Source organism: Phyllostomus hastatus, unplaced genomic scaffold, assembly GCF_019186645.2.
Source record: "Phyllostomus hastatus isolate PE091 unplaced genomic scaffold, TTU_PhHast_1.1 phas_contig_1162, whole genome shotgun sequence".
Classification (NCBI taxonomy): Eukaryota; Metazoa; Chordata; class Mammalia; order Chiroptera; family Phyllostomidae; genus Phyllostomus; species Phyllostomus hastatus.
Window position 1 is genome coordinate 2,028,322 of NW_025333537.1, and position 121,896 is coordinate 2,150,217.

Here is a 121,896-nt window from a genome sequence, read left to right on the forward strand (position 1 = left end):
GGGGCGGAGGCTGCTCACCGTCTCACGGCCTGGAGAGTGGGATTCAGACTCTGGGATTCGAACACCAGTCTTTCGGGTCGCAGACACCTTACGGCCTTTCCTCCACTGTGCCTGGAGGACTTTCCTGCCCACATCGGTGCCGATAGGAGTCTGGTCTGTTCTCTGGGCGGGAACACGGCAGAGAAAGGGAGGGCTGCACTAGGCTACGGCCACTCATCTCACCGGATCCCGCTCACCTCTCCCGCCCCTCAGAAACAGTCCTGGCGCCTGCCCCCTGGAACCCAAGTCCCTGGGCCCCCCAGCCCTGGTTGCCAGCCACGTGTCCAGCCAGGCTAGCCCAGACAACGTCTAAGCCCTGACTGGGGTCACCACGCCCCAGAGGGAGACAGGGGACAGCTGCGTCGTGACCCCTGGCCTCCTCTTGGCGCCAAACCGCTGCAGAGGGGCACCAGGGATGGGGGTCTTCACATCACCGGAAGGGCAGCGGGAGCCTGTCTCTCTTCTCTGGCCATGCCCTTCACCCCTCCCTGAAGGTCACAGGACTTCCCTGGCTGCCGGCGCTGCTCTGGTTTCACTTCTGGGACCATCTGCCTTAACCCCCAAGAACAGATGTTAAGGCTCTAAAATGTTAAGCATTTAAGAATCACTGATCTCATGATTCCAAAACTTCTAAACCTAGACCTAGAAAAAAAGAGGCAACTCACAGAACAGCCAGACATTTAGAGACAGAAGTTCCCTCCCTTTCTCTTCTTTGGGCACCGCGCTTCACGGTTGACAGCCGACAGAAGCTCACATTCACTGAACACCTATGGGGGAGGGGGTGTCCTGAGCGCTCCAAGTGCACAAACTCTGCTTCCACCAACCCTCCAAAGTAGGTACCACTGTTATTCCCATTTCGCAGATGAGAAAACTGAGGCCCAGAGAGAGTGAGTGACTCGCCCAAGATCACACAGCTGAGAAAATTCCAACCCAGGTCCTATAAAACCTGCACCCTTAACCACCATGCTACACTGCCCTGCATGCTGTAAAATACATTTGCATCTATTAACCTCTCAGCAGTCTGGGGGAAGGGGGGGTGGGGTACAAGGCAAGGACTGTGGTCCTGGCTTTACAAGGGAGGGGACCCATAGCTCAGAGAGGTCAGCTGACTTGCTCGAAGACATACAGCTTAGAAGGGCCTAGTTGGGTCTCCTGGTTCCTTACGTCCATGTCCCACTACCTCCTCCTCCCTTTGCTGTCCCCAGCCGTCGACCCCTTGGCAATCCCAGCCTCTCCGTTCCCCCCTCTAGACCTGCCAGCCGAGTCTGGCTCCCCAAACCCTAAGGGAGAGGTCCCAGATGGCCACCCTAAGACCTGGACCCTCCAGCCTCCCAGGGCACCCCCGGGAGTCCCTGCGGGGCCCCGGTGGGGGGCGGGATGCCTGTGCTGGGCACCGCAGGGGCCTCTGGCATCAGGGCCGCTGGCAAGCGCAGATTTATGAGCAGGGCTATTTTATACTTTGCAGCTGCTGCCACAAACCCTGGACTGGCCTGGGAGGGGGAGCAGCTGCAGGGGAAGCTCCTGGGCCCCGGAGCCAGGGCCAGATCCTTCCTGCTATTTCTGAGCAGCCGGAGGAGCCCTGGAGTGAAAATCTCCGGAAAAAAGGACAACCCCCTGCCCCACTCCAGGCAGGCTGGTCCTTCCCCCACGCCAGACGAAGGGCCAGGATGGAGCAGCCCAGAGCTGGACACAGCGCCAGGCTGCCCACCGGAGAGCCCGATTCGCACCAGCTCTGGACACGTCCCAGCTCCTGTCTGGTCCTCAGACGCCCTCTTACATATCGAGGGGCTGAGCTCAATTGGGGGTTCTGACCTGTAGAGGTTCCCTAAGGTCACTTAGCTCAAGCATTCCCACTATTTAAGGTTCTCTGTTCCAACTACTGGCTGTGTGACTTTGGACAAGTTACTTGACCTCTCTGGTTCTCTGTTTTTCTCACCCGTAAAATGGGGCGAAATAATGACCGTCTCATCAACAAGGGCGTGAGGAAGAAATGACATGACATCAGTAGCTCGCAGCAGGTTTATTTGTAACAGCCCACAACTGGAAGCCACCCAAATGGCCATCAGGAGGTGAACCCATTAACAATTGTAGTGCAGCCGCCATACAAGGGAATACTACCCAGCAAGGACAAGGGGTGAAATACTGATACAAACAACAGCATAAGTAAATCTCGAAATATGAATGCCAAGTGCAAGAAGCCAGACCTAACGAATACACACTGCACGGTACCATTTATGTAAAATTCCAGAAACTAAAAACGAATCGCAGTGACAGAAAGCAGGCAGCCAGTTGCTTGGGGGCGGAGGGATCTGGGGATGGAGGGCGCAGTAAGGAGGCCTTGCCAGGGGCACCGAGAACCTTCATGGAGATGGGTATATGGGTGGGTGTACGCGTGTGTCAGTCCTCACGGTGTGCACTCAAGTGTGCGCAGCGAGCGTGCGTCCATTACGCCTCAGCAAACCTACAGACGCTAACGCCCCAGACATGCGTGATGGCCCGTTTGCAAATGGCGGCTCTTCCCGGTGTGAATCATGTGGTTGCCCCTGGACGATTCTTTGTGGAATTCATCTTCTCTGCGCGCATACCACCTCAGCTCTGTTTTGCTAATGGCTGGCGCCTGTACCTGCGCGCGTGCGCGGAGCACCTGCTGTGTGTCGGGCGCTGTGCCGAGTGTTGGGGAGATGGCGGAGCACGTCGCCCCAGGCCGCTTTCCTCATGGGCTTTGCATCCTGGTGGTGACAGTTGTCCGGTGGTAACAGGGTGATAGTTGCCCAGCCCAGCCCTCAGACACTCTGATTTAACTGGTCTGGGTGGGGGCTGGGAGTCAGGATTTTTCTTTTAGAGAGAGAGGGGAAGGGAGGGGAGAAAAGAGGATGAGAAACACTGATGTGCAAAAGAAGCGTGGCTGCCTTCCCGACCTGCAACCCAATCGTGTGCCCTGAGTGGGAATCGAACCGGCGACCTTTCTGTGTGTGGGACGATGCCCCACCAACCCAGCCATGCCCGCCTGGCCAGGAGTCAGGACCTTTTTTAAAGCTCCCAAGTCATCCCATTGTGCAGGCGGAGACCCCTCCGGGGTGGAATAGGACCATCTCTGTATACACATGGACACAGCGGCCCAGGGAGGTGAGGTGCACTGGCCAAGGCCACACAGCCAGGAAAGGGTGGAGTCGGCATGGACCCAGGCGTCTCACTGTGCAGCCCATCCACCTTAACCACCCCAGAGGGCGAAAGGTGAGGTGCCCAGGGCAGAGCGGCCAAGACAGGTGAGCTCCACCCCTCCTGCTCTTGCCCTGGCCAGGTCCCCCAGCAGGCGAATGCCCAGCCCCTAAGGCTGATCAGACCGGGGCAGGGCACGGGGAAGGGGGTCTCTTCAGCACCCAACCCTGCCACACACCCCCAGAAGCCCCCATGCCCACACTGAGCTGGGGGCCCTGCCTGGGGGTGGTTTTGCTCACTCTCTCTCTCTCTCCCCCTTTATGGCGACAGCCGGCCTGGCCCTGGGACAGGCTCCCAAGCCGGGGGCAGCTGTGCAGTTTTACAAGCCCTGGGACAGTGGGGGCCTGTTCCCAGGCCTCTGGATCCCTGGGAACAGGGAACCCCTCACTCCCACCCTCAAGCCCCCCTGTCCCCCCGGCCCAGCCACAGCCACAGCTACACACACCCCCCAACCACTGTCCCCCTCCGTGGCTCCCTCTGCTCCGGTGCCCAGACCGACGAGTGCCCGTCAAAGGCTCTTCCTGGGTAGTTCTACTGCAGCTTGCAGGGCCCTACGCAGGAGTGGAACCCTGCTGTCCCCTCTCCCAAGGCTTTATTCCTTCATTCACTCATGCATTTGGAAGAAAGCAGTAGAGCCCAGTACGGGACTGAGACTTGGGAGTCAGACGCAGGGCTGGAGTCCTGGCTGTGTGACGGGGCAACTGACTTCACCTCTCTGGGCCTCAGTTTTTCCATCCGTGACACTGGGAGTAATAATAGTGCCCGCCTCGTGGGGGCGCAAGTCTCAAAGTGTTAATGATGTCCAGTGCTTAGAGCAGTGCTTGGCACATGACAGGTGCTCATTGATGGTGGGCAGTCATTATTATCACTGGAGGAGGGCTATCAGGGAGGACTCCCTGGAGGAGGGACATCTAGGCCAGAAGCTAAAGAGTGAGAGGGAGTTAGCGAGGAAGGGGTGGAACAGTGTTATAGGCAGAAGGAATAGTAGCTGTAAAAGCTCAGAGGTGAGGGAGAAGGGAACTCTTGCACTGGAGCTCAGACCACAGTTCCAAGGGACACCGGCTGTGGCGAGGGCCCACACTCTGTGTCCTCTGGAGGTCTCAGGGGAGCCACTGACCAGGGAGCAGCTGCTGGGGAAATGCACCCCTGCCAACCCCAGAACCTCCAATGCCTGCTCCTGTCTTCCTTGGGTTTCCCAGTCCTGGGGAAGCATAATGTCCTTCCCAGCCACAGTCCCGCCGGAGCTCAGGAGCCAGCGGAGCGCTTGTCACACCCAGAGAGGTTGAGTGGCGCGGTCAGAGCCACACAGCGTCCGGGTGTTCGGTGCGGGTATCGGATGCTCTCTGTGTTCTTGGGCGGGAGCTGGTCTGGGCTTGGAGGGGGCAGGCCCTTCCCCACTGAGCGAGACAGAGGCCGTTGTGTGCTGTGAAACCCAAATCCCGGCCCCCTCCGGATGGCCGCGGGGTCGAAGGAGGAGAGGAGTGGCAGGGGGGCAGCCTCCCTGCCCCCATCACCTCGGGGATCCAGCACGCGCGCTGGGCCCAGCCACATCTGGATTCCAGCTGGCAGCTCTGGGGCAGCAGGGGGGCAGTGGCCGCAGAAACTTGCCATCAAAGGCGAGGAGGAGCCTGCTGCTGAGGAGACAAAGGCCAGGGCTGCCTCCAGCCCCGGGTGTCTGCGAGGGGGTGGGTGCAGAGACCCACCCCATCCTCAGCCACCCTACAGGGGCACCGGAGGGAAGCCTCAGCTGGGGGCCCCTCCACTGCCCTGGCTCCTCGGAGACACAGGGAGTGGGTGGCTCCCCTGTGGCCACAGTGAGTAGCAGAGCCACCATGGACCCTGGCGGGGCTGCCACAACTCAGGGCTGAGGCCCAGTCTTAGGGACACGGGTTACCACTCCCACTCCCCTGAGACACCATCTTTTCTCTCGATTCAGCCCCTAGGGCTTGGATGATGTGTCTCCCCCAGAAAGTTGCCCCATCCCCACGGAACACCCCAGGAAAAATGCCCTCATCTTCCTGGGGGGGTCACTCCCCCTTCAGAAAGCCAGTGAGACTCAGGACAGGATAAAGGTTTATTGTGCTGGTTCCTTACAGCTCAGCACCCGGGGAGCTGCGCAGAGGCAGCGCAGCCCCCGATGGAGGGATGGGGAAGAGGACCCCCCCAGAGCCTCCCCAGGTCAGGACGGAGCTCAGGCTCCCTGGTCGAGGACTAAAGAGCGCTGTGGACACAGGCTGCCGGACAATGGTGTGCGAGCAGGTGGTGGGGGGCCAGCACCCCGCTGCTCCAGGCCGGGCGTCAGAAACCCTGCCCCCCCTCAGGCTCCCCAAGAGTACGCTGTCCCCGTGCTCGCCCCGGGGCTCCCAGGCTGCTTGGGGAGTCCGATCAAAAGGTGCGATTCATTCGCCCTGTCCCCTGGCCGTGGCAGGATGAGAGGCCGCACTTGAGCGGCCCAGGCCCTGGCAGCCCGCCCCCCAGACCCAGCAGACCCTGGGGGCACCTTTGGGAGAGCAATAATTTCCAAAGTGTGCTCTGCAGCGTTTTACACTGTAGCTGCTAAAAAGTACCGCACGGTCAAAAGCAGTTTGGGAAAGGCTAAGTGAAACCAGATTCCACGGCCCTTGGCTGCAGGACTTGCGAGAGCCCCGGGCGCTCAGGGGCGGGGGCGGGGCGTCCAGGCGCAGTGTTTCTGTCCTCTCGCTGGGCTCCAGAATCTTTTTTTCCACAGGGTACCCCAGGGGCCCCAGTTTGGGAAATGCTCATGGAAGACCCTGCCGTGAGGGGTGCAGGGGCCACTTGAAGAAGGTTCCCGATGAATCAGGCGGGCTTCTGCGTCCCCTCGGATGGCACCAGCCCCGGGCGCTTCTGTGTTTCCCACAGACAGTCTTCCAAAGCTGCTCCTTCATCTGCTTTCCTGCGCTACCTCGGCGAGAAGCGCTGCTGTCGGCGCTGCCACGAGGGACCCTCAGAGCTTGTTTCCTCGTGGACGGGGCTGTAATGGGGACGTCCCTCCCCACCCCCACCCGCCTCCCCACCCCCGCCCGGCCTCCCCAGAGCAGCTGTGCTTGGGGACGGAGCCCTTTGGGGCCGCAGGGGCAAGCGTTCTGGAACTTGGTGAGACCCCAGGAGTGGACTGGAGACCAGCGTCTCTGCCCACTGCAGGGTCGGACGGGACACGTTGGGATTTGCAGCTGGGGGTGGGCAGGGAGGGGGCTTCAGGGAGCGCTAAGGGCCTTTCTGTGCCCAAGGAGGGGACCCCTAGGGGTCCGACAGTCAGGGCCACAGCTCTGGGGGGCCTGTTAGACGCTAGGGGTGGCACTGCCACAAGCGCAGGGGCTTTCTGGGGGGCCAGCTGGGTCCCCAGCTTCCTGGGCTAATGAGGGAGCCGCTTCTGGCTCCCCGGGGCCCTCGCTGGCCCCAGCAGCCCCCTCTGCTGGCACTGAGCACAGAGCCTCTTCCGGCGCCTGTGGGGTGATCTCCGCTGGGGCCCCACAGCCCTGGGCCTCAGGGTGCCCCTCCTGGCCGCCCGCCTCCTCTTCCTCTGACTTGGCCTCTGTCATCCTGGCTCCGTCGCCGCTGCCTGGGGTCGCCCTGGTGGGAGACTTGAGGTTCTGGGTGGCGGCGAGGATGTCCGCCTGGAGCTGCTGGGAGGAATCCAGGGCCTCCTCGGGCCGGCCGTCGGGAGCCCTGTCAGGGACTTCGCTGAAGGCCTGGGGGCCCCCGGCCCGGTCCCGCTGGTCCACGTACTTCTTCTTGGGGAAGGACGACGGGTAGTAGGCCGAGGCCTTGTGCTTCTGGCGGGTGATGAGGGCGGCGCAGACGATGAACATGACCAGGAACACCAGGGAGCCCACCACGGCGATGAGCATCACATACTGGCGGAAGAAGTCCACGATGCCGTCCAGGAAGTTGGTGGGCGGCTTGGGGCCCGCCGGGGGCGTGGGCTGGGGCCCCACTGCCGTGGGGCTGAGGGCTGGGGTCTGGGGCAGCGGGAGGCTCGGCGAGGAGGCCGAAGAGCCATCAGCCTCCCCGCTGCCCCCCAGGTCCTCCGAGAAGGTGTCCTGCAGGGGCACAGAGTGGACCACCGCGGGCAGGACCCTCGGGAGCAGCAGCAGAGACACGAGGAGGCCGGAGGCCGCGGCAGAAAGCATGTTGCCCGGGACCTATGGGGAAGGAAGGCAGGAGAGAGGTCAGGGAGGGACTCCAGGGTCTCGGGGGACCCCGAGGAGGTGCAGGAAACACGCAACGTATTCTAGCAAGTCGCCCCCCTTCCTCCTCCGGGCCTGAGCCTCCCCACTGTACAATGGACCCCCGTGCCTTCATGGGTGGGGTTCACACCTCCCCTCTCGCTCCACTCTGAGACCCTGGAGAGGAGGGGCTGGATCTTATTTATTTATCTTGGCATCCTCAGGTATACAGTAAGCGCTCCATGCATGTATCTTGACTGACTTGACTGAACAAATAATAATCATTTACCTTTTCCCTGCTTGCAATATGCCAGGTACTATTTTAAGTTTTTTACATGGAATGTCTCACTGAATCTTAAGAGCCACCCAGTGGGGAAAGTCCTATTATTGTCCCCATTTTCCAGGTGTGGAAACTGAGGCTCAGAGGGGTCCAGTGACCTGCAGAGAAAGAGCAGGCTTTGAAGATGGTGGGGCTGAGTAAGAAACCGAGTCACTGTCAGCTGAACCCCTTCCTGTGGGGAGCCTCCCCAGCTGCCCCCAGCCTCTCTGTGGTCCCCTTCCTTGCTCCAGAACATTCCGAGGTCTCGGAGCCTGCCCACTTGCCGAGCTCCACAGAGGCCTGCCTGCGAGAGGCATGATGGAGGCATCTGCCCCATGGCTGACCTCACCTCAAGGCCCAAAGCAGGACCTGGAGGCCGCAGGGGGACCCGCCCCCCAGGCCTGAGACAAAGCTGGAGCCCGCTGGAGCCCGAGTCCCACCACCACATGAGAACTAGCTGCACCCTGCCCTGCTCTGTTGGAAAGCTTCTCCCAACGTGAACCCCCAGACCCCATCTGGCCCAGACAGCCGGCTGACTGATAAATTCCTCACGGCCAGGGTTTGCGGAGGAGCCTGGCTTCTAAAACAGGAACCCTCCCAGCCAGTCTGAGTGGGCCTAGGCGCTCTGATGAACCTGGGGACCACTTCCTGTGCCCCGCCAAGGCACCCCCTGAGAACCCCATCCTGACCCAGGGGCGGGCCCAGGACCCTGACAACTAGGTGAGGCCAGGGGCTCCGAGACGGAAAGGCCTTGGGGTCCCCTGCCAGAGACCCTCTCTCAAGGGACTGAGATGGGGAGACCGGGGCCCAGAGAGGGCAAGGGGCAGACCTAGCGCCACACAGCAGGTTCTGGGCTGGAGAAGGAGGCCGGGCGTCCAGCTCCTCCACTGCAGTCGCCCTGAGTGCCTCGGCCGGGAGCCCTGCTGCGTGCAACGGGCAGCCCTGGGGACTGGGGGGCTGAGGCAGGAGGGGCACTAGGCCATGGAGTGACTTTTTCCAAGGGCCCCAGGGCCACCCAACCAAAGTGCCGTGGTGAATGGTACCGAAGTGAATTCGGACAAACAGGCTCAGATGGCAAGAACAAAAGATAATTCAGGAAATAAAAAGAGGCAACGCTACTCAGGGGTTCTTTTTTTTTTTTAAATCTTCACCCGAGGATATATTTTTATTGATTTAGAGAGAGAGGAAGGGACAGAGAGGCAGAGAGAGGGGGAGAGAGCGAGAGAAATATTGATCAGTTGCCCCCTGTACACGCCCTGACTGGGGATCGGACCCACAACCTAGGTACCTGCCCCGACCGGGAATCGAACCCACAGCCTTCTGGAGCATGGGATGACGTTCCAACCTACTGAGCCGCCTGGCCAGGGCCCAGGGGCTTGTTTTTAGTGAGCTGGCCACTGTCCTGTCATCTCAGGCCACTCATCTGAGCCCCCTGCCGAGGGTGCCACCCTGCAGAAGCCCCAGCTCTGGCACTGTCATCGTCTCCGATTTTCAGACGGGGAGCCGAGGTTCGTTCAGAGACAGGCAGTGACTTGCCCAAGGACACACAGGCAGTCAGTGTCAGAGCTGGGATTCGAACCTTCTGTCTGACACCAACAGTTTCTCCCTCTCTCTCTCTCTCTCTCTCTCTCTCCCCCCCCCCACCCCTCACCTTCTCTCCCCTTCCTTCCTTCCCTCCCACCCTCCCTCTCCCTCTTGCCCAGGGCTGGCCTCACATCCCCTGGCTGATGTCACTTGTCAGCTGGGAAAAAGATTCAAGGTGCTGCGGGAGCTGCGGGAGCCTTCCCGGCCCTCCTCTCTCTGGCCCTTGTTGGCGAGGGTTCCACAGACAGCTTTGGCCTGGGGGTCTCTGTCCCACCGGTCCCACCCCGCCTTCTGCCTCCAGTCCAGCCTCAGGAGAGACCTCTCCCGGTGGCGGCTGAAGCTTCTCCCCGCAGACAGTGACCAGTGGTGGCCGAAGACCAGGGGGCTTTCCCAAGGGGTGGACTGGGAAGTCCCTGTGGGTGGCAGAGTGGGGAGGCCGGGGAGGCGAGGATTCGAGTCCTGGCTCCATCTCGGCCCAGCTCTTTCGTTAGGCCGCCTCAGTCTCCCCGTCCGTAAATTGGGGACATGCTGGGGAGGGGACCCCGGGCCCCGCCTGGCACAGAGGAGCTGCGCACGGGGGAAGCGTCTTCCCGCCGAAGCCCGCAGGCAAGCCCCCCGCGGGATGTGTGCGTCTGGCCAGCACCCCCCCCACCCGCCTCCAGCCTTCTCGCCTCATGGGGTGGCGTCTCCTCAACCCTGACCGCCGAGGACCCCAGGACCACACTTGCACACACGCAGGCGCAGCAGAGAGCTGGACGGAGAAAAGGGCCCCTGGCCCCTGAAGCTTTGGGCTGGGGGCACAGAGGATAGAGAAAGACGCCCCACAAACAATCTCCGGCTCCTGAAGACGAAGACCCCGATTCTCAGAGTCCCCCACACCCCACACCCCTCCCTCAGCCCCCCAGAAAATGTGCAGGCACAGTGAGTGAGCTGGCCAGGCCCCGAGGGAGATGGCTGTGTGACCCTGCATGGTGGTGAGCTCCCTGCCTTCCCTGGGCCTCAGTTTCCCCAGCTGTAGGATGGGCGCGCCAGCTCTGCCCCACCTCCTTTCCGGGCCTAACTCTTCCAGGACTCGGGAGCTCACAGAGCACTGCGAGCTGGCGGCAGGCCTGCCCTCTCCTCCCTCCCAGAGGCAGCCGGGCTGAGTCGGGTCGGCCTGCCCGGGGTCGCACAGCCTGTCGGCGTGGGGTCCCGAACGGGGCCCTGAACAGAGAGGCCACGCAGAACGCCCCGCACAGGAGGTCCCGTGCGTCTTCTCTGGGCCTCGGTTTCCACGTCTGTTCAGTGGGGATGGGGGCCGCCCCCTGGGCTGGTGTCAGGACGAGAAGCAGCAGGGCCTGGAGCAACAGCGGGGACTGGTGGGCGCCAGGTGACCGGCCAGGACCCCCAGCCTGGGGCAGGGCCTCTCCTTAGGGCCCGTCTTACTCGGGGGCGTCGTTGTAAAACATAGAGGCCCCTGGTGAGGTCAGGAATATGCAGCTGATACAACATCCACCCCTAAGACCTGGGTACCCCAAGTCCCGAGGCAGAGGGGCCGCAGCAGCGGCTCCGCCCCCACGCAGAGACTGGTAGCCGAGGGGGAAGGGCGGCCCACAGAAACCTGGCTTCAATTAGTGGCCTTGGGGGGAGGGGGCCTGGCTGAAGCCCTGCACCCCCTGCTCGGGGCAGCCGAGGACAGTGACCTGGGTCCCTTGGAGGGCAGGCCTGGGGAGGGATGGGCGTCCCGAGGGCTCAGACAACACACACACACATACACACACACACAAAGAGCAGCCACAGTGTAGACACACAACACAAATACACGCACACACAGCACGCAGACACAACATCCAGACACCCCAGAGGGTGCACGCAGCCCACAGCACTGACCCCCGGACCACGGACACGGACACACAGCGGCCAGCTCCCCAGCCACACGTGCACACAGGCAGCCCCAGTCACATCAAGGACCCCCCCCCACACACACAGGACAGGACAGTCCCGGCCACACCGTCCTCCCGCTGGAAGCGACCACCCCAGCGTCCACTTCCAAGGACGGCACGTCCCCCTAGAGGGAGGCCACCGCGGCGCGCGGACAACACTCAGGCGCGCAGGGCCATCGACGGCGCTGACGGCGCCCGCACAGTCCTCCCCTCACCCCGGCACACATCACACGTACACAGCACCCGGCGCACCCTCAGAACTCACACACACTTCGAGACGCTCCCCCAGAGCCCTCCCGCTGGCCCGGGCCCTAAACTGCAAGGCACCCCCAGGCTCCCGGACAGAGGAGGGACCCCAGGACTCACCAGTCCCTGCGCACACAGGCCTGGTGCTCCCGCCAGGTGGAGCGAGAGAGAGTCGGTGCCCGTGCCCGGCGCTGCTCTGGGCTGGCCGCCCCGCCCTCCTCCCGCCCCCCTCCCTCCCTCCCTCTCTCCCTCCCTCCCCGGCTGCGGGGCCAGCTTGATTTCATTAAGGGGTTTGGGGTGGGGACAGGGGGAGGGGTGGGGCCTCGCTGGGCCACACACATCCCGCCTCGGCTCCCACCCCGGCAGGCGGGCGCCCCCTCGACGTTCCGGGGAAGCCCAGATGGGGCACTTCCTCCCTGACCACGGGTCCCCAGGGTAGGCCGCGGCACACAGACAGACAGACGGGGCTGTCCCACAGTGCCCCCAAAACAGCAAGCTGGGGTCCCACCCTCTTTCCAAACAGGAAAGGACAGGGAAGCTCGGGGTGCCCTAGAAGTGAGGAGGGAAGTTCCCGGTCCTCGGTCCCCACTGGGGTCCGAGAGTGGAAGCCGGGGCGCGTGTGAGGCCCAGCATCCATGGTGACCTGACGCAGGGTCCAGGGCTGAGGTAGAGAGCCAGTTCCGGCACCCACGGCACGGCCCTGGTCCGGCCCTTGCCTCCTCCAAGCCTCAGCCTCCCCAGCAGCAGGGGTGGGCAGGAAGCTTTCTGGGCCCTCTCCGGCTCTGACGGGGCATTCTGGATCAGTGGCCTCACTCTACCCCAGGGGGTGCGGCCAGCGCGGGGGCTGTGGCCCCAGGGCACAGACGGGGCAGTGAGGCAGGGTGAGCTCCAGGGGCTCAACCAGGGGACAGAGGCAGGTCGGTGGTGGCACTGGAACCGGGACCTCTGGCTGGCCCGAGGGGTCCAGTGGGTCTGTGGGCCCTGCATCCGTTCTTTCACACCCTCGTTCATTCATTCAGCAGAGGAATGTTCTAGGTGTGCTTCGTGAACTGCTACAGCGCACCAGGCGCCGTGCCTGGCAGGCCTCGGGGGCGAACCAGACTCAGCCCAGCGCCCGGGGAGCACGAAGATTTCCGGGGAGAAGGACACGTGCAAACGTTACTCTTTCGCAAAACAAAAATGGGCTCGTGGCTGGAGAGAGGCCAGGTCAAGGGCTCAGGGACCCAGAGCAGAGAGAGGCCCACAGAGAGAGAGAGGGAGAGGCAGCGACGCGGTCCCAGAGGACCTGGCTGTGAACGAGCAGATTCTGGCCGCGAGGAGGCGCTGCAGGTGGAAGCTCCCCCGTGTGCGGGGGCGGAGCGGCTGCAGGGTAACGGGGGCTGGGCGAGTCCGCAGGAGGCCGGCGAAGGTCTCAGAACGTCATTCATCCAGCCTAAGAGCCCACTCTGTGCTCCTCCTTTGGGAGCAGAGCAGCTCCCGCAAGGAGTACGGGGCCCAGAGGCAGGTAGACCCAAGTTCAAATCCTGCCCCACACGGAGGCTCTGAGGAGGGAGACGGAGGGCGTGAGCGCGCTGGGCAGCGTCCACCAGAGGCCCGGTGCCTGGGTTTATCGTCGCTGCCGCAACCAGTCAGTCACCACGCACGTATCGGCTTCAAACAGCACACATTTATTCTCTCACGGTTCTTTTTTTTTAAGTATATTTTATTGTTATTCCATTACAGTTGTCCCCATTTTTGCCCCTTTGCTCTCCCCGACCCTGCCCACCCCCACCCCCACCCCCCAGTCAGTCCCCGCCCTCTTGCCCGTGTCCGTGAGTCATTCACGCGTGTTCTTTAGTCCGTCCACTCCCCTTCTCTCCGCCCCCATCCCGTCAGTACACTCCAGGGCCCCAGGCTTGTGCTTCTCCTTTCCCCGTTAGTTTATTTTTGTTCATTAGGTTCCTCTTTATAGGCGCGATCATAGGGTGTTTGTCTCTGACCGGCTCATTTCACTCAGCACAATATTCTCCAGGTCCACCCATGCTGTCACGAAGGGCAGGGGCTCCTTCTTCCTTTCTGCTGCGTAGTGTTCCACTGTGTAGGTGCGCCCCAGTTTTTCGGTCCACTCACTTACCCACGGGCACTTGCGCTGTTTCCAGCACTTGGCTATTGGACACAATGCTGCTATGAACACTGGGGTGCACAGGTCCTTTTGCACTGGTGTTTTGGGATTCTTTGAGTATAATCCCAGCAGTGGCCTCTCTGGGTCAAAAGGCAGATCCAGTTTAAGCAGTCTGAGGACCCTCCACACTGTTTTCCACAGCAGCCGCGCCAGTCTGCACTCCCACCAGCAGCGCGCCAGGGTCACCGTTCCTCCTCAGCCTCGCCAGGACTTGTGGTTTGTTGATTGACTGATTGACTGATTGATTTTTCGTGGTCGTTCAGTTACAGTTGTCCCCGCTTCCCTCTCTGCCCTCGTTGCTCTCTCTCCTACATGCGGCAGCCAGAAGTCGACAGTGGCTACAGCAAGGTGTCGGCCTCGCTGCATTCGTCCTGGCATCCCCGTGGGGGTAGGGGGTAGGGAGGGAGAGGGGAGAATCTGCCTCTTTGCCTTTTTTCTTTTAAATCCCCACCTGAGGACATATTTTTCATTGCTTTTATTTTTAGTTTTTAAAGATTGTGTTTATTTGTTTTTAGAGAGAGGGGAAGGAAGGGAGAGAGGGAGAGAAACATCAGTGTGTGGTTGCCTCTCATGCGCCTCCTACTGGGGACCCAGCCCATGACCCAGGCATGTGCCCTGACTGGGAATCCAACTGGAGACCCTTTGGTTCACAGGCCGGCGCTCGATGCACTGAGCCACACCGGCCAGGGTCTATTTTTCACTGCTTTTAGAGAGAGAAGACGGGAGAGAGAGAGAAACATTGGTGTGCGACAGAAACATCGACTGGTGGCCTCCTGCACGTGCCGGGACCAGGGATCGCCTACGCCTGGACCGGGAATCATAGCCACGACCCCTAAGTTATGGGATGACGCTCTTGCCAACTGAGCCACTCTGGCCAGTGCTGTGTCTCTGTCTTTTTTTTTTTTAAGATTTTATTTATTTACTTTTAGAGAGGGAAGGGAGAGAGAGAGAGAGAGAAACATCAATGTGCGGTTGCTGGGGGACGTGGCCTGCAACCCAGGCATGTGCCCTGACTGGGAATCGAACCTGCGACACTTTGGTTCGCAGCCCATGCTCAGTCCACTGAGCTACGCCAGCCCAGCACTGCCGGCACGCAGGGCTTCTTTGTCTTCTTAAGCCTCCAGAAACCACCCACATTCCTCGGCTCACAGGCCCCTTCCTCTGTGTCACAGCTGGCTGCTGTGGCCTGCGCTCTTGTCACTCTGCCACCTCTGGTCCTCTCCTCCAATCCCTCTTCCACTTTTAAGGGCCCTGGGGATGACACTGGGCCCGCCCCGATCATCCAGGACAATCACCCCGTCTAAGGACCTCAACGTAATCCCACCTGCAAACAAACCCTTTTCACCATGGAAGGTGACGCGTTCACGTTCGCAGGTTCCAGGGGCTGGGACGCGGACCTCCCTGGGGGGGGGGGGCGGCACTCCGTCCCCCACACTGTGGTTGCATACTGGTACCTGTTCCCTGGGGAGCCAGAATCATCCACCCTCCAAACACTGGGGCGGCTCCTCCTCCCATCGAGCCCACCTCTGCGCAGGCTCCGTGAGTGCTGCGGGGCAGGCGAAAGATGAAAGGAAGCCCACCTGACAGGTGCAGAAACTGAGGCTGACGGCAGGCTGACCTCCTGAGTTCTGGCAGCGTGGCGAGGATCACAGCCCTTTCTTCCTCCACCAGCCCCTGAGTCTTCCCTGGAAGTGACACGGCCAGGCCAGTGACCCCTGCCGCCAGGGGCTCTGCCCCGCTCGAGGGCTGTCTGCCCGTGTCAACACGCACACCCTCCTTCAGCCGACCCACAGTCCCAACCCGCCACCTGGGGCCGGAACAGCACGCACGTGGGTCCCCGATGGAAGCAGGAAGGACCGACCTGGGAGCACCAGCCCCAGCTCCCTCATCCCTGGGGGGTTGGGTGGGGGCGGGACTCATCGCTGCGCCTCTCTGGGTTGCTGCCAAACGCAGGGTTGTCTGCCCCGGGCCTGCCGGCACGAAGCTTGCAACACGCTGACACTCTACGTTTTCTTCATTCTGTGATCATTTCTTCCAGCGTTTACTGCGCAGTCAGCCCAGAATCAGGCCCTGGGGGGCAGTGACGAGCAAACAGAGGCACGGAGTTGACAGAGCAGAGGGGAGACCTGCCGTGAGTAAGAAAACAAACGAGTGAATGTCTAACTGCAAACCGGGCTAAGAGTTGGGATGAGATGCCTGAGGGGCCGAGGGAGGCTAGTCTTCGGGGGAGGGAGCTGGTTTGGTCCCGAAGGTCACGGAGGCCTCCATGAGGAAGTGATTGCAGAGCTGAAGAGGAGGAGGAGGTATTTAGGAAGGCAGCGATGCCAGAGAACCGCCCCGTGGTGAGAACAGCACGTGCAAAGGCCCTGAGGTGGATGGGAACCCAGCAGCTCCACGGCAGCTCCTAAAGACTGTTGTTGAGTAAGAGATGAGTCAGATCTGCGGGGACCTCAGACTTTGCCCGTTTTGTGCACTGCCTTACCTCCAGCATCTAAGACAGTGCCTGGAATACAGCAGGTGCTCAATGAATGCTTGTCGCTGCGTCAATGGCCACTCTCACCTCCACCCTTGCATTCCCACATTTTGACAACCTAACGCCCTGAGATTTTGTTCCAGCCACTCCTGTCCTCTCTGAGGGTCTCACCACCCCCATTCTCTGGTCCCAGGACCTGCTCCGGGGCCTGGCTGGATGATCCCCGAGGCCTGAACTGCCACGGCTCCAACAGGGCACAGGCAGGCCTGTGGCGGGCAGCGAGCCGGGCCACCCATTTGCAGCCTGTAATTTCGGAGGCACAGAGCAACGGGCCCTCTGCCCAGCCTTCAGGCCTCACCCTGTGCCTAACATGCAATTAGCAGTGGTGCCCCCCGCCCTGCTGAGCAGCCGCAGCCGAGGAGACAGGGCGGGCGAGGGCCAAACCCACCCGCCTAAAGCCTCGGCCAGGGTCCTCCCTGTTGAGCCTGGGGGGGCGGGGGGTGCCTAGTCCACCACAACCCCCAGCTCCAGCCTCTCGTGTGCTCAGAGCCCCCTCTAATTACATAGCTCCCGGGGCCACCAGGGCCCGTGCTCTGGGAGAAAAATAGCCCAAGCTTTTCATGTGGCCCGAGAGGCCGGGGCTGCGGCCCCATAGGCCTGGCCTCCAGAGGGACACCCGTGCAGCAGCCTCCCACTGGGTGCTGTAGGGAGGCAGGGTGGGCTTCATCCAGGCAGGACAGAGCTCCAGGTGTGCTGTGAAACCTCCCTGGGCCTCAGTTTCCCCATCTGTACATGCGGGATGCTTGCTTATTTCTCAGCTCTTCCCACCTGCCAGGCGCAGGGAGAGCTGTGGACGAGACAGGCCACACCTTTGCGCAGGCTGTTCCCTCTGCCCGCAGCACCACCCTCCGCATTCCCCACGCCTAGCCTGACCACCTCCCTGCACATCTTGTGGCTCAGTCATCGCCACCTCCAGGAAGCCCTCCCTGAACCCCAGCCTCTGCGAAGAGAGATCAGTGGCCTCCTCTAAGTTCCTGCACCCCAGACTCCGTCCGCACTCAGAGCAGATGGGGCTGTAACGGCCTGTGTGCACGTGTCTCCCCACACTGTTCACTTCTCGGGCCCAACATTGGGGACTTTTCTGTCCGTGCATCCCTAGCACCAGTGCCTGGAAAATAGCAGATGCTCCGTAAATTTCCTCCACTGGCTGAAGGACCCTAGTCCAAGCCGCCCGTGTTACAGCTGGGAAACAGAGCCCCAGGGAGGGGATGCACCGACCTTCGTTTGCTCCAGCTCCTGCCTCAGGGACCTCCTTGCAGGGGAGACAGAGGAGAACTAGTCAACTGGCAAATTGGGAAGATAATCCGATGCTGCACAATGTTGTCGAGGAGGTGAAAGGGATTGGGGGAGGGGAGTAGCTTTAGAGGGGCACTTGGAGAGGCGTCTGGACGAACACCTGCAGAAGGAGGGGAATCCCACAAGGAGCAGGAGGAACCGCGTCCTGGGCCAAGGACTCAGCGTGTGCAAAGGCCCTGAGGTGGGGGAGGGCTCGGTGCAGGCCCCCTCCCAGGAAACGAGGCTGGGTGCTGATGCGTTCTCAGGAGGGAGCAGGCAGAGCCTGGAAATGCGGAGCATTAGCCCCTGGTTCTGCCCCTCAGGCACCGTGGGCCCAGAGCCTCAGTTTCCCTTCCCGGTAGCAGCGGCTCCTCCTCCAAGCTCGGTCATCCTGGGATTCCAAGTGAATGTTCCACCCGTTTGCCCCCCCTCCACCCACCGCAAACTACGGGGTGCTCGCCCGCTACTGATGGCAGCGAAAACACCCAGCCGCTCTGGAGCCGGGAGGGCCGTCGTCGGGCAGGTTGTGTGGCGTTACCCAGCCGTTTCCCGGACGACCCAGCAACGTGACCCCTAGGTCTGCTCACCCAAGAGAAACAACACACAGCTACCCAAAAGCGAAGATGTGCGTGGTTGCTTCATCCACCACGGGAGGAAAAACCCCCAAAACTGGCAACAACTCAGACACCTACTACAGAAAGCCGGACGGGCAGACCGTGGCGCGCCCACCTGGGGGGACACTCACTTCTCAGCAGCGAGAGGAAGGGGCACAGCAGCGGGGGCGACTCCCGCAGGCTCGCGAGCGGAAGAACCAGGCCCAAAGGGACACTCTCACCGGGAGATTTCAGCTACATGGTTCTACGACAAAGGCGCCACTACGCTCTGGGGACGGAAGTCCAAAAAGCAGTCACCCGTGCTGGGTACTGGCCAGAAGGGGGCGCCAGGGGACCTCTGGGGCTGGAAGTGAGGGACACCCTCGCCGGGTGGTGGTGACATGGGCGCGTGGAAACACCAGGGTGCGTTCTTCAGACGTGTGCACTTCCACAGGCTGGGGCCCCACTAACAGTTCTCTTAGGAAAAATAAAGAAGCCCGCAGCCCTCTCTTTTGGGGGCGTCGTGGGGGGACCAGAGCTGACAGGACCTCCGGCCTGCTGTGTTGGTGTTGGTGGCGGTGGCCGGTCCAGCTGCGCGCAGCCTGGTAAACATTTACATTCCCCGGGCCTGTGCCGGGAGCAGCGGCTGCAGCAGCCCCAAGTGGGAGGGGAGCCGCAGGGGGGGGGGGGCGGGAATGTAAGTAAACATGAGCTGCCCCCTGCAGACTGGGCCTCCTCTCCTGCCCTGCCAGTGCCCCCTGCCCCCGGGGTCCCCGGGAGCCCACACTGCCCAGCTCTCCCACTCCACCCCCAACCCGTCATGGGAGGGAATTGGGGTGATGCTCCTGAACTCCCTTTGCAGATCTGTTGGCAAAGCGGGGGTCTCCCCCATCTCTGAGGAGCGGGGCTGGCCAGGAGTGAGAAGTGGGGAGGGCCTGGAGCTGGGCTTCGGGGTCCTAAGTCCCCTGAACACTCAGGATGCCCCTCCCATCTCCCCTGCTCTCCCCCCTCACTCTGCACAGAGACCTCCTGTCCCATCTTTTCCCCTCTGCTGCCCCCTCCCGCATTCCTTTCTCCTCCCCTCCCCCCACCCCCACGAGGAAGACGATGACAAGGATAACTTGGCAACGTGTGTGTGACACGGCAGATGGCGGCAGGGCGGGGAGGGAAGCCGGGCAGGGAAGGACGGCAGTGGAGCAAGGGGCGGACGGACCTGAGACAGGGGTCAGGGAGGTGGTGGGAGGAAGAGCCCTGCAGGCACCGCGAGGGCCTGGGGGGGGGGCACGGCGGGGGGAGGGGGAGCGCGTGGGGGGAGAGTTGCCCCCCCCAGGCCTGATCGCACAAGGCCTCTGCGGGCACCTGCGGGGGCTGGCTTTGCCCAGGAGTGGAGAAGCCGGGCCCGGTCCCGCAGCTGCGACACCCTGAACCTCGCTCCCTCTCCTGGCATCAGGCCCCTGTCCCCTGTGCCCATCCCCCCTTTCTCTCCCGGGCCCTGCCCAAGAGGCGGCTCTGGGTCTCCTCGTCCCTGGAGAGAGGCAGGGGCTCCTCCACGTGAACCTCCCTCGAGAAGGCCACACAGGTCCCCAGCCCAGACCGCCAGCTGCGGACGCAGCAGGGACCAGGAGCTGGGCTCCCGGGCGCTCCAGTGAACCACCTCCACTACCTCCTCTGGGCCGGAGTCGGCCTTTTGCACCTGGGCAGGGCTGCCTCCCAGCCACGGAAGGTCTTCCGACACCCAGATTCGCCCGCCTCGGGGAAAGGGCCACGTGGGGGTGACAGCAAGGAGGTTTGGCCCACCCAGGAGGAGCCAAGCTCACCTGCCTGCAGGGAGCGCTGGGTCCTGTGGCTGTGGAGCCGCGGGACCTTGGGCTAAGTTCCTCGGCCTCTCTGGGCCTCAGTTTTCTCATCTGTAAAATGGAGGTAATAATTACACCCACATCCCTGGATTACTGTGAGGAGACAATGAGCCTTGGCACCCAGCATTAAATCATTAAATAATAATAATAATAAAAATAAAAACAGCAACACAAGTGACATCTGGGACTGAAGCTCTGTCACACCATCTGGAAGGAGCATGCGCAAACCCCTGGCACAGAGCAGGCGCGCCCCAAGGGTGCTGCATGCAGAGGGGGGGATCAATTAGCAACCCCAGCCCCAGCCACCAACAGGTCGGTCCTCGGTCAGGAAGGGGCGCCCCATCCCAGGAGGAGTGTGCAGGCCCGGGGGCTTGCCCCCACCACCCTTGCCTCCACCCCCGGGCACCCCTGCCACCCCCGTCACCCCCCCCAGCACCCGCCACGCAGCCGTCGGGACTCCTGCATGCGCACAGTGGCTGAGTCCCGCCTCCCTGAGCCAGGACTCACGTGGGTGCTGGCTGGGGGGGATGGGCCCCAGCAGCTGGAAACATCTGGTTTGAATTGTCGGTTGGAAGCACCATCCAGGCAGCCAAGGAATTTGTGAGCTAATTTTAGGCTAAAAGACAGAGAGCTCGGCAGCCCGGCTGGCTCCCCAAACCTCAGGGGCGGGGCTTGGAGGCTGGGGGCGGGGCTTGGAGCCTCGGCGGCCCCTCAGCGGGTCCACGCCTGCCCCACGTGGCCAAGGCCTGTCCCCCCCAGGATGGGCACCCGCTGGGCAGTTGCAGCGTGCCGGCCACTGGAAGGGGGGTGCTCGCTCCACCCTCCCACAGCCCCAGGAGGAGCGAGGACGCTGCCCCCCCTTTCACAGGTGTGGGAGCTGGCAGGCGGGGGTGGGGGGGGGGTCGAACCAGGCCTGCCCCCCTCCAAGCCTTGGCCGCAAGGTCCCCTGGAGCTCCGAGCCCCGCACGTAGATTTTGTCGGTCCCCTGCCCTTGCCAAGCCTCCCCAGCACGTGTCCATCCAGTCAGGGTTTCCTGAGCCCGGCGGTGCGCCAGGCCGCGTGCGGGGACAACAGAAGAGCGAACACGGGGACAGACAGAGGCCCATCGCCTGCGTAGCAAGACTCAGGGCGTCCACGGCGTCACCACTGACCGTCACCAGGGCAGAGCTGTGAAGGGTGCCGGGGGCCGGGCTGCAGAGGGGGCCTCTCCGAGGGGGTGACATTCAAGGGGAGACCGCAGGGGTGAGAAGGTGCCGGCCATGCGGACGTCTGGGAAGAGAGGACCAGGCAGCAGGGACAGCGAGTGCCAAGGTCCTGGGGCAGGAGCCCGTGGAGAAGATGAGCCAGACGGTCACGGGGCCAGAGCGGAGGGAAAGTGAGAGGTGGCGGAGCTGCCCTTCCCTCACCCAACCATCACGTTTGCCCACAGGAGACGTGGGGGTCTGAGCGGGGCAGGAGTTGGGGCCAGGAGCTCTGGCTGGCGGGATGAGGGGACCCCCGTCCTATTGCACCGGCTCGTTGGCCAAGGCGCTGCTGAAACTCTGGGGGAAATCGCCTGAAGCCTGTCCCTCTTGGGGGCCCGAAGGCTGGACTCGAGTCAGGACAACAGCGTCTCCTGAAAGAACTCCTCCTAGAGAGCAGGGCGCAGCCCGCAGGGCTGAGGCTGGGGTGGCACGTGGCTCACTTGCACATGACCCCCTGGCCCCGCACCGACAGGGTCCACGAGCCCGGGACAGAGGACTGTGTCGGTGCCACCTCGGTGCCCTGGTCTCCTGCCACAGGGTCCTCCTCTCCTTTCATGGCCAAAGCAGCACCACGTCAGTCCCGCTACAGGGCTCAGTGGCAGCAGCCTGGTCCGGCCAACCGTGGTCACAAGGGTGCCGGCTCCGCGGGGCTCTGGGTGGCAAGAGCTGGGGCGGCTACGGGTACAGCCTCCCACCCACCAAGAGGACAGACACTCCACAACCAAGCCCATGGCCACACAGAAGCCGCTCTGGGTTCCCAGAAAGCTTCGAGGAGGGGAGCTCTGCGGGGCTCTCGGTGCTGAGCGGCAGGAGCAGCACCGCTGACTGTGGGACCAGGCGCCCCTGTGATGTGGGGGGCTGTCCGGTGCCCTATGGGGGGTCTGGCAGCATCCGCAGCTGCCTACTAGAAGCCCAAGCCCTTCCCACGGCAGAAACAACCCGAAGGATCTCTGCACACTGCCGAACGTCCCCTGGGGGCCCAACCCCCGCCCTCTGGGTGAGGACCGCCGGCTCAGAGCCCCGTGTGGACATTAGTGGCCATAGCAAGGTGGCTCTACTCAGCCGCCGGGGAGGCCGGGACCCCCAGACTTCCTAACACGTATGGTTTCGTTCCGTCCTCGGGGGAGGGGGGCACCAGGAGAAGACAGGCACGTTGAAAGGAGCAACCCTGCACGCCGTGGCTGGCCTCTCAACAGCTCCGCGCACTTCCTTCCCGTCTTTTCTCGGCATCTGGTGGTCCTCGCGCCACCGTAGCTCCGGCCGGCTGAGCACTCAGCCCTGGGCCCAGAGTTTCCTGGGCCCTGTCTCGTTGACCCTGCCAACGCCCCTACGAAGTGACGCCCCTATGACCCCATGTCACAGAGGAGGACACGGAGGCCCAGTTCAGTTAGCATCACACGGTGGCGTTCCTCCACGTTCTCCTGGAAACACACCGTTTTCAGCTGCTGAACAACCGTCTGTGAGAGGCTGGGTGGGCCGTGCCCCCCAGAGCCCCAGAGATCAGCGCCCCGCCCACCCGTGCCCGCCAAGGTGGGGGGCGGAGCGGCATGTCGTACGCATGTCCTCAAGGTCAGCCCTGTTTGGACCCCGAGTTCACTCGAGGTGCCTCACACACAGAGGTTCTGGCCCTTCCCAATTCTCTCTCGATTCTGCGCATTCTTTGCACCCCCCCTCTGGCCCGGGCCCCCCTCATCTTCACGCAGCCTCGCCCTCCTCCCGGCAGCCCGCCAGGCCTGGTCCGTGCCCCCGTGCACCTCCCGCTCTCCAAGCTGCTCTCCGTGCCTCAAACACCCTCCGCCACGTTATCGTCCCGCCCAAGTCCACAACTCCGCCTCTTTCAAGTCTCAGACCTTCTCCTGGCCCCTCCACACCCCACCCCCAAGGTCTGGCCACATCGCACCCACGCAGAGCCCCCAGCCCCACGCTTCTGGACGCTGGGCCCAGCCACAGTCTGGGCGATCATGTGCTTCCTCCCGCTCCCCCTCGAGACTCATGGGCCCCTGAAGGGCATCGCCAGCCCCGGTCTGCTCTCCTGGCATCCGAGGACCCGGCACGGGGCCTGGCACAGCGTGGGCACGCCGCAGCCATCGAGTTAGGGGCTCGGCTGAGTGCCTGCGGGGGTGGGCTATGGAGGACGAGTTTGGGGAAACTGTGTCCAGATCGGCGGCTGAGTGAGCCAGCCTGAGCGCGGAAGAGTGAGGGCCCGGAACAAACTTAGCATGCCACCCCCTGCCCACTTCCTGTCTGCCCGCCTTCCTTCCCCGTCGTCGTCAGAGCTGAGGTCGGCAGAGTCTGCTTGCTCCTCGGGGTGTCCTGGTGGAGCGAGCGTCCAGCTTTCTGCACCTCAGCCCCCTGCAGTAAAACGGGGTACCATGACTGTCCCACGTCACGGGGTTTTCGTGAGGCAGGGGCCGGCACGGGGCCGGGCATGCAGTCACCGCCTAGGAAAGGCCAGCTCCTTGTCCCCCGCCATCTCCCTGAGTCCTAGGCCCCAGCTCTGCTGTGTCCTGCTCTCGGCAAGGAGGGCGGCTGTGTTTCACTTCGTCACCCTCCCAAGTGCCGCTGTCTTCCCTTTAGCAGCCAGGAGCCACAAAGGGTGACGGATGGGGACTTCCGGGAGCCAGGGCTGGTCAGCAGGGATGAGAGTCTGGGACACGGGATTCCCCCAGGACCCCACTGTGATCTCAAGGACGGGGTGATGTAGTGGTGAGAGCGTGGCGTCCGGATTCAGGCCTGGGCCCCCGATCTTCACGCGTGACCTGGGTCAGGTGGCTTCTCTCAGCTTTCTCTGCTGTGAAGTGGGGGGGGCGGGGGGGTGGTGCCGGTGTCTCCTTCCCAGGCTGGTTGCGGGGACTGGGGGCATGTCGCAGGTGTGTGCACTCCGGCTGTGTTTGCTGGACGGGGTAAGTGGGCGATTCGGGTGCAGCGGGAGGCCAGGGCCGGAGGAAGGGACAGCGGTGTGTGAGCAGGAGCCGGCCGGACTCGGAGAGCTGAGAGTCGAATGTTCAGCATTTGGGGAGCCCGTTGTGTCGTAAGTTAGATCATATTACACTGAAAACCAAGGTCCGCAGCACTCAGACCTCATCACTTCCTGCTTATCTCACTACATTTGACTCTTGCCTACGCTGTTCCGATCGTTTACTCACATTGTATCATCTACCACACCAAGGGCTCGTTGCTCAAAATCGGCCATGGGGTATTTTGCACCAAGGCAACTGGCAGGCACTACACATCATGGCTTGGGTGCTAATCCACCACGGAAGCCGGTTGCTAAGCCTTTGCCTGCGCCCCGCTGGGTTCGCAGCCCCTACCGTCCGGTCTCCTTCATCCTCCAACGCTGGAACCGGGGGAGGCGCCAGGCTGCCAAAGGCGCCAAGAGCTGGTGCCGCGCGCCCCCTGGTGGCTGCTTTAAGCACCTGTCGTCACTGACTGACAAATTCTACACCTGGAGAAACGGGTAGAGATTCAGGCATTCCAGGACCCCTAGGACAAAGAGAAACCTGCTCCGTGGCCGGAAGGATGGGGTAACAGGACCCCGGCAGAACTGCACAGATGTTCCCCCAAGTCCCCAACCCCATGATGGTCCCCCAGCTGATTTTTCGGGTCGCTCCCGCGGTGGCAGTGAGTGCCGCGTCGCTCCTAACGCGTCAGCTGTCAGCCGTGCTTCTCATGGGCAGGCGGCCCCAGACCAGAGCGGACACCCCTCTCCCACCAGAGTGCCTTGAACATATCTTCCCTCCGTTTCACGCTGGTTCTAGAGGCTTAGGGTGGGGCCGGGGCCTGGGGTGGGGGGGACAGGCATTCCTCCTCCTCCCACTGGCTCTGCTGCCCGCCACTCCCCCTCCTGCCTTCCCCAGCCCTCCCGTTTCCCTCCAAGGCCCCTCTATGAGTGGCGGCCAGCACCCCCAGACTCAAGCCTCTCTCTGAAATCTCCCTTTGCAGGTTATATCCTGGAGTGGAGGGGTCCTTTGCTCCCACAGAGGCCACTGGAGACATTTTTTCTACAGGAGAAAAGTCTCCGGAGAGGAATGTTATTCCTCTTCTGGAAGGTAGACCAGTACGCCCTTTGCACAGCAGGTGGGTGGGTGGGTGGGGGCGGGAGTCTTCCTGTAGGAAGAAGGCTGCAAGGCCCTTGGAGGCAGGGGATCGAGAGCTTGAGTCCCCGCTCAGCCACTGTTGGGGGCCGGTGGCCTCACCTCGGTGAGCCTTGGCTTTCTGCTCCGACCCTCAGGATCAAGGTGGGCTTCCAGAGCCGCGATGCACGGCACGGTAAGGGCCACGTAAAGAGGGCAGCCAACTGCCCTGATTTGCTGGGGCTGCGTTTTCCCACGATGTGGGACTTCCAGGGCCAAAATCAGAAAAGCCTCAGGCAAGCTGGCACCTCTGGTTACCCTGCGCTTAAATCAAATCACAGGTCCACAAACTTACAGAGACTCATTCAGCCAGCCACCTGTTTATAAATAAAGTTTTATTAGAACTCAGCCAAACACATTTATTCATGACATATTACCATCGCTGCATTCATGTGATGCAAACAGGGTGGAGAAGTTGCAACAGAGACCATGTGGCCCACAACACCTAAAACGTTTCCTGCCTGGCCCTTTAAGAAAAGTCTGTTGGCCCCACACTTTAAATGACAGAGCCCGCCCTGCAGTCGGACACAGGGGCAGGCAAGAGAGGGCAGGAAGGCCGTCACTCTGTCATGAGAAGGACGTTTGCCGGTCCGCACAGCGTCAGAAAAGTGTGTAGCCTTCGGCTCGCCAACCCTGCCCCAGCCTTCCAGGGCAAGGCCGCACCCTGGGCTCTGGGGAGGAGTATCTGGGAAAATTCAAGCCGCCCTCCCGTGGGGCAGCAGCAGGAAGTGGCCTCGGGAACCCAGCACTGCTCAGTACCTGTCCCCAAAATGCATGACGAACATGGCCACCAGGGGGCAGCAGCGGTGGGGCGAGGGCAGGGCCAGAGTCTTCCCTGGGTTCAGGAGAGAGAGGCTCCAGCAGCCAGGAGGAAGGGGAAACCACGGCTGCCCTCCGGCCTGGGGGAGTGGCCAGAGGTTCTGCCCTAGAGGTCCTTACCCCTGGGGGACTTCCTCGAAGCCCAGACGCATGGCCCAAGCCTGGTGCTCGGCAGTGGCCAGGAGGGCAGTGGCGGGAGCAGGGAGACAGGGGTCCCGCTCCAGCGGTTGGGCAGGGGAGCTAAGGGAGAAAGCTGTGCAGGGTGAGGTCGTCCCCTTCGCGGTCCTCCCCGGACCCTTCCTTTCGGCCTGGCTTCTTGGTGGCGGGCAGGCTGCCGTTGGCGGTGACCGCGGGCCCCTCCTCCCCCTCGGGCAGCAGGGCCGAGATGCAGACCATCTCGGTGGGCGAGTAGTTGCGCACGGGGTACATGTGGTTCTTGCGGGAAAGGCGGACGGCCAGCACCACGGTGCACACGAGGAAGGTGGTGGCCACCAGGGCCAGCACAAGGATGGCCAGCAGGCAGTGCTTCACCGGGACGTAGTCCAGGCCGCTGGTGGGGCTGGAGGACACGGGGCTCCGGGGGGAGAGCGCCTGGCTGTGTTCCTGCTGTTTGATGGAGCCACCAGACGGAGTGCTGACTGCCATGGCGGGGCCCCCGGGGGGGTCAGAGGGCACAGGATGGGCTGTGGTTAGGTCCCGTGGGGTAGCAGGTTGTGTGGATGGGGCCTTCATGGTGGCTGGGTCCTTGGGCAGGGTCTCCGTGGCAGCCGGCTCTGTGGAAGGGGCCTCCGTGTCAGGGGCCTCTGTGGCAGCTAATGCTGTGGACAGTGCCTCCATGGCAGCTAGCGCTGTGGTCAGGGCCTCTGTGGCCACAGGTTGGGTGGACAGTGCCTCCATGACTGAGGGTTCTGTGGACAGTGCCTCCATGACTGAGGGTTCTGTGGACAGTGCCTCCATGACTGAGGGTTCTGTGGACAGTGCCTCCATGACCGCAGGTTGGGTGGACAGGGCCTCCATGGCCACGGGTTGTGTGGACAGGGCCTCCATGGCCGCGGGTTGGGTGGACAGGGCCTCCATGACCGCAGGTTGGGTGGACAGGGCCTCCATGACCGCGGGTTGGGTGGACAGGGCCTCCATGACCGCGGGTTGGGTGGACAGTGCCTCCATGGCCTCGGGTTGTGTGGTCGCAGCCTCCGTGGCAGCTGGCCCCATGAACAGGGCACTCACGGAGGCCAGCTCTGTGGATGGAGCCCCCTGTGTGGATGAAGCCCCCTGTGTAGATGAAGCCTCCGTGATGGGAGGGATTGAAGTGACCAGCTTTTGGGGCAGAAAGATTGGCGTGATGGGAATCCCCGCTGTCACAAACTCCGTGCCGAGGTCCCTGATGGTTGCCCCTCTCGCATCCGGGCCAGTAGAGTCGCCTCTGACCACCCCCAGAGGGGCCGGCTCAGGAGTACCAGGCCCTGCAGAATCTCTCTGCCCCAGTAGTCCCGTCGCAGCCTGGAGGTTGGGGCTCAGGGTCACAGCCTCTGTGCCATCATTTCCAAGCATCTCTGGAGGGTCTGTGTTATAGGACTCTTCGTACACGTCAAAGCCATCGTCCCCAGGGTCCACCTGCCTCCGGGCCCGGGCAAACAGGTGGTCTGGGGCTTCTTTGGCCGCATCCTCCCAGGTGTCCCACGCTTGGAGGCTGCTGCCAGGGCCCAACAGGGTCAGCAGTAGGAGGAGTTGCAGAGGCATGGCACCTGGAGGGAGACACAGACAGAGGGGACATCAGGACCTTGACCCCTGGGCTTGCTGAGCGCCCCCGACTGCAGTTCTGGATGACCGCAGCTGGGCAGACACGTGACGTTAGGCACCCTCACAGCAAAGCCCGTGCCCGGCGCACAGCAGGCCCTGAGCAAACAGCAGCTGCTACCGTTTATCAACAGGAATGAATCCACGTGGGGGAGCTTCCACCGCCTCTCTGCGGTGCACAGACACCGCTCCCCTCCCTACCGTTCTCGACGAAAGCTTTTTATTTGTGGGCAAGACAGTCCACTGGGGTGCAGGCGGACAATACTAGCCCTTCTAGCCATGTGAACTTTTATGGCACCCGTTCTTAATTTTTATGTGTGTATGCATTCATAACATAACGTGAACAGAGTAGCACCTGTGTGCGATTTATAAACAGACGCAAGGACTCATCCGCTGACGGCGTCCATGAGCAAAAGATTTTGGAGACCGCAGGTCTTCAGGATGAAGCTGCCTGTTTGGACTCCGGAGGCCTCTTGGGGTCTGACCCTGGCCCCTCTGCTCCACCTCCCCCGGTCCTGGCCCCCGACCCGTGTGGCCCTGGCCTGCCCCTCAGATGCTCAGTTTTTCACATCCTTCTCAGCGTCTCTGCTGGGTCTGGGCCCTCTTGGCCGTGTCCTCACGTCCACCGTGGGGACGGCAGCCCCCACCTCAGGGGCTGTTGTGAGGCTGAAATGAGGTAATACCACGAGCCCCAGCCAAGGGCAGCTACTTCGATGCTTTCGGAAACCCTACTCCGTAAGTCCCCCAGGGCCCAGAGCCATCCGCTGTGCTCTCCGGGGCCAGAGAAAAACCTTCGCTGACCAGCCCTGCCCTCGGGGAGCTGACGGTCCCCTCGCTGGCCTGTGGGCAGGTCACTGCGCATCCTGGCATTGCCTCCAGCCTCCAGACCAGGCAGCCCGAAAGGGCAGCGCCTCTGCTCCGGGCCAGCTCCCTGGTCTTTCCCCTTGGCATTGTGACCGCTCGTGCATCCTTGGTTTCTCTCTCCCCACACTCCCCGGCCCCGGCTGGGGTTTGTGCGATTCAGGATCTTGCCTTAGAGGGAGATAGCTGCGCTCCAGGGTGGGCTTCGGGTATTTCTGGGTCCCTGGACATAGGACCCTCCCGCCGTGTGCCACCCCTGCCACAGCGCCTGGGGCAGGGTGAGCTGGGATGATTTCCAGCCCCTTCCCTGCAGCGCGAGGAGCAGCTGCTTAGCACTCCCTGAGTAACTGTGACTTACCCACAGTTCCCTCAGCTTCCAGCCTCAACCCGACCTCCTGCGCCTGTTGGTGAGAATTACATTGGTTTCTAAAATGCCAGTCTGGACATATCTTAAAATAATTTCTTAAACCAAACTTCTTGATCTTTGCATCAGACACGGCTGGCCCTTGCAATTACCGGTATCCTCATTTTACTGAGGAGGGATGAGACTCAGAGAGGTAAAGCAATTTGCCCAAAGACACACAGCTGGAGAGCGGCAGAGCTCGGCTTTGAACCCAGGGAGGATACAGGAAGGCTGTCGGGGGCGGACGGAGCGAAGGCTGGGCGGAGAGCATAGCTCGCTGTGTTTGCGGCGAGTGCTGGGAACCCAGCTGAGAGGGGGAGGGCAGAGTAGGGATAAGGAGGGCCTTGAGGGCCAGCTCCCTATGTACTGGGCGCCGTGCAGGGCACAGGGGTGGGGACACAGACTACGGGGTCCCACGGAAAGGCTGTTGAGTCCTGGCTGAGCCTTTTACAGGCAGGATGACCTTCACACCGATCTTTGCCTTTCTGGGCCTCAGTTTCCTCATCTGTACAATGGGAGCCACCAACAGTCCCTGTCTCATGGGGCTATTGAGAGAATGCAGTGAGGTGACGTGGATTCAAAAGTTCCAGGCGCACACTAGGTGCTTCATACATGTGTTGCACACACATGCGCACATACACGTGCACACATGTTATTTGCCTCCTTGACCCGCCTTCCGGGGGCGGAGTTCCTCCTTGGGGGAAGAGCATATGGCCTAACCTTGGCCCCACTTTCCCAGGGCGGAGGAATTCAGGGGGAAGCCAGCAGCTCAGAGCCTTGCTTCCTACTTATGAAAAGGCTCACCCCCACCACCCCCACTCACACAGTTCTTGGTTCCTGGAAGGCTGGGCTGTCAGTCACTTCCTGGGGGCGGAGCGAGCGGGGCAAACACTCAAGGCCCAACCCACCAGCTCCGGGGTGGGGAGAGCCCTCCGAGAGAGCCGGGAACCCCTCTTTCTGCAGGCTGGCCGCTGGGAGGACACCATGGAGGGGCCGGGGTCTGTTCCCAAGGGGGGCCCTGCACCCTGCCCCCATCCCCACCGTCCCCTGCATGCAGAGTTGTGGGGGGTGGGGGACACCTCTTAGCAGCTGTGTGACCTGAGCAGGTCACTTCACAGTCTCTGAGCCTCAGTTTCCTCACCTGTAGAACAGGTACAACTGTTTCAAAGAATGGTCACGAGAATGGGATGAGCTGCTGCGGCGAAGGTCCCCGGGGCTGGCATCCAGTAGGGCGTATTTTGTTTGGGGGGGCTCTCTCTGGGCCTGTGGGCAGAGGAGCAGGGGCAGGTGCACCCAGGGAGGGTACAGAGGTGGCAACCTCCCCTCCCCCACAAGGAGTCAGGGAAGCTTCAGGGTCCTGTGTGAGAGCCAAGACCTCCCCCGCCAGCAGAGAAAACAGACGAGTGCAGGGGCCCTGGCCCGGTGGCTCAGCTGGTTGGAGCGTCATCCCGTGTCCTGAAAGGCTGTGGGTTCGATTCCCAGTCAGGGCAGGTACCCAGGTTGCAGGTCCGGTCCCTGCTCTTGAGTACGTACAGGAGACACGCAATCGACGTTTCCCTCGCATCGATGTTCCTTTCCCCCCGCCCCTTCCTCTCTCTCTGAAGTCAGTGGACATGTCCCCGGGTGAGGAATTTTGGAAGAAAGGCAAGCCCGCATCTCCTTGCCTGGGCCCGGGTAGGGCGACCTTCTTGTCCTGGATGTCCCCGCCGTGAGCCCTGGGGATCCCTGGCCCCAGCCCCCACGCCCCTCGGGCCCAGGCAAGCTGGGCAGCTGCTCCCCCCACCCTGGGGCCTGCTGTGCCGTCCCGCAGGCTTCAGAGGGAAGGGGCCACCCCAGGCGGAGGCTGGGCCAGCCCCAGCCCATGGAATGGGAGGGACACCGGCTCCCAGAGGTCCTGTGGGTCCGGGGGCCACGCAGGGAGCAAGGAGAGGGGCAGAAACGTCGGGCGGTGGCTCGAACGTTTGCTGAAGTAAAGCTGGTGTAACACAACAAAAGCTGTATTACGAAGCCCTCGCTGCACGGGGTGGGGGTGGGGGGCTCTGCCGTCCCCTCATCGCCTGAGGGGACCTCCTCCCTCTTCACTGCACCCTGGCTGCGGGGATGCCCATTACGCAGATTAGGAAAGCGAGGCTCTGAGTCACTTCCTCCAGGCCCCTCGTCCCACCTGTCTGTCTGTCTGTCCGTCCGTCCACAGCTGGCAGGAAGACAGCCACACACTGCAGGAGGGCTGGGTGGGGCTCCGAGTCGGGGGCAGGGAGCTGTCGCGCCTTTTTCGTCTTCTACTCACCCAAGGGAGGAGGCCAGACTCTGCCTATTTCCTATCTTTCGCCCTAAAATAAGGCTGGACTCAGGGGGGGTGCGCAGCCCGCTGGGGGGCCCACACCCGAGCTCCAGGCACCCGCTCTGTGCAGCCACCCTGGGCTCAGGAAAGACACCCATGAGACTCCTAGGCACTCGGGACCTCCCATTCAGAACCTTGGACCCCGGGAGTCCCAAAGTTCAAGTTCTAGGAACCTTAGGATCCGAAAGACTGAGCCTCCCGGGGTGCTGGCTGAGCAGCTTCAGGAGCGGGGAAGGCTCCACATCCCCAAGCCGGTCAAACCGAGGCCCCGGTGACGCCCCCCGCCACCAGACCCCCAATCCTAGTGCAGGTCTACGTCTTCTCAGACAGGACGGGGCCTAGCCCAACTTGGGGTCAAACCCAGCATCAAACCAGATCCAGTCCCGGCCCTGTGGTTCACAAGCTGTGTGACCTCAGGCGACTGAACTCACCTCTCTGAGCCCCGGGTTCCTGGCTGGAACACGGGGGCAATGGTAGCACTTGCCCCGTATGGGGTTGGGGGTTCAAGTGAGCAGGTCAGGTTGCCCATTCAGCACATAGTAAGTGCTCAATAAAGGCCAGCTCTTCTCATTGTCATTCTGCATTTAGGGCCGCGTCCCTGAAAAGTCCCCCGCCCTGGGACAGCTTTGATACAAGTCTGACCTTGTCGGTCAGGGAGGGCCAGGAGGAAGCCCTGGGGGGCAGGGTACAACCTCAGCCTCCTCTGGCTCGTAAATCACACACAAACAACACCCCTTTTTTATTACAACATCATAAGCGTGTAATTCTGTCACATAGCAATAGCGCACTCAGTCACGCCCATGACACTTCAGGTGACATGTCCAAATTCACACTACAGAGTATCCCACCCGCGTTACCACCCTGCCGACCGCACTCAAGCAGGACTCACCCCTGCCGGACCCTGCCAGTGTGTGCGGAGCGTCGACCCCGTGTGGGGCCCAGGCTAAGGGCTCTGCGTGAACTGCCAGCTCGCTGGGGTGGGGGGGCGGCCCTATGACCCAAGCAGCAGCTTGTCCCCTCTGAGCCTCGGTCTGCTCTGGCTGGGCCGAGGTTCCCAGGAGGCGCGGCCAGGAGCCCGGCCGCCCAACCCTCCCCACATCCGGGTTTCACTCTCCCGAGGCTGCCGGTCAAGCCTGGGAGGTGGCATTTGCCACTTACGGTGTGGCCAGCGCAGGGAACACCCTGAGTAAGCCATTCCTGGGGCCCGAGGCCCGGGAGCCACTTCCTGAGCTCCCTGCCCGGGGGCTTGGAGAGGCTTGGCCTGGGGAACTCGAAGCCAGAGGCAGGAGGGGGAAGCAAGCCGAAGGGTCCGGGCAGGAAGGAGGAGGATCCCAGGTAACCGGGGCCCTGACCCTCGTCTATGGTGTGTGCGCGCAGGGGGCACTGCTTGGGCCACCAGCCACACCCCCCCCATTTTCCTTTTTGCCCCTGAAGCACCCCCATACACATTAAGAGTATTGTAATTAGTTTTTGCTAGCAATAGTATCCTAATTCTAATATTTTAATCATTGGTTAGGAACACATGTCGTTTCCTCGATCTTATGCAAAACAAAAAAAGCGCAAAGAGCCCCGGCCAGCTGGCTCTGCTGGCTGGAGCACCGTGCCGCGCACCAGAGGTCCGTGTGTGGTCGGGGCGCATACACAAGGCCAAGGTCAAGGTTTCTCTCTCACATCGATGCCTCTCTCTCTCTCTGCCTCCCTCTCTCTCTAGAACCAAGACACATATCCTCGGGTGAGGATTAAAAAAATAAACAAACATGAAACAGCACGAAGGAGGCAGCTGTGGAGACGATGTTTTCACGGACGGAGCCTGCAGTCCTCCTAGGAGTCGCCCGGGCCCAGCCCCAGCTCTGCGCCTGAGCAAACCCCTTCACTGTCTGGGCCCCGGTATCCTACCCGTGGAAGCGGGGGGTAGGATGGGTTTTAGGGAAACGCTCCCCATTTCTCCAATTTTTTGAATTCAGAATATCTCCAAGCCATGAGGGCAGATGGCAGTGGAGGGGAGGAAGCCTCAGTGGAGACAGCAGAACGAGGCCAGGCACTCCAGGGAGACCTTGGTCCCAAGGCCCCTGACTTTTGGGTTGCCCTCCCTCCCCAGGGGCACAGCTCAGGGCCTGCCCCCACCTGCCCTCAGCTGCCAGGCAGGACTGCTGGCCCCTGGGGTACCCCCAGCCACTCCCTGTGGTTTTAGAAGCCAGCCAGCACTTACCGTGCTCAGTAGAGCATGGGACAGTTGCCTTGTGGTCCCAAGAGAAGTGGCTTCTCTGTTTTAGCGACAAGGACCCAGCCCACACTGCAGGGCCCTGCTGTGGCAGCCCCTGCCGTGGTCCTAGACCCTGCCAACGCCCAACGGCTGAGTGTGAAAAAAGGAAGCGAGAATGTGGTTGCTCAGGGCCACGTGACGGCCCATACCTCCTTGTTTGTGACAGCTCCGGTAACACTGTGAACTGCCTGCCCTGGGTAGGGGTGGGAGGCAGGGGCCCGTGGGGCCTGATGTCATGCTTGTGTTCCGGTAACCATGAAAACACAGAGGGCCACGTGGAAATCTGGGGAGCAGCGGTCGAGGGGACCCAGCAGAGGAAGGCCGCAGCATTACACCACAGCTGAGGAGGGCGGTGGTGACAAGGGACCCCACCCTGGAAGGGAGTAAAAGATGCAAGAGGGCAGGAGTCGCTTTTGGCCCAGGAAGGCAGCGGGGGTATTCAACATAGGCCCCCCTGAACCTTGCGAACCTGATGGGGCCCTTCTTTGTGAACAGGGGGTCCCTCTGGCCGCAGCCAAGCACCTCCCTGCGGACTCAGACTGCCAAGTGCACGGGGGCAAGGCCTGCTCCTTTTCTTTTCCAACTTGTTCGTTCGGGCCAGCGGGGTGCCCCGGGCTGGATGCGCCCAGATCCAGAGCGGAGCAATTTCAGACTCCCGCCCTCCTGCAGCTCTCAGTCGGGTGGGGAAGCTGTCAAAAAAACAGACCACAATGACACTCTGTGTGATGACAGAGGCACCCTGTGGTGAGCCAGGGAGGGGCCCTTAACCAGACCTGGGTGGGGGAGGGGGTGTCAGGGGAGTCTTCCAAGGGGAAGTGGCACTCGAGATGACAGGTAGGGCGGGCTGGGGGCGCAGCCCAGGCCCAGAGCGGTGCACAGGCAAAGGCTGGGCAGCCTCGGGGTGCAGAGCTCTGGAGAAAGGAGCCATGCCTGGCCGCAGGCGGGGCTCAGACAGTGGGGAGCAGCTAGTGGGCTGCCGTGCACACAGCTCGTTTCAACGGGAAAAATGCAGCCCCACTGCGTGGGGTCCCTGTACTGACCTACCTCGCTTTCTTGTACCCTGCTTTAGGGCACCCTGCGTCATTGCACCTCGGTTTATGGCACTTCCCAGATACACTGAGGAGGGGGTTTCGGTTAGTGCGCTTGTGTTTCTGTGTGTGTTACCACGGTTACCAACCGTGTGGCGACCCTGCAGGGGACAGGTCTCTCTGTGCCATTTGCTCACGTCTCGTCTCCGTGTCTGGCAATTCTGGCAAGAGTTCAGACCTTCTCGCTGTTGTGTCTGTCGTGGTGCTCTGTGACCAGTGACCTTTGAGGGATCGTTCGTGAAAAGAATCGGTGTTGTCTTATTTGAAGACGCTGCCACAGCCGCCTCCACCTTCAGCAACCGACCCCCTGACAGGTCAGCAGCACCAGCAGGGAGGCCAGAGCCTCCAAAAGGTTGCAATTTGCTGGAGGCTCCGATGACGGGCGGCATATTTTTTTTGGCAGTGAAGGATTTCTAAACTAAGACATTGTTATTTATCTATTTATCCTCACCCGAGGACATGCTTATTAGCTTTAGAGACAGAGGGGAGGGCGGGAGAAAGAGAGGGAAACATTGATGTGAGAGAAAAAATATCAATTTGCCTCTTGCACGCACCCTGACTGGGGACCGAACCCGCGACCTTTCAGTGTACAGGACGGCACTCCAGCCGAGCCACACCAGCCAGGGTGTGTTTTTTAGACATAATGCTATTGCACACTTTAGGTGTTACAGAGCAAAGGGGCCGAGGGGAGTGTGGACGTTATACTATTACCGAAAGGAACCCCCTGGGTTTGTTATGTCCGCCGCCTCATAGGAAAGACGTCTCCCAATGCCAGAGATTTGTGAAAAGGAAAGGAAATGTTTATTGAGTGCTATACAGACTTAAAGTAGTGACCTAATGTCTTCATTAAAATATCAAAGTCCTTTAGGATACCCACAGCCACCCACAGTGCTTCCTTCTCCCCCTGCCCTAATTCGGGGTGCCGTAACTCAGGAAAAGCAGCAAATGTTCGTGTTTCAGGCTGCTGGCACCGTCAGCTGTGTCTCGATCCAGGCAGGATCTCCAATTAACCCAAAGCCATGTGGCACCTTCTCGTGGCCTACTGGCAAGAGTCCTTTCACCCTTCTTTCAGGCAAAGTCTCTCTTGCTTCCCAGGCCACGCGGCCAAAGGATGTACCCCAAAGCAATGTGGTTCTCCTTTCACCAAAGCTGCAGAGGTCCCCACTCTGGCCAAAACTGCAGGGTTCCTCTCTCCATCAAAGCTGCAGGGAGGGGGCGCGGGTCACCACTCTGCCAAAGCCGAGTGGCGGTTCTCTGCTAAAGCCGCATGGTGGTTCCCCCCACTAAAGCTGTGGGGGTCCCCACTCTGGCGAAACCGCATGGCTCTCTCTTCAATGGCTGCCGAGTCTGGGTTTAAATCCCCGCGCCAGTCTTCCTCTGTGCCCCCATTTCCGACTCCTCCTACAATCAGTTACACCTGCCAGCATCCCTGTATTATTCCAAGGTCACTGGGCTGCCATCGTGAGTCTGGGCAGGGGTGGCCCCATGTCATGGAGCCAATCTTCTTCAAGTTCTCGCACAGGTGCTGTAACTCAGGGGACCTGCCCCCCAGTTACATCTTGGGGGGAAGTCCCTTCCATCCCCCGGTCTCAGAGCATGGCCACAGCTATTTAACATATCTATGCAGCCAGTTAAGGGTTACAGATGTGTTAAATGGCCACGCCAGAGTTTAGCTGTAAAGCTGTGGCTGTACAAACAGCCCTGCATGTTCCTGCTCCGTGTGTCCCTTCCCCCGACTCCCACCTGAGGGGGAAGCGGGGAGGACATTGTGTATGCCTTTCTAATATTTCCTGGACACCTTGAGTTCTGGACCCCATTCCAAATCCCTTTTTGGGGTCCCCCTCTTGGTTGCACCCTGTATCAGACTACAGTAGAGTGTAAACTTTTACATGCACTAGGGAATCCCCCAAATTCGTGTGACTTGCTGTGTTACCGTGGTCTGGAACCTGACCTACAGCACATGCGAGGTCTGCCTGTATGGGCACACGCCTAAGGGTCACCTATGTGCCACACGGTCTCACCACGGCAGCTGTCACCAGGGCCTGCCCAGCGGTGCTTGCACAGCGGTCCGTCCGGTGGCATGCCGCTCCTCTGCTGCACCCGGGCGGGCAGTGGACTGGGGAGCTGTTCACACCAGTGGCGAGATCAGTCCTCAGAAAGTACCACATTTTTTGGACTATAAGATGCACCCCCAAATCTGGGAGGAAAGGGGGGGTGCATCTTATAGTCCTAATGTAGCTTGCCGTGCTCACTGTGGGGGGGCATGGGGGGCGGTGGCCTATGTTATTAAGTATTTTACCACATTTTTTGCTTCCAATTTTTTTCCTATTTTCCTCCTCTAAAACCTAGGTGTGTCTTATGGTCCTGTGCATCTTACAGTCTGAAGAACTCGGTAGTACCATAGAGACAAAGAGAGGAAGCGTGAGGTGACCAAAGCCAACCAAGGTTAGCTTCCACCGGGCATTTACCAGGCACAAGCTGGCCAGGTATGCCTTCTGTTACTAAGGAAAATGGGGATGGGGGAATTACACACTTTTGGGGTCCTGCAAATTTGTGCCTGGGCCAGTTTGTGACAGGCCAGGTAAAGCTGAGATCCGACCGCCTATTTGTAATCCGCTGGGAGCTCTCCGTGGCTCCTCCCCCACATGATGCCCACTTCCTGTCGGACCCTCTGCTCATCGCCCTGAAAACTGCAGGAACACGAGGGGGCTGTCTCTCACAGGGCCACGCCTGCCTTCCCCAGCGTGACGAGGAAGCTGAGGCCCAGGGAAGGGCCCAGGTCGTCCAGCCGGCCAAGCCCACACTTTCCCCCAAACAAGAGTCCAGCTGGCTGGGCAGCCCAGCTGTGCAGCTCTTCTCTGGGGCAGCGCTTTCTGAACGTACCTGCCAGCCATGGGACCTTTGATCCAATGAAAGCAAAGGTCTCATAGAGCACAGAGCCGCTCTAATGAAAGGCCCAGCCCTGGGAGGGAAGGGAGGCCTGGTACCCAGCGGCCTCACCCCGCCCCCCCCCCGCCTTCCTCTGCCATTGAAGGGAGGCCTGGCAGGCTGAGATTTGTGTATTGGAATCATTTAAAGGGGAAATGGCCACTCTGAAGCCACTGCAGCTGGGGCGCAATTCCTCTTCTGAAATGGGAACAGGACTGCAGGGACTTTCTGTTTGGCCCCGGTTCTGGCTGTCCCTGTGGGGGCAGGCGTCTGGGACGCAAGCCTGCGGAGTGAGGCCGGCCCTCCAGAGTGAATGAAGAGCGGGGCTCCTCAGGGGTCACTGGGTCGGCGTGGGCACCAAGGGGAGGACCAAAACCTAGAAGGGGGCCGGTCCGAAAACTAGAAGGTCAAAGGGCAATCTAATCTAGAACCATGTTCCAGACTCAGTGGTTTCACAAGAACAGCTTAGCAGCTGCAGGAACCCATGCCTGCGACAGCCACCCTGAGCGCGAGGCTTTGGCAGCACGGGGGTGGGCAGCCCGGGGTCTCAGACCTCAAGGGGCTCCGAAGCCGACCGGCACAAGGAGGGGGTCGATTCAAACTGGCTTAGGTGGCGGTAGGATTCCGGGGGTCTCTCATGGAATTTAAGGTCAGAAAAGCAGCCGGATGTTAGGTGTGGACTTAGGGAGCAAAAGGGACCCAGAAGCCCTTCCTTTCATCACTGTGCGCCCGCTTCATCTGCTGGCTCCCTGGAGCCCCCAACTCCCAGGCCCCTGCGAACAAAAACTCAGATAGGACGCACTGGAGGTATGAAGGGGCTCACTGGCCCAGCCTGGGGTGACCCATGGTCGGGGGAGGGCTGTATTCTGCAAGCAAATTTCTGCCACACGGATCATCCAATAGGTGCCCCCTACCCAGATGTCTGTATTTTCAACTCATTCATTCAACGTTTACTGACACAATGCGCCAGATCCTAGGGATACCACAGAGAATGAAACGAGTGCCTGTCCACATGGAGTTTACATTGAACTTGGGGGAAGACAATCAAAAACTCGAGCCGGCAAATCTGAGGGTAATACGCGTGACGGGGAAGACGGCAGGGAATGAGCTGCACAGGTGCTGGGGGCGGGGGAAGGAGGGGCGGTCCAGAGAACAGCACGTGCAAAGGCTCAGAGGCAGGCGGGAGGCCTTGTGAACGCAGTGGGGCCTCCGGAGAGGAGGCTGGGGGGTCTGCAGGGACAGGTTGCCTCGGCCAAGAGTGAGGGTTTTAGCTCATATTCTGAGTGGGATGAGAAGTCTCGGAGGGTTTTGAATCTAAGCACAGGGGGTCAGCAAGCTTTTTTCTTTTTTAAAGATTTTTATTTATTTATTTTTAGAGAGGGAAGGGAGAGAGAAACATCAGTGTGCAGTTGCTGGGGTCATGGCTTGCAACCCAGGCATGTGCCCTGACTGGGAATCGAACCTGCGACACTTTGGTTCGCAGCCTGCGTTCAATCCACTGAGCTACGCCAGCCAGGGCAGCAAGCTTTTTCTTATCGGACCAGAGTAAATATGTTACTTCCGGCCACAGGGTCTCTGTTGCAAGTACTCAACTCTACAAACGTGGAAGAGCAGCCACGGGTGATATGTACACAGATGGGTGTGGCCGTGTTCACACTCTATTTATGGACACTAAGATTTGAATTCATGTAATTCATGTAAGATTCATGTAATTTTTCCTTGTCACTGTTCTTTTGTTTTTCCCCAACCACTTAAAAATGTAAAACCGGTTCTCAGCTCGTGGGCTGGATCTGGCCCGTGGGCCTTGGTTTGCCCACCCCCACCTCAGTGTCTGAAGATGTTACACCGGCTGTCGTGTCAAGACTAAAGCAGGGGACGGCAGGAAGCTGTGACAGTTACATCACGTGTCAACCTGACCGGGCCCCGGTGCGCTCAGATGTTTGGTCGCACCGTGAGGGCACTGCTGGGAGGGAGGAACAGGACTGGGTGGACTGAGACGGGCAGACCACCCAGTCTTCCGCGCCGTGGGTGGGCCTCACCCAACCAGTCGAAGGCCAGGATGGGCCTCCTTGGCTGACGGCCTGCGTGAGCAGTGGCTTTTCGGCTGCCTTCACACTCACACTGGAATGCCTGCTTTTCGGGGTCTCCAGCTTGCCAACTGGAGATCTCGGGACTTGGCCTCCGTCATTGTGTGACCCAGTTCCTTATGATGAAATTCTGTAAATGAGTGTATATGGACCCATCCTATCTGGAGAACCAACCCTACTACAGGAGATCAGTCCACATCAGCGATGAGAAGGCTAAGAGTGGAGGTGTGAGCAGTAGCTGGAATATGCCCTAGCTGGTACGGCTCAGTGGGGTGGGCATCCTCCTGCAAACCATAAGGTCGCCAGTTCGATTCCCGGTCAGGGCACACGCCTGGGGTGCCGGCCAGGTCCCCAGGTGGGGGGCGTGCAAGAGCAACTGATGCATGATGTTTCTCTCTCTCACATCAGTGCTGCTCTCCCTCCCTTCCCTTCTCTCTAAAAATCAAACCTTAAAAAAAAAAACAAAAAAACATAGCTAGAATAGATGTAGTTTGAAGCTAGAGCCGATATGCACAGCCAACAGCCCGCAAGTGGGATGTGAGATCGGAACCAGGTAGGGTGGGAGGCTGGGGCTCAGGGGCCCTCATGGGAGAAGCTGCAGAGTGGGGACCTGGGACTCCCTGCGAAATCTTGACAGATTCTGTTCCAGAAAACATCACTCTGGAAGCAAAAAAAGGGAACAAGTGGGTGGAGGTAGAGGAACCAGGTCAAAAAATGGCCTGGTCTCTATAAGGAAAGGTGTTTGCCAGGGGCCCAGATAAGAATCTCCACCCACCAATGTCACCCCAATAAATTGAATTAAAAAAACCTTCCCTTTGCCATCTTTTTTAAAAAAGATTTTATTTATTTATTTTTAGAGAGGGAAGGGAGGGAGAAAGAGAGAGACAGAGAGAGAAACATCAATGTGTGGTTGCTGGGGGTCATGGCCTGCAACCCAGGCATGTACCCTGACTGGGAACCGAACCTGCGACACTTTGGTTCACAGCCCACGCTCAATCCACTGAGCTACACCAGCCAGGGTCACCATCTTTTCTGACACTCGGATACGCTGCCTCTAGTAGAAACTAGCCAGGGTGATAGCTCACTTGTCATTTTGAAACTGTAGTTGAGGGCGGCAGGACACAGCCAAGGCATGTTTGGTAACCATGAGATGCGCAGTCTGCCTCCTACGACCCAGCGAGCACCTCGGCGTGGAAACGAACCTGCAGCAACTTCCTGTTATTCACCGGGTAGCTTCCCAGTTCTCCGGCTCGTCACTGTAGCCTCAGCACTTGGATTTCATCCTGAAATCCCGATGGTTGACTTCTCAGCCCTCGGGGCACGGAGCTCCAACACTTTTCCTCGCTGGACCATTAGGCCATTCGCTCCAGTTTTCTGATACCTTTACACTGTCACTATAAAAAAGTATTTACCTAGCAAATGCCAGGATGAACAGAACCATGTCTGGCAGGTGGACAGGATTAGGTAGGGTTAGGAACGAGACAGGGCTATGATGAAGGCGAGCCCTGCTGCTGGGACCTGAGGGGCACCTGGTGGAGGTGAAGTTCAAACAAATCTGGCAACCCGCACCCCCTCAGGGTGCCCAGGCACCTGGAGTGTGAGCCCTTCACACTGCAGTCTGCTTGCATCGCAGGCTGGCTGCGAAGGTGGGGGAGGTGCCTCACGTGTACTTGAAGCCCCGGCACGCGCACACAGCGCCCGGTACCAGGTAAGCCCCTTGCTCCTCCCCTTTGCAACACTGACTGCTTGTCTCTGCCACCCCAAAGCTTTCCCTGCACCCAGAACTGCCTGCTGGGATCCCATCGGGATCACCTCTCCACAGTGCCGTTTCAAAACCACAAAATCCTTTCCCCCCAAATTCACTTAGTCTCTGAGACGTGAATAAGCCTCCATTAAGAGGAAAACCGAGCCCTGGCTGGCGTAGCTCAGTGGATTGAGCGCAGGGTGCAAACCAAAGTGTCACAGGTCAATTCCCAGCCAGGGTATATGCCTCGGTTGCAGGCAATGACCCCCAGCAACCGCACATTGATGTTTCTCTTGCTCTATGTCCCTCCCTTCCCTCTCTAAAAATAAATAAAAAAAAAATTTTCTTTAAAAGAGGAAAATCTAAGCACCTAGTGGCCAGTCCCCAAACTCTAGAACGCGTGGGTTTCTTTTGGTCACAGAAGAGACCCACCCATCCGTCCACTTGCGTTTCAACAGCCGACTTCTGAGCTGAGCACTGAAGCGGAGTCCCTTCTTGTCTTCTGACCCCAGGTGTCCCGGGCCACGGAGAGGCTTTACCTGCCAAGGTCCCCTACTATGCAGTCTGTCATGTGAGCCGAGTTCCTCACCCCAAACTTCCATGCCCAGCCCCCCATTTACTCAGGTTCTTAAAACCAGTTTTCTTACCCAGTTTCAATTCCATGCAATAAAATCACGCTGTATTTCAAAGATCCCACCAGCCTAAAACCACCCTCCTCTGCATGCCAACCACTCCTATAATCTTAGCCGCTATCTTATCTTCGAGGAGCTTTCGAGCTGGAGCAATTTCTTACTCCCCACTTCTCCCTTCCACCTCCTGCAGAGACTCGCAAGGGGAGGAAGGTCACGGAGCACACTATGACTAGTGTCTCCTAGCAGAGGCCTTCCCCCTTTAAGTCTGTGCCAGTCCGTTTGCTGGTGGGCTACGTTGGTGGGGTGGGGGGCCCGGGAATGCTGCTTTCGGGACTTATAATCGCACACACTCTGCCAAGGGGGTGATGCCATCCCCACTTCAGTCAGAGGTGGCAGCTGGGGCCGAGATCAAGCATTCAAACGTATTGTCCCCTATCACACGGGTTGAAAGTGTATTTCCCAGTTTGTACCGCCTTCGTTTTTTGACATCTTAAAGTCTTGTGTAAGCATTATGCTAAGCAAAACAAGCCAGGCAGTGAAAGACAAATACCACATGGTATCACCTTTAACAGGAACCTAAACAACAAAACAAAGAAACAAGCAAAATATAACCAAAGACACTGAAATAGGGGGCAGACTGACAGTGACCACAGGGGAGAGAAGAGGGAATTTCAGGGGGGAATGGGTAGGGTTTACAGGAACAAATTTAAAGGATACATGGACAAAAACTAGGGGTAGGGGGTAATGGGAGGGAAGTAAGGAGGGTTGGGTGGGTGGGTTGGAATGGGAGTAAATGGGAGAAAACTGTACTTGAACAATGATTAAAATAAAATAATAAAAAAAGTCTTGTGTAATTTGATTTTTATGGAGCCAATCTATCTTTTCGTATGTGACTTATTCAGTTGCTTTGGGATTTAATATGTTCTCCCCAGTCTGAAGTCCAGATTAAGAAGGAACTTACGCCCTGGCTGGCATAGCTCAATAGATTGAACTCGGGCTGCGAACCAAGTGTCGCAGGTTCGATTCCCAGTCAGGGCACACGCCTGGGTTGCAGGCCATGGCCCCCAGCAACTGCACACTGATGTTTCTCTCTATCTCTATCTCCCTCCCTTCCCTCTCTAAAAATAAATAAATAAAATCAAAAAAAAAAAAAAAAAAGAAGGAACTTACTTTTTTCTTACAGATTTGAAAAACAAAAACGTTTCCTGTAACTATTGCCTCCATTAAGAACGTACGTTGCGTCCCCGGGAGGCTAGGGAGTCTCCGCATCCAGCGCCGCTTCATGCGGCCACAGCGTGTCCTTCCCACCACTGGCTCAGGGTGCTGCTTGCAACGGGTTACTCATGCGCCATGCATACATTACTTCTAACCGTTCCTTTCTGGGAGTAAAGATGTTTATAGGAAATTTAGGAATTCAGAAAAATCCAATTACATAAGGATTACTAAAAATCGCTAAGTCCACATAGCAACATTTGTGGCATTTATGCTACACATAAATATACATCACGTAGCCCTGGCTGGTGTAGCTCTGTGGATTGAGTGCAGGCCTGTGAACCAAAGGGTCGCCAGTTCGATTCCCAGTCAGGCTACATGCCTGGGATGCAGTCCAGGTCCCCAGTAGGGGGTGTGTGGCAGGCAACCACACATTGATGTTTCCCTCCCTTGGTAAAAATAAATAAAAATCTAAATGAAAAAAAGTTAAATATACATCATGTATACTTATACCCTTAAAAGGGCCTGCCAGAAACGATCCCTTCTGGTGTGGTTATTCTATTTTATCTTTATTCGTGGGGCTCGGCCTAGCCTCCTGACTAGAAATTCTGCTCTTTTATGTTTGCATGAACAGGTCTAACGGACTTGCCACCCCTCCCCCACCTTACTTTTGAAAAAGTACGTCTAGAAGCCAACTAACGTCATTTACCTCAAAGTGACTTCAAGGCAGGGAGAGTGGGAGGGAATTCTTTTTAAACACAAATTTTACTTTTCTGATGACGTCAGTAATACAGTTCACCGTGGGGCACTTGGAATATACTTGGTGGTGGCCACCCAACACCCTGAAATAATAGTCAACGACTTCCAATAACTACGCAGCAGGGGTGACAAACTCCTTTTCACCGGGGCCCACGTCAGCCTCGTGGTTGCCTCAAAGGGCCGGATGGAACTTGAGGACTGTATGAATGGAACTGCTCCTTACCTAGGGGCAAGGAGCTCCCAGCGCTGCCGCCGGGTAGAAACAAGGTGCCGGGCCGGATGCGGCCCGCGGGCCTGGCGTTTGCCACCTGTGCCTCACAGTCTTACAACACATGAATGTGACAAGTAAACTAACCAGTCTTGCTGGACTTCTTTTGACTCTTCTGATTCCTGAATATGTCTCCCACCAGTTTCCTCGGAACAAAATCCTGTCAGCAGAAAGAACACTGAAGTCTTCTGATACACCCCGTCGTGCTGCCCTCTAGAAAGGTTGTACCAATTTCCATAAACTTCCTCTAACAGTAACGACATTTTTTTTTTAATAATAAAGAAAAAGGAACAAAGGGCACTGTCTGGGTTGGACGCGCACAGCCCACCTGGGCAGGTGAAGGTGTGTCCCCGATGACGACGCCTCAGGCGGTGACCCGACGGCAGCTGCAGGGCATGCCCACGTGCCAGCCGAAGGACCGACTGGGCCACTCAGAGTTAACAGATTCTGAGGAGCCGGCGGTTTCTCTAGACACAACACCAAGCGCAGCAAGGGAAGTCACCTTGAAAGAAAGGGAAGTTCTCCCTCAACGGGGCCTGTCTGGCGCCAGCACGGTGATCTGTTTATTAGGTCTTCTGGCAAAGAAGCGAGGCGCCGAGTGGGCAAAGCAGCCAGTCGTAAACACCCCACACCACGCGTCTGCCCCCGACCCCGGGCACCGAGGGGCCGCAGACGGAACCTGCCAACTTCCACCTCCTGCGAGCACGCACTGACCACGGGCCTGGCTGCCGCTCTCCTCCGACACGACAGCGCGTTTGGAAGGTGTCCGAGGAAGGGCAGCTGTGTGCCAAGTGGCCGACACACTTAAACACCACTTAGAAAAACAGAACAATGGGAAATTCTTCGCCACAATCACTGAGGTGCCACGAGACAATGTTTTAGTGCAAAAAGGGAAGCCCTTGAAAGAGGACCATGACATTCAAATGCCCCTGAAAGCCTTCTGCTGGAATAAAGATCACAGCCAAAAACAAGAGGATTTTCCTTCTACCGAAGAAAAAAAAAATGGTTTTAAAGGCCCGGACCGGAAAAGTGCTCCCAGCCGTAACAATGGCAGCCACGCAAAGAGGGGCACCCGAGAGGCCACACCGAGGTCTTCGTCTCATCTACACTGGAACGGAGTTCTCGCCCCCTCATGCGGGGCCCCCAAGACCAGGAAGTCGGCCCAGGTCCCACCCCGGGGAGGGCCACGGGCAGCACTCGAACACCCGGGCCTGCTGGAGCCCGGCCCATACACACTTTCCTCGGCCCCGCTGTGTGTCCCCTCCTCTTGCTGGAGCTGAGCGGCCCACCCACGCTCCCCGCCTACTCGCACGTGCCGTTGGAGAGGAAAAAGTCACCTGGCGAGTTCCACTGAGTCAGAGCGCTGTGACAGAGGGTGTGGGCTGCCTCAAGGACCGCTGGGTGTGAAATAAACACGGACACAGTTTTGTAATCAATGATTTTTTTTTATCTTTGAAAATGGAAGCAAGTGTTTTGACAGAATACTATGGCCGCTCTATAAGAGCCGATCTAGGAGTAATTCACTGGTTCTTCTCTGGGATAGCACGGCTTTAAAAAAAAAAAAAAAAAGACACAACAGGAAAAATAAACCACAACGCTTCAGGCGCCGACTCTGAGCCTGGCTGGGCATCGCTCATTAAATAAGTCACAAGCTACACACTAAGGTCAGGACAGCTTTTCCTTGCCCTCCCCCTTCTCTCTGGACCACAGTTCCTGTGGTGTTTCACCAGCATCAGCAACAATTTTGTTTACTTAATTCATTTGACATGGGAACCTGAAAACATTTCTGAATCTTAAAAACAAAGCCCTCAGCAGATTATGTTGGTAAAGAAACATGTACAAGTCACCGTAATTACTGTTTTCTTTACGTCTCATCACCCACATCAATATTAAAATACGCTTACAAACACACACACAAAACCACACCAAACATCCAGATGCCCCGAAATTGTGGAGACAGCGATCCCAACGTCAGTTAAGAACACAGTACCTTTTCTACGCAGGCGTCACTCCCAGCATGGCCGTGCATGCCAGCCCCCATCTACACCCTGCCCCCGTCCTGGTTCCCTGCATTCAGACGCATCCAGCCAGTCCCGTCCCCACACCAGCAGGAACGTAGGCAAACGGGTTCCCGTCGTGGTCCCAATGGCACTACACGTTTCTCGTTCAATCACAGACACTCACTCCTTGCAAAACAGAGGCTCCTTAAATCTTGTTTCTCAAACATGCAATAGGAAAAAGTGGAAGTGGAGAGAAGTTCTCGCTAACCCTGGGATGGACAGGTGATCGGAGCCCGGCCTCCGGCCCCGAGTCGGGGGAGCCTCTGTGCTTTGACATAGCCTGGGTGCGAGCAGGAGGGGTAGAGCGGGTTAGCTTGTGTGGAGGGTGCAGAGGGACACATCTGTGTACATTAAAGCGACAGCAGAGATCTGCGTTCCTGGTCCTGCTCTGCTCTAGACCATCCTCCTAAGTCTCAGTACTCGGTAGCACCCCCTGGCCTCACCTCAGCGGAGTGCGGCGAGGGCTGCAAGGCAGGAAGCAGGGGGAATGGCGGGGGGAGCCCTGAGAGAGGTGGCTGCCCCTGTGAGGGAGAGGGCAGGGCAGGAGCTCTGGGGGCGCACGAGAGCCACTCCTTCCGCCAGCACCGCACGGGGACAGCACGGGACATGTAGGAAAGCAGAGGATCACAAAGGGCCACCGCTCCCCTCCCAGTCCCCTAGTCTGTGGGCCCCCATGCACTCGAGAGCTGGGCAAGCTGCTGCAATGGGCAAGAAGGAGTGCTCCACAGTACATGCGTCTTCTCGTCCTGGCACCCTTGTCGAGTGCTGACCGAAACCTGAAACATGATGTTTGGGGTGAGGACTGCGACAGAGCCCACGTAGGGAACAAAACTGCAGAAACACGTGCTAGTTTAGGTTAGGTTAGGTTATAATCATCTGAAGCACAGGATAACCAAGAAGCGAAATTTCATTCTGGTACAACCACCCAATTTCTAGGAAGGAGAAAGGAGAGAAAGGAAACGACACGATGAGCATTTCTGATCAGGAGACTCAATGAAATGAGAAGGGTGGTGATACGAATCCACGTGATTTTTCAAGTCTTCCTCGGGTACAGTCATTAAGATGACCAGGTTTGTGCTGCGAGTGAGCCAGCACGGTGTGGCTACTGCTCTGATTGTTTTCAGATGAATGTTTATACAAAATAATATCTTATCTTCATTTAGTTTATAAACATACACAGTGCTGTCCCTTTCAGATTACGGAAAAAAAAAATAAAACCACACACAAATACTGCAAAGTAGCAAAATACAAAGGAAAAAAAAAAGCTACTTTTGGTTTTGGCAACATTAAAAAAAAAAGAAATATAAAAAGCAATGTGGCATTGGTCCCTATTTGTTAAAAAAAGGTACTTGGGCACGACACTGAATCAGAATTGGTTGGGTTTCTAAAATTCAGAGTATCTTGGATTTTAAAAGTAGCACTTTTGTCTTTTAAAAGTTCAACAAGTCACATAAACACTTAAAACATCAAAAAAGCTTTCTGATAAAAAGCCCAGCTTTTAAATCACATTTTGTTTCTGCGAATTTGGGAGACGAATTGAGTTCTTACTGGAATGTGGCCTATCGCGGGCTGACAAACCGGAAATGAGTGTCTCCAAACGGCAGTGCCCCCCTCGCGCCCTCCCTGGGACCACACCAACGACCAGCTACCAAGCACGAGTTCTTGCTCCCATTCTGGGGGGTGGGGGTCGACCTTCAGGCGGCTATCTTTGCCATCTGCTCTTCTAACTTGGAAATACGCTCATCTTGATTGCAGATTGTGTCTTTTATAGATTTGATCTCTTTTAAAATCTCGTCCAACTTGGCTTCATTTTGCTAAGAAAACAAAAGGAGGAGGGAAGGGAAGAGGTGACTAAAAAGCAGCCCACAAAGTCCAAAGCAGTTGAGAACTACAAGGCATTCAGTGGGATTTTCCATTTTGAAAGTGGCAAGCCACAGCTGCCAGGTTGGGCCTCATCAGCAAGTCATTCACGCCAGCCGGTCCACCGGACGGCCCCAGCCCAGCAGCGGCGCTCCGCCGCAGTGCCGCTTCCCGTCCCGTGCCTGCGCACTGACCTGGGCCGACTCTCGGGACACAGTTAAACTGCAGGACGAGACTAATTCCTCTGAGGCCGCCCTAACTCCCAATCCCGCCGCTCCATCAGAAGTGACCTGGATGTGACGCGGGTGAGGGGTAAACTTCCAGAGCCTATGGAGTTCCTACCATTTCCCAGGGGGAACGTTCTTGGGAGCAAAATCCGTTGCCCTGCCTGCTAACTATTCTCAAGAGCCTGAGCTTCACCCGTGTGGAGATGATTTCTTTAGAAACCTTGAAATCAACGCAGTGCACAGGCTGCACTCACGTGCTTCCTCGGTCACGCCGAAATGCCAGCACTCCGCCTCCTCGTCATTCCGCTCACCCTCCCACTGACGACTCCCCGCCCTCCCCGTCCCCTGCCCTCCCTGCAGCAGCGCGTTCCGGCGCCATGCGGGTCTTCAACGTCAGGCGGCAGTTTCCATCACCACTCCACTGAAACGGTTCTTGCCGAGATGCCCGAGACCATCTCTGTGGCTACATACTACTCACTGCCAGGTCCTTCTGTCGCTCAGACCCTCGGCAACATCTGAACCCACCCGGCACGCTCTCTTTCCCGCCTTCTCTGCCTGGCATCTGTGACCCTATGCCCTCGTGTTTCACTTTACCCAAATTAGAGAAGGGCGAGGTGTACACAGTTTGGGGAAAGATGGTTAAGAAGAACCCAGGGGCTCCGGTTTACTCCTGAAGACACAGAAGACCAAGGCGTTATAACGAAGAACTAAAGAGGCCAAACGTGGCCACAACCCCAGTGTCAGGACTGAGGAGACTCTCATGAGTAAGCACACGCTATCCTTCACGGGGACCCCCTTCCGCCCACAGCTGGGACGGCATGGCCGGTGCGCAGCACTGGAAGGAGCTTTCGAGAGGACCAGGCCTGGGCCAGGCAAGCACACCACCCCTCCCTCAACTTCCTGTGGTCCTTACCACACTGCTCGTGTCTGCGGTTTTCTTGGAGACATTGATCAGGTCACACTTCTTGTTTGCAGTGGGCTTGCTATCTAGAATGTTCTTCTTGACCACCTTGAGGTCCCTGTTTTTGCCTGGAATGTATCCGTGCTTCAAGGAAATAAGGACTGGATCTGCGTTCTTCCCCTCGAACCACTCCTCTGCCTCCAGCGCTGCTTCGGGCCCCGCTGTGTCCGGGTACAGGTCGTCTTGGAAAAGGTCCGACTGTAAGAGACGTTTTGGGGAAACCGTTAGGTAAGGAAGAAGAAAGGTGGGAGGTTTGAAAAACTCTTTAAAACAGAGATTGCTTAGAAAACTGGGCACTTACCTTCCTGGGAACAGTCATGATAATAGGCTCACACTTTCTCTCATGAAGTTTGAAGAATCTTCAAAAGGGAAATAAAGGCGAAAGTTGCATTAAGTGAAACAGGAGGCCAAGTACCAAACAGGCTCCATGACAGCCACTTTCCTACAACGCTGCAAGGACAGGGGATGCTCTGCCCACCACCTCGGCTGCCCCGCCCCGTGCAGCAGGCGGAATTTAGGACTCCCAGTGCACAGGGGAGAAAACGGGAGCCGAGAGTATCTACGCTAGGAAGTGGTGCACTGGGGACCAGAACCAGAAGGAGCCCTGTGTGTGACGGTGACGGTGGAATTCCCACGATCTGGGGGCAGATCAGCTGGGGTGGAAATGACACCACCACCGACGACGATTCAGCTACGAAAAATCGCCAGGCCACAGACAGGAGAGAACGAACACCTACAAATCAGGTAGTATCTACGACTTGGATGCCAGCTCTTCTGCCAACCCGAGGTGGTCAAACTAAGCACAAAACTGATTTTTTTTTAAGAAAAAAAATAATGACAGGAATTAAAGTTTTGTCATTCAAGCAAGCCACAACATAGTTAACACTCAAAAATTTGAAATTGTCTCAAAGGTGGGAAGAGTAGGAACATGAAGCACGAAACCTCTGCAGTCAGTGCAGTGGGAAAAAAAAATGGCCTGGGTTTGATGCCCAGCTCAGCCACCGCAGTGCTTGGGCGTGTGACCGCCTCCCCCAGCCTCACGGCCCTCCCCCTCACCACGGAGGTGAGCATGCACCTGCCTGCTGCACAGGCTGCTGTACGAGGTAAAAGGGGGTGGCCCGTGCAGCACGCCATGCAGTGCCCAACACTGGATGAAGGCTCAAGACACAATAAATGAGGGGTCCTGGATGGTTTTATGGCTTTTTAAACTTTTAGGTGACAAGAAAATAAATGTGTTCCCAAATGCTGAATATAATCTTAAATTCAAATTCAATATATTTTGAAATACATTTGATTAGTTTGGTTTAAACCACAATTTTGAATTATGTGTGAGACCTTTCCTTCATTACTCCAGCTAAAGAGAGTTGAATGTATTTAAAAAAAAAAAACCAACATACTGATTAATATAAAAAGGGCTTAAAATTCTTAATTTTAAAGATGTGTCAATTATTTAAAAACTCTGTGGCCTCCATAGAAACTCAGCGTTGCATCATGGGTACTGGGGCCTTAGCCTGGTAACGTGGTGCTACTTGTTCTGCTGTTTCAAGCGGCCTGAGGACCTGTGTTCACTGGTATGAGAAAAGAGCCTGCACCTTAGGAAGCCCGCTAGCATCATGGAACATTAGCGCATTTTCGGACCATAAGATGCACCTAAGTTTTGGGGGGAAATAGGAAAAAAATTTTTGAAGCAAAAAATGTGGTAACATATTTAATAACATAAATAACAATATTTTACCAATGTAAATGTAAACAGAACGCAACAGCAACATTATCGACCATTATTCCTCCAAAATTTGGGAGGGGAGTGGGGAGAGGAGTGCATCTTATAGTCCAAAAAATATGGTACTTTTCAAAAAATCCAGAGCAGCACAGAGAGGCAAGGATTCTACAGTGCACTCCCCACACCGAGCGACCCTGACCCAGCTCCCTGCTGTGGGTCTTTGCCGTCTCTAGTTCAGGGCCCACGGGGTCCACCAGCCACGCTGGAACCTGGCTGGTCCCCTCACAGGGCAGGAAGACCATCCCTTATTTCCACCTCAGGGGCAGCCTCTCCCTTGCTTGCCTCCCAGGGGACAGTGGCCACAGCCTCAGCCTGAAGACAGGAGATGACAGTTTCGCTATTCAGGTAAGTGTCCGATACACGCAGGCTAAGCCACTTAACTGCTGCCCACCTAGTTACATAATCTGAAGAATGGAGGGGGCACAGTTAAATGATCTGGAAAGGTTCCCCCTGCTCTAAAACTCCGTGGCTCCAAGTACGGACAGGAAATGAGACACCAACTCGATGCCGCACACGGGGGAAGAAAGGCCTGGGCATCGCAGGATTCCAGAGCCAGCTGTGCTGCTCTCGTAGCGCACGGACGGTTTCAGGGCTTTACCGTGCCGATTCTTTACCTGGCAATCTCACATTTGTTGACATCAAGCCCCCTCTTGGGCATGTAACCCATCCCTCTCTGAGGCTCCTTGCTGCTGAATGTGTTGAGGTAGTGGACATAGGGGGATTCATCCGTGATCTCGAAGTAGCGGATACTGCTGTCACCCTACAAGAAATCAGAGACAAGTCTGTGTTCACTATTGACAGACACAGCTAATTTAAGTGGGTGTCTCTCTCCCCTATGAGCCATGTATTGCTTAGGACTCTGCTACAGCGGCTGACTCTTCTTCCTCTCAGGAGGCCTGCCCAAAGCACGCGGTGCTTTCTCGTCCTGGCAGAGTAAGCCCTCGCTTCCCAAACACCAGCATGCCCTTTCAACAGTCTCCTCTGCCCCCTACTGAAGGCTCAGTGTTACTTCATGGGGTCTAGGCTCCAAGTCAGACAGAGTCAGGGCAGAAATGTCCCTGCCTCTGCCAAACAACTGCACTGCAATTCGACTTCAAAACGCAAACAAAGGACCAGGAGGACTGTCCAGAGGGTAACTACTGGTCTAAGTTGTAAGTTCACGGGCACAGGGCAGTGTCATTCAGGGACCTGAGGGCACGACTGACCGTCAGATAATAATAAAAACTAAGATTTTCCTAGTTAATAAACTTTAGTGTATTTAACTTCACAAGGTTTACTATCTCATTGCAATGTATAAATTTCTACAACGATCTTGCTTAGAATGGCCAGATCTTTTTTGGAGATCTGAAGCATATGCTAGTCTAAGTCCAAAGAACTGTCACAGTTATAGCAACCTGAACAATGGGGGCAATTCTGCCTGGGGGAGACGTAAATATGTATGTATGGAGACACACACACACACACACACACACACACACACACACACACAGCTGGGCGGTATTGCACCCTAACAATCCTGTCTGTCTTCATGATTTCCATTTGTTTCAATCAAATAAATAAAGGTCTAAAGCAATGGAAAATAGGCTGAACACACACTATTTGTTCCGTGCAAACTAAAAATGATTTTCCGCCTAGTGCTAATGACCCCTGGGGAACAGGTCCTTTGTTTGTTTCGATGCAGTCTATGGTAGCCGTTAACATCTGAGGGAGAATGACTCTCAAGGAAACAGACAAGATCTGGTTTCTAAGTAACTGACCTATAAAAATGTGAGGCAGCTCTGCAGCAGCTCAGCCAACCACAAGAAGGCAGGCATTCTGGGCTTCACCCAGCAAGGGGCATGCTAACAGGTTCGAGGGCTTACATCACTCCATTTTTATTAGTTCATTTATTCCAAAAATCTACAAAGTAATAATGAGGTTAGCACCTACTAAAATTAAAAATAAAAAAAAAAATAATAATAATAATAAAGCCACCACCAGTTTAGTTAGGTGCAGAGCGGCAGGCAGGAGGAAAGCTTTCTGCTGCAGTGTGGGGTCTTCCTGGAACAACTGTCACTTCCTGCAACTTCAATCAGGCCGCAAGTTTTCGAGCCCAGGGCCCTGACACGGGGTGGCTGTGAGGCCCTCAAAAGCTCACATCCCCAACACCCTTCTCTGTAACAGCACGGCATGTAGTGGTAGGTACTGAACGCCAATCCAGAACTATCCCGATTGTGGCATTACATGTGGCGAACTGGTTCCTCATCCATGATACCAATTAAGAGAAATCTAAAATCACCAGCCACACAGCACCACCAGGCAAGCACAAGACACGAGCATATAAAAATACATACACACATACAAACAAAAACACAAACAACAAAATCAAAACATAAAATGTGCAAAGGAACGAACAAAAGAGAACGCCAGCACGCACTCTCCGTCTCCCTAGACAGCGTGCCGGAGCAGCTCCCTGCCGGCGCGCGCCCGGCGCCCAGGCCCAGGCCCGAGCCCGAGCCCAGGCCCGCTTCAGTCAGAGGTACGAGCACGGCCTGTTAGCGCCACGCAACTGGCAGGTTGCAAACTGTCCAGTCTCACCTAAACACGACAAAATCATCCGTTTTTGGTTTGCCTCCAGACACCCACACATCAAATTCATTAAAATGACAATACATTGCCCATCCACTAAATCTCTGGAGAATAACCTTTTCCTCCCACAGGATTAATTTTAACATTAAATGTCAGAATTACTGCGTACCTTTCCACACAGGTAAATGATACTGGTGTCGGGGTCATAGAAAGGCAGCAGCACCCCATTGCTAGTGTCCATTTCATGAAGAGCAATCGGTTCCTGCATGTTTTTCTGGAAAACAAAACAAACACACAGTTTTTTTAAGTATCAATTTTTATAATCTTACTATGCATTCTTTATCCCTAACTAAGCTATTTCCCTAGAACAATGAAAGTGTGAACAATGCACATACAATATGCATACATGTAACTACAGCAGGGACACTAAATGGGATGCACCCCGCTGAAAATGATGCCGATGGGAAAGCACAAGGGAGGCACGCTTCAGTGTGATTCTGTGACAAGGACCCCCTTCTCCTTTGTGACTTTTTTTAAGTACTCTTTTCTTATTATGAAATAAATTTATGTTCCTTAAGAAGTTACACGGAAAAACATAAAAATCATCTCATATGCCATCGTCCCACAGAAACGATGACCATTTTGGTCTATTTCCCCCCAACACAGGTACATACACAGCTAGGGACCATACCATGTGTGCGGTTTAGTATTTTTCCATTTTCTTTTTTAAAAAAGGTTTTATTTATTTATTTTTAGAGAAAGGGGTAGGGAGGGAGAAGAGGAAGAAAAACATCAACATAAGAGAGAGACATCGATTAGTCGTCTCTTGTGAGCGCCACAACCAGGGACCAAACCCACAACCCAGGCATGTGCCCCAACCGGGAATCGAACCGGCGACCTTTTGTTCTGCAGGAAAACGTCCAGCCAACTGAGCCACGCTGGTCAGAGCTTCACATATTTTTTAATAAGCAAGTTTAAAACTCATTTCCCAAGTCTGGATTCCTCATGCATTCTTTTTAAAAAATATAATCAACATAGACTCCTTGGGAGTATTACAAATGCATTTTTGAAAGACATTTAGCAAAAAGTCTCTAGTGAGGATGAGAACTTCACGTCCAATTTACGACGAGTGGGAGTTCGGAAAACTACCTTGAGGACCCCACAATCTACGTACAAAGCCAGAGACCCAGCGAGAAAAGAGAAGGCTCAGAGTAAGCCGGCGGAGAGGCTGGGACGGGGCATACCGGATTCCAGAGAGCCAGCTGCCGCTCGCTCATGCGGCTGAAACCGGTGGTGAAGACATTGCCGTCGGCCAGAAAGATGGCTCTCATGGGCCGCGCGCCCTCGTGTGCTTTCTCCTTTTCCTGGGGGACAGAGAGCACAGAGGCACATGACACACATGCAAACTGCAGGAAGGAAGGTGGGGTGGAAGGGTGGGGGCCCATACCCTGAACCCCACCACACCCTGCACGCCATTCACGCTGGGGTGTGTGTGTGTGTATGTGTGTGTGTGTGTGTGTGTGTGTGTGTGTGTCTCACATTAATAACCATCTCTCCTCCCCAGATGAGGAAGGAGACACTGAACGACTTGGTCAAGATCCCTCAGCTTAGGTTAGGGCTTAACTCAAAAGCCTTGATCCTTCCACCACGCCCTGCTGCCCACCCAAGTCCATGCACTGCAAACATAAAACACGTGACAGATCTCTGCCAAATGTTTGTTTCTCAAGAGGATAATAAGCTTCAGGTTGGACATGCCTAGTGCCTACCAATCACATAGGACAGAGAGTCGAGTCTAGTCAGCCCCTGCCCTAGCCTTGTTTGTTCGATGAGAGTGTGCAAGTGCCACCCCCTGGGAGGTCCTAGTGGGGAAAGCACACTGCGGGGGGCCAGCAAGCCCCAGCGCTCCCTGAGCACCAGCTACAACTGCTGCCCCACTCCAGAGAAGCACGACAGCCACCGAACCCCTGAGTCTCCAAGAAGGGCAATTTAGGACCTAAGATGAGAAGTGAGACATTCCTGGATTCAATGCTTTTAGATTCAACCTTGATTTAAGTCCCAAATGTCCGCCTTTTGTCATGCGGTGATTTTGCGGAGGCCTGGTTTGGGTGGCAGAAGCTAAGGCACTGGGCTGATGAGAGAACTTGCTGCATCTTTGTGAGACACTTTAACAGTCATTTTGGGAACGGGGTGGGAATCAATTCATCGATATTCAGCACTAAGCCGGGAATGCAGTCAACTGTCTGGGTTAGCTGATCTAGACTTGTCGACTCTTAACAGTTCTAGTGAACTAACAAAAACTTTATTTCTTTGTGGAAAGTGGTCACCAAATGAGAGGTAAGACTTGAGTAGAAGCTGGAAATGTACAACTCTGAAGTGACTGAGAGACAGAGCCTGGACAAGCCTTTTCTGATCCACAGGCATCTGCACACGGCAAGGGTCTGCCGGCCAGCAGCCCCTGCAGCCTGCCTTGAAAAGCAGACAGCTCACACTCACTCAGGTGCCACAAATACTGGGGTTTTTGTCCCCAGAGTACTTACAGCAACAATCTCCTGTTTCCTAGGATTGATCACCCTCACTTTCTTGTCTTTGGAAGCCGTGCAGATCAGACTGCCGTTCCGGTTCCAGCTCACGTTGTAAATCATGTCCGAATGCATATCGTCCAGGTTTATCAGGGCTTCCCCGGTCCCCACGTTCCAGATGATGATGGCATTATCACAGCCTGAGAGCAAGCACAAGCACGCCCGCAGACATTAGAAATACATGTACAGCAGCACACTCATGAAAACTACAAAGATATGCACTGAGAGAAGGGTGCTTATAAGAGGCCCTACTGACTAGGAGTTAAAAACTGAAGTGACCAAAACAATGACAGTTGTGTAAAGGAAATCAGTGTTAAAGGAAAAATTACAACCTGTTAGGTCTGGGTTTGTATGAAACGAATAAACACAACCACCAAACAAAACAAAGAACTGCAAGAAAATGGAATTCTACGTTTTTTAAAGAGTTCACGGGGCGAGTGGACACCAAGTAATTGTCGGTTTCCTTTCCCAGTAAAACAAGTGTCAGAATGAATACAGCTCACTTCTTTTCCAGAGGAACTAAAAATAAAGAGCTGAAATAACTGTTTAGGACACTCAACACAGGTGGTGGGGGGCAGGCTATTCAAATCAATGATGCTGTATAACGTGGTCTTGGATTAAATGCACAGCAAATTGCAGTGAGTTTAAGTACAGGGGAGAGAACATAGGCCGAGACTGGCCTGACCTGAGAAGCCCAACTAATCACACAGGCACGGAGATTCAGAAACTGGCCCCGGGGGGCCGCACTGCTGACTCAGCCACAGCGCCTCGCCGCACCCACACCCTTCCTTCAAGGTCTGCCCTGAGTCTCTGAGACCCCTTCGAAAACAGCATCATTTGTTGCTTCCAGGACATTATCTCAAGGATGAAGGAAAAATAAGGAATGGACATGCTGAAAGTGAATTCTTGCCAATAAACCAATTTTGCGAGCACTTCAGGAAAGTTAGCCACTAAATACCCAGAACACCTAAATTACCCGAGAGGGAGAAGCAGGGAAGGGCGGACACACTGCACAACACTACGAGAAGCTGGAGTGGAGCTCTAGGGCGGAGACTGACCCTTCCTCTGCCTTCTTCATCACAGGCGAACAGGTAACTTCAGCCACCAAGGACGGATCGCATAGTCTTAAAATATGCAGAACGCTGCAACCAACCGTTCCTCTCCTTTGCTTGCAAAGGGGAGCATGGGGATCAGCCTGCTGATACTACCGTAAGTTTGACCTCAATGAGAAGAGCAGCGGGAAATTTTCCATGATGGAATTCCACCTTGGGAACTGTTTTCTCTCCTTATCAGACTGAGGTTCTGAGTAGAACAATGGAAGGGTTCCCAGGCACAGTCAATGTGATTTTAAAAGAAGAGAATCCTACGTAGTGTCTTTTTGAAAAGTAGTCCTTGGTTTCAGTAGGTACCTGGCATTACATTTTTTATTTAACTCACTATATCATCAACATCCTTTATTCCCAGTTAAAAACTGAACTGCCCCCCCTTCTCTGGTCAAGGGAAAGAGCTTCAAAATTCTACCACTAACGTTAGTGTCCTTTTTTATAAGCCAATTGCATTAAGGTGTAATTTGCACACAACACAGTGCACCTGTCAGAAGCATACACTCATTAAGTTCTGACAAACATGAATTCACGTAGCCACCATCGCAATCAAAATACAGGGTATTTCCATCACCCCGCAGAGCTTCCTCTTGCCCTTTGTACCGCTTCTCTTTTTAAAAGAAGGTAAAATCTAAAGTGCTTTGAAAGTGAAAAATCAGAAACAACCTCAAAGTCCAGAAATAAGGGGCTGATTTAAAAAATTGAGGTATCCCAACAATGGACTCTTCAGGGGGTCATTAAAAATATGGGACGACCATTACAGGCACAGGAAAAAGACCACACACGCAAAGTCTCTCATCCATCTTCATGATCAACAACACTTATGTGTGTTCAGAAATATCTTCTGGAAAGAAACACCAAATGGTAATAATGATGGTCCCTCTGGGTGGTGGGATTACAAGTGATTTTTCTTTTCTTCCTTTTGTTTATATGAATTCTCTATAATATACACATACTACTTGTATAAGGAGAAAAATGTAAGTATTTCTTAAAAGGAAGAAGGATATTTGCCTAACAGGGTCACCTGGAAGTTGGCAGCAACACCAGGCCGGAACCCAGAGCTCCTGGTTCCCCCTGTGTCCCATCTCCTACATCAGGAATGACTAAAACTGTGGTCCGTGGGGGCTCCCAGCAGGAACCACGGACCTGCTGAAATTACAGGCAAATAAATAGGCAGGTATCTGTTCATTTTTTTTTATGTAGGAAGTCTTCACCTCCCACCGACTGTGCGAGCGGCCCGAGCACACGTGCACAGGCGGTCGGGGGAAGCACTGCGTCTCAGCGCCTCACCACGGATTCCTGATGACCTACTCCAAACCGCTCAGGACTCAGCCACACGCATCTGCTGCTCCCCTCCACAAAAAAAAGGTGCAAGAAGCAACGACAAGGGAAAAGAGAGGACTGTGTGGCCCCTACCTGCGCTAAGAAGCACGTTGCGGGCGGTCGGGTGCCAGGCCACAATGCCCACTCTCTTTGAGTGGCCTTCTAAAATCACCACAGGTTCGGTCAGGGAAAGGGTGAGCCCGTTTTCCGGAATCTGCCACACCTGTTGGAAAGGGAAGACAAAGATGATCCATCTTTCATGACCACATTTACAGTGATCGTCAGTTTGGAGACTTGTTCTGCATGCACGGAACATACAAGAATGGCCTTTGAACGAAATGCAGAATAATGTGAAATGGCTGTGTACAGTTGTTCTTAAAAATGTAGTAAGGTAGTAAAGGCTAGAATATGTGTAAGGTCTACAAAATGTTATCTGTCCACTTTAATATTCGTTGAGATTTTATTTTAAATTCCCTGTTAAGTTCTAAACTCTGGTCAGAAGCATGCAAAAAAAAAAAAAAGAAAAGAAAAGAAAAATACAAAAGAACTGAAGCACCCGTGAAAGGCAGCAGAGGGTGAGATCCTCTAAGTCCATGGTTCCTGAAGAAAAGAGCAAAATTGACCCACCAAGGGCTCTTTCGGAGTGGTACGGTTTTGTTTTTATGTAAGTATTTATTGATTTTAGAGAGAGAGGAAAGGAGAAGGAAAGAGAGAAAGAAACATCGACTGGTTGCCTCCCATACATGCCCTGACCGGGGATCAACTTCGAAACCTAGGAATGTGCCCGACCAGGAATCGAACCCCCAACCTTTTGGTGTATGGGACAATGCTTCAGCCAGCTGAGCCACACCAGCCAGGGTGGGTATGGTACAGTTTTAAAAGACATCATATTTTCTATAATTTTACATTTGGAAAATAAAAATACACCTAATAGTTTTGCAATATGTATCAGAGAAAATCAATTCTCTTACAAAAGCGAAAACAAACACAGTGGGCCTCCTCAAAATTAAAAACTTTGGGTTTCAAAGGATACCATCGAGAAAGTGAAAGACAACCCACAGAAAGAGAAAAAATTGTGAGTGATACACCTGATAAGGAACTTCTATCTAGAATATATAAAAAACTTTTACAACTCAGAAAAGAAGTTCAACAGTTTTAGTCATTAGGGAAGTGGAAATCAAAAACCACCATGAAACATCACTTCACACCCACTAGGAGACTGGAATAAAAAAGACATAACAAGTATTGGTGAGGAGGGCGAGAACTCAGAGTCCTCATGCGCTGCTGGAAGGAATGTAAAACAGTGCAGCACTACGTAAAACGCTCTGGAAGTTCCACAGTTGTCACACGACCCAGCAAGACCACTCCTAGGTAAGAGAAGTAACACCACTTCTATCCAAGAGAAATGAAACTTGTACCTGAATGTTCACAGGGGCATTATCTGTAATAGCCAAAAGGTAAAAACAACCCAAATGTCCAGCAACTGATAAAATTAATACACAAAATGTGGTATGTCTATACAACGGAGTACTATTTAGCCATAAAAGGAATGAAGTACTGTCCTGGCCGGTGTGGCTCAGTTGGTTAGAGCATCATCTCGTAAACCAAAAGGTGGCAGCTTTGATTCCTGGTCAGGGCACACGCCTGGGTTGCAGGTTCAGCCCCTGGTCAGGGCGTGTATAACAGGCAACCAACTGATGCTTCTCTCCCTATCTGTCCCTCCCTTCCCTCTCTCTAAAATCAGTAAATATGTCCTCGGGTGAGGATTTAAAAAAAGCTTACAAAGGAATAAAGTACTAATAGTGCTACAACAGGGACAGTGCTGGAAAACATGATGCTAAGTGAAAGAAGCCAGTCACAAAAGACCACAAATGGTAGGCTCCGTGGACATGGAAGGTCCAGGGTAGGAAAAGATACAGAGACAGAAAGTAGATTAGTGGTTGCTTCGTGCTAGGGAACTGGGGAATGGTAATAGCTCCAAGACATGGGGATTCTTTTGAAGGTGGTGAAAATATTCTAAAATTATCTATGGTGATGGTTGTACATATCTGTAAATATACTAAAAACCACTGAATTGTACACTTTAAAACAGGTGAACTATATGTGACTTATATCTCGGAGGATTCACCGTATCTTACTGGGGACATGCCTGGGCAGCAAGGGGACAGGAGGACAGAAAAGCATCAGAATACGTTCAACAATGGAAGACCCGGGTTGTCCCAGACCCAAGAACCACCCTCTGAGAAGAAAGGTGCTGAGTCACAGCTAAGCTCAACAGCACCAGGAACCCTGTAGAAAACCAGACATTAGGATATATTTAAGTTTGTGAAAAGGCTCAAATGAAAAGTAATCATCTTATATACGAAGATTAAAAGAAGTAATTTACCAGAAAAAAAAAAGATTTTAAGGAACTAGTTCATGAAAAATTTAGAACTTGCCAGTAAAAAATCATGCTCAACAGTGGAACAAGTGAGAAACAGAATTTTCCTTTCTTGGGGATTTTTAAGATGCAAACAACTGTCTGTTTGCTTAGTGGAAGAGAGAGAGGGAGGGAGTAGCTGAGTGTTTAGGGGTCAGCCCAATCTGTTGTCCTGTAAAAACATTAGAACAAAAAGTTTTCCATTCTGAAGACTGGGAAAAGTCTTCCAGTTAAGTGGCCATTCATTTTTACAGCTAAATACAACTCCTTATGCAAATCACAGCAAAATAAATATGGCTTTTCAAGCCCATGTTTAGGATGTCACTCATTTCCCCTGAACCCTCATCATTCAGCAAAATTTAAACAAAACAGATGCAAACAAGCACAGAAGGCGAACAGAAACCCTGGCTTGCCCTCTCTGCGTCCGTCACCCAGACCACAGCCTCTCCCCTGGGGGAGTGTGGGCTTCCACTCCCTCTCCCCACCTGCCCAGCACCAAACATGCTTGCATCCTGATAAGCACTATTTTTATCCAAGAATTTACAATTAGTAAAACTGCTCCAAATTGAACTTGGCTATCTAATATAAAAGAAGGTTGAAATTTTGAACAGAACCAACAGGAAATGACCACTAATCTGATCAAAGCATGAGGTTGGCAGAGAAACAATCTCGATATGAGACTTTAGTGACTCAACAGGAAATGCATCCTGCAAGATGAATTCTGACCCAGGCTTAGAGGGGAATGGTAATACCACCTACTACCTCCAGATGGCATCATAAACACGGGCTGCTGGGTTTTCTTGCAATGATTGCAAAACCTCTGTGCCTGACTGACCACGATTAAATAAATAGTGTGCTTTCTAAGTCCTTAATGAAGCATGGAGTGATGGGATGCTCTGGTTACAATCAGCATTTCCAGATTAAATGTTAGGATGGAAGCAGAGCTCACCGTGGCACTTCACTTTTCCCTTTCTCTAGCTTCTTCAGCCCTCTTTTCGTGAACTGCAAGGAAATTTTAATGCTGAAGCAAAAATACTTACACAAATTTTTAAAATAAGAACGTTCTTTTTCTTCTACATGTCACTGCTGGAAGATTCAATGGTTCCTTCAACCAGGTTCATGCATTAAATACAGGCCTCTAACCCCTTTTACTACCTTGGTTGCTCATTCACACAACACATTTCTGGAGCGCCCACTACGAGGCAATCCTTATCAGGCAAGGTGGGAAAGAGTGAGGAAAGCAGAAATGTCCATGAGACCGAAACCAAAGATGGCAAGGACAAAGGCTACAACCTGCATGCGCTCTGGGGCCAAAGGGATCCTCATTTAGATTCTGCCCGGGCCACTGACTGCGATGGTCCCGGGCAGACAACTCAGTAGCACTGTGCACAGAGGCGACATCAGCACCTGCCCTTCCTAGGGCTGCTGTGAGGGTTAAAGGAGTTGATTAGGCCCAGAGAGCAATACTTGGCATACACAACCAGTGCCCCCAAATGCAGAGACAGCACAGTGCAGGGGTTAAGAATATGGGCTCCCAAAGTTGAACAGACCATTCAGTTCCTGATTCGCCCACACATCATCTGTATGACCTTGGAGACATTCACCTAACCTGTCTGGGCCTTAAGTTTCCTCACCTATAAAATGGAAGTAGTGATAAACCTGCCCTCATGGAGCCTAAGGCGTTTAGAATAATGCCTGGCATCAGGCAGGCTCTGGGTAAGTGCTAACTACTGGTATTACCAGGAAGCCACGCAGCGTGTATAAATAAGGCGATGCTGGTGTAAGTCAAGTGCTCAGCAAAAATACAAGTGTCATGAGGTTAGCTTCTTGCTGTTCAAGTTTGCTATGTCCAGGAAGGCTCTCTAGGGAGATGACCTCTAAGGACAAATAGGAATCTGGTGACAGGAGGAAGAAGGAAAGAAGGAAGGGGATAAGGAAGGAAATCCAAAACACAGATGCATATAGCAATTTTCTAAAAACTGAATGCCCCAAGGAGGCTGGCTGAGCAGCTGACAGGAAAAGGCCAGCGTAACCAAGATAGCACAGGCACGAGGACTTACAGGAGGAGGAGAAAGGGACTGGAAAAGCCTGAAAACTAAATGAAAAGATGCTGGAACTCTCGCCTCTGCTGGTAAATAAAGGTGGTGTTGTTCTCCATTGTGGACTGTGGAAAGGAGCCGGCAGAGCTGTAAGTCTTTCCATACGAAGTGTGCACACCCCATGGTTGGCGCCCGCTGGCCCTACTCACAGGCCTGTCATTATGTGGCTCTTTGCCCTTTTTAGGACTGCCTGCTGCTTCCGGGCACTGGCCTTCCAGGGTGAACTGAAGGGGTCTTGCTTTCTGCAGCACAAGCACAGCAGACAGCAGAGGTGCCACCCAGTGCCTGTTCAGTGCTCTTGTGTGTGACCTGGGACGCATCCTGGTGTGGCAGAAAGAGCATCCTGGGTGTCAGAAGTCACTAGGGCTCCGGGGCCCCCATCAGAGCTGGGACACTAACTGAGCTAACTGGCCATGTTAGCATTAAAAAGGGACTTCACAGCCCTGGCCCTGCAGCTCCTTTAAGCACATGTTCAGGAACTACTGTTATCACCGCCATCATTTTCATGAAGTTCTGACTGAAAAAAGGACATCTCAAGAGAACATTTCCAACAAGAAAAAAGGAAAATTGAGAAACTTATTTAGGCTTCTTCTCTCAAGTAGTAATTAAGTGCAATTTGTTAGATGGCTTTATTTCTAAAACACAGTGCAAAGTTAAAGCACACAAAGTGACTCCTGACACTGCTGCCCTATCTTATACGCCCATCCGGAACTTGCTACTGGGCTAGGCACTAGAGTTATAGCCATGAGAAGAGCTATTCCCCGAAAAGCTGTATTTTTTAAATGTGAAGGAAACCAATTCCAAAGGGAAAATGAGGGAAACCAATGATCTTGAGAGGCAGGAAGGGGTGCACAGATTCTGTGGCAGCTGCGGAGCAGCACAGCCCCAAGGGGAAGCACGCACCATGGCACGGCATTAGTAAACGAGCCATGACATTAGGAACGGCATTACTGTGGGGAAGATCGAAGATAGATTTGGGTCTGCTGGGTTCTGACCTGCCGAGGCTCCCATACCCACTGGCTGACGGCCAGGTGTAACCCGTACAAGACGGGAATGACAGGAAGCCCCGCTGAAGCAGTGAGAGGGACGGGAATCCTGAGGACCGTGCTCTCGTCACCAATGACATCGCCGCCGTTTTTATTTCAAAACAAAAACTGTATTAGAAAACGTCACAACAGAAGCGAAAATGTGTTAAAGAGGGAGTTTGTTTTTGCTGATTCCCACAGAAGTGTGAGACTGAGGAAAATGGAAGCGTCCATTTCAACACCATCATTTGGGACTGTTCAGGTCAGAACATCTAGCCGGAGACAAGCAAGAAGACACCGACTCTGCCTTCAAGATCTCTCGCTCTCCCAGACTCTGTAAGAACCAGCTGTGCAACCCCGCTGAATCAGCCAGTTTCTGCATTTGTGTTTGATTACTGCCCTGCAGATAAAGGACAACGTTGAGTCAACGCCATTTACAAAACTTAATTTGGCTGCTCTCTGTGTTATTTACAGCACTATTCTTTCCTTGGAGCTAACATTTTCCCAAGTACAATACTAGTAGCCACAATCTCTAAAGCTCTCCGTGAGAAGACACGGTTGGAGAAAAAAACAGTACAAAAAATATGGAAAACCTAGGAGTGAAGTATAGTTTCTAGGAGGAAGGCTTATGTAACTGAATTTGCTGAAACATCACTTCAAATGGAAGTACATTAAAAGAATTGATAGTACCTTAAATGCACATTAAAGTACATTTAATTATGCCAACATAATTCACGTTTAGGCTGCTCACAGAAGCCATCTCTGAAAGATGGAGGAACATACCGTGAGGCCGGCTCCTTCTCCTGAGACTTCAATCAAAGTGACATTACTGTCATGAAATCAATGCTTGCAAAATTAGCAAATCAATGCTTAAGTGCTTAGGACTTAATGGAATTATCCCATAAATATAAGAAGCAGTTTTTTAAATGAATTTAATCATTTTACAGTTCATTTCATAAACCAGTTCTACTGTATTTTTTCTACTGAATATTTTGCTAAAGATATTCTTATGCTGTGAATACACTTACAGGTAGGTACAGGTAGGTACATATCAAAATTCACTGCAAAAATAACTAATTATACATTGATACCTTCCTTGATCCCTTCAATTGGCATGTTCACCATAATATTATTATTATTATTATTACAAGCTTACACGTAAGGCAACGGAGACCGAAGCGTCTGTGCGACCTGCACGTGCTCGGAACGCCCAGGCTCGGGCTTCTCTCGGTGCCCTCCTTCTGCTAGGCCAGGCCTTGACACACTCGCCCCTGTTTGCAGCTCACAGGTCAGACCAACAGCCCAGGCTTGGGAAACTACAGAGAACTTTTCTTTCTTTTTTTTTTTAATGGATGTTGTTTGAAACCATTCAATCTACTGTATGGTATTCTTTTACCTTCAGGAAAGCAAAGTAGAACCTTAGGTATTAAGAAGCAGGTGGGGTAGGAGATGATCAACTACTTCCTCCAAATTTCATTTCACCTGCTAAGCTATAAAAACTTCTTGTGATTACCCCAATAACAGTAACAAGTGATTTGGGGAACATTAAGCGATTAAAATCAGTGCCATACTTAAGGGCTTAACAGAAGCTAAGAGGAGGATTTATCCCAAAGCATTACATATTATTTAATTTACAAAATACTCACTGGGGATGCCAATACAGATACAATGTTAGAAGGTTCTGGGAAGGTGGCAGCATAGTTTTGGGATCATCCCGAGTCCCTCCATAAAAACACAGAGCGAGCAGAAAACAAAACCAAACAAACACCGAGGAACAGCATTTACACAAAACTAGGTGATAATCTCCAAATACAAGTCAGTGGAGAAACCTCACCAACAGCAAGGTAACCTGCGTGTTATCTGCCCCTGTGGGGAAAAATCACGGGGCATCAGTGAGGCGCCTCCCAGACCTGAGAACAGCAGGCCAGCGTGAGACCCGCAATGGGAACTGGGAGCAGTAGCCCCTCTCCAGCCACAGGTGAATATAAGGGCCTGCAACAAAAGGTGCAAGGGGCCGGAGCAGTCTTGACCCCAACGGCCTAAGAAACCAAACAGAGGACAGGCCTCCTTTCCAAGACAGGCCCCACACTGAGGAGACATTTGAGGAACTGAAATGAAATCTGAGCAGGATAGAAATAAGAGGAACAGAGGATGAGAAAAGCCAAATAAAGGCAGACCAGAAAAATCCCAGAAAGCAAGCCACCATGTTTCAGAACACTACCTGGAAATGACAGAAGGTGGAGCTCTGTGAAGTTAAAACAGCTGGGTGAACCAAGCCTATCTCAAAAAGTCTCGCCAAAGGGTTCGAACCTGAATCTGACCACACTTCAGGATCCAGCAGCCAATTTGCACAAAATTCAGAGGACTGAGGGTATGTTGAATTGCACCATGAGGGTACAATCAGTGAAATCTACACTGTTGAAAGATACAGGTCAAAGTTCAGACTTCAACAGATATCAATACACTGATAAGGATAAGATAAGGATGGAGGAGGACTGTGAAAGACTTAAAAGACATACCAAGTTTTTAGAACTTGCAAGACTAAGCTAGAGTGTCTAGAGATGCACAACTGATTAAAACCATTAAGAAAGGCAAGGACTTGGGTCCTGGACTGTTTCCTCCTGGAGAGAAGAGGAGGCCCGGCCACCCACACTTGGGCAGAATAAGCAAAAACATGAGCCTCAGGTACCGGTAACAGAGTCTGGAATGTGCACACTGATGGCAGGACCCCAAGCAGCTTGTCTTGGACCATTAGGCAGTCTTGAAGGTGGCAGCCAGCACTGAGATGGTGCAGTGAAAGGCACCAAACTGAGTAAAACAAGATGAGTGAGGCCTAAGTCTCTCTTCTAGGCTCTAGAACAAAGCAAAGTTCTTTGGCTCACAGTGGTGCTTTCTAGAGAGAAATATGCACAATAAGCAAACCAGGAAATAATACATAATATAAAAGATGCCATGAATAAAAATGAATTAGACTACGGAGGATGCAAAGTAACTGGGGTATCTTTTTATGCTGGGTGGTCAGAGGAAGTCTCTTTGATGACATAGCCAAATGGCTACTGCAGTTTTGAGTCTCAAATTGTATGTCACTGGGCATTTATCTCAGAGAAATGAAAACTCATATCTATATAAAAATATGCATAAAGCATTATTTAGAGTAGCTGAACCAGGAAACAACCCAAATGTCCTTCAGTGGTGAATGGTTAAACAGACTGTGGCACGTCCATGTCACGGAATACTTCTCTGCAATTAAAAGGAATGAACCACTGGAACTGAAACACAAGACAGCTTGGATGGCTCTCAAGGGAACCACGCTAAGTGGAAAAAGTCAATTTCAAAATGTTACATTCTGTACAATTCTACTCTTAACATTCTTGAAATGACAACATTATACAGATAAATAACAGACCAGTGGTCGTCATGGTGTAAGAGGCAAAGGCAAAGGAGACGACTATAAAAGGATGGCATCGGGGCTCACCCTTGTGATGCAACTGTATCTTGGCTGTGGTACTGGTCACATGTGATATCTACACATATGATAAAATCGCAAAGAACTAAATACACGCGCGCGCAAGTGCACACAAAAGTGAGTGAAATCTGAATAGGGTGAGTGGGCTACATCAATGTCCATTTCCTGGTTCTGATATTACACTGCACTCACGCAAGATGTGACCACTGGAGGAAAGTGAGTGAAGAGGGTACTGGATTTCTGCTATTTCTTACAACTGCATGTGAATCTATAATAATTCCAAAATAAAAAGTTAAAAAACATTTTTTTTTTCTGTAGAAGAAAAAAGAAAAGAAAAGGCAAGGGAGGGAGCATTAGAAAAGTTGGGACAGTCGTTACCTTTTGGGAGGGAGGGGGCTGTGATTGAAATGGAATGCATGGCTAAGGAAGATTTTTTTCCTTTTTAATTTTTAAAAGATTTTATTTATTTATTTCTCGAGAGGGGATAAGGGAGGGAAAAAGACAGGGAGAGAAACATTGATGTGTGACAGATACATTGATCGGCCTGCAACCCAGGCGTGTGCCCTGACTGGGAATCAAACCGGTGACCTTTTGGTTCGCAGGCTGGCACTCAATCCACTGAGCCATACCAGCCAGGCTGAAGTTTTTTTTCTTGACTGGCATGGTGGTTCCAGAGTGTTCTCTTTGTAATAATAAATCACTTACCTCAATTCACTAAACTTTAGTGTTTTTTATAATACAAGTTTTGGGTTGTTTTTTTCAAAGGGGCAACATGGCCAGTAATGCTTAGAGACGGAGATGGACCGAACCTGCTTCTTCAAGAGACGGTAAGACTCTCAGTTTAAGATTTTGGCATTAGGTCAAAATGCTGTTCCTATCCCCTAGCAAAATGTGTCTGTGACCATTAAAATGGTCAATTTAGCAAAGCGCATCAAACAGAACAATTCCTTTTAACAGCAGCATATTTCTTTCATATGCTCTGGCTGCCAAAATTATGAGATCACAGGAGGCACTATACTCAGCCAAAAGTCCATGAGGAAGAATGAGTAAATGTTTAAATGACACAATTCAGGAATTAACTTGTATTTGTGCAAAATAATTTTTATTAATAAAGGCTACCAAACAATGTTTCTTAGTCTGGTTCAGTCCACAGACAGTGAAGAGGGAAATAAAAGCAGAGGGGCCCCCCAGCTCCCCACCTGGTGTGCGTGAGACTGCCTGCAACTTGACACAGGGACCACCTCCACCTATTTCGGTACATGTTTCAGTACTCCCCATCCATGCCAAGCCTAACCTTTTCAACATATTTTGAGCTAGGATTAAAAACTGACCAAATCAATAATTACATTTTAAGACTAAGAAGAACATAATGCAGAACCAGAAGCTGTACTTTAAAAAGCACCCCAGAGCCTGGTTTCATGTGTAACCTACTTTTGGAATCCAAATGAGGGGATATGAAGAACTGACTCTAAAAATCTTTCAAAATGTTTGGATAGCTGCATAAAAAGGCATTTCTCTCTTTTTTAAAGATTTTATTTATTTATTTTTAGAGAGGGAAGGGAGGGAGAAAGAGAGTGAGAGAGAGAGAGCGAGCAAGAGAGAGAGAGAGAGAGAGAGAGAGAGAGAGAGAGAGAGAGAGAGAGAAACATCAATGTGTGGTTGCCGTGGCCTGCAACCCAAGCATGTGCCCTGACTGGGAATCGAACCTGCAACACTTTGGTTCGTAGTCCACACTCAATCCACTGAGCTACACCAGCCAGGTATAAAAAGGAATTTCTTGACCGAGGTCCATAAGACAGAACATACTGCCTGGCATTAGCTTGGACAGCACTTGCAACAACTCTTCACCATCTCTCAGTACCTGTTACATACCACTTTTAATCCTTCATATACCTCTGGGATCTTTATTTTACTGTGATGTACAATTCCCGGTAGCAGTTTTTTCTCTCCTTTTTGGGGGGCAGGGGTGGGTATTCACTGAATTACTGGAAAGTCATTTCAGTTTCTCTAAAATCTTCCCACAGAACCGTCAATAAGCATGCACAAACATGCAGTTATAACAATAGAAGAAAAAAAACAACCTCTTGATATAAGGGCTTATAAAAGGCTTACCTGCTATTAAACTTGACTATCGCTAAAACTTGTATAATCCAATGGACAAAACCACTATGATTTTGTGTTTGTCAAACCTCTACTCTTTCTCCCTCCCTCTCTCCCTCCCTCTCTCTCCCTCTCTCTCTCACCCTCTCTCCCTCTCTCTCCCTCTCTCTCTCTCTCTCTCTCTGAAGGCAGCAGGTGAGGCTTACTGGCCTGTGTGCATGCCACACCCTGGGGAGCTTACCATAACCGTGCAGTCCTCGGAACCACTGGCAATGACCTGGTCGTTGTGTGGGCACCAATCTATGTCAAGCACTGGTCCTGTGTGGCCACACACTGTAGGGTAGGATTTGTCGATTCGACCCGTCTGAAAATAGAGAGGAACAAATTTACTATGTAACATCAATGCCACAGAGTTTGTGTTTTCTCAGATCCATTTCTCCTTTATTACCTCTATCCAAAAGTCTTGATGGTATACATATGATGACCTTCCTATCAGTTAATGCCAACTAGTAAGGACTGCTAACTTTCATTTCTAAAAATAGCTACTACTGAGGACACTCCACCAAATTAAGAATCCAAAATTCTAGTATCACAGTTTATTTAATCAACTCCACTAACAGACATAGCAAGAAAATACAAAAGTCTTTTACCAAAATATTTTTCTATGATAACCAAATTACAAATTGTATGTATTCCTACTGTAAAAACACTTAGTGTTATTCAAAATACAAAATATAACTTTTAATATAATAGGCTAACATTCCTGAATATACAAATTAACAGTTCTAGAAATGAACAGCACTGTGAGCAAGCAAAGATAAGGTAATAAAAAGAAATGCTTTAGTCCTGGCTGGGTAGCTCAGTTGGTTAGAGTGTTGTCCTGATACGACAAGGTTGTGGGTTCGATCCCTGGTCAGAGCACACATGAGAATCAACCAATAAATGTATAAATAAGTGAAACAACAATTTGATGTTTCCATCTCCCTGTCTCCCTCCCTCCCCCTTCCTCTCTCCCTAAAATCAATAAAAAAAATTAAAAATATTTAGTTATTGCTTCAGGGATAAAGGACATACTACATTTTAATGTCTCAATCTCTCCTCTTAAATCAACAGAAATGCCAACTGGACAGTGTAATTAAATTAACACAACCTAGACCTCGTCCATTACACAGTTCCACATCTCACTAAGAATACAATTGTTAATGTTGGTCATAAGTTGCCATCACAATTTGCTCATTTTTTTTAAAACATTTCAGATTTGTTTATTTGTTTATTACAATTTGCTCACGATACACATTTGAATCAGACAAGGTGATCTGGCTCAGACCAATTTTGTGTTAACCGGGGCAAATGCTGTTATAACAACAGGTGTACAAAAGCTACCCCCTTTTCCAAACGGGCTGATGTCAGCCCATGCTGAGGTTTCACACGCTCTAACAGCAGGGGAACAAAAAGGAACTCCTGCAACACAGACCTGAACCCATTCGGTGTTGCTGTTGCTCTCCTGTGATGGCAAGACAGCACAGCACTGGGGCAGGCCCTTGGCAGCATTTCAAGATCAGTGAATTCTATGATTCTGCCACTTTAACCTGGCTGTGGAAATCTCCGGAGAGCCAGTACGCTAAAGTGCAAAGGCCATCATCGGCTCCAGACTCAAAGAGATATGTTTCTAAGGCAGGCTCTCCTAATTAAACTGTGAGTGACCTTGGGCAAGTCAGATAATCTCTCTAAGCTTCAGATCATCATTTGTAAAATGAGTAACATTTTGTTACTGTGGATTACTGTGAGGATTAAATGAGATAATGTTTTAAGGTAAATCTTATCTGAGTATTATAATTACCTGTACACAGGATATAAAAAATCTAATTCTAGTACCTAAAATATAGTAAATACTCAATAAAAAACTACTTATTATTAGTTATTTACACAGAGTATATGGATTTACTCCATCCTTAGGAAGAATAAACATGTTATTTGTGTGCTTCCAGGGACCAGCCAGGGTGCTGAGTGTTGGAGATACAGAAGTGAGCAGGACAGCCTATCCTGGCTGAGCATGGAGTCCAGGGAAGAGGAGAGAGGGCATTTAAACCACTAATTACAGTGCAGCCTGAGATGCGCTCCACGGGGACAGGCACCAGGGTGGCAGGAACACACACAGAAGGGCATTCAAACAGGGTGTCACAGTCTTTGGGGAGGTTTCCTACAGAGAAAGGTTTAGTTTTAAGTTTAGGCGTGAAGATGGATGGACCTGTCTACAGACCTATGGCCTGAGTTTTTTCACATGCTTCCCCCCCTCTTTCTCTTGCAAAACTAATTAAATCCACTTTGAATCTCCTGAATTACATCCCCCCAGAAGGAACTCAGAAAAGAAAATGTCAATGAACAAGCACAATATTACACGGAGGCTGGCTGTTACAAGAAAAGCCACACGGCTCGTATACAGCAGAGCACCAATGGTGGGGAACCAGACTGTCTGGGCTGGAGCTGTGGCCCTGGCATTTTTTAGCTCAGCTCTGAGGTCCTGGCCAAATTATTTCATCTCTCAACCTCGGTTCTTCACTTGTAAAATGAGAACATAGTTCATTCTTTAAGAGCTGATGTGATAATTACCCGAGACAATCAAGGTCAAGTATTTATTTGGTACTGTCCCAGTACTTGAAGTGCTCAATAAATGTTACCCCAAATTTAACAACTGCCAGAACCTACCCTACCATAACCCTGATGGTCTCTTTCTTTAACAAAGAAACGGCTACTAAGCACCTTAGCCGGGTGGCTTTACCCAGTCCCCTTGTAACATCCTCACCAACACCGCGTGAGTGCTTCACCCCTGGAGCTACGGCCCCAAGCGCGTGTCCTGCTGCTCGAGCTGCTGCCGCTGGTGGACTCACAGGCGTCATTTTACGATGACATTATTAATATATCTGTGTATGATATTATTATTGTTATTTAAACCATAGATAATTACTCTTTTGAATGTGTGGCATTTCATAATTTTAAACATTCCGAGACAGGAAGGCCAGGATGAGCTCTGACGCACACTGAAACGGGCATCCCGGAGAGAGACAACGCGGAGAATGGAAACTGAAGAGATAACGGCTGAGAATTTTCCAGGGTCAATTAAAGGCATAAGTCTTCAGATTCAAGAGGCACAAGTCCCAGGCAGAGTAAGTAAAAATAAATCCACATTTATTGGCATCCTAATGCAATTTAGAACACCGAAAACAGAGATAAAGTCTCAAGAGTAGCCACCGAGGAAAGACAGATTACCTACAGGGAAAGTCATTTGACTATCTGTGGGCAGATTTCTCAAAAGCAATTACAGAAACAAAGACCCGGAGGGGACATAAAAATATACACTGGGTAGTTATACTAGAACAGACTTTAAAATAAAACGCAATATTAAAGATTGTTACATTTTAACATCCAAAGAAACAATTCATGAGGAAGCTACAGTCACTCTGAACTTTAAACTCATCTGACTACATAGCTTCAAAGTTATTAAAGCAAAAACAGACAAAATGTGGACTAAGAAATGTCCAAACCCATAGAGAATTTTTATGAGTTTATTTTAGCCAAATTGACGACATGTCAGGAAGCAAGAGCACAAATGCTCCAGAGAACACCAGTTTTGCAGTTTTTATACATTTGGAATTAAGGAAGGAACATAAGGAACATTACTTGAATGTGGGAGAAAGCCAGGTAGGGAAATCTCTATGACTGGATTACAGGGTAGTTAACAAGGTCATGTTAATCATATGCTTTATGCTTCTGAAGGGTCTGAAAAAGAGGCATTTGAAATGTGTTAACACAGATGCACAGAAACAATGGACAGGGAACCACATAAGGAAAAAATCACATGCGGAAAATATACCCTTTTCCTAGGGAAGTTACAGACCTGGGGCAGGACTACCCATCATGATGGTCAGTTAGCAATTATGATCAGATTGCCCTGTGAGATTACCTTTGATTAGATTCATTAGCCCCTTTTTTCTCCACAAGAGCTATAAGGAGAATTTAAAGAACTTAAGATATTTTAATAAATATGTAAGAGATCAAGCAGACAAAATTAATGTAAATATAGAAGACAAACAAAAGTCACTTGATCTAATGAATATGCACAACCTTGTAGCCAACATTTAAAATACATATTTGTTTCAAGCAAACATTAAACATTTTTTTAATGATTACGACACCACAAAACAAATCTAAAAAAAATACCAAGGAATCAATACCCCTATTGAGCATGTTCTGAGTCTAATGCGATACAATTAAAAACTGAAAAATAGAAACCAAAAATCTCTGATGCATCTAAGCCGTTTTAAATATACTAAATAATTCACACAGAAAATTATAAAGGCCAACAGACACTGAAACTGATAATAAATATAAGACTGAGATATTGTGGTTTATAAGATATTTGGTCTCCATCCACAGTTTCTGGTTCACAGCTCCCAAAACCCTTAAAATTTCCTAAGTGTTGAGAGTGATCAAGATGTCTTTTGTTATGCCAATGAGGTGACTTTGGGATCCCAACCAAGGATTGGGACTAGTCCTCAGGAAAACCAACCAGGTGATTAAAGGTCTAGACTGTTCAGTCCCACCCCCTGACCTCTGGGAAGGGGAGAGAGTGCATTGAGCTCAGCTGCTAATGGCCAATGATTCAGTCCATCACGACTACGTAATGGAGCCTCCATGAAACCCAGCAAGACAGCAGGCTGGTCTCTTGAGGAACACTTCCAATGCCATCACGCCAGGCCCCAAGCTCCAAAGGATAGACACTCCTTTGTTGGGGACCTCACCCAATGTATCTGGCTATTAACGCGTATCTTTTACTGTCCTTTGTAACAAATGTGTAATCTAGTGAGTAAAGAAGTTTTCCTGAGTTCTGTGAACGATTCTAGTAAATTAACCAAACCCAAGGAGGGGGTCTCTGAAGAATCTAACCTGTGAGTCAGAAGCCCAGGTAACAACCTAGGCTGGTGACTAGCACCCGGAGTATGTGTTGGGGGAGGAAGGCACTCTCGTAAGACTGAACCTTTAACCTGTGGAATGTGATGCTATCTCTGGGAAGATCGTATCAGAACCGAGTTGAATTCTGAAACATCCTGCTGGTGTGGAGAAGCCTACACGCACGCACAGAAATCGGATCTGAGAACCCTTTTCGGTGACCCATCAAAACTTGTAGGATATAGCTACAACAGATCTTCGGGGAAATTTTATAGCCTTAAATGCATATATGAGAGAAGACTGAAAATTAATGAGTTAAGCATCTAACCCAAGAAGTTAGAAAATAAACGGAGTAAACTCAAAGAACATAAAATTATGAGAAGAAACAAGAACAAAAGCAATAAACTGAATCAATACAATTAGATATGGAAGAAAGAAGGCACAAACACCAGGAATAAAAAAAGGGATATAATACAAATATGGTAGAAATTTACATGGTATGAATAAATATACTAGGAATAATATTTGATAATAAATTTGAAAACTTCAGATGAAATAGGCAATTTCCTGGATAAAAATCTAACTTACCAAACCTTGCTCAATAAAAAGAAAACCTGAATAGAACTATAACCAAAAGAACCAGTTAAGTACATTGCACACACTCCCATAAATCAAGCAGTCACTAAAAACCAAAAATCACTAGGACCAGATGCTTTTACAGGTGAACTTGACCAAACATTCAAACAAATGTTCCCAGAAAAGAGAAAGGAGAGGAGCACCACTGAACTCATCACATCAGGAATGTACACCTTCACACCAAAAGACAATATAAAGAGGAGAAACTGAAGTCTATGCAAACTCCCCTTTAAAAAAAAAGTAACCAAATTCAGGCATGTGGATTGGTCTCAAAAAAACATAAGTGAAAAGACAAGTTGCAGACTGGGAGAAGATGTATATGCAATACATAGACCTGACAAAGTCAACGGCAACCTCACAGAATGAAGGGCAAGTGATACGGGCAGAGACATCCCAGGGCAGGAAACCTGAAAAGCCAACAGATATATGAAAAGATAATCTCACTGGAATCAGGAACTGCAAAGTAAAACAATGAGGTAACATTTTATACCTACTGAAACTGGTGACAATTTAGAAGTCTAAATACCAGTGCTGACAAGTATGCTGTGAGAGAGGAACTTGGAACTGATCACAGCAGAGACTACCCTACCCCCGCCCCTTTGAGGGCAATCTGGACAGAGGTAGATGTAAAGATCACCACCCCTCAAAAGTCCCACCTCTAGCTGGTCTGCAAGAGAAAAGCCTCATATTTTGCACAAAGATTTTAACTGCAGAACTGTTGAGAATAGTGGGAAAAGCAAAACAAAACAACCAGAAGCAATTTAACTGTCCTTTGGTTTGGGAATAAATATCATATAAAAGTTCAACACATACAAAATAAGAGTCTGTTTAGATACATACACATGTAACAAAAGTATAAAAATATGATACATACCAACTTTGAGGAAACAAGTACCTCTGGGGAAGGAACAACGAGTACGGGGAATGGTATTTTAGCTACGTCTGTTATACTTTATTGTTTTTCAAAAGAGATATGAAACAAACATGGCAAAATATTAACATCTGTTTAATTTCGTGGGTGACTACATTATTTTTTGTCTGTTTGATTTGTTTCCTTTTTTAAAAGATTTTATTTATTTATTTTTAGAGAGGTGGGAAGGGAGGGAAAAAGAGAGAGAAACATCGATCGATTGCCCCCCACATACTCCAGCTGGGGACCTGGCCACAGCCCAGGCATGTGTCAGGAACAGGAATCGAACCAGTGACCTTCTGATCTGCAGTCTGGTGCTTAACCCACTGACCCATACCAGCCAGGGCTGTTCCTATATTTTAAAACAAATTAATAAAATAATAAACTTGAGAAACACCAATGTCTTGTTACTAACTTTACATATTTAAATAATCTTTACTCTCAAGGAAAAAAGGTTTTCTAGCTGAATTGTTTTATTTTATCCCAGGAACCTTGCATTCTTAGGCTCTCCCCAGCAACCCACACCTGGTATCTTGATGGCAAAGTTCTGAATTCTGAACTTCCAAGGACACCAAATAATTTTTTTTCAATCCAGGCTAAGAGCTTTTACTCAGACATAAAACAATTTGGGGGGAAAATCTGGACGTGCTAATACTGGTTGTTCTTAATTACAAACTGAGAAGCTTACTAAATGACTTTTTCGGGTTAAAATTAAGCAACCCTGGCTAAAAGTTAATAGCTGTTAACTAGTATTTGTCAGTCAAGTAAGATATTTAAGAACTTCTGCCTTTCTTAACTCAACCCTGACAAGTCTCTAGCATAAAAGCATGAGTCCAATATTTTCACAGGAATTTGAGTGTCATTTAAAGGGTAACTGCCATGTATTTCCTTCCTTTCTATCAAAAACAAATAATAACACCAACAACGAACACTTTTAGAGTGCTTACATTACATGTTAGAAGTTCTTTGAAAGCCCTTCCACCTTCCTTTCTCACAAGCACCTTTATGATATGGGGACTTCATTATCCCCATTTTCTTTTTTTCTTTTTTTTTTTAAAGAGTTCCAGTTTCTTTTTTTTTTTTTAAGATTTTATTTATTTATTTTTAGAGAGGGAAGGGAGGTGGGGGGAGAGAGAGAGAGACAGAGAGAGAGAGAGAGAGACAGAGAGAGACAGAGAGAGACAGAGAGAGACAGAGAGAGAGAGAGAGACAGAGAGACAGAGAGACAGAGAGACAGAGAGAGGCATCAATGTACGGTTGCTGGGGGTTATGGCCTGCAACCCAGGAATGTGCCCTGGCTGGGAATCGAACCTGGGACACTTTGGTTCCCAGCCCGCGCTCAATCCACTGAGCTATGCCAGCCAGGGCTATTATCCCCATTTTCTAAATAAGGAAACTGAAGTACAGAGAAAGTCAAGAAGCAGAGCTCCAAAACATCACTAGATTTCTATAGGGAAAGAAATTTCCACTAAGCCAGGGGGATGTGAAAAGGGCACAAAAGCAATGCTGAAATTATTGGCAGCTGGTCATCAGAAACAAGGAGTTAATAAAAAAGTAAATCCTGCAAACAGCTGCTTCCTCTGGTTGTGACATCATCATAAAGCCTTACGACAAATAAAATGGGGAAAGTAGAATCATACTGCAGCACAACAGAAAGGGGATTGACTAAATGTCTCACAGTGATAAAGGAACAAAAAGGAGATAAAAGTGTGAGAAAACTGGCATTTTTAACGTCCAACACACTGATAGCTCTACACACAGGATGTTCACAACACAGTCAAGTATCTGCTATCTTGCTTTCAAGGGCTAGTATCTCTTCATCTTTTCCTGCCAATAACAAAATCAAATTTTTAAAAAAGCACAGCACAGCTCACCCAATGAGTATACATTATTAAAAGGGCGGAGATGGGCAGCTGGACGCTGCTGAGAGCTCGAGCACACGGAAACTGAAGGCAACCATACAATATGGCCTTATATGGTGAAGAGGAGGACACATCGTTTCGGAGAGACATTTTGCACTAGGATCTAAATGAGAATGCATTTCTCATCCAGACCCATGACACAGCCTCATCTGTCATCCAGTTAATAAACCAAGGAATCCATGTCGAATTCGCTGGACTGTGAAGGACTGTCCAGAAAGTCATCTGCTGAAGTCGCAGACAACACAGCTTACCGGTACCTCTCAGCAGCAAATTTAAATGAACGCTGAGGCTGGAAGGAAGGTTTACAAGAATTTAATGCCTACTTTTAAACGTTTTTGACTAACTGGTGATATTTTAAGAACTATCCATCAATTTTCCAAGACTTATATAGAGCATAATTTCACTTACTAACAAACCAGTCCACTGTTTCATTAGGGATGTGTCACCTCAGTTGCATCATCTAGGGTAGTACTTACTTTTCTAGCATGGAAATGAACATTTAGCAGAGAATAAATAGCCGTTTAGAATTCCCCCTTTAAACACAGTTTTTTATTTACTGATTCTTACTAGTCCCAATCACAAGCCATAGGGAGACCTTTTATTGTTCCACTTTAGCTACAACTGCAAACGGTGGGCATTACCAGCAAGTCAACTCAAGTGGTAACAATGACCAACATCGAGGTCCCCAAATGCTCTGGCCCAGAGTCCAATTCAAAACTTGTGGGACATCAGTGAAATAGGTCAGGGCACCAGCTTACAGACACTATCTAAAAGATGCAATGGCCCGCCAGGGGCCAAGCAACATGAGCCCCAGGGAAAATTCCGCCTCCCAAGTGTGCGTACAGCTGGCACAAGAGAGAGGTGTGAGGGCACAATTTCCGTGTGGCGGGCCGAGGGGAGACTGGCGGCTTTGACGTGTTCCAGCAACCCTCACCGTGGCAGAAAACCTCCTAGACACCAGCACTATCATTTGTTTTAGCTTTGGGGAATGTCCTCAAACATTTCAAAGCAGGAAAACAAAAGACAAAAAACAAACAAAAAAAAGACCTTGGCAGAGCTCCTGGAGACTGATGCTTCAGCTAAACCCACGGGGTTAGGTGACACTTTCCCCCAATAGACACTTTTTTAAATGGGGGGAAAGGTGCATGAAATAAGAATTTAAGCATTGGTCCATATATAACTTCATCTAACTGCTCTAAGAAAGAATGTTCATAATTTTCAATAACTTTACAAAAACATTGCTCCTTAGGCATACAAAACTCAGTGTAACTCTCACGAAATAGTTCCAGTTGCAAGGATATTTGCCACCAATTTCAACGGAAAAGCACCATGGTTTCCACTTCATATAACTGTGTCTAACTTGTCACACCTCATTTCAAAAAAGAACCCACACTTCAGAAATGCACTCACGCTACATGCCTAGGCCAGTACATGCAATCAACACATTCTAAATACATACTAACAAACATATACAGAAATCTTCTCACAGATATGCTTCTACAGAGGAGTTCCACTCTGGGATGCGGTTTGAACGGAACTAATGGTGTATTACAGATGTACCCGCAGACATGGTAACGTATCCAGACTCTCAAAACTCAACATTGGGATGCTTCCAAAATGACCTATGCATTATATTACATTAAAGATCATTCAGAATGATTATTTCTTAATATAAGGGGGCCCCTCACGTGATAATTTTTGATCCACACTTTGGTTTGTTTAGGCTGAAGACATTACTAAACTGGTGCTAAGGAGATCAATCTCACAATCACCAGTTCCTTCCAAATGTCACACATTGTTAAAGCCACTCAATGCTACCCGCTACCCGGCAGCCTCACTCGTCCTCGTAACTAGCATGTTTTCACAGCTAGTAAACTCCCAGGGTGCTAGACCCACACTAATGTTATCGGTCAGATCAAACATGACCCTATCAGATGCTCGAGGGACCCCACGTACTGTGTCTCTAGCTGACAAGCTGGAGTTCAAGCACAGAAGCCAGAGACCTTCTAGGGTGCTAGACCCTGACTGCTTTCTATACGGTCTCCCTCATCTAGCCCGGCACAGGCAGCCTACCAGTCCTTCTCCAACTTCTAATCTACAGTCATCCTGTTATCTAGCCGTTTTATAGTCCATTATTATACGGTGTTCATTATCTAGACTAATTACACCACCCTCTGCTGTAAGGGCCTGAACAGCCCTACCCCACCCTCACTCAAGGAACAAGGTATAAAGACTTTCCAAACTGTCCCTCCCCACCTTAATTTCATCGAAGTTTTCATTTTAGGAAAAAATGCTAATCAAAATCACTTTATGTGCCCACATTTCAAAAACTCTACCATACTGTTCCTAAATTAGGAGATCTTTTCAAAGGCAATGGAATAACTCCTCATTGGCCTTGGGGGAACACAATGAGGATTTCTGAACTCGCGGCAAGGATAATGGTTGAAGTCAAACATGTGCTCGGAAGCAAAGGAAAAGTTCTCAGCCCAGGCCTAAGGGCTCCATTCACACTGTGCAGAGTTCAAAGGAGTCAGAAAAGGATGTCTATTGAAGTAGGTTTTCCTTTTTACTCAACTTCCTTTTTCTTGTAACAGTACTATTTATGTGGATGCATGTTCTGTTGAAATCTCTTAAGGCCCTGTTGCCCCACAGGGAGGAGCTCTAGTGAGTGTGGTCCAGCGACAGGGGAGAAGGGTCCCAGACAAGGAGACAGGAACTTATGCAGCAGACCATAAAGACTGATGCAAGCGATACATGACTTCTGACAAGCTGGTCACCGAAAGTGACAGCTCATGGCCCAGGAATAAAATACTCTGAGGTTTTACTTTAAATGAACCAGAAACACCACCCTAGAGAAGGTGCTCCCAATTAAAACATAGATTGGGTTACCCAGTCCTGTAAGATAAACTAAGCACAAAAGCTGCCAGGGAGGGGCAGTGTGGTTCTGCAGAGACCTCACCTGCCTGGGAGTAAAACGAGGAGTCTACAGGCACAGTGAAAATGCCAAGCAAATCATTTTGCCATCACGGGTTCTCTTTACAACTGGCTTCAGTATCGAATAGACCATTTTCAAGAATCCGAGGGAAGTTACTCTAAAATGATGGATATTTTATTATCAGAAAGCCCAAGAGTAGAAGAGTTAACTCCTCCTTAGCCACGCCTAAATTCGCAATAGCGACCAGAGAAGCTGTTTCCTAACTTCCTGACTTAACAAAAAATTTACGAAGAAAAAAACTTCATCATTGCAGACAAGTAATTTCATATGAGACTTCCAGTCTGAGAACAAAAAACTAGGAACCCAAGATGAGGTAGAATCAAGTCAAAATAAAATTCAGCTTCAAAGCAAAAGCTGAAAAATAAAAACTGTCGATGTTAAGTATAAACACAGGAAATTAAAACAAAGCGTTCGGCATCACATTAGAAAGGAGAGTGACCGCTGCCCAGCCCCTTGCGCCAAGCAAACGACACTGGAGATCATCTCTCCGGGGACACTCAGAGAAGGACGAAGGGCTCCAGGGCTCCCCCCCTCCAATCCCAGCTCTGCACTGGCGTGCCCACAGCCTCAGAATAAAAATCCTCCTCCTTGAAGTGGGGATGAAACACAGAAAAAATTACAGCTATCTTAGGTAAATGCCTTGGGCCCCGTGGCTGAGGCAGTTCACATGGTGCAGCGGCGGTTGTAACACAAGGCAGCGGTTGTAAACAAGCAGGAGGCCGGGAGTAGAGACCCAATTCAGTAGCCAGTATCGTTTACTGTCGACTTAAAGCTCAGCCAGAAAGAAACCCAAGTCCCAGCCCCTCTGCGAGCGCCAACACGTGCTCCTAGCTCAGCCTTCCCTGCACTCAACTCAGGTCCCACCCCTGACTAACACCGATACTCAACTCGTTAGGAACAGAAAACTTGCTCCCTGTGGTTACAAGGTGGCTTCTGGACAAATCGGGACTGCAGAAATTTGTTCATTAAACCTCGAGGCTATTTCAGAGTAATCTGCACACAGGAACCTTTTCTCTGCTGCTTCCCCAGACTTGGGGCTCATATTTACACGCTGAGGGCTCCTGCCAGCAGCACTCGCCTGTGTGTACGGACTAGGACTCCAGAAAACCAGGAAAGAGTTAAATGGTCTTTGCACTTGACTCAGTGGCTTCCCTTCACCACACACTCCCAGATCCCACCATTCTCTGAGCCGCTGTGCAGCCAATCAAAGCAAAGGAAGGAAATTATCCTGGCCAGCTGACAGCCCCAGAGCTCTATGGCCATATATGGTAAAAACCACTGTCAGAGCCCTGTCAAGCCTGCGGGCCGCTGCTGTGGACATATCAGTGAACTGCAGCAGCGTGAGGAGCCGGCCAAGGAAACGCACAAAGGACAGGCTGCCTGCTCATCTCCGGGGGGCGGGGGGAGGAGGGTGGAAGCTGTCATCTGCCAGGGCACACTCTGAGTCACTGTCACTCACTGTAATCAAAAATAGCCCCAGGGTACATTGTGTGGTTCCTTCTGCCAGGACTTTGTGCTCCATTGTTAACTGAGGTAGAGTAGAGTTCCCCCCTCCCCCCTCCACAGCAAGACTGGAAAACAGAGTCACTGGGAGAAAATGAAAAGGCCCTTCTGTGGCACTTCATGTGGTAATGAGGCCATGCAGGGCTCACTCGTGTGGCTGGCAGCTCGTGACATTATTTGGAAGTCATTGTTCTGCACCTGGTGCCCTCCCCCTGCATCCACCCCCCCCCAACACACACCCTCTGCCTCCCAGCCTTTCACAGCCCATACTATTGACAGTTTAAGGTGTTAGGGGCATCAGACAGCTTCTATTTCAGGAGGCAGTGAACGGGCACTCCGGACACATCAGGACACCGACAAGAATAAAATCCCCTGCCCATAACACCAAAGCCACCAGGGGCCCAAAGCCCACATCTATACAAAGGGCTACTGGCATTGCTACCCTTGCCCCAATGGAGCACCACTACTTGTGGGAATGGAAAGGGCCTGTTAGCAGTGTACAGTAAAGGGGTGCGGCCAGTACAAATCCAGCAGGTGCTGGTTAAAAGCACCATTGGGAGACCGCCACTCCTTTTGAACCAGTCCATGAAAGAAGGCCACTATCACCACGGCGCCTGGCACTTAAAGAAGCCCTCGAGAACGTGAACCGCTGCGATTTCATCATCGTTGTTGCCATTTCCGCACAAGGCACAGTATAGACAAAGTGCTTTCCAAACCTTAAGACAGTTTTCCGAGCTGACAGAATCAAAGCCCTGACTAGCTAGTGTTTTTGTTATTAAGTCTTCTAATCCCAGAGAAAGATGCAAAGGATTAAGTGTCAATTATACTGCAGTTTTTATACAAAAAAATCTTTCACACTCAGTGGGAAAAAATGTTAATGAAAAATATACATGTACAAGTCAAACAAAGACTCGGAGACCTAAATTCTAGTCCCTGAAAGACCCACAGCCCTGGGCAATCACTCCATTTGCGTTTCAATTTCTGCAGCTGAAGAAGGGAGGCAGCAGAGCAGTCCTACCACAGGCAAAACTGACACTGTCTGGGGAGGGCCCTCCAAGCACATTCTGATGCCACTTGGGGTCTCGTTCTTTAGACTGACATTAAGTCACTCTCTTTTCCTGAAGCTCGTACAGAGGAAACATGCAATGTTGTTCCAGTTATAACAATAATCCAAGAAATGAAGAACAGTGCTTATTCTGGTTCTCCTCCATAAAACGATCATGGAAAACACCAATTTTGCACTATTTACAATGGACGAGAAGGGGGTAAAAGAGCCAAGAAATATGATTTTCTATCAAAAAGCTACCCTTCAGCTCCTCTTAATCACCCTCCAATCAGACATCCCATTTTTCCAATACTGGAAAAGTCCATTTAAACACCCAGAGACCCAGGCATGCGAAGGCGGAATGCGGCTCCCACCTCATTCTTTGCTCTCCCAGAACAGAGCGACTCCTCTAACTCCTCGGTGTAGAGGGTTGGCCGGGGTCCTCTCCTGTCTCATCTCCTGCTCCCACACACAGGAAAAACCTGAGTTCCAACAGAATCTCTCTGTGATGTCTTCCTTGACGTCCGAGCCTCAGGTGGAACTCACCTCTCATCACTGTGTCAGAACGCTTTCTGCACACACAAAGCTCCCCACTGGACAGATCAAGGTCAACTGTTCTCAAAGCTTGTTAAGAACAAGAACCCTGCACAGGGCATGGCACAGAGCAGATGCTCAAATGTCTAAGGAATGAGTACATGACTGGATGAATGAAGGTGATTTTTTAAATCACCTTCATTGTTTTAGATTTCACTGAAGCTTAAACAACAATTAGCTCTTTATACATGCTCTGGTGACATTACTGACAATACTTTTTAAAATAATCTTTGTATTAAAATAATGTAGTAAGTTCATTGTAAAGCATTCTGAAAAAAGTACAGGTATTATAAAGAAGAAAACAGAAATCCCCTTTAGACCCACTACCAATCTTAACATCGCAGACTTTCTCCCAAACCAGTAACATAATTTGAAGTTATATATGAGATAGTGACCACAACCTCGTAACACATTTTTCAGGTTACGTGACAGTATCATGAAACATAAGGATATTGCCATATAACAAATTTTTCTTGCTACTGTATAGAATCCACCAACTAGTCATTTAAGATTTTAAGAATGTTGTGTATCTATATGTACTGATATATTTACATAATTTTTTTAAGAAGTGGAAAGAGTGCTTAAACCTACAGATGGGCTTTTCGGTCATTGTGAAGTACTCATTGATTTATCCATTATGTGACCTAACATTATGAAGCAAGCACCATATTCTGAGATTACAAGGATAAGTTATCAACTGCTGCTTAACTCTGAAACTTACCTACCTGAAACAACAAGCACTTACTATCCCACATGGTTTCTGAGGCCCAGGAGTATAAAAGCAGCAGTTAGCGGGGGGTTCTGGCCCTGGGCTCTCCTGAGCCAGTGTCGGCCAGTGCTACAGGACCCACTTGCAAGACGTCTCCCTCGCGTTTGCTAAGTCGGTGTTGGCACCTGGTGATCAGTGCCATGGACCTCTCCATAGAGCTGCCTGGAACATGGAGGATCCGAAAGGGACCAAGTGGAAGACAATATGCTTTTATGACCTCGCTTCAGAGTCAAACTCCACCAACTGCAGCATATCCTAACAGTTATGCAGTCAGCCCTATTTAATGCGGGAGGGGCCGCACAACATGGGCATGAACACAGGGAGGTAAGGATCACTGGGGGCTACCTTGGAGGCTGCTACCACAACAGAGTGGAGTAAGGCTATATTTTGGAGAACCTGGTATATCAAGAGCTACCAAACAGCCATCTGGTTTGTATCCTCCATGCAAGTGAATGTCAGGAGATCAAGAGCATGTCATTCTAACTGCCTTCCCCTTATCTGTTAAGTAACGAGGAAAATAATGACAATACATTATCATAATGCAGCCTGTGGTACTAGCAGCATGGACAAGCAGCTAAGAGAACCCCAAGAATGGTTTCCACTGCCTCAGTGAATTAGAGGTAGTACGTGAGTTAGACACAGAACAGTTAGAGGAGACACTCAGAATACTGACTGCAATGAATCAGTATTTCTTCCTCAATAATTATGGCAGCAAAGTGCTCTAAAGCAGCCCCGCCAACCTAAACTTTGTGAGAGAATTAAGTCCTAATGCCCTAAGGGAGGTGCTATAAGTAATTAATTAATTTCTTTCCTATGCATCTAGAAGGCACAGCTATATCCCATCCTTGAGAGAACTAAGAAAATATTCACTGAAGTGATTTCTTTAGGGCTAAAATTTTTCACAAAACCCTAGTTAAAACTGCAAAATGAACTAAAAAGATGGTTCACAGACATAAATACAGCAAGATCTCAATATTCCCACACAGGGTTCCTAAAATAAATGGCAGAATCATAACTGTATATAAGGTGTAATGCTTACACAGCTACACCTGAGGAGCTAGAAGGAGAAAGAGATAGTGACCCAAAAGGTCAACAGAGCCCTGGCCACACCCATCCCATTAGGGCCTAGAGCAGAGCTGCTCTCCAAGGCAATTAGAGGGAGGATGAAATCAGCCATCACTCCAATACTCCCAGGTAAGAACAGTCAAGTGAGGAAGGGAGAAAGGAATTAGGGGAGGTAGGAGTCCTCCAATTTGCATTCTCCATCCAAGTGACTGTTAAGAGATCAAAGGCATATAATTCTAACCAGCTCCTCTCACCCTTGTTTGCTGAAGTTTAGGATGTGCAGCTTTACTGTGATCTGAAGTTTTGGCGCCTGTGTGCACGTGCACCTAACCACAAACACTGGTGTGTCTGAATGTCCCACATGATTCATTCACAACAGGGATGGGAATGCCTCAGTCCCACATCACGAGTGTGGCTACTCAACACAGGAGAGGTTTGTTCATGCCCACGTGGTCGGGTGCACAGGGGGCTGGGACAAGGCAGTTTATGCAGTTGTAGGGAAAAAATCCCTAGAGCCAAAACCACAAGCCAACTTCTGTTCAGCAAGACTGCCATTATTCAGCCTCTGAAAGAACAAAGAATAAGAAAATGTACTAAGCCACACCTTGAAAAGTCAGGACACAGTGGCATGCCATAGCTTGAAGGGAGCATTACAAAAGAGATCCCGAGTCACGTGTGCCAGCCTAAACCGCCCCACCTCCGGGCTCAGTGCTTTCCCTAAACCCCGTTCTCTCTAACAGAACCTCCCTAACAAAAACCTCATAAACCATACGGTTGAAATAAGCATACGTTCGTTCCTAAGCTTACTCTCGCTATGCATGTGTTTGAATGTATGTGTCCCTACCTCTCTCTCCATTGTTTAAGTCCTGAGAGACCTGGACCATGATTCTCCCAGAATCTCACCACAACCCTCACGAGGTTGTGATGATGAACCCTACTGACTGCTAACACTGCCTAGTTTTGAAGAGAAATTTGTGGAAGACCATGGTTTTAAATGGGAGCCTTTCTGAAAATGGCACAATACATCTTCAGATCAATAATGTATATTCAATATTAATATGTACAGAGAGCCACAGCATCAGCAAGCCCAACCCGCCTGTCTATAAAAAAAAAAAAAGTAGGGGGAAACTTACCAGAAGTCCCTGAGATAGTTATTAAAAACCATACCCCTAATTGAAAAATAAAATTTAAAAAAATTCCCATTTCCGAAAGTTCATGTTTCGAGTAACCCCAGACGCTACCAACAGATACTGGAGCCCAATACACAGCCTAGGGCACCATTTCTTGCGGTCTGATTTCAAGCGTCACTTCATATTATATGTGGGAATTTGGTTTTTCTTCACTTTTATTAATCAAAAGCAGCCATTATAAAACTATTTCAAAGTTGCTAAAATACTGAAGTTGTAGGATCTCTTTTCCAGGGCCAAGCCCTACATTAGGATTAATGGGTCCCCCATGTTCTTGGGGTCCCCACTGGAGTCACCCTTCAAGGCTGCTAAGAGAAGACGAACACCTCAGTACCGACAATCTTCTGACCACAGAGAAACCAGATGCAAGCACTCCTGGAAGGCAGAGATGCTGGCAACCAGGACACACTCAGTTTATAGATGATCCAACCGACTGACACGTGTGAACAGTCAAAGACAATGAAAGACTCTGTATTGTACGAACATCTGTAAAAATGAAAAACTTATGGCACTTATTCAGAGGGAGATAGGTATCAAGACGGCAGTCTGCAGACAGAAATGCAGTAGGTTTCCTGACAGTGTGGAACATAGTTCTACTTTCTAGCAGCAGCTGATGCCCAGTTTAGATAATAACTAGTCCAGAGACGGTTCTCAGGAAGGAAAGGAAGGGGAGCATCACTGACACCTCGGGCTGCTGGGCCGGGCCCTGCCATCTCAGCAGATCCTTCCAAGAGCACTGGGCACAGAACTGTCGACAGGGCCATGAGACCACTCTTCTTTGTTGGGCTCAGCATTGGCTTTGGTGGAAAAGCAGCCACAAATAAAAAGGTATCTACATTCCAAAGTTATGTGTTGGCACTAAGGAGGGGGAAGAAATCAAACGACAGTGTGGCCTTTGTTAATTTTGGGTACCAGAGCAGCTATATTAGAAATCAATTTATAACTGAGAACCACAGGAGAGTCACTGCTGAGATTATCTAGAATTTCCAAGGCAGAAAATCACTTTTACATACAACCCCTCAGGCCACAGACAGAAAAATGGAAAAACAGGAGGACAGACTGACATATCCAGGTCCCACTGTAAGTCAGTAACTGAACCAGGACTGAACCCTGGGCCCTGGCTCCCCAATTCCTAGACCTTTGATCTTTCCTCTGTACCACACTGACCCTAAGGGCTAAAGACACTAATTCACAAAAACCCCACACAGTACATGTAAATCCATTGACTGTAAAAGTCAATAATCCCAAGTACTGACCTTATTTCCAACAGCTGTCACTGGGCTTAGTTTATACCAATGTTACCTCCTTCAAAATAAACTAATATTTAAGGAGCAAAGCCACACAGACAGCATTACAATCTGGGAAAGAAAGACCTTTGAGGCTCCTCCAAAAATCAACACTTCATCCAAACATGACTATTTTTAAAACAACTTATCCTACCCTACCTAACCCCTATACAGCTGGTTAAAGAACAAAATACTAAATTCTATTTATTAAGTGTAGTCCACTTAATGTAAGTGAAAACCAAACTGTAAGACCCAGTTAGCTTAGGAACTACATACAGACCTCTCTTAAATGGCATAAATGAAAATCAGTTTCCCATGGTTTGTAAAAGCCAAGATGGACTCATGGAGCCTTTTAGGGATGTGGAGCTTGAAAAAGAACTACTATCTAAACTCAGAGGAAGATTTAAAAGTTTATTTTGGGCCCTGGCTGGTGCGGCTCAGTGGATTGAGTGCTGGCCTGTGAATCAGAGGATCACCAGTTCAATTCCCAGTCAGGGCACATGCCTGGGTTGCAGGCTAGGTCCCCAGCAGGGGGCGTGTGAGAGGCAGCCACATTTTGATGTTTCTCTCCCTCTCTTTCTCCCTCCTTTCCCCTCTCTAAAAATAAGTAAAATCTTTTTAAAAGAAGTTTATCTTGGGCTTCTTAATGGCTTAATTTCTTTGAAGCACCCCTCCCCCCGCCCCGCCCCACTCTTAAACCTATCTCTCAGTCTATAAAAGATGAAATAAAAACTCTTAACTCCTCCCTGGCCAGGTGGCTCAGCTAATTCGAGCATCATCCTGTACACCAAAAGGTTGTAGGTTCCATCCCTGGTCAGGGTGCATACTTAGGTTGTGCTTCAATCCCTGGTTGAGGAATGTATGGGAGGCGACCAATCAATGTTTCTGCCTCATATTGATGTTTCTTTCTCTGTCTCTCTCTTTTTTCCTCAGTCTCTTAAAATCAATAAACATATCCTCAGGTGAGGATAAAAAAAAAAAAACACACAAAAAGACAAGAAAAAAAATACCTCTTAACTGCAAAACAGATTGTGGCACTCCAGGGCCTTATCTTGGCCAACAAGGCTGAAACGCCTGCTCGGCTGGCCACCAAACCCACCACTAAAAAGTCGGGTTTCCAAATGCTCCTCGCTCTTCGTGAACAAATAAACTGAAAAGCTGTGAAGACCAAATGTAACTGGCATTAAATTCAAACTCCCACTCCAAGATCAGGTTTAAGTCTACTGATAATAATGTCATGTATTAGTTGCCACTAAACAACCATGTTCTCCACAGAAATCAATGTATCCAAGTAGAAAATTAAATTTCAATTTAATGCAAACATTATCCTTTAAAATATTATCAATGACTCTGCCATAGGAGATACATTTGAAAACACATATCAAATGTGTTCCCCAAAGTCAGCCATCCCCTCTTTCTGTAGTGGAATGGCCCTACTGTGAAATATCACGTCAATCCAGTCACTAAAGTAAAAATCAGATGTTAAAACAAGTTAGTCATGAGCATCTGAGAGAAAGAAAAGTACAAGAAAATTGGAACTTTTCCCAGTGAGAGTTTTTCCTAAGGAAAAAACAACAAAATGGGAAACAATACTTCAACAGAAAACTGCTTTATTGTAACCGCTCTCAGAATCACACGGTCCAGTCCGTGATGACGAGAAGCACCCCTAATGCGCATGGCTCCGACTCAGGAAGACCCACCACTCCAGCCGAGTGGAAACAGCTGGAATGTGACCCAACACCTGCATCCTCACCAGCACTGGCCCTTATCATACGGCTCAGGACTCACCAAACTTTTTCCTCCCAAAAGCTAACGAGAAAATTACTCTTTCCAGGTTCTTTCTCATCACAGGAATCCCCATTCCCCCACCCCGCCCCCCAATTATTTGTAACTTTGGGATTTCCTGCTAAAAGTACAGATTTTTATCTACAATATTCAAAGAACAGTCAGAAAGTCACGTACCTCCTATCTTCTCCCTCTCCTATCCTATTAGTGACGGCTCTCTGGATGGCAAAGGGAGGATTGGGAAGCCCACTGAGGTAGGTCTCATGAAACACTTTCAGTGATGATCACTTATTTCTACCACTTATTAACGCTGTTTAGGTCCCACGCTGAAACTTCCTGTTTTCCAGACTTGAAATTGGCACTACTGAGGACATTTCCTTGTGCTCTCATCCACTTACCATTCAAAACCCCAAAAAGTCTTAGTCCTCATGACTTCACACAGAAAAAGATGACTTTAGAAGTTTCTGTGCATGTAAAAGCAAGTGTTTTTAAACTGCACTTTTTGGAAAAACGTGTTTGTGAGAAGTGGATGCCTGCAAACCAAATCATAAAATTCCTTGCCTGCTCCTGCTCACGGCATCATTATAATACTCTTTTTCATCCACAGAGGGCACGCCCAGAACATAGTTCACCATTCTGTTTAATGATTCTCCATTAGAGAAAAACTGATGTGGTTGTAAACCGTCTGGAATGAAATCTCAGTTACATCAGAGTCTAATGGTCTGGGCAATCGCATGATTCTTGGGAACTGTCAATCTCTTCTGGTGTTTAACAGAATGGAAAGTCGGGTTACTTACCTTGTGCAAAGGGAGCACAAGGAACGCGCCTCCCCCACTTGCTTCTATGATTATGGCAACAAATCTGGGATTGACAGCGCAAAAGGAACTATCCCAGGTCACTCGAGAAACCCGGATGTCATCGTAACACTGGTCATTTTTCACCGCTTGTCCAAATACATGCCGAAACTTGCTCTGTCGTACCACTCGCCTCATTGTGTCTGTAGAAGAACAAAATTATGTTAAAACCATGCACCTAACTGAAAGTTTTACTTTTATAAATGAAAAGCTCAAGTAGAAAAAACCAGAATGGTATGGCATTTTTGTCTGCTCTCCTAAAAAGTAGCCAAATGGCAAATCCAAAATTCCTTTAGCAGCACATGCCCGGAGAAAACTGAAAAATACGTCAGGGAAAGAATTACAAAGAAATGAAAATTTCCTAATTCCAGGTCCAGAAACTGCTCACCAGTTTTAATTTCAGGAAAAAGATCAAAGCAAAGAATGAAGAAAAATTAGCCTTTCACAACTGGGTGGGAACTAAAAGATAATTAACTCCAGCCCTCCCCTTTTATAAATAAGAAAACTCCAAAGTTAAGTTATACGGTAGATATGAAGCTCAAGAAACCCCCTCAAAAAAGTTATAATATTGTGACTTTTCCCTCCATCTGCCAAGGTAATTTTTCAGGGTTGTTTTTGTTTGTTTTGTTTTGTTTTTTTGGTAGGCCACTGAGAAGCTGGCTTTATTGGAAGCGGATCAGTTCGGCACCCTGGCATACGGCAGATGCTAGACTGAGGTCTGTAGAAGAAAAGGAACCTGCCCAAGGTCACTCGGCCAGTCCGTGCTGGATTCCAGAGACTGAGGTTTCCTGGTATAACTTTTCAGCTCTCAGCATTTTCCCCAGACATCAGCACTCTGCCGTCTGAGAACTGCGCCCACTCACAAGTGTTTCCGCAAGACCAACTACGTGTAGTGGAGAATTCAAGAAACACTAGGCAACCACCCTTGTCTTCCAGAGCTTCCAACACAGGCTTAACAATCAGAGGAACTCAGAACCAAACTCCTGGTGCTGAATGTGACCAGTAGTCTGACTAAGGCAGCTGACTGGTCAAAAGGCAGGTCTCGTCGGGAAAGAGTAGCAAGGGTTTAAGTGGAGAGTAAGGTGATAAACATGACGTGTAGGACGACAAGAGGTCAAACAGTGGCACACTAGACATATTAGACAAGAGGAGGCTAAAAGCAAGGTGCAGGGCTAAGTAAGTGCTGTGACAATAAACCTGGCCCCGAGAGGCCTGGAACGACTGTGGCAGTAGCAGTTGGCAGAGGATGCCCCTCAGGGAGGGGAAATGAAACCAGGATGGGTTTTCCCATTGGAACTGATCATTCATTCGCCTGGGGGTGGGGTGGTATTCCTGGTTTTCCTCACTGGTCCTTTCAGACTCCAAATTCCACTAGGGTGTGGGACAGAGTGTGCACTGAAAGCTCCTGCTTTAGGATTAACAGGCCTCAGCTGGTGAGGTTTCCTAGCCTGCATCCAACGTCATTTTCCTACCTGCTAATGTGGGACATTCTGTTCATACTGGCCAGGATAGAAGGGGCCGGGAAAAAACTTAAGTGGAAACGGAGCATGTTCGAACCTTGACAACTCCACTGAAAACCAGTCGCCCTGACCCCCACGCACAGAGGAGGGCTGGCACCTGTCCACTCATGCCAAATGGGGCACCGGGCAGGATGCTGCTGACCCCTTCCCTCCAGTTCCCTTTCTCATGGCTCTGGGACCACTGCTAAATGCAGAGGGAGTGGGTTTACTTTTGCCAGAGCCTCTTTCTACCCTTCCAAGGAATGTGCAAAAGTCGCCTCTCTGCAAGCCCGGGGCATGTCACTGGGCTAGGCAATGGACCCTGGGCAGGTAGTTGGGCACCCATGTTCCTCACCCGGCTGTTGCCTGACCTTTCCAGCTGACTACCAGAACCATACATTTAAATTACTTGGTAGAGGAGATGGCAAATAATTTGCTTCCACTTGGCCAGGGTCCTTCATCTGTGAAACAGCGCAAATAATTCTCAAGCATGAAGAGCTTCCATGAGGTGGTGAAACCACAAGAAAAGCACATCCATACAAAAGCCAACGTACAGCCAGCCGGTTTCAGGATTCATTTCCCGACACGACCATCTGTACTGGTTAGCGGAGGCTCAGATCCCCACCAGCACCTTCCAGCAAGTGTTTCAAAAGGAAGTTAACATAGAACGAAGAATTACACCATATGTCAGAGTTAATATCCTTCAGATATAAATTTTTCACAAATTCAAAACATGAAAATCCCAATAGAAAGTTATACAAAGAACAAGAGGTAATTTACAAAAGAAATACAAATGGCATTTATCTCTACTCCTTCCTGAGAACCTAACCAAATGACAGTCAAGGAATAAAAGCAGGTGTGAACACAGAAGGACGAGGGAGAGGACACTGGAAAGGGGCCTAATGCGACAACACAATCTGGGAAGATGGAAAGCTATCAAGTCCGTGTAACTGACTTGAGTGTGAATGTTCTCCACTCAGCTGAGTGCCTCAGGAGGAGAGGCTCAGAAAAGGATGCCAAGGCCCACTGGAAACCCCAGAGCACCCAGGGGAACTGTGTGTTTCTACAGACAGGGACGGGGGAGAGGGGCTGCAGAGAAAACTGGCTGAAGCCTAAGTCAGAAGCAGCTGAACACCCTGGTCACCTCCTCTACTACTACACCTGCTCCAGCAGGAGCCAGACTGCATGCCCTGGGCAGGATGACACACGGCACAGGTGGGCACAGGTATGAACAGGTGTCACATGACACTGTGGTTCTGTACACTGGAGCTTCCTGGCCCTTGTTCCTGGGCCTTCCAGAACCCTGGCTGCCAGGCCTAGACACCAACCGCCCTACCTGGTAGATCAGAACTCACCTCTCACTGTGAGGTCCACCATTAGATAAGCTAGATACCATCTAATCTCACCAGCGACATAAACATTAATAAATATAAATATGTGAAGTGCTTCGAAAGTGTTCGTCAAAAGATATTACACAAATCTGCTGGCTGACTTACATACTAAAATACTTTTAAAAGTCATTTCTATATTACACATACTGACAACTTACTTTCATTCTACCTACAGGGAGTCAGAATGATATACAGGTTCTTTCGCTACAGCCATGGATTAGAGTGTCAGCTACAGAGCAGGGATAGTGAGAAAAGTCAGTGCTTCCCGAGTGCTGTGTTATTGAGCCAGGCATGTCCAAGTGAAGCTTGAAAGGCAGTGTGAGCCCATTCACATCCAAGGTTGAACCTGATCTGGGGTAGATATCCACATGGCACAGCTGCTTTTGCCGCGAGCAATAGAGAAAAGCAATCAAGAGGGCAGGCTCCAAAGTCTGACAGCCCTGTGAGTGAGAAACACAGCTGTACCATTTACTTCCTGGCCATGGCTCAGTAGGGCAAAGTCAATGAATCTCCTTAAGTGTCTGATTCTCTATCTGAAAATGGGTACAGTGCGTATGAAGGGATCACTGAATGAGCACGTGGTGATGGGAGTGTAGCAGGAGATCCAAATGTTGAAGCACCTCGTATGGTTAGAGATACGTATCTAATTATACAATAAATGCCAGCCAGAAGGTAATCCAGATTCAAATCCTAGTCCTGTCATTTATTAGTAAACTACTTAACCTCTCTGAGCCTCAGTTTCCTGATCAATAAAATGAAGGGGATGATACCTATAATAAGAACTAAAAACAGCTAACAAAACCCAGGTCCAGGTGGCTTCACCATTGAAGTCTGTCAAACATTTAAAGAATGCCAATTCTTCACAAATTCTTCCAAAGAATAGAAGAGAAGGAAACACTTCAAAATTAATTTTATGAGACCAGTATTAATATGATACCAAAATCAGATAAAGACATGACCAAAAAAAAGAATGGACAAATATCTCTCATGAATATAGATGCAGAAATCCTCAACAAAATACTAGCAGACCAAATCTAGCAATGTATAAAATGCATTATTATACAACATGGCCAAGTGGGACCTTATCCCAAGAATGCAAGGTTGGTTCAACATATGAAAATCAATGTAAGCCCTGGCTGGCGTAGTTCAGTGGATTGAGCGTGGGCTTGCGAACCAAAGTGTCGCAGGTTCAATTCCCAGCCAGGGTACATTCCTGGGTTGCAGGCCATAACCCCCAGCAACCGCACATTAATGTTCCTCTCTCTCTCTCTCTATCTCCCTCCCTTCCCTCTCCAAACATAAATAAATAAAATTAAAAAAAAAAAGAAAAAGAAAATCAATGTAACATGTTATCAATAGAATTACAAAACACAGCTCACATGAACACCTCACACAGAAAAGTGATGGACAAAATCTAACATTCTTGCATGATAAAAATCACTCAACAAGCTAGAAGGAAACTTCCTCAAGCTGATTTTTTAAAAACATCAATTGGCCCTGACTAGTGTGGCTCAGTGGATTAAGCGCCAGCCTATGAATCAAATGGTCGCTGGTTGGATTCCCAGTCAGGGCACAGGTCTGGGTTGTGGGCAAGGTCTCCAATAGGTGGCACTCAAGAGGCAAGCTATTGCCTCCCTCTCTCCCTTCCCCTCTGTCTAAAAATAAATAAATGAAATATTTTTTAAAAGCCAATTAATTGTATTTCTGTACATTTTCCCCCCTCTCTCCCTTCCCCTCTGTCTAAAAATAAATAAATGAAATATTTTTTAAAAAGCCAATTAATTGTATTTCTGTACATTCATAACAAATAATCGAAAAAATGAAATTAAGAAAACAATTCCATTCAGAATATTATCAAAAAGAATAAGATACTCAGGAATAAACCTACCCAAGAAGGTGAAAGGCTTGTATACAGGTATACTCATTTTATTATGCTTGGCTTTACAACACTACACAGATGTTGCGTTCTTCAAAAATTAAAGGGAAGACCCTCCACTAGCAAAAGGTTACAACTCGCTTTATTGAAATGCTTGCTTTGTCCTGGCTGGCGTAGCTCAGTGGATTGAGCGCGGGCTGGGAACCAAAGTGTCCCAGGTTCGATTCCCAGCCAGGGTACATTCCTGGGTTGCAGGCCATAACCCCCAGCAACCGCACATTGATGTTTCTCTCTCTCTCTCTCTCTCTCTCTCTCTCTCTCTCTCTCTCTCTCTCCCTCCCTTCCCTCTCTAAAAATAAATAAATAAAATATTAAAAAAAAAGAAAAAGGAAATACTTGCTTTGTTGTAGTGGTCTAGAACTGAACCCACGACATCTCTGAGGTATGCCTGTACTAAAAACTACAAAACATTGCTGAAAGAAATCACAGAAGACACAATTAAATGTAAAGATATCTTGTGTTCATGGATTAGAAGACTTACCATTAAAATGGCAATACTCAAATTGAGCTACACATGCAATTCAATCCCTATCAGAGTCCCAGCTGACTTTGTGAAAACTGACAAATTGATTCTATTGGGTTGGCCACGAGTCCATTTAGTTTTTTCCATAAAAGACACATTTTTCACTTTCAGCAACAACTTTATTGATTTGGATATTTTGAGTATATTGGCTATCTCCTGCTATGGGCTTCTAGTGGGTAGAGGCCAGGGGTGCTGCTAAACATCTTCCAATGCATAAGACAGCCCCACAGCAAAGAATTACTTGGCCAAAATGTCAACAGTACCAAAAAACTTCGCAAACCGTTTTTGACATGTTCAATTCAGTCACAGCACCTTCTGCATACACTGCACAAATCTTTTTTGCATTTCAGTTGCATTTTTACCTTTCCTGAAAAAATAAAGCATAATATGCTGAAAATGTTATATATTTTCTTCATCTTCAATATTAAAATGGCCATACAAAAGTTCACCAATTTTGATAAATGTTTTAAATGCATGCTGATATGACAGCTGTCACAGTACAGTCTAACAAAATGGTTCTGAATGAAGTTAAAGACAACTAAATACTACTAGAGCCATCATATGGGAAAAACTAAATGAACTTTTTGGCCAACCCAATAGAATTCATATGAATTGCTAGGGACCCAAAAGTAGCCAAAACAACCTTGAAAGAGAAGAACAAATTAGGATTGGAATATTATTTGGCAATTAGGAAGATTCAAACTCCCTGGTTATAAACTTACTACAAAGCAATGCAAATCAAGACAGCGAGGTATTAGAACAAGAACTGACACATACATCAATGGAAGGGAATTGAAAGTTCAGAAATAAATTCACACATCTTTAGTCTTAAGTGATTTTCAACAAGGTACCAAAACCATTCAATGGGGAAAGAATAATCTTTCCAACAAATAGTACTGGGATCACTGGATAGCCACATGCAGAAGAGGCTGGATCCTGACCTCACACCGCAGAAAATAATTAGCTCAAAATGCACCACAGACATAGCTACTAAGAGCTGTAAAAACCATAAAAGTCTTAGAAGAAGACATAGGAGTAAATCTTCATGACCTTGGATCTGGCAAAGGATTCTTAGATTAGACACCAAAAACAAAAGCAACAAAATAAACAGTAAATAAACTGGACTTCATTGACATTTAAAACTTTTGTGCTTTAAAGGACACCATCCAAAGACACAGAATGGGGAAAAAAATTTGCAAAGCATGTATTTGATAAGGCACTTGTATCTACAATATATAAAGAATTCCTAAAACTCAATAATGAAAGACAAATAATCCAACTAAAAATTGGGCCAAATGGGAAAAAATGAATTTTTCCCAGAGAAGATACACAAGTGTCCGATAAGCACATGAAAAGATACTGGACATCATTAGTCACTGGGGAATGTAAAGCAAAACCACAATACAATACCACTTCACACTTGCTAAAATGGCTAGAATTGAAAAGTTGTAACATCAATGTTAATGAGGATACAGAGAAATCAGAACCCTCACACACTGCTGGTGGGAATGTAAAATGGTGCAGCTGCTTTGGAAAGCAGTCTGGAAGTTCCTGAAATGGTTAAACAAAGAATTACCATGTGACCCAGATATTGCACCCCCAGGAACATACCCCTAAGAATTGAAAACAGGTATTCAGACAAGTATCTGTACATCAATGTTCACACCAGCATACTCTTAAGAGCCAAAGGAAACAACTCATGTTAGATATCCATCAGATGAGTAGAAAAATAAAATGTCATACACAGATATAATGGAATATTATTCAGCAATAAAAAGGAATGGAGTACTAATACTACTAATACATGCTACAACTTGGATAAACCTTGAAAATATTACTCAAAGGGAAAGAAGCCAGCCACAAAAACCTACATATTAAGATTACATTTATATGCAAGTCCAGAACAGGCAAATCTATAAAGAAAGTACTCGTAAATTAGCGATTGCTCAGGGAGGGGGCTGGTACAGGGGGATAGAAAGTTATGGCTACAGTGTACAGGGTTTCTTTTTGAAGTGATAAAAATGTTCTACAATTGACTGTAATGGTAGTTGCACATATTTGCAAACATACTAAAAAGACACTGAACTGTATACTTTAAATGGGTAAATTGTATGGTATGTGAATTATATCTCAATAAAGATGGTTCTTTTTTCATCTGCAAAGTGCTCAGCATAGACTCTGGTAAATGTTAGCAATTATTTAAGAGTCCACTAAAAGGTTTCTCTACCAAAAGGGGGGGAAAACAAATAAATTCTCTACTGGTTATGAGTGAAGAGTGTAATTTTCACATAGGAGAACCAGCATCAGTTTTCAAGGACCCTTTGCAAAATTTTTTGTTCTTTCACATCAGCATGGTATTCATTATACTTAAATTTCTCCTCTAACAAAGGAAAAAATGGGAACTATCTCAAATAGAAAAACTCCCCTCTTCTTAAGACAGCGGCCAAAATGATATTCGTGTTTCACCAATTTTCTAAATGTTTAGCTATAAATTGTTAAATTGCAATGTCATGCCATCAAACTTAGTTCTTTTATTAAATATCTTGTTCTAAATTACACAACTAAAGTATCCTCCCAAATGAAAGCATTTTATAGATTTCTCAATTATATTAAAGAGAATAAATGAAAAAAAAAAAACCCTAAGGAAATACTAGGTACAATTTTAAATGTCTTATCAGACAGAGTTCAAACCTTGGAGAACTTGCCTACTCATGACATCTTTCAAGTACAGATTCCTAACACTGCACATCACCTTTTCCTCGCATTTGGAGAATCATAACAGTATTAAAGGAGATGAAGTAGCCATAAGTCACTCATGAAGCGAATCAAAGAAATGTTTACACATGTCAAAACAAATTGACTTCAGATAGGAGAAAATGCAACATGGCCTTATCTTAGGCCTTATAAAACATGCAATTTATCATTCTGCCCATATTTTCAATCAGACTGGGACCATTCTAGAATGGGTTTCATTGTGATAAAAACGGGTATGCCTCTGAAAGGCGGTGTGAGGACAGCTTGGGAGTACAGGCTCAACTAGGAAATGCGCTCTCTGGAATTTGGCTGAAACCTCTATTTTAGAAACAGGGACAGTCGTCTCCCCGGCCCAATTTTCCAGGTGATAGTGAAGGACAAACAAAGGGGATTAAGAGTTAGGTCTTGGTTGTTGAGCAACTATCATAATAAATTTCTTTTTCTTTTATTTTATCTTTTCCATAGTCACCATGCTGTACATTACATCCTTAGGACTTACTAATCTGGTAATGCTAAGCCTGTAATTTTGACCACCAACACCCATTTCACCCACCCCCACTCACCTGACTCTGGCAACCACCGGTCTGTTCCGTTTCTGTGAGTTCCAGGTTTTTGTTTTTTTTTTAATTTTTAGAGTCAATGTGTAAGTGATACATACAGTACTTGTCTTTGACACATTTCACTCAGCATAATGCCCCCAAGATCCATCCATGTGGCCACAAATGGTAGGATTTCCATCTTTTTATGGGTACATAATATTCCACCATATTATTTTATATATCTCCCATATTTTCTTTATCCATTCATTTGTCAATGGATACCTACGTTGTTTCCATCTTAGCTATATGGTAAATAATGCTGCAATGAACATGCAGGTGCAGATAACTTTTCAAGACAGTGATTTCATTTCCTTTGGATAAATATCCGGAAGTAGAATTGCTGGATCATATGGTAGTTATATTTTTAAATTTTTTGAGAAACTTTCGTACTATTTTTCTATATTAACTACATCAAATTACATTCCTACATAAATTTCTAATCAGTAGATTATATACTTCTGTTTTTGGCTTTAAATAAAGAAAATATAAGCTGATTACCCATATTCGTGATACTTAATAGCTCATCTATAGAAACAAAAAAAATCAAAATTTTCTTCACATGTTGGGGGAACATCTTAACCAAGAACAAACTGTAAAAATAAGGTCTACCTCTATGGTTTAAGGACTTACTTGTAAGTGTCCCAGGAAAGTTTGCTAGAAATCATTCTCAGAATAAAATATGTACATTCAGCTGATAATCCTCAACTGTTAGAAGACTGTAAAGGCATGTTTCCTATTGTATTGCCAAGTCAAGTTATACACAGAAAATTTATTTCACAGGCCATACATAAGAAATGTGTTGGGTATTGGGGAAGGAAATGTATATAAGACAGGGTGCTTATATTGTAATGGCACCAAATAAAATACACTCAAAACACCTGAGTAAATGTTACTACATTTTCTCTATTCTGTCTACTTCCATCAATCTCATAAAAAATGACCACAATTTTGACATTTCCTTGTTTATTGAGAAGTTATCTGTTTAAAGATCCCAGCAGACGTACTTCTATGGTTCATATGAAAGGCAACACATCCTGCTAGAAGCACACACAGGAAAACCCCTACTAGTAGCAAAATCCTGCTCAGCACAGTTGCTGAGACCATTCCAGAGCATCAATTACTCCAGTGCTTACTAGGCTGTGAGTGTTCCCTGGCCAGGACCACAGGAAGACCAGGATATCCCCAGTGGGGAAAGAAAATGTTCCCTCTAAGTTGCTGCTCTGATGGTAGGCACTTTTAATGTGCAAGAGATTTGGATGAGTCCTTTAATAGAAAATGGCAAGTAAAATAACAAACGAGGCAACAAATGTCCTAAACTCAGCTAGGACATTTAAATGGCCATCCCTCAAGTGAAAAATTCCTTTCGCAAGTTGGAAATGTAATATGTAAGCCTGCATACAACATACATTCACAAAAGAGCAGACACCCAAAGCAAATATAGGAGGTACTATGGTTAAATACAAAAATTTAACATTCGTCATTTCTGGATATGAGTTGGCTGAACTTTTTCTGAATTTTCTTAAACAAAACGTACCAGTGACTTGAAGAGTTCACCTTAACAAATCATTTTTCACTATATCTATTTCCTTAATTAACAGATTCATGTGAGACATTCCAAGAAAAAAAAAATCCCTAATTTACTTACTTTAATAGAAGTTATTTTAAAAAGAAAAAGAGCCCTGGCCAGGTAGCTCAGTTGGGTAGAGTGTCATCCTGATACACTAAGGTTGCAGGTTCGATCCCTGGTCAGGGCACATACAAGCAGCAACCAATGAATGCATAAATAAGTGGAACAACAAATTGATTCTCTCTCCAATGAATAAATAAAAATCCTTTTTTAATAAAAGGAAGAAAAAAGACCACAGTGCAGTATTTGGTATAAAACAGCAGAGCCCTGACCAGCATGGCTTGGTTGGTGGAGCCTTATCCCACAAAACAAAACACTGCTGGTTAGATTCCCGGTCAGGGCACAGGCCTGGGTTGCGACATGGTCCTGGTTGGGGCCCGTGCGAGAGGCAACTAATTGATGTTTCTCTCACATATCGATGTTTCCCTTCCTCTTTCTCCCTCTCCTCTCTCTAAAAATAAATGAATAAAATACATATTTTTAAAAAACAGCAGCAAAGTCAGACATACAACAGACCTCATTCACAGCAGCTGTGGCTGAAAAGGATTTGTACTCCACACTGATGATATTGAGGCATTAGGGGGAAAATGATTTTTTTCTAGAAAAACCGCTGACCACTTAAGACAACTGACTGAAAGTATTGAATAGCCTTGATGTTGGTTCAGTTTATCATGACACCAAGAATGGTAAGAATAAGGGCTGGGGAGGAGACAAGTTTAAAAAAAAGAATAAAGGGGAAAAAATCATAGCCTTCCAATAGTAACACCCCATTATTCATCCAAGTAATAGGTAAGATGCCAATAATGAGGCATACCAATCATAAATGCACTCTGTTTCAACTTAATAACCAAATATTATGTTTTAAATGTTTCTAGGAACAAAAGGACAAGAAAATGCAAGACCTACCAAAAAGCATCCAGGCTCAGTCCTCCCGGATGCCTCCCGGATGAGTAAAAGGGTTCTCAAACTCATCCATTTCAGGCCCTTCATTTTCAGCCCAGAGACATTATGTGACTTGCCCAAAGATAAAGGACATCAGAGAGAGACACAATGACCTCGAACCACAAAGTAGAGGGCAGTTCAACTCTCCGCCCCCTGAACTTTCACAGCGTGCCGTGACAAACTCCCAGTCATACGGACTGTTTGGCTTTCCCACATCAGCCCGGAGTGGCACTCAGAGCTTGTTCATGGGCGTGCTGCCTCAACTCAGCTCCACACTTGGCCTGCTTGTGCAACTTCTAAATATGAAATTGCATTTTGCTCACTTTGTAAACATGACTCAACATGGAAAAAACAAAATACAGAAGCTGGCTGTACGCTCTCAAATATGCGGAGACAAACAACAGAGAGCAGTGGGGACGCCGAGTCTTCACTTCTGACTGGGAACCTTTAGGCTGCAGCCAGAGGCCTATGTGCGCAACTGTCCAAAAGATCGGCACGAAAGGGCATGCAGAAAATTCTAGAAATTACATACATATGTAACGATGACGGTTTCTAAAAGGCAAGGTATAATGAAGAGGTTTACAAAGGTTTCTAAGAAAAGAACTCCAACTTTTTACAATTTTGTACTCATTTTAGGAATTTGTTACAAAGAAAAGTTGGGGACCACCTAACGTCATCATAAACACTGACTGATGACTTAGAATAAAATATGAAACTATGAAAATGACAGCTAAAAGTGAAGTCTGACAAGAAATGAAATGAGATATATACATAAATCCAATCACCCCAATAAACACTTTAAATATCTTACATGTTATGTCAAGTGCATCTCAATAAAGCTGACATTTTTACAAAATGAAATGAGCATATGATCAGCAAAATAGCAACATAAACATCCTAAATACAAAAATAGAAATCTTCAAATTAACTCTCACATTTGTATGACCGAGAGGCCCTTTATCTCTAAAACATGCCCTAACAGGGACTGTAACACACTTAGATAAGAATGACACTACAGAAGTTTTGCAGTTACTAAAACATGAGATTATAAGGTTTTAGGGGTCCCCTCTTGGTCTTCAATGACAGAAATACATGTTTTTATCTCACTATCAAAATAAGAACACATTTCCCCCAAGATACTGTACAAGGTTGATGTATTTACTATCCCCCCATCTCTCCCCATTTTCTGCTTGTCACCGGCATCTCTGTAAACACGACGACACCCCCCCACCCCCGGAGCTTTGAGGAGGACTGAAGAAATCTCCGGCACAGAGACGGAGGCAGGCACTACCTGCGCAGAGAACCCTGTGGAACTGCAGAAATGCGTCTGAGGCCGCAGTCATCTCCCTAAGTGCCCCACAGGAGACCAGACTCAGAAGCTGAGCTCTCTGCCTCTCTTCAAAGAGCCAAATTAATCCCAAGAGTTCTCATAGCAAATGCAGAACTTTCACAGGCATGGCTGACACTGCAATCTCACTTAAAAATTAATGATGATCGTGTTTCAAAATACTCCCTATACTGATGATCTACTTTTCTTATCAACAACTGCTAAAAGGCACACTGTGTATGACCAAGCTTGCTAAGTCTGCGTCCACTACTTGGTCAGAGGGGAGTTTCTCTTGGAATAAAATTTTAGTAATTCTTTGGCAATAGTCTGATACGAAATTGCCTGTGACTCCAAGATCTTTTTGCTGTTGCTGTTTTAAGGCATTTTTATGAAGATGCTCATATAAGGCTGGTCACAGGCAAAATTAACAAAGTCAAAATACAAAGCAATCACCTTCAACCGAAGAATTTCAGTCTTGTCCTGACCAGTATGGCTCAGTTGGTTGGGCGTCACCCCGCCCCCCCAAGCAATAGGTTGCCAGGCTGATTCCCAGAGGTCAGGGCACATGCCCAGGCTGTGGGTTCAGTGCCCAGCTGGGGCGTGTAGAGTTGCAACCAATTGGTGTTTCTCTCTTGCATCGCTGTTTCTCTCCCTTTCTTCTCCCTCCCTTCTCCACTCTCTAAAAATAAATAATAAATAAAATCTTTTTAAAAAATTTTACTATTCCCTTTCTAATACCCTATACTGTGGGCAAACAATGAATACACACACACACACACACACACACACACACACACACTCTTGACAATGGTTCAAGTGAATGGTAAGGTACAGCAGGGAAAACTCGGGACTGGGTGTCAGACACACAACTTTATCCTCGCACACAGTCATTTACCCTCTGAATCATCATGGTTCCACGGTTCTGGGTTTCTTCTGTAAAATGGGAGAACTAAAATATAAATCCTACAACTCTATTCTAAAGCCTACAAATCTATAGGAAATGGTTCTTTCACTGGGCTCCAGTCCGCATCCCCCAGTAAAACACACAATTCACTGAGAACTGAATTCTGAACTAGATACTAGCACCTACAGGGTTATGCATATAACATGCACACTCATCTGTGAATGTTGAATAGGTCTTTAATCTCAAGCAGTCCTCATTCATTTATTCAACATTCAATTATTTACTGAGCTTTGTCCATGGACCTGGCATGATGCTATGCACTGAAGACACAATGGTGAGCAAGCAAACCTGGCCCTTACTGTCGTAGAGCTTACAGTCTACTGGAGGAGACACACCATAACCAAATACCAGCCCAAACATTAACGTGGGCTGGAACAGACACCGGGATGGTGAAGCACATGGGGAACGTACCGATGACCAGGGCAGAGAACCACCACTTTGTATTAGCACCCAAGAGCCTTCTCTTTACAAGTAGGATGTCTGAAAGGGGCAAAAACAGAGGAGAAAAATATTTAAATACATATTGTACCTTTTCAGATTAACAACTGGATCTGCGGCTTTAAAATAAAGAAAGTTTGCCAAGCAAGATGCCTGAAGCCTGAAAGTAAATACATTGAGCATGATATCTGAAAACGAAACTAACACTATTCCAAATAAAAATCTCCCTATGTTTCCAGAATTTTCAGACATCCTACAGAAACAGGAAAGTGCACCTCTTAAAATCTTACTGCAACTTAAGACAGATCATTTTGTCTGTCTGATCCTTTTCAGTAAAATTACAAACTATTTCCTCATCAGTACATCTGTCTTCTAAAGGAGGAAAAGAAATAAACACAGAATATCAGTATCTACAACACAGTACAAGAAACTGTAACAATGTAGCTCACTGGGGAAAATGCAGTTACAACCAAATAAATACTTTCTGTAATCTCTAAAAACTGCCAGAAATAACACATGCACAATTACAAAAACAATTTTTTGTGTGCTCATTTATCACAACATCAATCACTAAATTTAAACCAAAGCCTGTCATTTTTGAAAGTTTAATATATCACACAAATGAACTCTTAAATGATGAGACCATTCAGCAATTGAAATGGTGCACAATTTGCAGTATTTTAACTCACTCAGTTCCTGTCAATTTCTCAAATCAAAATCAAACCACAGTGAATCCTTGGAGCTCCAGGAGCCACTCAAGTGCCCTGAGACCTACCCTTTGATTCCTCTGGAGCTGGGTCAGGACAAACCACCACCCAGTGGGACAAGGACACTCACCAATCAGTCAAGGCATTAGAAGATGAGAAATCAGATTAAGACAGTAAGGGGAAACGCCGCCGTTACATGGATACCTTAACTTTAAATCCTCATCCTGACACAAATTACGGTTCTTCCCATATCTGTTTTGACAAAAACTCTTAAGATGAAAGCATGCTTCCACAAGGATGTGGCTTCACTGACTCTTTCTGAAGGCAAAGTAGCTAACTGAACTACAAAACAAAGCCCTAAGAACCCCACGCTACCAGTATTTTCAATCTATTTAATAAGTCAGTTAAGTAAATTTGCAATAAAGCACCAAAATGTAATGTCACTCTACTTTTCATCAGAATTCATACTTTAGACAAAACGCCAAGAGTTGCTTTGCAAATAAAATGTTTCAATAAAGAAATGCATATATGCACACCTTGCTAACATTTATTTACAATGAAAATTATGAGGTTAGCTTATCGTAAGATAATTTAACAAAGCAAATGCTTACAATTAGCAGTCCTATACCATAGAAAACTTCATCTTTACTCCTTCCATCCTCTAGGAAAGTGGGAAGACTGACAATCTCTAACACAAGCGTATCATGTAAAACTGAAATTCAGTTGTTCAACTAACATTCTCTGAGCACCAACTGTGTGCCAGGCAGTGTGCCGGGAAACGGAGACACAGAAAATGTAAAGTGTTCTCTTCCTTCCAGGGAACACAGTGTTCACTTTCACAAACTGGAAAGATAATAACTCCATATGTATATATTTACTTTTTAATTTCTGCTCATAGAACCCAAAATGTAATTAATATTAGCGTAGAAATCATTAACAGTAGTGATACCTACAAATTCCATTTGCAAATTCCATGTCTACACTATATTTACATTTGACTTGAATATATCATATGAATGTGTATATTCCATTATAATGACTTTCCACAGTCTGGGCCCTCCCACCTACCTGATACTACTCTTCCCCAATTACACCTGTTTCGAGTGGGCCTGCTGCTATTTCGCTCACCCACAGGCAGGGCCTCACTGTTAATTTCCCATAAATACTGACCCTCCAACACCCTGTCCTCTTACCTCCCAGAGCTCAATCCCCAAATAGAATTCAGCACCAAGAATTATATACTTGAGGGTTAGCAGAAGTCTGTAATCTATTTTTTTTAACTCTTGCACATTTTTAAAGTAAATCAAAACATTAAGCTTGTCATTAACACCTTGTGAAGACCTTTTTCTTAATTGCACCAGAAAAAGCAGGTCTCTAATCCTTATTCCACTCAGCATCATAAAATGTTTCAATGAGCAGAGTTCTTGGAAACCAGGCAGTCCAAACCCTTCAAAAAGGCAATAACCAAAAGATGTCGATTATTTCCCACTGTTTGCACAAGAAGGGGCTTTTTGATAGGAGTTTATAAGGAAATAGGAATACAGGTGGAGATCAGCACCAAGCTCTGGCCAGTCGGTACCAGCTACCTCAAATCACAACCTTTAGCCTGCCCTGATCCATTTCTCAAAGATCACAGAAACCAAGCCACTTTGCTAAAACCTAAGACCCTTTCCAGCTTTGATTTCTAAATGGCAAGAGGGGAAGAAAAGGATCATGAGTATCTGGGGGGCAAATGTAGCAGATTCACTGTTTTAGAGGTAACAGGAAAAACCTTTCAAAACAGGCAGGGCTTCCTCCTAATTTCAGGTGTCAGGGCGAGCCTCTTCACACGGGCTCTGCCTGGTCCCACATGCCTCTGCTCAGCTCGCCCCTTGAAACTGGGTCACACTGACCGAACGCCAAAATTTCATTAAGACGATCCGTGCACCAATAAGGAGCCTCCTTTTTAAAAATATTAATGTTGTACCTCTATAAGGGTTAAGGAATGTGAATGAGAAGCATAAGTAAGGCCTGTAGTTATCCTACACTGAGTAACAGTGATGGTTTACTAATAACTGTGGCCATCCAGGAACACAATCTGGAAATAAATTTGAGCCATTTGCTTTGCTACTACTATTTAAAGGAGATCAGACTAACCAGGGGAGTGGAAGCTTCAAGTTAAGAGAGAGGATGAAGAACCTGGAGGACTGCTGTGGCGTGAGGCTGCTGGGTGTCACGCAGCCTGGAACAGGCAGCTAGGATGTGGATCCTTACCTCCGTTTCACAGACTCCCAGCTCCAGAATCCCATTATCACCATTAACAGTCTCAAAAGCTGTGCTGTGAATTAAACAGGTTTCCTCACTCTTCGGTCTAGGCTGAGAACTCACCCACCACTTGTAATACTGAATCTACACCCAAAAATGCTATCTGAATTCCAAATTACTGAGTTACTCTTTGGAACATAACCCAGTCGTGGGCTGGGGACCGAATACACACACTGCCTTTAAAACAGAAACTACATCTGGGCTCTCCAACCATTCACTTTCAGAAAACCACATGGTCCACAACTATCGTTCGTCGGTAAGATACATCATTTGTTCCACCTGACAACGTGACTCAGCCCAGTGCATCCAAGATATCTCTACCTTGCATAAGATCAAACTGGAAGTGATAGGGTTAAAAAAAAAACCAACCCACAAAACTTCCAATGTATCTTCTACAGTAGCGCTGTGAAGCAACAGTAGCCCACATAAGACAGAGCCTAAGGAAAATTACTCTATTTCTAAAACAGACAACACGCATCTTATTAAATATCACCCCTAAAGAGCTGTGGCCAGCACGCGCTGGCTCGAGCCACTCGCTTGCTTGCCAAGAAAAACTAGCATGACAATGTTAAACTGAAGACACTACTAACCACAAAATTAATTTACCATCTAGCTTGTAAAGTGACTAGTCTCCTAATAAATCCTTCTGCTTAATAGAGATGACGGCTCCAGTGTATACGTGTCTCCCAGTCACCACTCAGACCGCATTTGAGTTTTTGTATTAATAAATCAGCCTCAATTCTTTAAGTTCCTAAGAATGAAAGGAATTAGAATCTTTAACTAGAAAAGAATGCTTGACCATTATGAAAAGGAATTTAAGTATCTTTCATGTGAAGTAAGCAAATAATGGTGATTAAACATTTGTCTTCAGGAGGGGGTGCTTGTGAACCTTGTGAAGAACCCCTACAATGCGAGCAGAAAATACACCCCCAAAGGTTTCACCCTCCCAACACTCCCTTTCCCAAGCCTGTCATGGCCTTTCATGAAGCTGAAAAAGCACGGCTCTATTCATCCAGGATAAAGGCCTCAGCAGGTGTCAGAACTTGTGGGCACACATCTGATTCCACAGTGGGTCAAAAAGGCTCTTCCCCCAAAGTGCCTGGATTCCCAGTGTGTCGTGGTCCCACAGGGACAGAATGACCACATGGTGGGGCATGATCAGCTTCTGCTAACCCTAAGGGGTTTGCATGTCACCTATTACCATCTGTGTGCTTTAGTAGCGGACATGTTGTTCCTGTCAGACTTAGCATTTGCATATGTAAACGGCCTCATGGTGCCAATTATTCAGGGAAGATTCGATGCAGCGGCTTCTTTGCAATATTAACTGGTCTTTGAAACACTTGAGGTAAGTCCATACAACCATGAGTAGGTTATAAGATTGAAGAAATAAAAATGGATAAATAAGACACTGTCAAAGAACTTTATATTAAAACTAGAAAATCAAGTCTACCAAAGGCTTATGCAACAGATTCTACATACTTAAGGTTCCCAAAAAATGCATCTAAAAAACCTTCTGAAAATGTGGACCAAGCTTAGCAGTTTCATACATGTGCAAAAAGGTGAAAAGGTGAGGAAAACAAAAACTTTGTGACAAGGAACTGCAGAGAGCAACTGGGAGTAGGCTCACTCTGCAGGTCTGGCGAAAGACCTCATGGAAGGTTAAGAGGGAACTGTTGCATTAGGTCAAGGACTAAATATCAGGTTCACACTGTAAAAATAAAAAAGGTTTTTCAAATCCACACTATACTATAAACCCGCCCTGCCAACTATAAAAACAAATTCATACTTCTCATGGAATCAGGTGGAGGGAGGCTGGGGGAGGAGGGAAGGGATGGTTAAGTTCCTGATCTCAGCCAAGTCTCTCAAGCTCCTGTGACCACGCTTCCCTCATCTGTAAGATCAGAGAGGTGCTTCCCACCCTGGCTGTGATTCAGGGTCACGAGCGAGTGGGAGCCCAGGCAGCTGTATTTATAAAGGTCTATCTATAGCTGATCCTCACAGACCTTCGAGAATGAGGGAACCTCTGGACCTGAGAAGTAAATCTTCCAAATACCCCTAAAATGATCATTTTTTACAAGGTGCTTGAGACACTGGTACTAAAATATAATCCATTATTCATATTTTTTAAATGTAGGTCAGTGCATGACCAAAGGGGAAAAATAAATAAGCAGCACTGTGAAGTTATTCCCTTTTCCATACAAAACACAAGCCTCCTACTCCCACTGATAGGCCAGTTTCTCTGGCCTGTGCATCAATCTGATTTGATTTCTCTTTACTGTGGCAAACAGAAGGACCCGCTTTTGTTATTAATGTAAGATTCAAATGACAGGCCCAATGTAACACCCCATGAAACTGCTGTGGCTCTTTTCCCACACAGAATGTTACACTTTATCACAATGCTGCCATTCACATTATAACCAGATGAGTATCTCAAACTCTGCAATTCCTTCTCTCAAACCCTAACGCGCATCCTTTGCCAGGAACTAACCCTTTTTCCTTAACAGATAAATAGATAAACATAGACAGACTGAACACAAGAGTAAGGACTAAGTAAGAAAAGCTTGTCTGCACAGACATTTCCAATTCAGATAGACGGAAAAAAACGACTTCATTTTTACCACCTTCCTATCCTAAAATTAGACACTTTTTTTTCTTCTTCAGTGATTCTTTGATTCAAAGCTTAAATGTTGAGGTGGGAGTGGGAAGACATACATGAATAGCTTAGCATCAGAAATAAAACCTACTCTACTAGATTCTCCGCAGTTCCATTCATTGGCAGACATGTAAGAGTGAAGGGCGAGGGAACACAAATGTATCCCATGCTACTCGTTACTGGGCACTTTACGTGCTTTTTCTCATTAAAGTTGACAATAACCCAGCAAGGAAGTCATTAGCACGGCCGTCTGACAGAACAGGAAACTGAGGCTCAGGGAGGTGAGGTATTGGTAAAGTCACAGTTAACTAAGAAATGGAGCCAAGGATGAATGAAGTCCCGCTCAGCCTGGCCCTGAAGGCCCGCGCCCTTCACTGCCTCCGGTTTTCTAAATACAAGACTCTCTTACAGCAAGAAATGATACAAGGTGTTCTTCTTCTCCTCTTTATACCTTGCCACCACCCAACCACTTCAATGAACCCAAAGCAGAAAACGTACCCCAAATGGCCTAGTTTCTTCTAATTCTCAGGAAGAAATTAAGTGTTTTTAATTAAAGTAGTAACAGTGAACATCACAACACAAAATATAACTAGACTACTACTTGAGTTAGATCAGGGTGTCAAACTTGTTTTCACCGGGGGCCACATCAGCCTGGCAGTTGCCCATCAAAGGGCCAAATGTAATTTCAACTCCTTAACAGTTAAGGAGCTACATGTATACAGTCCTGAAATTATTTTGGCCCTTTGAAGGCAACCGCCAGGCTGAGGTGGTCCACGGTGATAATGAGTTTGACACCCCTGAGTTAGATGCTCTGAGAGATGCAAGAGAGCATGCACAAAAGAATTAAAGGATGAAAGAATGAGTCTTTATAACCCAGTTTACACCCTTTACGAGGCCTGCACAGGGTGGTTCCCGCACTGGCAACCGTTATCACCAGAGCTGACCTGCTGCACTTGCTAGAGCTAAATGTACCAAATTCAAAGTGCTCCCTGGCCACCTGCCCTACTAACATTGCGGGCCCGTCATTACTGTTCATTAGAGGGAAGAACCTGGCCGATAATGTTCTGCCCTCAGGAAAATGACTCAAAGACTGGTTTTTAAAATTTGAGCAAAATTTTGGTAAGAGCTGGACTTGGATGCCCCAACGGCAGAGGGGAACTACCTCTGCCCTTCATGTCATTCTAGCACCGGCAACAAAACCGTGAATAAGAATCAGAGAAAGCCACCGACCTCAGGATTTTTCCAGCTAACATCAGTAATCATTCATTCAGCAAATACCCAGTAGGCACTGGAGACCAAGCTGTGACCAAGAGAATCTGGTTCGCCTTCCAGGTCAATTTCTCTCTTGCATTCCACCTTCGGTGAGAAGGCATCTTTCAGACTGTAAGGTCAAGTTCGGGTCCAGTTCTTGTAGCAGACAGGAGTAATGAACGGATGACGCATCAGAGCAGGAACAATGTCGGCCCAAGAGAACGAGTAAGGTTTCACGGAGGATCCCAGAGGGCAAAGGGGATATGGCAAGTGGAAAAGGGGGCAGAACAGTAAGCACATCACAAGAAGATCTGAAGGCTGGGATGTTGTGGGGATGACACATAAAGGGAACAGTAAGAGATAAGGCAGTCTGAAATGAGAGATGCCTTGACCCATCGCCACATTAAGAAGCCTGAACTTTAACCACAGACACAGGGGTAGGAGACAACAAGAGGATTTAAACAGCAAAATGACATTGTTCCCTGATGCACCCTTTTTGCTGTTGGACTAACTCAAATATTTTCCTAACCCTTCACCTTTGGCTTTTAATTTATGTAATGAAAATATTGATAAGAATGTGATTTAAGGTCTAAATAATTTCTAAATCCATTATCATCCATTTTGACTCCATTATGCATAAATTGAACTTCACCAAAATTAAAAACTTTTGTGCTTTAATGACACCATCAAGAAAGTGAGCCCTGGCTGGTGTGGCTCAGTGGATTGAGTACCGGCCTGAGAACCAAAAAGTCGCTGGTTCGATTCCCAGTCAAGGCACATGCCTAGGTTGCAGTCCAGGTCCCCAGTTGGGGCATGTAAGAGGCAACCAATCAACATATCTCTCACACGTCAATGTTTTTCTCCCTCTCTCTCCCTTCTCCTCTCTCTAAAAGTAAATACATAAAATCTAAAGGAAGGGAGGGAGGGAGGACAGGAAAAGAAAGGAAAAGAGAGAAAGAAAAGAACCCTGGCAGGTGTGGCTCAGTAGGTTGCAACGTCATCCCATAAACTGAAGGGTTGCAAGTTCAATTCCTGGTCAGAGCACATGCCTAGGTTGCAGGTTTGGTCCCTGGTTGGGGCATACACAAGAGGCAACCAATCAATATTCCTCTCAAGCATCAATGTTTCTCTCCCTCTTTTTCTCCATCTCTCCCTTCCTTCCATTCTCCCTAAAATCAATAAGCATGTCCTCCAGTGAGGATTAAAAAAAAAAAAAAAGAAAGTGAAAAGACAACTTTCTTTTGGAGAAAATTTTTGCAAATTATATATCTGATAAGGTACTTGTTTCTAGACTACACTCATAAACTAATAGAAAAATAACCCAATTTTAAAATGGGCAAAGCATTTGAACAGACATATCTCCAAAGAAAATATACAGTTGTCCACTAATCACATAAGATGCTAAACACATCATCAGTCATCAGTGAAATGCAAATCAAAACTACAATGAGATATCACTTCACACCCACAAAGATGGCCAAAATCAAAAAGTCAGAGAATAATAAGTGTTGCAAGGATGTGGAAAGACTGAACCCTTTATACACTGCTGGTGGGATGGTAAAATGGTGTAGCTGCTTTGGATAACAATCTTGCAGTTCCTTTAACAGCTATACATAGAGTTTACCAACGACACCCAGCAATTCCCAAGAGAAATGAAAATATATGTCCATACAGAAACTTGTACACGTATGTTCACAGCAACAGTACTCATAATAGCCAAAAAGGGGAAACATCCAATGTTGATTGGCTGATAAACAAAACATGGTGTATCCATACAATATAATATTATTCAATCATAAAAAAAGAATGAAGCACAGATACATGCTACAACACATATAGAGCTTGAAAACATTATGCTTAGTAAAAGACAGACACAAAAGACCCCTATTGTATGATTCCATTTACATGAGATGTCCAAAATCAGCAAATCCAGAGACAAAAAGTAGATTAGTGGTTGCCTAGGGCAGGGGAGGGAGGAGAATGAGGCAGAAGGGATTCCTAATGGGTATGGGGTTTCTTTTGGGGCTGATGAAAATACGCTACAATTGTAGTGATGACTGCACAACTCTGTGAGTATACTAAAAACCAATGAATTATACACTTCAAATGAGTGAATTGTATGCCATGTGAATTATATCTCAATAAAGTGATTATAAAACAAAACAGAGCCCTGACTGTTGTGGCTCAGTTGGTCGAGCGCCCTCTTACAAAGTGAAAGATCACGGGTTCAATTGCCAGTCCAGGCACATGCCTAGGTTGCAGGTTCACTCCCTGGTCAGGGCACATGTGAGAGGCAATCAATTGACGTTTCCCTCTCATATTGATGTTTCTCTCCCTCTCTTTCTCCCTCCCTTACCCACTCTGTAAAAATAAACAAAATCTTAAAAAAAAGACTCTATTATACACTATTAAAATACAAAATAAGGTCTCAAAAAGGAGTATATAATCTTGTTCACTCACTTTAAAGGATCTGAACCAGGGCAATAAAACCCAGAGAGATTCTGTTACTTAACATTCTAGGTACTAGGTCATACTGAAATATTCATGATGATTTCCATGTTTTAATACAGAAAAGTCATCCTAAGCTTAAAAAGTCACATGAGTGTCAGAAAAGAGTTCATAATTCAAGATAACACAGGGAACTCATCAAATAGAAAACACACACAGATCTGTAACCTAAACATGAAACTGGCACCCAATTTATTCCTTTTCCACCTCTGAAAAAGAAATCAAAGATGAAACAGTCCAGTTAATAATAATAATAATAATAATAATAATAATAATAATAGTAATAATAGTATTTCCAGAGCACCAGTTTGTGGCAAATCAAAGTATTAAGAAATAACTTGCCATCACATAAAGAACTGAATCTTCCATTCTCTGTTATATAACTAAGAACTAATAGTTTATCCCCTGGAACATTCTATTTCATAGACAAGAGAGTGATCCTCCTTCTGATTGGAGTGGATCTCCAAAGGTACAGACGTATTAAGTATAAAACTTAAGAAAAAAATCCAACAGTGTTTAAAAAGTGCTACATCTCAACCCTAAATCTAATCCTAAACTATATATAAAGTAATAGACATAAATGCTCGTTAGCACAATCTGCAGGCCAAGTAACAAATGACCACAAAAATTGTCAATACTGCCCCTGGCCACATAGCTCAGTTGTTTAGAGCATCATCCCAATACACCAAAGTTGCAGGTTCCATCCCAAGTCAGGGCACAAACAACAATCAACCAATGAATGCATAAATAATGGAACAAAAGCCAATCTCTCTCTCTCTCTCTCTCTCTCTCCCCCCTTCCTCTCTCTCTCTCTCTCAAATTAATAAATTAAAAAATAAAATTTAAAGGAAAATTCGCCCAGACTGGTGTGGTTCAGTGGGTTGGACGTCATACTGCAAACCATAGGGTCACAGGTTCAATTCCCAGTCAGGGCACATGCCTCGATTGTGGGCCAGGTCCCCTACTGCAGGGGTGGGAGGCCACGGAACAATGTTTTTCTCTCTTTCTTCCTCCATATCCCCTCTCTAAAAATAAATAAATAAATAAATAAATAAAATCTTTTTTAAAATAAAAATTAAAAAAGGAAAATTCAATACTGTGTGCAATGATATCTCATTGGTATGTGTCTATTAAAATTCATCAGACTTTAATTACCTTCCACAAATAATCGAAAACAAATACAGACAGGGTTCATTCCAGATTTGTCACAAAGGTGTGTATCCGACCTTTATACCAATCTTTGTTCATTTCTCAGTACACCTGACTACTATCACCTACCACAAAACACTGTCCTCAAGACCTAACTAACATACAACACAATTTCCAGTTTTATTTGACTTTTTTTAACCTCTATTTATTTACACAACCTCTCAGACCACTATTAGGTTTCACATCCAAAAACTGCAACTCTGAAATGTATCTCCAAGCCAAAAACATTAGTTTCCTTAAATTACTTTTCTGAAATATACAGAATCAAGTCCAAAATACATATACCTATCTCTTTGCCTTCACAGCTGAAAAGATGGTACAAAACAACTGCTTATACTTAATCATGTCTCTGACTATTCGAGCAGGCCCCTGGTGTCAGGAGAGAGTTTTGCCAGAGGAGGACAATGAAATTCATTATTATATAGAGTGACTAAGAGCCCTACAAGTACAGTTTTAGAAGGTAATCCCAGGCAAGAAGGCTCCGGTAAGAGAGCCCTAATATTTCGTGATAACTATTTCCAAAAGTAAATACACTCGCCACCCAGTACCAGTTTAAAAACGCACACTGTATTAAATTCTTTTCAAATGTCTTATAGGTAAGAAAGGCCTTTGTATCCTGCTACCCTGAGATGAACAACTTGCAATTTGCCTCTTACACCAAATCCCACGTTTGCACCATGTAGAGCAAGGGCTTCAGACACCACAAAACAAGGGCAGCCTACATTAAGGCCAAATATAGGATGTGTTTCTAAACCACCATGCAGTAAAGCCTACGTTTCCTTTTCCAGCGATCAAAACCCTTTGAACACTCCCAAAAAAGGACGGCAGGGCCAGCGCCTCTCTCCAAGAGGAAGCCCCTTTCTTCTCGGCTCTCCCGCAGCCTGCCACTTCCCCCAACACATTCAAATGGTTTAAGAGACGGAGAGCTGGTGTGTGTGCGCCTGTGTAGACAGGCGGGAGAGCTCGGTTCCTGCATTTCCACCCTCAACATCTGACCTCATCCTCAGTCATTTAAGCGCAGCGAAGCCCCACCTGCACCTTGCTCCTTTTTACTGCGTCCCTCGCCAGCTGTTTCGCTATTAGGGGAGCACATCTCTGAATCACCCAGTTCACCCAGACACTCCAGGCCCCCGACCCTGCAGCATTCCTGCTTCATTCTTCCTCTCCCCACCGCCCTCCCCCACCGCCACCCCCGCCAGTCCCAGCCCTCGGCTCCCAACGCCGGGCTCATCGCCTTCCCAAACCGCCCCCACCCACATTACACTAGCTCTGGCTCTGTGCCGCCCTTTCTGACCCCTAACTCAGATCTTCAGGACCCGGAGCTAGCCTCGCACCCAAAGCTAGGCAACCCCCGGGCCAGAGTCACCCTCGCCCCTCCCACGCAGGGCCCAGCTCGCCCCCGCCACACGTGAACCCCAACACTGCCTATCCCCCCGCACTCGCTCCCAAGGGCCGCTCCAACTCCGTCCCCAGATCTGGCGCCCCCCGACTCTGCACCCTAGTCTCAAGCAGCCCCTCCCCATCCCAAACCCCACCCAATCAGACAGGTCCCGGACCCCTAAAAATCTTCCTCGCCCAGCACAGACCGCACTCGGCCCGGAGCTCCTCAACCGGCCAGGAGGTTTCCGAACCCCGAAAAGCCTCCCTTGGGCAAGCTCCCCCCAAAAGGGACCCGGTTCAATCTCCCCAGGCCAAGCGGTTCAGTCCCCAACTCCCTCCTCACCCAGGCCCCAAGCCTCCCACAACAGCCCCGACCCCAAACCCCCGCACACCGGCCAGGGTGAGCCCCGGGTCCAAGGACCCGCACCCCGTGCAGCCACCCGAGTCCACTCCCCTACACCCAGCCCTGCCCGCAGCCCCGCCGGTTCCTGTCAGCCGGCGCCAGCACATGCTGAGAGGACAGGTCCGCCCGCCCGGCTCGCTCCCAAGCGGCCCCGCCAGGCGCGCGCTGCTCACCAGGGCCGAGGTGCCTCAGGCGCCGCCGCCAAAGTCCCCGCTGCAAATCCCGACGAAGCCTCCAACCGCTGTCGCCTCCCGCCTGGCACTGAGAGCGGCGCGGGGGAGGGGCGTGGGCAGCCGCCACCGCCCCCACCGCCTCACGCAGGCTCCACCCCCGCGCCGCACCGCGCCCAACCAGAACCGTCGGGCTGCGGCGCTCCACGCCCACTTCCGGCAGGAAAGTGCAGTTCCCACCCTGCGATCCACGCCTCACTCTCTTTAACGCCCCCTCTGGTCGCACTCAAGGATGCATGAGGGCCGCAGAGGAAGGCCGGGCCCAGGCGCACGTACCTCCCGCTAGTCGGCTCAGAGACCGGAGGGCCACGCCCACTGCCCCTCCTAACCGGGAGCGGCGGTCTTAGAGCCCCGCCCACTGACCTGCTTGGCTCTGCAGGGCCACATGCCGGGCTCTTCAAAGATTCCTCCAGAGCCCCTTAAAAACCGGAACATCAGGTCCACTGAGCCCCGCCCACTACCCATCCAACCCTTCAACCAGCCTCCAGGGTCCTTGAGCCGAGCTCCCCGCCCATTGCTTCAAAACCGACCTATCGACACCACAAAACTCCGCAGCAAATTCTAGAAGACCCGCCCATAGACTAAACACCCTATTCGCAGCACTGTCAGCCCCGCCCACTTCCTATCTAAACGCTTAGAGCTCCAAGCTCCGCCCCAAGTTCTCGAATCCCCGCCTCTGGCTGCCTAAGCTCCGCCTTTGCTCCCAGTATCCTTTCCCACCACCGCCTCTGGGGACTCGGGTTGCTCTGGCTCTACCCCCACTTTCAATTGTCATATTCCTAGTACTGGGTGGCTGAACCTTAGCTGGGCCACTCCCAGGTATCCCCCGCCCCTACAGGGAGGGCCCGTCTTGACCCCATTTCGCAGGTGAGGAAATGAAGGATGCAGGGTCCCTCCCTTCCTTTTCCAGGTCAAAGTCCCTCGCTCGTTTGCTTAATAATTAGACCGCCCCAGCCTGAAAGTCAAGGCCCCGGGATTGAGCGCCAGCTCGGCTGCTGTCAGACTGTGTCCTGGGGCAGTTTCTTTCATCTCTACAAGCCCTAATTTCCTGATCGTTAGCGTAAAACTGTCTTATTAATAATAGCCAGAGTCCGCTTCTGAAATACCAAATTCTGAAGTACCAAGGGTTGGGGAAACTGGGCAAAGCTGAGAGAGAGAGCTAATTACTTGCCGAAGCAAGTCATGTTTGCAATTCACATGTTTTCATTTTAAGCATCCACCTCAGAAATGTGCGTTATGTAAAACAATGTCCACCTGAACCAAGACAGCTATCACAGCAAATTATCCTCTCTAAGCCTCAGTTTCTGTATCAGTAAAATAGGGATTCTGTAGTAGCAGCCCCACTCTGAAGGATTCCGTGAGCCCACTGTTGGTAATGCACTCGGCAGGCCCTGGACCGTGTGACCCGGTCGGAGTGTCGCCGGGAACAGAAAGGACGAGGGTTCAGTTCCCCGTCGGGTGTGTATGTATGTTGCGGGTTCCGTCCCTGGTCAGGGTGTGCGATTCCCGGTATGGGCGAGTGTAGAACGCAACTCTTGTTTCTTCCTGCATTGATGTTTCTCTCTCTCCCTTCCTTTCCCTCTAAAAGCAATGAAAAAAAAAATGTCATCAGTTGAAGATTTAAGAATGCATGCATTCCGCAGGGTGCCTGGCTTGTAATAAGCCTTCAGCACATGCACCTGTTGCTATTACTGCTGGGCTTCACTAAGCGGGGATGCATTTCATTTTGCGTTGAAACAACCACTGACTGCAGGAGGGTCTGAGCACTCCTTTGGTAGGCAGACTTGGCTGCTCACTTCATTTAAATGAGATGAAAGTGGCTAAGCATCTAGGGCAGAGCCTGGTATTTGGTGATGCACAAAAAGATGGACCATCATTATACTTCCTATCTTGAGTGAAACAAAGACATTGAGAGCAGGTGAGTTCTGCGTGGTTCTGGGAAAATGAAGGTTGATAAAGCGCTCTGAGATGGAACTGGAAACCAAACTGGCTCCCTCTTTGGTAACAGATTATTGCTAACATTTTCCGTCACTAATATATGCCAGTCACTCTCTTTGTGATTTAAACGCAAAATCTTCTGAAATCCCCTCGATAATACTATGGTGCCAAAACAATTCTTAACCCTCATCTGTAAAGGTGAAGAAAATGAGAAGTTAAATTACTTGTCCAAGGTCACAAAGCCTAAACCGGGGGAGCTGATGATAGAGCTGACATTCCCCTAATTACAGAGTCTGCACCCTTAGCCAGCTAGTTGTTACGTTAAACCGCCTCGATGGTGGCATGACAAACACACACACACACACACACACACACACACACACACCCCTTGGATTCTGAGAGACTTGGTTCTAAATTCGGGCTCTACTACTTACCAGCTGTGTGACCTTGGGCAAGTCACTTCTGCTCTCTGAGCTCTACTCCCCTCGTCTATGTTGTGTTGTTCATCCAAATGCAAGCGGCTTTGAAGATTTGAGTTTAGATTCAATGGATTGAAGCATGGCAAAGCATCCAGCATAGTGTCCAGCACAAAGCAGGCGTTTCAAGTTTAAAGCATGTTGATTCCCGTCTCCTAGTTCTTTAAATGATGAATTTAGAAGTAAAATTTTCCATGACACCAACTCCTCCCCATGACACCACCATAAGGCAGCCACAGAACACGCTGTGAAAGAAAGATCCCAAGACCTTTGCCTTCCAGCTGCCTGTTTCAGTTCCTGGTTTTATCCCTGGTTTGAGGGAGGTAGTTTTTACAGAGGAAGCATCGAAAGCCAGAAGCAATGCCACCTCATCATCCCACCCCACACCTGCTCCAAATGTGCTCAACGGGGAGCTGCTGTTTCCAGAAGCAGGAGGAAAACTGCAAAACCCCTTCTTTGCTAGGAGAAAACCCCCATCGTCTCGCCGTCCTTGAATCCATAGCAACGTCTTTGTGGGCCCTGAGGAAACCTTGGCTCTGTCCAAGCTGGCCCTGAATGGAGGCGTTCAGGTCCAGGTAAGATGCTGGATTTGAGAGTTTTTTTCCTGCTTCCAAAAGGTGATGATTCCTGAAGTGGTCTAAGAGAGATGCCAACGATAAATTTAATAATCAGGAAAAATAAGAGTGATTCCAGATCACCCATGTATGAAGAAGAAAGAATTCTGGGACTTGCATTCAGAGGCTCCTGAGCAAATAATTTTTCCAGTTTCTCAGTAGCCAAGAGGGGACATTATTCTTAGATTGCCAGGGCAACCTGGAAGCTGAGTGAATTGCCCTACAGAAGCGTGAACAAATAATAATAATAATTTAAAAAGAGAGAGGCTGGAAGCCCCTGGAGCCACCTCAGTAGGCGAGACCCCTACCTGAGTGACAGAAGAGGACAAAGCTCAGAGAACATTACAATTCACTGTACATCGATAAATCTTGATCGTCACTGCTTTGAGTGCTGCCTTCTGCGAAATAAAAGTGGAAAATGTTAGGCTGGCTACAGAAGGCTGTATTGTTTAATTAAATTTTTTATTTCAAGATGACTGTGGATTCACATGCAGGTGTAAGAAATAATACAAGGAAGCCCTGGCTGGCATAGCTCAGTGGATTGAGCGTGGGCTGCAAACCAAAGCATCACAGGTTCATTTCCCAGTCAGGGTACATGCCTGGGTTGCGGGCCACATCCCCAGTGGGGGCCATGTGAGAGGC

General features: G+C 49.7%; 3 protein-coding genes across 11 annotated transcripts; all 3 read right to left on the bottom strand.

Annotated features, from left to right (window-relative positions):
• Nucleotides 1-6,313: 6,313 nt before the first annotated feature.
• TMEM119 (transmembrane protein 119) lies at nucleotides 6,314-11,725 on the bottom strand. The gene is made up of 2 exons (XM_045844286.1): nucleotides 11,637-11,725; nucleotides 6,314-7,421 (listed from the first exon to the last, which is right to left on the bottom strand). Exon 2 carries the CDS (start codon nucleotides 7,407-7,409, stop codon nucleotides 6,558-6,560), a length of 852 nt encoding a protein of 283 aa, XP_045700242.1. The 5' UTR covers nucleotides 7,410-7,421; nucleotides 11,637-11,725; the 3' UTR covers nucleotides 6,314-6,557.
• Nucleotides 11,726-25,629: 13,904 nt separating this feature from the next.
• Nucleotides 25,630-33,881, bottom strand: SELPLG (selectin P ligand). Of its 6 annotated transcripts, XM_045842879.1 has the most exons (4): nucleotides 33,742-33,881; nucleotides 30,333-30,454; nucleotides 29,147-29,189; nucleotides 25,630-27,875 (listed from the first exon to the last, which is right to left on the bottom strand). In XM_045842879.1, the coding sequence occupies exon 4, from the start codon at nucleotides 27,868-27,870 to the stop codon at nucleotides 26,371-26,373; it is 1,500 nt and encodes a 499-aa protein (XP_045698835.1). In that variant the 5' UTR covers nucleotides 27,871-27,875; nucleotides 29,147-29,189; nucleotides 30,333-30,454; nucleotides 33,742-33,881; the 3' UTR covers nucleotides 25,630-26,370. The 6 variants fall into 6 exon arrangements, with proteins under 6 accessions (XP_045698835.1, XP_045698825.1, XP_045698814.1 ...); XM_045842869.1 differs by lacking the exon at nucleotides 30,333-30,454; XM_045842858.1 differs by lacking the exon at nucleotides 29,147-29,189.
• A 12,056-nt stretch (nucleotides 33,882-45,937) lies between these two features.
• On the bottom strand, nucleotides 45,938-118,765 carry CORO1C (coronin 1C). Of its 4 annotated transcripts, none has more exons than XM_045844101.1 (11): nucleotides 118,590-118,765; nucleotides 91,525-91,724; nucleotides 70,325-70,447; nucleotides 59,068-59,197; nucleotides 56,507-56,688; nucleotides 55,214-55,333; nucleotides 54,139-54,243; nucleotides 52,016-52,161; nucleotides 49,923-49,980; nucleotides 49,574-49,819; nucleotides 45,938-48,387 (listed from the first exon to the last, which is right to left on the bottom strand). In XM_045844101.1, the coding sequence occupies exons 2-11, from the start codon at nucleotides 91,717-91,719 to the stop codon at nucleotides 48,268-48,270; spliced, it is 1,425 nt and encodes a 474-aa protein (XP_045700057.1). In that variant the 5' UTR covers nucleotides 91,720-91,724; nucleotides 118,590-118,765; the 3' UTR covers nucleotides 45,938-48,267. The 4 variants fall into 4 exon arrangements, with proteins under 4 accessions (XP_045700057.1, XP_045700063.1, XP_045700083.1 ...); XM_045844107.1 differs by lacking the exon at nucleotides 118,590-118,765 and adding an exon at nucleotides 118,503-118,522; XM_045844127.1 differs by lacking the exon at nucleotides 118,590-118,765 and adding an exon at nucleotides 118,170-118,370.
• Nucleotides 118,766-121,896: the final 3,131 nt, after the last annotated feature.

Excerpts from the sequence above, each read along its gene's own strand:
- TMEM119 (XM_045844286.1), bottom strand. The coding sequence starts at position 7,409 with ATGCTTTCTGCCGCGGCCTCCGGCCTCCTCGTGTCTCTGCTGCTGCTC.
- SELPLG (XM_045842851.1), bottom strand. The coding sequence starts at position 27,870 with ATGCCTCTGCAACTCCTCCTACTGCTGACCCTGTTGGGCCCTGGCAGC.
- CORO1C (XM_045844101.1), bottom strand. The coding sequence starts at position 91,719 with ATGAGGCGAGTGGTACGACAGAGCAAGTTTCGGCATGTATTTGGACAA. Across the intron at positions 52,162-54,138 it reads TCATTTACCTGTGTGGAAAG|GGTGACAGCAGTATCCGCTA; the intron begins GTACGCAGTAAT and ends GATTTCTTGTAG. Across the intron at positions 48,388-49,573 it reads CCGCAGACACGAGCAGTGTG|CAAAATGAAGCCAAGTTGGA; the intron begins GTAAGGACCACA and ends TTGTTTTCTTAG.